This window comes from Chiloscyllium plagiosum, unplaced genomic scaffold, assembly GCF_037043375.1.
Source record: "Chiloscyllium plagiosum isolate Xiang-an unplaced genomic scaffold, Cpla_swu_hap1 HiC_scaffold_32, whole genome shotgun sequence".
NCBI classification, from domain to species: Eukaryota; Metazoa; Chordata; class Chondrichthyes; order Orectolobiformes; family Hemiscylliidae; genus Chiloscyllium; species Chiloscyllium plagiosum.
This window is the reverse complement of record NW_028270170.1, coordinates 20,001,782-20,116,512: the sequence shown is the minus strand read 5'-3', so window position 1 is coordinate 20,116,512 and position 114,731 is coordinate 20,001,782. Positions and strand designations below refer to the sequence as shown.

General features: G+C 40.7%; 2 protein-coding genes across 3 annotated transcripts; both read right to left on the bottom strand.

Annotated features, from left to right (window-relative positions):
- Positions 1 to 15,879: 15,879 nt before the first annotated feature.
- On the bottom strand, positions 15,880 to 63,520 carry LOC122539893 (uncharacterized). Of its 2 annotated transcripts, XM_087977635.1 has the most exons (10): positions 63,455 to 63,520; positions 60,101 to 60,219; positions 55,200 to 55,242; positions 53,059 to 53,177; positions 44,520 to 44,616; positions 40,637 to 40,752; positions 33,454 to 33,553; positions 27,771 to 27,889; positions 16,480 to 16,591; positions 15,880 to 16,076 (listed from the first exon to the last, which is right to left on the bottom strand). In XM_087977635.1, exons 2-10 carry the CDS (start codon positions 60,148 to 60,150, stop codon positions 16,020 to 16,022), a joined length of 813 nt encoding a protein of 270 aa, XP_087833761.1. In that variant the 5' UTR covers positions 60,151 to 60,219; positions 63,455 to 63,520; the 3' UTR covers positions 15,880 to 16,019. The 2 variants fall into 2 exon arrangements, with proteins under 2 accessions (XP_087833761.1, XP_087833762.1); XM_087977636.1 differs by lacking the exons at positions 60,101 to 60,219; positions 63,455 to 63,520 and adding an exon at positions 59,759 to 59,832.
- Positions 63,521 to 82,414: 18,894 nt separating this feature from the next.
- On the bottom strand, positions 82,415 to 112,418 carry haus7 (HAUS augmin-like complex, subunit 7). Its single transcript, XM_043675044.2, has 10 exons — positions 112,362 to 112,418; positions 103,879 to 103,994; positions 101,258 to 101,340; positions 97,784 to 97,845; positions 94,004 to 94,110; positions 87,546 to 87,695; positions 86,525 to 86,627; positions 85,284 to 85,490; positions 84,126 to 84,237; positions 82,415 to 82,868 (listed from the first exon to the last, which is right to left on the bottom strand). The coding sequence occupies exons 1-10, from the start codon at positions 112,416 to 112,418 to the stop codon at positions 82,798 to 82,800; spliced, it is 1,068 nt and encodes a 355-aa protein (XP_043530979.1). The 3' UTR covers positions 82,415 to 82,797.
- Positions 112,419 to 114,731: the final 2,313 nt, after the last annotated feature.

Sequence of the window (114,731 nt, the reverse complement as noted above, 5' to 3'; positions counted from 1 at the left end):
TTAGTTTTCTGTCTCATCGACTGGCTTGGATCCAGATTAGCAGTCACCTCAAGCTTTCCAAGATTCTGGAATATCCTTGTTGTTAAGGTGTTGTAAAATCCCTTTGAAGGGTTGCTGAGCAATTCTGTTAGGGACAACAAAAGATATTTTAGATTTCAAGTTAGAGATTTATAACATCCATCCAGTCAGGCAGAGCCCATGCAATTAAAATTAGAATTATCAAATGTGCCTGAACAATCTCCCTTCAAATGAAGCTGATCAGTTCTCCTTAGTTATTTATTTATACTCTATATTACTCCTTGTTCTCTCCTAATGGCATTCAAAATGGTATAATGCCAGAATTACTTTAAAATAAATGTTCTACAGAAATTTGATTCTCAGATTACCTCTTTCCCCAGACAAATACAGTGTTAGACTATAAAATGTGGAAGACCACTCAGCCTATCAAGTCTCCTTCACCATTCAATGAGGTCATGGTTGATCTGATCATTCCAGACCCAACTTTCCAACATTTTCCCCAATAAAACCTTTTCTTATTGATTAAAATCTGTCTATTTTCTCCTTCCTTCTTGGGCTGGAAACACCCTCTTTCCTAAGCCTATCATTATAATTCTACAAATGTTGGATCTCGTTAATTTGTTTGATTGTCGCAATATGCATGGTCTCTTTATCTAAGGAAAGATATTCCAACATCGGAGGCAGTCCAAAGAAGGTTCACCTTGTTGATCCAGGATAAATTGAGATTTTCCTACGGGGAGAGTTTAAGTCGGTTGGTCTTGTGTTCATTGAAGTTTAGGAGAATAAGAGGGGATGTTACTTAAGCATAAGACTCTTAGGGGACTTAGGGTAAATGCAGACAAGTTGTTTCCCCTTGTAGGAGAGTCTGGGATCAAAGGCCGTAATCTCAAAATAACAAGTCTCCACTTTAAAACACAAACGTGGAGAAACGTTTTTCTCTTAACGGGCAGTGAATCTGAATTATTCACAAGAGGAGGTTGCTGAAGTTGGGTCATTATGTATATTGAAGTATGAGGTAGATGTGTCCTAAATCAGTAAAGGGAATTAAGCAGCATTGGGGAAACATCAAGACAATGCAGTTGAGAATGATCAGATCAGCCATGATTTAATTGTATGGTGGAGTGGACTCAATGGGTCAAATTAGCTACTTATGCTTCTATGTCTTATTAATACAATTTTCTCCCTAATATTACATGCTGGTTTCCACTTGCTTGTCAAGTCAATTTAAACCTTCCCTAACAGCATTACCATCTGGCAAGGACTTGTCTCTTGCCATTTTCAAGTTCAACCTATCTAGCATGTATTTGCAAGACCAGAACTAGTCCAAATGACCCAGGAATCAAAAGCAATCCCTCCCTCTGGCACCATTTCTGTGTGCACATATTAATCAACTCTAGACTGCCATTTCTACACCCTTTGTTTTGGCGCACTGGGAGAAATCCAGATATTATTCCCTCTAATGTCATGCTTGACAGTGGGTTTCTTAGCTTCCTATGAGCTGCCTGCCAGGACCATGTTGCCCTTTCCATTGAGGATGCTAGGACTAAAATGGACCACAGCCACTGGCTGCTCACTTGACCGTCTCAGAGTGCTCTGCAGCTACTCAGTGAAACCTTTGACCCTGACACCAGAGAGACAACATACCATCCAGCTCCTTGTTAGTGGCTACAGAAAAGTCTGCCTACTTCCCCTCTTGCCACTATAGTTTTCCTCATCTTCTGGCTTCCCTGTACCATCTGTGCTAACCACAACACTATGGAATTGACCCCTGGCTGTCATCCCTAGAGGAATGACCATTCTCACCGGTATTTAGAGCTAAATATTAAAATGAGATACTACTGAGGAACTCCTGCACTATCTGGCTCACTTGGAACACAAGGCCATTCTATTAGCTCACACTCAAGCTGTGGATGATCACATTGAGAACATGTAAAGCACATAATTATCAAGCACACTGATGTAATATAGCAGCAGATTAAGCATTGCTCAGGGAAATATTATGACATGCTGGTCAAGCTTTGAAAACTGGAACTCGAACCTCTCCAGCTGATAATACTTCCTGTTCATTTGGCTATTCAGGTCAAGAGAAGCCTCCCAGAGTTCCCACATTGAACAGAATGTGCACTGAATGGAACTGAGTTACCCTGCCATCCCTTTAAATGTTGAAGTATTAACTGATTTATCAGAAATTAACTTAAGATTTATATAGACAAATGCTTACCAGTGACTCACTAATCAACTGCTTCCCTTAGTGTAATTGTGCCTTTATTTTTTAAGCAAGTTAATTCAATGCAATTCAAGAATTATTTAGAATTAAGCCTAATGAATTGTAAAAAAAAAACTTGTATTTAGGAAACTTAAAATCTATTCAAAATTAACTAAACTTAATTTAATCTATTGTCTTCACATGAACCAATAAAGACATCAGCAACATTCACCAACCAATCAGGTACCTATTATCATTTAGGACTACCAATAATCTTTTTGCCCACTGATTATACATTGTCTATGCTCAACATTCAGCTCCGCTGCTACTCTCCGAATGCTCCTGTTACTGCTCACTGCACAGTGCCCTGGATAGGCAGGGCCTGTTGTGGAGAAAATATAGAGAACCACCAGGATACGCAGAGAGTTCTTTAAGAAGTAGGTCTTTTATTTACAAACAAAAAACTGCGACACTGAGAAAGCAGATTCTCAAATGCCCACGAACCTCAGGGTCCGTGGATTTTTATATCTTTTTTTATCATGTTTCTGTTAGCTCATTGCATGTCCAACTATATTAATCAAAGTACCTCACTCTAGCTACACAACAAACCTGTGATGTTAGTTCCCATTATCTCTTTAGTTGTACATTCTACTTAATGTTATTCTAATGTCACGGTTAGCTATTTATTGTTAACTCTGCTACAATGGTCTTTCATTCCAGACCCTACTTGATATTTTCCTAATGTCATGATTAGATATTTATTATCACTTCTGCTACAGTGATCTTCCATTGCAGGCTAACCTATCATGATGAGAAAGTGAGGGCCGCAGATGCTGGAGATCAGAGCTGAAAATGTGTTGCTGGAAAAGTGCAGCAGGTCAGGCAGCATCCAAGGAACAGGAGAATCGACGTTTCGGGCATAAGCCCTTCTTCAGGAATGAGGAAAGTGTGTCCAGCAGGCTAAGATAAAAGGTAGGGAGGAGTGACTTGGGGGAGGGGCTTTGGAAATGCGATAGGTGGAGGAAGGTCAAGGTGAGGGTGATAGGCTGGAGTGGGGTGGGGGCGGAGAGGTCAGGAAGATGATTGCAGGTTAGGAAGGCGGTGCTGAGTTCGAGGGATTTGACTGAGACAAGGTGGGGGGAGGGGAAATGAAGAAACTGGAGAAATCTTAGTTCATCCCTTGTGGTTGGAGGGTTCCCAGGCAGAAGATGAGGCGCTCTTCCTCCAACCGTCGTGTTGCCATGATCTGGTGATGGAGGAGTCCAAGGACCTGCATGTCCTTGGTGGAGTGGGAGGGGGAGTTAAAGTGTTGGGCTACGGGGTGGTTGGGTTGGTTGGTCCGGGTGTCCCAGAGGTGTTCTCTGAAACGTTCCGCAAATAGGCGGCCTGTCTCCCCAATATAGAGGAGGCCACATCGGGTGCAGCGGATGCAATAGATGATGTGTGTGGAGGTGCAGGTGAATTTGTGGCGGATATGGAAGTGTCCCCTGGGGCCTTGGAGGGAAGTAAGGGGGGGAGGTGTGGGCGCAAGTTTTGCATTTCTTGCGGTTGCAGGGGAAGGTGCCGGGAGTGGAGGTTGGGTTGTTGGGGGGTGTGGACCTGACGAGGGAGTCACGGAGGGAGTGGTCTTTTCGGAACACTGATAGGGGAGCGGAGGGAAATATATCACTGGTGGTGGGGTCCATTTGGAGGTGGCGGAAATGACAGCGGATGATACGTTGTACATGGAGGTTGGTGGGGTGGTACGTGAGGACCAGTGGGGTTCTGTCCTGGTGGTGGTTGGAGGGCGGGGCTCAAGGGCAGAGGAGCGGGAAGTGGAAGAGATGCGGTGGAGGGCATCGTCGACTACGTCTGGCTGGAAATTGCGGTCCTTGAAGAAGGAGGCCATCTGGGTTGTACGGTTTTGGAACTGGTCCTCCTGGGAGCAGATGCAGCGGAGACGAAGGAATTGGGAATATGGGATGGCGTTTTTATAGGGGGCAGGGTGGGAGGAGGTGTAGTCTAGGTAGCTGTGGGAGCCGGTCGGTTTATAGTAGATGTCCGTGTCGATTCGGTCACCTGAGATAGAAATGGAAAGGTCTAGGAAAGGGAGGGAGTCTGAGATGGTCCAGGTGAATTTGAGGTCGGGGTGGAAGGTGTTGGTAAAGTGCATGAACTGTTCAACCTCCTCGTGGGAGCACGAGGCAGCGTCGATACAGTCATCGATTTAGCGGAGGAAAAGGTGGGGGTGGTGCCAGTGTAGCTGCGGAAGATGGACTGTTCCACATATCCTACGAAGAGGCAGGCATAGCTGGGGCCCATGCGGGTGCCCATGGCTACTCCTTTGGTTTGGAGGAAGTGGGACCAGTTCAGGGTGAGGACCAGTTCAGTCAGTCGAAGGAGGGTGTCAGTAGAAGGGTACTAGTTGGTACGGCGGGAAAGGAAGAAGCGGAGGGCTTTAAGTCCTTCGTGAAGGGGGATGGAGGTGTACAGGGATTGGATGTCCATGGTGAAGATAAGGCGTTGGGGACTGGGGAAGCGAAAATCATGGAGGAGGTGGAGGACGTGGGTGGTGTCCCGAATGTAGGTGGGGAGTTCTTGGACTAAGGGGGACAGGACCGTGTCGAGGTATGCAGAGATGAGTTCGGTGGGGCAGGGGCAGGCTGAGACAGTCAGGTTTGTGGATTTTGGGCAGGAGGTAGAAACGGGCGGTTCGGGGTTGTGGGACTATGAGGTTGGAGGCGGTGGATGGGAGATCCCCTGAGGTGATGAGGTTATGGACGGTCTGGGAGATAATGATTTGGTGGTGGGAGGTGGGGTCATGGTCAAGGGGGCAGTAGGAGGAGGTGTCCGCGAGCTGGTGTTTAGCCTCAGCGGTGTAAAGGTCGGTGCGCCAAACTACTATCGCGCCTCCCTTGTCTGCTGGTTTGATAGTGAGGTTGGGGTTGGAACGGAGGGAGTGGAGGGCTGCACGTTCCGAGGGTGAGAGGTTGGAGTGGGTGAGAGGGGTGGAGAAGTTGAGGCGGTTAATGTCGCGGCGGCAGTTGGCTATGAAGAGATCGAGGGCAGGTAAGAGGCCAGCACGGGGTGTCCAGGTGGATAGGGTGTGTTGGAGGCAGGAGAAGGGGTCGTCAGAGGGTGGGCGAGAATCTTGGTTGAAGAAGTAGGCGCGGAACCTATCATGATAGAAGTTTAGCTATTCCATCTGTTACAATACTCTCCTGTCTCAAGCTGATTCTACTAACTATTAATTAGATATTTTAATGTCATAATAACACTTAACTGAGAAACTTGCTTTATTACTTGTTATCTCATCCCACCATAGTGACCTTTCAGTCTTAGTTGAAACTTTATTGCTGGAACAGCACAGCAGGTCAGGCAGCATCCAGGGAACAGGAGATTCGACGTTTCGGGCACAGGCCCTTCTTCAGGAATGAGCAGAGAGTGTTCAGCAGGAGAAGATAAAAGGTAGGGAGGAGGGACTTGGAGGAGGGGAGTTGGAAATGTGATAGGTGGAAAGAGGTCAAGGTGAGGGTGATAGGTCGGAGTAGGGTGGAGGCGGAGAGGTCAAGAAGAAGACTGCAGGTCAGGAAGGCGGTGCCGGGCTGGAAGGATCCGGCTGAGACAAGGTGGGGGGAGGGGGGATGAAGAAACTGGTGCTGAAGAGCTTCTGTGCAGAGGAGATGACCTGGGGTGTGCAGTGAGAGAGGGACTCACTGAAATCTTTGTAGAGAGAGGCAGAGAGCTTCTTCAAGGAAGGCATCCTTGTAAGAGGATTCGCAGTAGGTTGAAATCTTCGAGGAGAAAGTGAGGTCTGCAGATGCTGGAGATCAAAGTTGAAACTTTATTGCTGGAACAGCACAGCAGGTCAGGCAGCATCCAGGGAACAGGAGATTCGACGTTTCGGGCACAGGCCCTTCTTCAGGAATGAGCAGAGAGTGTTCAGCAGGAGAAGATAAAAGGTAGGGAGGAGGGACTTGGAGGAGGGGAGTTGGAAATGTGATAGGTGGAAAGAGGTCAAGGTGAGGGTGATAGGTCGGAGTAGGGTGGAGGCGGAGAGGTCAAGAAGAAGACTGCAGGTCAGGAAGGCGGTGCCGGGCTGGAAGGATCCGGCTGAGACAAGGTGGGGGGAGGGGGGATGAAGAAACTGGTGCTGAAGAGCTTCTGTGCAGAGGAGATGACCTGGGGTGTGCAGTGAGAGAGGGACTCACTGAAATCTTTGTAGAGAGAGGCAGAGAGCTTCTTCAAGGAAGGCATCCTTGTAAGAGGATTCGCAGTAGGTTGAAATCTTCAAGGAGAAAGTGAGGTCTGCAGATGCTGGAGATCAAAGTTGAAACTTTATTGCTGGAACAGCACAGCAGGTCAGGCAGCATCCAGGGAACAGGAGATTCGACGTTTCGGGCACAGGCCCTTCTTCAGGAATGAGCAGAGAGTGTTCAGCAGGAGAAGATAAAAGGTAGGGAGGAGGGACTTGGAGGAGGGGAGTTGGAAATGTGATAGGTGGAAAGAGGTCAAGGTGAGGGTGATAGGTCGGAGTAGGGTGGAGGCGGAGAGGTCAAGAAGAAGACTGCAGGTCAGGAAGGCGGTGCCGGGCTGGAAGGATCCGGCTGAGACAAGGTGGGGGGAGGGGGGATGAAGAAACTGGTGCTGAAGAGCTTCTGTGCAGAGGAGATGACCTGGGGTGTGCAGTGAGAGAGGGACTCACTGAAATCTTTGTAGAGAGAGGCAGAGAGCTTCTTCAAGGAAGGCATCCTTGTAAGAGGATTCGCAGTAGGTTGAAATCTTCAAGGAGAAAGTGAGGTCTGCAGATGCTGGAGATCAAAGTTGAAACTTTATTGCTGGAACAGCACAGCAGGTCAGGCAGCATCCAGGGAACAGGAGATTCGACGTTTCGGGCACAGGCCCTTCTTCAGGAATGAGCAGAGAGTGTTCAGCAGGAGAAGATAAAAGGTAGGGAGGAGGGACTTGGAGGAGGGGAGTTGGAAATGTGATAGGTGGAAAGAGGTCAAGGTGAGGGTGATAGGTCGGAGTAGGGTGGAGGCGGAGAGGTCAAGAAGAAGACTGCAGGTCAGGAAGGCGGTGCCGGGCTGGAAGGATCCGGCTGAGACAAGGTGGGGGGAGGGGGGATGAAGAAACTGGTGCTGAAGAGCTTCTGTGCAGAGGAGATGACCTGGGGTGTGCAGTGAGAGAGGGACTCACTGAAATCTTTGTAGAGAGAGGCAGAGAGCTTCTTCAAGGAAGGCATCCTTGTAAGAGGATTCGCAGTAGGTTGAAATCTTCAAGGAGAAAGTGAGGTCTGCAGATGCTGGAGATCAAAGTTGAAACTTTATTGCTGGAACAGCACAGCAGGTCAGGCAGCATCCAGGGAACAGGAGATTCGACGTTTCGGGCACAGGCCCTTCTTCAGGAATGAGCAGAGAGTGTTCAGCAGGAGAAGATAAAAGGTAGGGAGGAGGGACTTGGAGGAGGGGAGTTGGAAATGTGATAGGTGGAAAGAGGTCAAGGTGAGGGTGATAGGTCGGAGTAGGGTGGAGGCGGAGAGGTCAAGAAGAAGACTGCAGGTCAGGAAGGCGGTGCCGGGCTGGAAGGATCCGGCTGAGACAAGGTGGGGGGAGGGGGGATGAAGAAACTGGTGCTGAAGAGCTTCTGTGCAGAGGAGATGACCTGGGGTGTGCAGTGAGAGAGGGACTCACTGAAATCTTTGTAGAGAGAGGCAGAGAGCTTCTTCAAGGAAGGCATCCTTGTAAGAGGATTCGCAGTAGGTTGAAATCTTCGAGGAGAAAGTGAGGTCTGCAGATGCTGGAGATCAAAGTTGAAACTTTATTGCTGGAACAGCACAGCAGGTCAGGCAGCATCCAGGGAACAGGAGATTCGACGTTTCGGGCACAGGCCCTTCTTCAGGAATGAGCAGAGAGTGTTCAGCAGGAGAAGATAAAAGGTAGGGAGGAGGGACTTGGAGGAGGGGAGTTGGAAATGTGATAGGTGGAAAGAGGTCAAGGTGAGGGTGATAGGTCGGAGTAGGGTGGAGGCGGAGAGGTCAAGAAGAAGACTGCAGGTCAGGAAGGCGGTGCCGGGCTGGAAGGATCCGGCTGAGACAAGGTGGGGGGAGGGGGGATGAAGAAACAACCTTACTTTGCTAATTGGTGTAAGAATGTTCCAGAATTCTTATTCTATCTTACCTTTCACAGATCACAGATTGCCAGTGGTCTTCATACTTTAACCCTTCTCATGCTTTCAAACTCTTTATTTTCCATCAACCTCAATCTAACATTTTATCCTTAATGACAGTTCCTGACAGTGCAGCACTCCATTAATGTCACATGGCGTGTCAGACTAGAGTTTGCACTGAAGCCTCTGAAGTGTGATTTGTGCCCATGGCATTCTGACTCAGAGGTAAGACTTCTGCCCACTGAGCCACAGACAATAGAGAGAAGTTCATTAATGAAGAAAGAGCAACCAGGGATGGATAATAAGTGCTGCCCCAGCCATGGGATGTTCCTATTCTATGAATGAATAAAAAAGAAAGTACTTGAAAATGGCTGGGTCAAGTACACCAGCCTGAACCAACCCTGCAGTGATGACTGGATCCAAGGCGACTGTGCTCCACCAACAATTTTCTCTTCTGTTCGGTCTGTCTCCAGCCAGCACAGTTTCCTCCTCGATTCCCATCAATTTCTATTTTACTCGGGCCCCATAATGCCACTCTTGGTCAAGTGCTCTTTTGAGATCAGGAACAATAACTTCACCTTATGTCTGGAACTCAGTACTTTGGTCCATGCAAGGACAATGGCTGTTATGTGGAGCCTAAACTGAGCGTCGGTGAGTAGTTACTGTTTAGTGCCAACTTGATAATGCTGTCAATGACACCTTGCACCATGTTGATTAAATTGACAGCAGATTGATGGGCTATAATTGGCTGGATTGGATTTGTTCTGCTTTTCCTGGATTAAGAAATGCCTGGCAATCTGCCAATTTATCAAGTAGATGCTAATACTGTATTGGAACATTTCACTTAAGGGTACAGCTAGTCGTGAAGCATGAGTGAATTAAATTAGCTGAAGATTGACATCAGAGATTCTGCAGATCTCAGAAAGCAGTCATCAATTAATTCCCCCTAGAAATGTGAATGGAGTGTTAAGTGAGAACAGGATCTGCTCTTGTGAAAAGGTCAATCTTTTGTTCTCAAATAGTTCAACTCAGCCAGACTGAAGATTATCTATTTGAAATAAGGTACCAAAGGAGTCATCAGCTGGAGAGGAGGATGATGAGAAAGAAAACTAGCAGGAAAGCTTCAGGAACTGATCTGGAAATACCTTGACTGATAGCAGGCTAAGACAGACACTCGTTGAATATATTCTGCCCGAAGAATGTGAGTCTATACCTGTTAAATGAAATGGCTCTATTGTGGGCTTATTAAAAGGAGCCAATTTCTATAATGTTAGGAAGCTATTATCAAATATCTCGGCTTGGCTATTTTGCATGGAAAAATACTTACCCTTACTGCTTGCTATCTTGTGTCCATGTATTTAATTTGTTAAACAATATATATATGCCTAACACACAGTTTGCCTAAACGTGAAACAAAAGTGTCATAAATATATCTGTGACACAATTAAGACATATTTAAATAAACTGATTGCAAATCACTGCCAAGGCAGATTAATAATACACAACACACAAGTGTCCTTGGCATGTGGGTTTTAACCATATGAAATTAAATCTGATGACAAAAACACCGGATTATTTTTATCTCAGGAATACATCATTCATTCATGCTTTTATCTCTCAAGTCCAGTTGCATATCAGAACTTAAGTAACATTACTGGACAGGACTAAAGAAACTGCAACATAATCAAAGGTTGTGTACATCTATTGCAAAATATGTAAATTGTCCAACTGGAGTATTCAATGAGTAGGTATTAACTTTGTTCTGGCCATCAGAACTAATTAATAGTTCTTCTATGGCATGCATTTTTTACATGAAGCAACAGCATGCAAGTTAATTGACTTATTTGCTTACTTCACAGCGAGTTCAAAATTAATTAATTAGTTGTGAAGAACTCTGGGATATCCTGAGAATGCAGTCAATTGCAATAATATTACAATCTTTTCTTATCAAGCTGCACGGTCACTTCATTACACAAAGAACGGACTCAAGGCTGGGCGCATGAATGAGTGAAAATGTTTTTCTAACTTAGAACATCTGAATGCAGTCCATAATTATCTTTAAAAACTACAGAACACAAAAAAATGAACTGAATTTGAGGGTAACTCAGAAATTATATCCTCCATGCAATGAAAGAATAAAACTATTTTGTCTTGATATTTAGCCCCAGCTTCCTGATCATTCCATGCTGACATATTGTGCTAGCTGTGTGTGTTCTTGCAGCAACTGGCAAAGATGAATAAGTGACTCCTTCCCACTGATTATTGTCATATTAGTGTAATACTGCCTGAACGATATGGTGGCAAAATCATGATTAAAGGCATCCAGACTCTGGTACCTGCCAAATGTTCCAGCATACTTTCTTTCAAATAGATCTAAATTTCTATAATTGGAGTATTTTCAAAGTAACCCCCACCAATATGTTATAAAAGACATATCATGACTGTACTACTGTGCTATGGTGCAGCAAATGATCTCCTTTAAAGAATTCTAGGAAGGAGTTTTCTTAATGTATTTCTAAGATGCTGGAGAGAATAATTTGCCTACCATGGCACATTTTATAATGAAGGCATGAACTATTAAGGGCAGCAGTCGCCCAAGAAATTAACAAAGGGTGGATATGACTTTCTGGGTCACTTTTTCATTAACATTAGATTAGTGAAATACCCAAGCAAAAGATGACCCTCTTAAGCAGCTCACCAATTTCTTGATGGTGACTTGGAGATGCACGCATTTTAAAGAGTCTTCAGCAGCAGGTTGAATATATATTTATTTATGTAATTATTTTACTCAGCACAGAGAGAACCAAAATTGTAGAACAGCAGGTGACTCAAGTTTGGAGTCTAAAGCAGGTACTACATGCACTTTCAAGCTGTTTCCAGACCATAAAAAACAAACAAATCTGCAAGTAAACTAATTCTTAAAACTTCTGTAATCACTTTCCTCAAAGTATCAGAATATTTCTTTATATATCAACAACGGTCACCTCCTAACCTGCACTGACCAAAAGTGTCAGAATCTAAATGTTACCACTTCCAATTCATTGCAAGGAATGAACTCCTACATGGTGTGATCAGAAATTCATGATAAACCATACATTTAAAAATAATGGATGGTGCATACAGTAACCAAAACAACCCTGGTCTCTTTCCTCTTAATGTTACCTGAGTGACCTTTCCTCTATTTGATCTGGATGGTGGAAGATGCTCAAATTTAGAGAGACTTAGCAAAAAGAAATATAAGTGGAGAAAGAGTAGGGTGCATTTATATAGATGTAAAGTTGCCATCGTCTTTCCAAATCATTGGGCTGCTTTCTCATGAGAGAGAGAGAGAGAGAGAAAGAGAGAAAGAGAGAGAGAGAAAGAGAGAGAGAGAAAAACAACTGGTTTAACATGAGGGTCACCATGCCTCTGGTGGGCGGAGAGGTTAGGTAGAACAGTCCTTCATGGTACCTCAGGCGATGTGGGAGTTGCATCAATGCTGCTCCATCACAAATCAGCCATCCACTCAATTGAGTCAACTGACTCCCTCACATTTTTAAAGGAACTTTCACATAAAAAACTTCCCAAAATAATGTAACTAAAAAAAGTGAGCACTGAAGCAACTGCAGAGATTTTAGGAAGTGAGGGCGAGGAAGTGATCAAAGTCTGGCCAAAGATGAGGATTTTAAGGAGCAAGTGAAAGAACATGAGAAAGCTGAGGGGTTTAGAAAATAAATTTCAGGATATGGGACTGATGGTGTTTGCTGACATGCCTATCTCAATCACAATCATAGAACAAAGGAAGGGAACAAACACTAGAAAGTATATTTATAATTTGGGAAAGGCTACAAAACTTGAGAAGATGGAGGACTTGAAGGGACATTAAAAAACGTTTGGCTATTTTAAATTGCCAACCAGGAGCCAGTATAGGTCAGTGAGGAAAGGAATGATGAGTGAGGCAGGATTTGGTACAGAAGGAATACAGACGCCTGAGTTTGGGATGATGTCCTGTTTGAATGGTATTGCAAGACGAGCAACAAAAGAACTGGAACAGTTGTAGAATAACAAAGGCTTTCAGCAAGAACAAGGATAAAAATTATAGACCCCAATGTTGGACCTGACCTGGGATCCCTGTACTTAAGCTATGCACAGTCACTGCCCCAGACCCAATGGAGCCTCTATTATGATGTCCTGGATTTTAATGGCTGATGAATGTAGGTAGGTCAGATGATGTCACAAGGATTATTTTTATGGTGAAGTAGATCATGAGCTCACAGTCTGAAATAGTTGCAACACACAGAAATGTCATCCAAATATATTAAACAATTTGTTCAAAAACAGAAACAGAGCTAGTTTTTACATTTCCGAAAGGTTTACTGTTCTTTTTTTCACTCTTTTGGATGCCAATATTTGCCTAACATCCTAACATTTTTGAAGGATAAATGAACTGTATTCATTACAGGAGCAATTGTTTGAATAGTGTTTCAGTTTGAAGTGGTTGCTACAAAACCATCATGACATCCCATGTTTTTTCAACCATACTGACATGGGAACAAATATATTAGTTGACCTATATATGAGACATCATTTAACACTAGGTGACCTTGTGTGCTCTGGGTCCACTGTCCTCTTGTAATCTCTCCCTCCAGGAACCTCATGCTTGCTCTTTCTTCTTGATTCTTCTATTTACAACATATTTAGACTAGCTTAACCAGAGGCAGGAATCTCTGATGACTTTCTTGTAATTCTCCTCAAGCACAATTTCCTTCAAAATCCTATTCTGCATCCAATTTTGGAGGTATAAAATCTCTCATCCATTGCTTTTAACAGCATTTTCAAACTTAGAAGTGTTTAGTTTTTGACCCTGTCTTCACATCTGCTGCTACAACCATGCTCTACCACCTTCTCATCTCCCACTCTTGCTTGCTTTCCATCCTGTGGGTTACCTGGTAGAGCTTCACCTCTGCCCCATTACAACCAAGTAGTGTAGATTTGATCATAAATGGTTCAATACTTATTTAGCCATCCATTACTAACAATGGTTAGGCCATATCCAGCTCTGTATTTCTCTGCCAAATTTAGTAACAACTCCAGGAATATCCGTGAATGCTAAGATAACCACAGGTTTCTCTAATTCCAAATGTTTCCTTAAATCTCTCACTCTTGTTCCTTTCACGATCACCTCTTTGCTGCTAAGTTACCCTGGATTCAATTGTCTCTGCCATTGCTACCTTTCTCTATCCTCACTGCCATGGAACACCCTGAGTGCTTTTCCAATAATGGACATAAATATTTCTGTTACTTTGATTCCCACGCCTTCACCATCTCCGAGTTTACATTTTTTTTTGTGAGATGACTTTCCTATCTCTTGACTCTCCTTCAATTAAACAGGACTCTCCTTCGATTAAACTCAACTTCTCTACTTGGTCCTCATGCCAGCTAAAAATGTAAATCAATTGCCACTCCTTAGTAAATCAATATGGCTTAGAATTTTGAAATTCAAATTTTATACATTGAGACAAGTATGGTTTACCAATTTAGCACTGTTGGCAACTTTTGATGTTATCTTTTCTGAAATAATTCTCTTTTGCATTTAATCTCCTATCCAAATTAAAAAAGACCATTATGGTCCTTATATTCAGCATGGGTATCAAAGAAGTATCATATCTATTAATATCATCCCTCTCTCTGACTCAAATCTAATGACTTGAGTTCCCCTACATGCCACACATCATCTGACCTGGAACAATATTACTGTCTCTTCACTGTCACTCATTCAAAATCCTGTAGCTCCATTCCTAACAGTATTGTGGGCGCACCAACACCACATGATCAAGAAGATGGCTCACTGTCACTTTCTCAAGAGCAGTTAGGGAGTGGAATCACATGCTAGTCCTGCCAATGACATTGCCAACCTGTGAAAGTCATAGAGTCCTTGGGTCATACAGCAGGGAAACAGACACGTCAGTGACTGACCAGACATCCCAATCTGACCTAGTCCCATTTGCCAACATTTGGCCCATATCCCTTCATATTCATATACCCATCCTTTTAAATGTTGTATTTGTACCTACCATCACCTCTGGCAGCTTATTCCATACACTCAACATCCTCTGCATCCCTGCCCTTCAGGTCCTTTTTAAATCTTTCCCCTCTCACCTTAAACCTATATCCTCTAGTTTGGGACTCCACTACTCTAGGAAAAGGACCTTGGCTACTTACCCAATCCATGACCCTCTTTAAGGTCACCCTTCCAATGCTTCAGGGAAAAAAGTCCTAAATTAATCAGCCACTCCCTGCAACCATATAGTTCTGGCAACATCCATCTAAATCTTTTCTGCACACTCTCAAGTTTAACTACATCCTTCCTTTAAAAAGGGGACTAGAATTGCACACAGTATTCTAAAAGTGGCCTCACCAATGTTCTGTACAGCTGCAACATAATGTCCCAACTCATATACATGATGTTCTGACCAATGAAGGCAAGATTTCCAAATGCGTTTTTCACCTGTCTACCTGCGACTCCACTTTCAAGGAACTATGCACCTGCAATGCTAGGTCTCTGTGGTCGGTAACACTCTGCAGGGCCCTACATTTAACTGCATAGGTCCTACCCTGGTTTGCTTTACCAAAAAGCAATATTTTACATTTATCTAAGATAAACTCTATCTGACTATCTTCGGCCCATTGGCCCATTCTTCACTATCTACTGCACCACCTATTTTGGTGCAATCTGCAAGTTTACATGTATCCTATATTCACATCCAAATCATTTATATAAATTACAAAAAGCAGTGGACCCAGCATTGACTCTTGTCACACACCGCTGGTTACAGGCCTCCAGTCTGAAAAGCAACCCTCTACCACCACCCTCTGTCTCTAACAGTCAAGCCAATTTTGTATCCAATTGGCTAGTTTCCCTTGATCCTATGTGATCTAACTTTACTAACCTTGCGGAACTTGGTTGAACACTTTGAAGTCCATGTAGATAACATCTACTGTTCTGTTTTCATCAATCTTCTTTGTCTTCAAAAAACTGAATCTAGTTAGTGAGACACGATTTCCCATGCACAAAGCTATGATGACTATCCCTAATCAGTGCTTGCCTTTCCAAATGCATGTAAATTCTGCCCCTTAAAATTTCCTCTAACAACTTACCCATCATTGACTTAAGAATAAACGTTTTAAACATGACCACCGCCTTTTGGCCATTCACCATCAATGCTTGTGTCAATTATTCTCTCCTGTTTTTCCATTTATCATTTGTTCATCCTCCCTGCTTCCCCTCACCACTTACAGTTGAGAAAAATTTACCACATTTCTAACTTTCCATGCACCTGTAGTGTTAAGTGTTTCATTTCCAAAAGTGCTGCTCGACCTGGGTATTTTCCACAGTTTCTGTTTGTATTTCAAATTTCCAGTAGCTATGGCATTTGCTTGTGTCCAAATGTATTTGAATTGAATTTCAGGTGAAGGGAGTGGAAAAGGAACATTAGTTTAACCAAAGATGACTTAATCATGTCAGTGAACAGTTTTATTAACTGCAGTTTATTTACCCCATAAAGAAACAGAGTACAATGATCAACACAGAATATCAATAAAGCACTCAAATAGCAGCTGTCACTGAACTGTCACTCCAGCTTCTTATCAAATCCTTAATGGTGATCTTTCAGTTCTCATTTTTCTTATTGTTTGAGGAAACAGGAGGAAGCTTTTGGTTTATATCCTGTAAAAGAACGTTTGACTTGATTAATTTAAAAAAAACCTAGATCTGAGAATAACACATTGTAGATGGCATTAGATAAGAACCACAATTGTAAAGTATCTATGGCACTTCCATTTGTGCTTCAAACTATTATTTTGTTCCCCTTCAGTTAAAAAAAAATACTTTGATCTTTTCTGTTGTTCTTGCTCCTGACTCAAACGGTTACAAAATGCACACATTTGGAAAAGACAAGATAAGCTGATGCACTGACGACACAGAAACCATAGCCTCACAAACCAATAGTCAAACAATTGAATGGCATTAGATAGAAAAGCAATTACACCTACTTACTAGCTTCATTTAAAGAGAGGAAAAATTAAAACAAATAGACCACATGCAATAAATGTTGAGAAGTGGATCCTACCTTCCATTTATCATTCTGGTCACTTGTGCTATATTTCTGTCTCTTCTGTTTCATTCCACCTTTGTCCTTGGGAATGCTAGGAAGCCCTGTTGATCGGTGACTCGCTCCATAACTAAAGGAAATGAGTTTTGTAGTTAAATAACACAACTCAGTGAGACCAGGGGTATGTAGTCTTGTTAGGTGCACTCTGTCGATCAACTTGCAGCGTTTAAAAAATGAAAATATTATACCGAAAATGTTTATGAATAATACTGTTGTTAATCATATAATGGGTAGTTTATGTTTTCTTAATATCTTATCTGTTGATAGTTTTAATGTACCAAGATACAACAAATAATTTTCAGTTATCTTAAAATTAGTTCACATCATGTGAACTAATATTTTAATATGTGAACATATTAAAATAGTCACTTTTCAAATATCCTAACTATGTGTCTGAGTATTCAATCTGATTAATAAATGGTATTACATCAATCAATATCACAATCAAAGAAACTTCTGAGTATGTGCTTTTGTTGTTAGAAGTCAGACACATAGTAATACTGTTAATATTCCCACCAAAGTGAATCAGATGCATATATTGTTACACATTAACGTGACTACCTCACAATTACCGTACTTGATAGCTTTGCAAAGTACAATGCTTGCGAATCCTGAATTATGTCACATAAATCAAAAACAATTCTGGTTTATCTATAGCCATTAGTAAAATCAAATCTCACTCAATTTTTAAAGTTCAATGTATTAATGAGTCATTTGAGGTGGGATTCTGAGTAATCCAAGATGGAGGATGGGAAACATTTCTGGCTGTAAGAGCTGCTCCTTTTTTTTGAGGTATTTTAGATGTTGGAGGCGATTTCCTGGAATTCCAGGAACAGCAATGACTGTTTTATATGTTGTTGCATTGTTTTGGAACTTTGGAGAAAAAAAGTCAAAACAACAGCAGTTTTAAAGGGAGAAGAACAGAGAAAGGAAGCACATGGTGAGGACAGTGCAGAAGAGAAAGAGAGAGATTTTTGAAGATAAGTCTCTTAATTAAACTTAAAATGTAAGCCATAGCTATTAATTTAACCTGGGGCAGTGTTTGCAGAGTAAAAAGACGGTGTTATTTTCTGGGTCTGTAGATTGTGAAGGAGCAAAAATGGCCTTTGCAGTGATATGTACTTCTTGTCAGATGTGGGAGTTTAAGGAGAGTTTAAGGGTTACTGCGGATGATATCTGCCATAAATGCTGTTGGATGCGAATCTTATCAGATCGAGTTGCTCGGTTGGAGAGACAGATAGAAGCGATGAGGAATTCGCAACAGCAACAGTATGTGATGGATGGCAGTTATAGGAAGGGGAAAAAGTCTCAAATACAGTCACATAGATGGGTTAACTCTAGGAAGGGTGAGAGAGGTTGGCATCCAGGGTAGGAGTCTTTTGTGGATATACCCATTTCAAACAGAAATTCTTTTTTGAAAATGTAGGGGGTGATGGATTCTCAGGGGAATGTAGCACGAACAGCCAAGTTTCTGGTATTGAGACTGGCTCTAATGCAACGAGGGGTACGTCGGTTTCCAAGAGATCAATTGTGTTAGGGGATTCTGTAGTCCGAGGTACAGACAGATGTTTCTGTGGCCAGCAGAGAAAAAGCAGAATGGTGTGTTGTTTCCCTTGTGCCAGGATCAAGGATGTCTCAGAGAGGGTACAGAATGTTCTCACGGGGGAAAGGGGCCAGCAGGAGGTCATTGTCCACATTGGAACCAACCACTTTGGAAGGGAAAAGGTTGAGACTCTGAAGGGAGATTACAGAGAGTTAGGCAGAAATTTAAAAAAAGAGGTCCTCAAGGGTAGTAATATCTGGACTACTCCCAGTGCTACGAACTAGTGAGGGCAGGAATAGGAGGATAGAGCTGATGAATGCATGGCTGAGGAGCTGGTGTATGGGAGATGGATTCACATTTTTGGATCATTGGAATCTCTTTTGGGGTAGAAGTGACCTGTACAAGAAGGATGGATTGCACCTAAATTGGAAGGGGACTAATATACTGGTGGGGGGGGGGGATGGGACCCAGGGAGATAGTGAGGAAAGAGATTGATCTGAGACGGGTACAGCTGAGAACAGAAGTGAGTCAAACAGTCAGGGCAGGCAGAGACAAGGTAGGACTAACAAATTAAACTGCATTTATTTCAATGCAAGGGGCCTAACAGGGAAGGCAGATGAACTCAGGGCATAGTTAGGAACATGGGACTGGGATATCAGATCAATTACAGAAACATGGCTCAGGGATGGGCAGGACTGGCAGCTTAATGTTCCAGGATACAAATGCGACAGGAAGGATAGAAAGGGAGGCAAGAGAGGAGGGGGAGTGGCATTTTTGATAAGGGATAGCATTACAGCTGTGCTGAGGGAAAATATTCCCAGAAATACATCCAGGGAAGTTATTTGAGTGGAACTGAGAAATAAGAAAGGGATGATCACCTTACTGGGATTGTATTATAGACTCCCCAGTAGTCAGAGGGAAATTGAGAAACAAACTTGTAAGGAGATCTCAGCTATCTGGAAGAATAATAGGGTAGTTATGGTAGGGGATTTTAACTTTCCAAACATCGACTGGGATTGCCATAGTGTTAAAGGTTTAGATGGAGAGGAATTTCTTAAGTGTGCACAAGACAATTTTCTGATTCAGTATGTGGATGTACTGACTAGAGAAGGTGCAAAACTTGACCTAGTCTTGGGAAATAAGGCAGGGCAGATGACTGAGGTTTCAGTGGGGGAGCACTTTGGGGCCAGCGACGATAATTCTATTTGTTTTAAAATAGTGATGGAAAAGGATAGACCAGATCTAAAAGTTGATGTTCTAAATTGGAGAAAGGCCAATTTTAGGCAAGAACTTTCAAAAGCTGATTGGAGGCAGATGTTCGCAGGTAAAGGGACGGCTGGAAAATGGGAAACCTGCAGAAATGAGATAATGAGAGTCCAGAGAAAGTATATTCCTGTCAGGATGAAAGAGAAGGCTGGTAGGTATAGGGAATACTGGATAACAAAAGAAATTGAAGGTTTGATTAAGAAAAAGAAGGAAGCATATGTCAGGTATAGACAGGATAGAACGAGTGAATCCTTAGATATAAAGAAAGTAGGAGTATACTTAAGAGGGAAATCAGGAGGGCAAAACAGGGACGAGATAGCTTTGGCAAATAGAATTAAGGAGAATCCAAAGGGCTTTTACAAATATATTAAGGACAAAAGGGTAACTGGGGAGAGAATAGGGCCCCTCAAAGATCAGCAAGGCAGCCTTTGTGTGGAGCCACAAAAAAATGGGAGAGATACTAAATGAATATTTTGCATCAGTATTTACTGTGGAAAAGGATATGGAAGATATAGACTGTAGGGAAATAGATGGTGACATCTTGCAAAATGTCCAGATTACAGAGGAGGAAGCGCTGGATGCCTTGAAACGGTTAAAGATGGATAAATCCCCAGGACCTGATCAGGTGTACCCGAGAACTCTGTGGGAAGCTAGAGAAGTGATTGCTGGGCCTCTTGCTGAAATATTTGTATCATCGATAGTCACAGGTGAGGTGCCGGAAGACTGGAGTTTGGCAAACGTGGTACCACTGTTTAAGAAGGGCAGTAAAGACAAGCCAGGGAACTATAGACCGGTGAGCCTGAATTCGGTGGTAGGCAAGTTATTGGAAGGAATCCTGAGGGACAGGATGCACATGTATTTGGAAAGACAAGGACTGATTCGGGATAGTCAACATGGCTTTGTGCGTAGGAAATCATGTCTCACAGACTTGATTGAGTTTTTTGAAGAAGTAACAAGATTGATGAGGGCAGAGCAGTAGATGTGATCTATATGGACTTCAGTAAGGCGTTCGACAAGGTTCCCTATGGGAGACTGATTAGCAAGGTTAGATCTCATGGAATACTAGCCATTTGGATACAGAACTAGCTCAAAGGTAGAAGACAGAGGGTGGTGGTGGAGGGTTGTTTTTCAGACTGGAGGCCGGTGACCAGTGGAGTGCCACAAGGATCAGTGTGGGCCCTCTATTTTTTGTCATACATAAATGATTTGGATGAAAGCATAAGAGGTACAGTTAGTAAGTTTGCAGATGACACCAAAATTGGAGGCGTGGTGGACAAGCGAAGAGGGTTACCTGAGATTACAACAGGATCTGGACCAGATGGGCCAATGGGCTGAGAAGTGGCAGATGGAGTTTAATTCGGATAAATGTGAGGTGCTGCATTTTGGGAAAGTAAATCTTAGCGGGACTTATACACTTAAGGGTAAGGTCCTAGGGAGTGTTGCTGAACAAAGAGACCTTGGAGTGCAGGTTCATCGCTCCTTGAAAGTGGAGTCGCAGGTAGATAGGATAGTGAAGAAGGCGTTTGGTATGCTTTCCTTTATTGGTCAAAGTATTGAGTACAGGAGTTGGGAGGTCATGTTGCAGCTGTACAGGACATTGGTTAGGCCACTGTTGGAATACTGCGTGCAATTCTGGTCTCCTTCCTATTGGAAAGATTTTGTGAAACTTGAAAGGGTTCCGAAAAGATTTACAAGGATATTGCCAGGGTTGGAGGATCTGAGCTACAGGGAAAGGCTGAACAGGCTGGGGCTGTTTTCCCTGGAGCGTCGGAGGTGAGGGTGACCTTATAGAGGTTTACAAAATTATGAGGGGCATGGATAGGATAAATAGACAAAGTCTTTTCCCTGGGGTCGGGGAGAACTAGACGGCATAGGTTTAGGGTGAGAGGGGAAAGATATAAAAGAGATCTAAGGGGCAACTTTTTCATGCAGAGGGTGGTACGTGTATGTAATAAGCTGCCAGAGGATGTGTTGAAGGCTGGTACAATTGCAACATTTAAGAGGCATTTGGATGGGTATATGAATAGGAAGGGTTTGGAGGGATATGGACCGGGTGCTGGCAGGTGGGACTAGATTGGGTTGGGATATCTGGTCGGCATGGACGGGTTGGACCGAAGGTTCTGTTTCCATGCTGTACATCTCTATGACTCTATGACTCTAGTATATTTGTTCAAAATAATAAATCAACTAAAACTCCATTATTTAAGTTTCTTTTGTCAGTCTTTGTGGTGTATCATGATAACAATGTTACAATTTAGCTTTTTTCAACACATTAAGCAATATAAAGTAAAGTTGACGATGGTGGAAATACTGGGCAGCTCTTGCAGCGCCTGTGGAGAGAGAAACAGAGTTAATGTCATATGTCAATGACCTTCCATCAGAACCTACAACTGGCCTACACAGAGACTAGTGACATTTGCACTTTAATCTGTGAGTTGAATGAGAATAACATATTACAAGGCTGACAATTAAACTTTTACTTTGTTATTCTGCACTAAAGATTCAGGTATTTGAATCAGCCATTTAGAAAGTTTCCAACAGGTGAATATGAAAACTTTTTGTGTCCACAATTCCTGTGGCAGGTATGTATAACAACTTAATATCAATGAGTGGCTTTCATTTTAATCAAACTGTTTGCATGCACCAGCTCATTGTAAACTGCTAATCATTGGTATTGAGAAATACTGACCACTTGGACAAACGCTGCAGGTGATAGATGTGAATTGGCCATCTTTTACAAGAATGGAAATTATAGCACTTCATGTTATTTCACACAGTTCATTTCCAGAAGCCTAGATTGGTTTATCTATATTATCCAGGTAGCATCAGGGATACGTAATACCTTCAACCAGAATGCTGTCCATTAGAAATGAAAAATACTGATGTGAATTGTTCAAAGTTTGGCTTTTAGTGCAGTGGGTATGGCAAAGTTGACAGTGCAAAGGCTGATGTTCTTAGCAGAGATCAAAAAAAACAGGGGCAGCAAACAAATTCACCTTGAACAATTCACAAACAGCGCGGAAACACTGAAAGACAGGGCACAGGATTCAACGTGACACCCTGAACATAAAGCTGATTTGATTTGAGAAGCCTGAATGTAGGAGACAGAATCTGTCAGGAGACACTCCTCCAACCACAGATTCCCTCCCTTTCCCCTTGCTGCTCCTCCAGAGATAGAATCCACAATTGAAAGAGCAAGAAGTGAGAAATGGAAGAAAGCTGCGATTGGTGGTCCAGAGCACTGTGTAACTTACTGTACAGATGTTAGCTTTTTTTCTCCCTCTTCGGCCTCAAATATGTTTTGTGGTCATTTTTGTCATGACCACAGACTGTAGACTTCGATCACCTTTGGGCATACCTAACTTATAATTCCAATGTGTTTTTGAAAGAACAATAGTACAACAAAGTTGACTTCAAATGTAAATCCAGTGGCTGTCTGGACAGACTGACCCTAAAATGTCAACTGTGAAGTGACAGAAAAGCTTCCAAGGGATAGACTTAAAAGCGGAGAAATGCACTATAAAGTGAGTTGTAATCTCTGAGAAATTATCTGACTGGGAACATGATGGAAGGAAAAATCAGCAGTCTGGTGAGCGACATGTTTTGTGCCTTGCGTTTTCACAACAATACACAACCAGTGGATAAACCCCAGCTCCACCCTGCTCTGGGTGTGTTCATGGAAGAAGGTATGCTAGGAGCTGAGGTGATGATGTATGCCAGCGGGTTGAGTACTCGTGTGTACAAGCCTGAGTTTGAGTGCTAACCTGCTGCAAAAGGTCACAGTCAAAGTACTACCCATTAGCCAACCCTGCTGTTTAAGGAATCTTTCATTCAGTGTTAGCAACCATCTATCAAGTCAAAAGGAAAAAGACAAAAGAATTTCAATCAATCTACAAAATTAAGAATCATGAATTCACCTACTCAATTATCAGTATTCCATTATCTACTCTTTACAAAAGGTTGAGAGACTGAATGTGTTTTAACTTTCTTTTGGACTTGCTTTTCATTTCTCGTATGTGTACAAGTGTTGTGTTATTATCTCTTCAACTCAAGAAAGCCTACTTGGCTCCTTTTACAACACAAATTCAATTGGTCTGAGGGAAAGACATTCACAAGGCTTTTTTCAAATTAACGTTGCAACTAAACAAAGAGGCACGTGAATAAAGGGGTGTGGGGCAGTTCATTCTTTCTTGTTTGGGAGTTTAACAATTTGGTGTATAGCATCTGGAGACATAACATTTGGAACCTCACCTGGGGTCTGATCATAACACAATACACAAAATTCAGTTAATTTGATTGTAAGCAAACATAAAATGATTTGCATACGAACATTCAAAAATCACAAAACATTTTCTTCAGACCAGCCCTGATTATTTTATAATTCATAAAACAGTTCTGCTTCACATGTGCTGAATTATTGACAGCTCAGGAAAGGAGGAGAGAAATGGAAGGACTTGGCATCTCTCTACAGTCAGCATTCTTCTTTTTCCTTTCAGAATATTTATAAAATATCGATTTACAAGAAATGGCTCTTCACCATCCTTCCATATGACAACTTTCTCCATCCGTCATTTTCTTCAAGGCATCTCTCCTTATTTTTCTAACCATCTTAAATATCTCTCTTCTGGTGGCCAACCTTTTTTGCCACCGGAAACAGTTTCTTCTTATTTGCTCTATCAAAACACTTCATAACTTTAAACACCTCTGAAGCCAATACTGTGAATATTACAGCAGACCCATAAATGAACGCTACTGTCAGGAAGCGAGTAAAGAATTCAAAACCTTGAACGAGTTCCTCAATATATTTGGATTGTAATCTGCACTGTCAATAAATGAGCAAGCTTCTGGACAGGTAATTTATGCCAGTTGTGACTGACTTTATTCAAACCATCTGTGCTTATTATTTTCCTGATCGCATCTTCCATATTCTGAATTCTGTATTCTGCAGCTTTAGATTGAATCCCCATCATTCATGAGAGATATGAAGCTGCATAAAACGCATTGGTACCTTCAGAGATGCAGTGCACATTACCACATGTAACCATGCAGGTCTGTTACTAACGTACACAAACCGCTTTTGCCTATATATGATGGGTTTCATTATGTCAAATAGTTGGAACTTGAGTTGAATCAGATTTTAGTTTATTATTGTAAGTTGGGAATTGTATTTTAAAAGTAAATTTGAGATGAAATACCAAGGAATTAAGGAAGAATGACATTCCAAACTCCTGTGTGATAATGTAGAATGAGCCCTTGAAAATAAAAAAAATTAAGCAGTTATCTTTCTCTAACAAGACACTCGAGAAAAAAATGAATTATTTTTATCCCTGGATCTTAGCAGGTTAATATATATAATTTTCTTCCCTGGGAGATTAAAAACAGATGATTTATTTTAAATCTCAAAACACCCAATGTATAGCACAGATATATGATGGCGGTGGCAGGTAATGAAAAATGGTAAAAAAAAATGAGATAGAAGATGGCTCAATAGAAAATCAATGTCAACAATTTGGCAAGATAACTGCATTTACAAAGTGAAAAGATGTAGGCTGTTGCGATTTTTTTTACAAATCTTTGGAAGCCAAGTCTTAAAGACCTGATAGTTTGAAGTAGATTAACCATGATCTTAATGAATGACAGAGCAGACCCACTATAGTTCCTACTGCTTATAAGGTCAGAAGCGGAAAGTTCATTAAGGATCGCACATTATTCAGTTTCATTCATAATTTATCAGGTAATGAAGCAGTTTGTGCCCACACGTAGAAAGATTTCATCAATATCCAGATTTGGCCTGATGTAACAAATAACATAAGTTTCAGACAATGTTTTTTTCCAAGAAGGGAGAGTCTGATCATTTTAGGACTACCACTGAACAGAACTTTAACGAGATTAGCCTCATCAATATTGTGAAGAATGACATACTTCCAGACCCCCCAAAGATTTTCATTACTTATAAAATACATGTCCTGAGTGTGACAGTATGCTAACCATTTGCCTAATCCTAACATGAAGAAGCACAACACCTTCAAAGGTGAAACAATATTGCTTGACTGTCATCACATTCACTCCCCTCTCCACATGCCAAATGGAGGTGTAGTATGCATCATCTACAATATACAGTGCAGCAAATAAATGTTTCTTAACAATGGTAAGTTCCTTGGGGAGCATTGCCAAAACAAGCAGGTTCATACTTCCTTGAAAGTGGAGTCACATGTAGACAGAGAAGTGAAAAAGGCGTTTGGTATGCTTGCCTTATTGGTCAGTGCATTGAGTGTAGGAGTTGGGAGGTCGTGTTGCAGCTGCACAGAATATTGGTCAGGGCACCGTTGGAATACTGCATGCAATTCTGATCTCCCTGCTATAGGAAGGAAGTTGTGAAATTTGAAAGGATGCAGAACAGATTTACAAGGATCTTGCCAGTGTTGGAGGGTTTGAGCTATGGAGAGAGGCTGAATAGGCTGCGGCTATTTTACCTTGAGTATCAGAGGCTGAGGGGTGACCTTATAGAAGTTTATAAAATCATGAGGAGCAGGGATAAGATGAATAGCCAAGGTCTTTTTCTCAGGGTAAGGGAGTCCAAAATTAGAGGGTACAGGTTTAAGGTGAGAGGGGAAAGATGTAAAAAGGATCTAAAGGACAACTTTTTCAAGCAGAGGGTGATGAGTGTATGGAATGGACTGCCAGAGGAAGTGGTGGAGGCTGGTACAATTGGCCATTTGGATACAGAACTGGCAAAAAACCAAGGTGGAAGACAGAGGGTGGTGGTGGAAGGTTGTTTTTCAGACGGGAGGTCTGAGACCAGTGGAGTGCCACAAGGATAGGTGCTGGGTCCTCTACTTTTTGTGATTTATATAAGTGATTTGGATATGAGCATAAGAGGTATAGTTAGTAAAGTTTGCAGATGACACCAAAATTGGAGGTGTAGTGGACAACGAAGAGGGTTACCTCAGATTACAACAGGATCTTGATCAGATGGGCCAATGGGCTGAGAAGTGGCAGAGGAAGTTTAATTCAGATAAATGTGAGGTGCTGCATTTTGGGAAAGCAAATCTTAGCGGGACTTATACACTTAATGGTAAGGTCCTAGGGAATGTTGCTAAATGAAGAGACCTTGGAGTGCAGGTTCATAACTCCTTGAAAGTGGAGTCACAGGTAGTTAGGATAGTGAAGAAGGTGTTTGGTATGCTTTCCTTTACTGGTCAGAATACTGAGTACAGGATTTGGGAGGTCATGTTGCGGCTGTACAGGACATTAGTTAGGGCAGTGTTGGAATATTGCGTGCAATTCTGGTCTCCTTCCTATCGGAAAGATGTTGTGAAACTTGAAAGGGTTCAGAAAAGATTTACAAGGATGTTGCCAGGGTTGGAGGATTTGAATTCTAGGGAGAGGCTTAACAGGCTGGGGCTGTTTTCCCTGGAGCGTCGGAGACTGAGGAGTGACCTTACAGAGGTTTACAAAATTATGAGGGGCATGGACAGGTAAATGGACAAAGTCTTTATCTTGTGGTGGGGGAGTCCAGAACTAGAGGGCATAGATTTAGGGTGAGAGGGGTAAGATATAAAAGAGACCTAAGGGGTAACTTTTTCACGCAAAGGGTGGTATGTGTATGGAATGTGCTGCCTGAGAAAGTGGAGGAGGCTGGTACAATTGCAACATTTAAAAGGCATTTGGATGGGTATATAAATAGGAAGTGTTTGGAGGGATATGGGTCCGGTGCTGGCAGGTGGGACTAGATTGGGTTGGGATATCTGGTCGGCATAGGTAGGTTGGACCGAAGGGTCTGTTTTCATGCTGTAATCTCTATGACTCTACAACATTTAAAAGACATCCGGATGGGTACATGAATAGTAAGGGTTTAGTGGGATATGAACAAAACACTGGCAAGTGCGTCTAGATTAATTTAGGATATCTGGTTGGCATGAACAAGTTGGACTGAAGGGTTTGTGTCCATACTGCATAACTCTCTGGCTCTATGCCCTGCAAAACCTGCAACTTTGACTTCCACAGGGAGGAAGCAGTACAAGCAAGGAAATACCAACACCTCCAAGCTGTACTCTAAGCCACTCATCATCCTGACTTGGAAATAGGTTACTGTCCTTCATCGTTGCGAGGTCACAATCCCAGTGCACCCGATTTAGCAATTTGGGTGCACTTATTCCACAGGGACTTTAGTAGATTCAGAATGCAGCACAACACAATTGTAAGGACAATTAGAGATAATCAGAAATACTGGCTTTGCCAGTTATACGTACATTCTATAAATAAATAGTTTTTTTATTGCATTTTCTTACTACCACCAACTCATATGGTGATAAGCCAGATTTTTTAAAAAGCCAGTAATCCATTTAACTTCTCTAAGATTTTAAATATTAAAGAATGAACACAATAATATTGTTCTGCTAATTTAATATGAGAAAAGCAATGTAAAACAATGTCCTACGTTTTTGATTCATAGTCCTTCCAACTTGGTCCACCTGGAGTAGGAGCCATTACCTTAGCTAGTCTTTCTAGCATGAGAAGATTGGCTGCTTCAATGCTATCCTTTCTCATGGGGACGTCCTGTTAAAATAAACATAGTCAAATCAGCAAGTGAACATTTGGTAAATAACTGTTTCCATGAAATAAACACACGAGATGGGAATGAAAATTTTCATTGCATTTGTTACAGATTTTGTGTTCATGAATTATCTTCAAATTTGAACTCGAGCAACTTTTATGTATTGAACAATATCTCAGGGATATCACGGACCAGTAACATAACTGGACCTTTCAAATAAATACTGTAGCTACGAAAGCTGGTTAGAGGCTGGACATTCTGTGCTGAATGATTCATTCCCTGTCTCCCCAAAACATTTGCACCACAGAGAAGGCGCATGTCAGAAATGTGATGGAATACTCTCTAACTGCCTGGATAAATGGACAAAGTCTTTATCTTGTGGTGGGGGAGTCCAGAACTAGAGGGCATAGATTTAGGGTGAGAGGGGTAAGAAAATCAAGAAGATCAATATTGTTCAGGATAACTGGCACCCCATTCACCAGAACTGCAATGTAACTGCAATATGTGGCACTTACAAAAAACACGGTAGCAACTCATCAAAATTTCGTTGGCAATGCCTCCAAAATCTGATGATAAATCCACTTGCTTTGGTGAGATCACTCTCAAATTCTAAGTGTCACGACTTGCTACCCACAAATAGATCTTAGGGGGGCTATCAGACATGGAATTCAGAACAGCTGAGTTAGATATAAAACAAGATTTAAGAATAGACCAACGTTGTGTCTCATCTACACAATGAGTAAGTTCAAATGACTGCTAAACTGTGAATCCTAATAATACAATGACTCTAATTATCAATGTGCTAATTTGCAATGCTCTATTCTTTTTTATATTTGTGGACTTTATGTGGAAAAATGAAATTCACCTCAATTAAGCCCTTGGCCAAGACAGTGATCGATTTTAAATAACCCTTTGATGTAATGACACCTGTAACCTCTGTCATGTAAAAGGTCAGGGCAGAAAGGAACACCATCACCTTCCGGTTCACCCCCATGTCACACAACAATTTCCTTGGAAATATTCCCTGTTTCCTTTACTGCTAGCAGCACTGTGAAGAGTCCTTTCACTACAAGGACTGCATCAGTTCAAGAAGGAAGCTCACCACCATCTTCTGAAGGGCAATTAGGGTTGAACAATAAACGTTGGCTTTGCCAGTATTACCCACACTTCATGAATGAATTACTTCTCTATGGTTTCCTGATTCTGTTTGTTTAAACATTACAAACATTAAAAGAGTCAGATTTAGTTTGTTATATCCTTTTCTAAGGCACCTAAAGACAAAGCGCAGAAACTTTGACTGACCCCAAATTCATTATTAAAGCCAGAGAATAAACAATGTATAGCAGCTACAGAAAACTCTCAGACAGAATCTTTTATCACTTTGGTACTCACAAAGAATGCCAGTTTTGGATGACCAAGTGAAAAGAATAGGTCAAGAAAGGACAGTCAACCAAACACAAAAAAAACACACATTTCCCAAGAAGTGAACACCAACATGTTTCAGATAAAATAGCAGTCTAGTTAACAAAGAATGGAGGTGCAGAGCACTTGCGTTTTTCAACCAATTTCTCCTTTTGTATGGAATCATACAACATTATTAAGTTGACTCGATTCTTCATTACTATAAAATATCTGCTTCTTGGATCTTTTAGTGTCTGGTAATGATTTTCAGTATCATTCTGAGCAAGACAAAACTTGAGGGTTAGCATTTATATACTTCAGATCATCAAGCATGGAAATCCGAGATTTGCTCTACATCCCTCTTACATCATTGACAACACGGTATGTTGGGCAGATAGACCCTCTCCACAGACAGCACACAAGGCTCATAAAATTCTTGTATTTTATGTTCTTAATAATAACTCCAAAGAGTACCTGAAGTACAATCTAAATTCTCACTGTCTTTTTGAAGTCTGATGAGAAACTGCTGGATTGCATTCTTCACAAAACACTGCTACACGTCATTGAATGGTCTTGCATTGAGTAGCTTGTAAAATCCAAGCTGTTAAATTGGTCAATTCTGCCCCTAAATGCAGACAAAACTTTAAGCTCAGTCAGCAAACACTTAACAGCTCCTGGACCTGATAACTATCCCTTGATCTCAGTACTCTCTCAAGGTATTATATGCTATGCACTCTGAACATTGTATAAATCGTTTAGCCTCGGGAAAAAAAGACAAGAAAATGTTCTGAAATAGTCCAGAAACTGTGAAGGGTTTTGCCAAGGTGAAGTAACAGCCCAATGACATTGACCGTAACTCATTTGAAGTTCAGAAGTGGGGATATTTGCTCATTATTTCACGGTGTTCAGTCCCATTTGAGATACCTCAAATACTGAAGCAAACCCTCAGGTGAAGGTCTGGATTATATTCAGGCTTGGACAGATAACTGGCAATTAACACTCATGCTACACAAGTAAAAGGCAATGGTTAAAGCCAACAAGAGAGCATCTAATCAGCTCTCTTTAACATTTCATGACATTTACGTAATTGAACCCCCACCATGAACAGAAATTGAATCATTCATGATGAAGGGCTTATGCCCGAAACATCGATTCTCCTGTTCCGTGGATGCTGCCTAACCCTCATGTGCTTTTTCAGCACCACATTCCCAAAGACTGTCAACCTGGAAGGCACAAGTCATGAGTGTGATGCAATCATCGCTATTTGCCTTAATGAATGCAACTCCAACAACTGTCAAGCTCAACATCATCCAGTACAAAGAAGCCTATTTGATCAGCGCCTCATGTTACATCTTAAGCACTCGGTCCCTCCACCACTAATACAGTTTGCAGCTGTATGTTCCATCATCAAAATGCAATAATTCCACAATGTTCTTTAAACAGCATCTTAAACATGCAACTTCTGCCACCAAAAGTACAACAGCACTAGATGCCTTGAAATTTCAACATCAGGACGTTAGCCTCAAAAATCACCTGACTTAGAACCACTGCTAATTATTCACTGTTGTTTGGTTAAAAACTTGGAACTTGTTTCCTGACAGTACTGTGGGTATACGTACAGCACGTGGAGTGCACTCGTTTACAAAGGCAGCTCATCACCACCTTCCCAAGGGCAATTAAGAATGATAAATCTGGTCTTGCCAGTGACACTCACCTCATGTAGAAGGACAAAGTTTGCACTCTATCAAATTTTCATAAGCCAAAGTGTAAAATTTCATTGAAAATTTCACCCAAATCGGTGTAATCAATACTGATATCATTCATCTTCAATTATGCACTGGATATAGCTAGCAGGGCCTCTGTTTTACTGAACTAAACAAACTTCAACTGAGAAGTTCTTCAAATGATTGATTAAAATGGACACAAAGAGCAAGTGGTTCAACTATTTACTGTAAGTCATATGTACCAAAGAGAAAGATGAAATGTAAACTCATTCAAGTTGACTGTAAAGGACCTCAATATCATTAAATCAACAGCATGAACTTTTATCTTTATTCCTCTTATTTTCCACTTCATATTAGGAAAGACTGTAAAGTTAACTTTTAACTTCATTATGCTAAGATAAATGGTAATGCCTTAATTTTAACTTTTTCTTTATGTTACTACTTGTACCTATGTAGGTATCTTTGTACCTAAGATGGTACTGTGAGTGCCAACATTGTACATGCTTTTATTATACTCCTGCACTTGAGTACACATGACCAAAAAAGCAGAAATAAATAAGCGGATGAAAAATAGCCTTGATAATGATCTAATTGACTGCTGGTCATCGTATTTGTAAGTCATTAACAATAAATTAGTGAAACCACAGAAACCTATCCATTAAAAATTCAGATCACCCCAGAACAGGTTACACCAGGCATGCCTACCTATAGATTAGTTTTGAGGTCGAGACTGACCAATGAGCCTTTCTAAAAGGTTGTGACAATTCATCAACCATAAATTACTCTAGTTGTAATTCATTTTTGTTTTAAATCTTACATCTAAGCTCGTCAGTCTATTCTGCCAGTGTCAGAATCTTGAGACCAAATGGGAAGGTAAGTATTTTCTCTGCTGACTTCATAGAATTTGGGTGTGTCAGTTACTGCCTTGTTAGTGTTCATTGGATTCAAGACTCCAGCATCTACAGTTCTTTGTTTTATATTGGATAAAGCACCATTCCAACAGAACAGCATGTCAAACCATCACATCCTACCTGTTACCTAATCAGGAACAGGTGTCGCACCTGAAATGAATGAGCACTTGCTACGTCACGATAGTCCCTCAGCCTCTGCTGCACAATCAGTATTATTTGCAAAAAAACATTTTTACTATTGAGTAAATCTTGTGTAAATCTTAAAGCCTTTCGGATTTGCTTTTTTATATTACATTTTAATTTGTTGCCAACTGTTCTTTGGGATCACAAAGCCATGTGTATATTCAGTATCTAAAATATGGTAGAAACTATTCCCAGACTCTCATAAGATTTCTGGATATAGCATGGTCAATTATAAAAGGAAAAAAAGTTAGGTAAGAGTTGTTTCCTCTAACAGAAGCACAGATTTGCATAAATAGAACTAACAGTTTGTTTGTTTTACATTTCTTTTCTCTGGGGAGTGAGAAAGGAAGGAATAGGACAGAAATCTGGAACCCAAATGATGTAAACAGCTAAACAAACCAGAGTACAACAACGGCCCACAAAAGCAAGCAAAGTGGAAGATTATAAGAGGTGTGAAAAAGTAGAAACAATTTATGAAGGCAAAAGCAGGAAGCACACAGTATTACATCAGTCCTATTTCCTCCATTCACGAATGATAGCAAAAAAGATCTTATTAATAATTAGCTGTGCCACCTAGCAGGTAATCCAATGCACATAGGCCCTGATTCTGCTGTAAGTGGCAATGCAAAGGCACTGCCATTGACCTTGAAGAAAATCACTCACAAAAGACCTACTAATCTCTGTGGCACAGATTTCCCTTCTCCAATGGCAGTTTAAAATCAGGCACCATGTCAATGATTTGTACAATCACAGTGATATCAACAAGCCTGTCATATTGAAATACTCACATTCAGCAAACAAGGACATTAAAAGCAATTAATATTCTACAATTTTGATTTTTTACCTTATGATTAGAATAAGATTAAAGCCAAAATAAAGAAAAATCAAGTGTGCAAACTTTTGTAACATAATGGAGCACTGCATTTCTCCAATACAAAATTATCTTCTCGGGGCTGTAAACATGTTTAGCAGTAATTGTGAGGTTGGCTCAACATGTTGATAAAACTAAGTTACAGCACATTTAGCAAGGTTTAACTTTCTCAAGGGCTTTTATATCAAAGGCACAAATGTAAAAGTGGAAGTTCTTGTCAGTTCGACAAAGGGAGATAGGTTTCAGCGGGCTGGAGGAGGAGTGGATGGTGCCTCAAAAGTACATCCTCTGGACTAATGTAACATTACTGACAGCAGTCTTTGTATTTCCAAGATGTTCTGCACATGTGTATATCCCAAAAAATGCTGATGGTTTAACGGACTAATTTTACCTTTAAAATTTGGGGCATTAGATATGAGTTATATTTTTGCACCATTCCAAAATTCTGGTTCATGTTATAATGGGACAGGCCTTACCTTCAGCTTCAAGTCCCTTGAGCGGTTGCTACTCTGATTTACTACGTTCCTAGTCGGTGTAAGTTTTGGCATCCTGGTAGCATATTTAGGTGCACTCAGGCTAGAAGAAATCAATCTTGTGGTTAACAATTAAAATACTGAAATTAGCTCCATTTATGTAGTTAGCTGCTGGATATTTTAATTATTCATTTACATGGAAATATAAGGAAAGAGACAAGTGATCAAGAGTTTTGTTTTCTACAGGCATAAGAAACTTGTGAGCAGCACAGAAATGGGTGATTTTTTTTCCTTCAACCAGACAATGCTCAGTTTTCATCTCATACTTACAATAACATAATTTTACATATTTTTAAATATTAAAAGCACAAATAATTGTCCACTTGTGAAAATGTTTTCTCAAAATCACAATTCTAAAATATATTTTCTAAGTAATTATTATATTAAAAATACTTGGCCAACACCTGGTAGCTCTAAAATATAGGAAGTAATCGCATGACGGTACTTTCAATATGAAGATAATTGCTTTCATCCACCATCATAATATACTGAAAAGTTAGGAGAGAGTGAAAGAGGGAAGTGCCCTTTCCAACCTGTAGTGGGGCCCTGTCAAATCAGTCCTCATGTCCTGATTTTCCATCAGTGTGGCCACAGTGCCTGGCGTTGATCTAAATATTTTAGTCAAGGGTTAGGTATGAGGCTCTCTCTACAAAAGGAGTTATTCTTGAAGTGCTACCCTGCAAAAATGTTAATAGGCCTTGTTGCTGTATGAAGCCCATTAGCATAGCAAGCACTAACTCTAATAATGAACAGCCTGTCTAGATAAACATCTGGCTCATTTAGGCAACCTTTACAATCCACTCCAAATCTCTCTAGCTCTTGCTTAAATTTCTTCCTCTTCCTTCAGGTATCATTTTGAAATCTTGTTTAATTTCTCCATTACATTTGAGTTTTCTGTTAAGACTTTGCCTTTCAATAACTAAATCCCTTTGAGCACTGTCTGCTGTTTGAGGGTGAGGTTTTAATTATGACATCACTTCCTTGGAGCTTAAGAATGCACTACAATTGTCCACTGGATGTGTACCGAAGCGTACATTTGAAAACAAAAACAGAAATTTCTGGAAAAGTTCAGCAGGTCTGGCAGCACCTGTGGAGAGAAGTCAAAGTTAACGCTCCAGGTTCAGTGGCCCTTCGTCAGAACAGGACTCAGCTATAAATAACTGTGATCATTGTTTACACATGAATAATGTTCCAAAGCCAAGGTACCAGAGAACAAACAATGCTGGGAAAATGTGCCTCCGCAAAGAGCCATTGTGTCTTGAAGAGAAAAGAGGAAGGGAAAAATCTTTTGAAGAAATATATATTTTTAGATACATCATCTAGTCTTCTGGTGGACCCTTTCCTGAACAGGTCCATCTAGAGTTCTTTAGTGCTTCCTCATCTTAATTATCACACCACAGCTTTCTCAAAACTCTTAATTATCAGTCCAACAACATGACAAAAACATTACGTTTATAATACATTCCTACTGTGTGCACAAGATGTCCACCATAAAGCGGAGAGAACTGAGAGACAAAAAAAAGGTCCTCCAGGATTAAACATTAAGGTACGTGTATAGAAAACATTAAAAACGTACTTGTTGTAACATCATTTCGAAAATAATATTTTGCTAATAATACAAGTAATTCCAAAAGAACATACTGATACATAAAGACTATTGATACAATTGTTCACACACTAAGAACTGATCTACTGTTCATAGCCCAAGTCTCTTTGACAACTGTCAATGGAATAGCAAGAATCCTGTCCATGTAGAAGCTCAGTCCAAATAAATATTGAAAAGATTAAACCCATTGATTTTGGTTCCCCCCCATGAACTCTGATCCACACTTCAGCCACAGTCTGAGGCTGACCCAAATTGTAATGTGCTACCCTGTCTGATCCCAAACTGAGTTTCTAACTTCACATGTTCATCATCATTGTGTCTACTTTTGGGTATTTAAAATTGCCAGTGGTCACCACTACCCTAGCTCATCTGACACTTAAACCTGAATTCATGCTTGGTTCCCTCCACTGATTACTTCAATGCTCTACAAACTAAACCCCCACTGACCACCCTGTGGAAACTTCTTTCATCTGCATTCTAATACATTCCAATTCATTCATTTTTCATCCCTACATGCGAAGATATAACTTTGCTTCCAATTTTTGAGAAGCTCAATTTTAAAATTCTCATTCTTATATTTGAAATCGTCCATGGCCTCACATCTGTAACCTCCTTCACCCTATGACCCTGCCATTTGAACATCTCCAATTTTAAACACTTCACAGTTTGTGGTAACCTTTCCAATTCTTTGTCGCCTTTAGGTCACAAACTTAAAATCGACCTCCTTGATTAAGCTTTTGTCATCTCACTGAACATCTCTTTATATGGCTTGGCATTAGATTTTGAATGATAATGCTTCTGTGAGGTGCCTCGGAATCTATCATATTAAAGGTGCTGCATAAACTTAAGTTGTTGTTATGATCATGCATATGTAATTGCCCTTTCATAGTACTTAGAGGGACCTGCCTTGAAGCCCTTTACCATTTGGCACACCTTTCCCTTTGTTGGTGGTAAGTAGACTTCTGCAAGGAGGAACAATGATAATTTTGATCAGAGTCTATATATCACCACTTTAAACAATGGTACTTCACCTCTACTTTAGTTATGAGGAGAATTTCATCACAGCACGAAAATAAAACTTCTTGTTGCTAATCGCAAGCATTTTAAGAAACATGGGTATTTTAGAGAAAGTTGCTCTCCAGAATACAGAACTATTAGATATCGATCTAGATCTGCTGGGAATGTGCAGAACAACAAAGCCTTAATTAGTGTATACATCAGCATAGCAGAATATATGCCAGGTAGTTAAAATGTGCAAAGTAAAATACATAACATTCCAAATTACCTTAAGGAGTCAAATCCATTTCAAGTTAAATTAGCTGACTTTTTAAAAATTCTTATGTGTGTGTCCCTGCCAGCACTTAATGCCCTTGGAGAGGTGGTGGTGAGCAGGTTAAGATTTGTACCTATTCGTAAAGCCCTTGAGGAGGTAGTGGTGAGCCACCTTTTTGTATCACTATTTTGTTCATGTGGTGCTAGGACATTCACAGTGCTGTTAGGGAGTTCCAAGTTAATAGTGAAGGAATTGCAATATAGTCTGTCTTGTGGGACCCTACTACTACTCTTGTCCTTCTGGATGGCACAGCTTGTGGATTTAGAAGATGCTGTCAAAGAAACCCTTGGTGAGTGCTCCCGTGTTTCTTACAGACCATGCACTCTGCTGCCACTATACACTGGCTGTGTAGGGAGAGTGAAGAATAGGTGAAAGCAAGTGGGCTGCTTTGTTCTGGATGGTGTCAAGTTTCATCAGTGTTGTTGGAGCCAGGTAAGTGCTGTGTATTACATTACAATCCTGACTTGTATGTTATAAAGTTAAAAATCACACAACACCAGGTTATAGTCCAACAGGTTTAATTGGAAGCACACTAGCTTTTGGAGCGACGCTCCTTCATCAGGTGATTGTGGAGGGCTCAATCACCTCCACAATCACCTGATAAAGGAGCGCGCTCCGAAAGCTAGTGTGCTTCCAATTAAACCTGTTGGACTATAACCTGGTGTTGTGTGATTTTTAACTTTGTACACCCCAGTCCAACACCGGCATCTCCAAATCATGATTTGTATGTTATAGATAGTGAATAGGCTTGAGGAGTCAGGAAGAGAGTTAATTGTCACAGAATTCCTGGCCTCTGACTTGTTTTTATAACAAAGGTATTTATATGACTGCATGTCTGGCAATATCTGTGGAGGAAGAAAGAAAGTTAACATTGCAAGTCCAACATGACTTTTTTACAACACCAAAGTTTCGAAAAAATCATATTGGACTCAAAACATTAATTCTGTTGCTCTCTCAACATATGCTGCCAGAACTGCTGAATTTTCTCCAGCACTTTGTCTACTTCAGATCTCCCAACATCCACTGTACCTTCATATATACGACCAGTGCAGTTAAGCTGCTAGTCAATAGTAAATCTCAGGATGCTAACAGGGAGGGATTCAGTGATGGCGATTCTTTTGAATATCAAAAGGGAGAAGGTTCGATTCCCAATTTTTGGAGATTGTCATGGCTTGGCACTTGTGTAGCATGAATATTGTTTGCTACTTCCTGGCCCAAGGCTGTATATTGTCCTTGTGAATTATTGACACAGACTGCTTCTAAATTTAGAAATGTAGCTGAACACTGTGTGATCAAGAGTGAACGTCCTCACTTCTGATCCTATGATCAAGAGAAGATTATTGATGAAGCAGCTGAAAACAGTGTGGCTACAACACTATACTGAGAAATTCCTAGACTGCAGTCCTATGACTGAGACAATTAATCTTTAACAATCATAACCATATTACTTTGTATGAAATTTGAAACCAGCCAGTGGAAGTTTCCACCTGACTCCCAATAACTTCAATTTTGTTCAAACTTCTTGAAGTTCTCTTGGCCAGTCACCCTTACCTTACCTCACCTTTTTTTATCCATGCTTGGGAGCAAGGCTGTACTGTAACCAGAAACCAAATGGCTTGAGTGAAATCCAAACTGACCCAATCAGTCAGCAGGATTATTGCCTTTCAAGTGCCACTTGATAGCACTGTCAAACGCTCCTTCCATTACTTTGTTGATAATTGTAAGTGGGTCTGATGAGGGTAGTAACTGGCCAGATCAGATTTGCCTTCTTTTGTGGACAAGACACACCTGGGCAATAGTTGGAGAGACCCCAGTGCTGAAACTATACTGGGGCAGCTTGAGTTAGGATGTGGTGGGTTCTGGATCACAGGTTTTCAGCAAGACGAGTAGAATGTGGTCAATGCCCATAGTCTTGGCAATATACAATGCCTTCATGCATTGCATATTACTGTGTAGATCAAAGTAAATTAGTTGGAGACTTACATCTGTGATGTATGGGATCTCAGGAGAAGGCTGAGATGGATTATTCATTCAGTACTTCTGGCTGAAATTAGATGCAAGTGATTAATCAATGTCTTTTTCACTGAGGTGCTGGGCTCCCTCATCATGAGGGTGAGATATTTGTGAATTCCCTTCTTTCAGTCAGCTTTTCAACTCTTCATCATCATTCATGACCAATGTGGCACCATAGAGAGATTTCTGACGTGTAGGTTGTGGGATAACTTAGCTGTATCTAGCATCTGGCAGCCATTGTTTGGCATACATATGGTGGCAGGGACCCAGGTTCAATTCCAGCTTTGGGCGACTGTTTTTTTGGAGTTTTCACATTCTCCTTGTGTCTGCATGGGTTTCTCTCGGGTGTTCTAGTTTCCTCCCATAGTTCAAAGATATACAGGTGGATTGGCAATGCTAAATTGCTCATAATGTCCAGGGATGTATTGGTTAGATGGATTAGCCATGGGAAATGTGGGGTTGCTGGTAGAAGGTAGAGGAGTGAGTCTGGGTGGGATGCTCTCCAGAGAGTTAGTGTGGACTTATTGGCTCAAATGGCCTGTTTCCATACTGTGTGGATTCTATGAATACAGTCCTGTTTTAGAGCTTCATAACATTTTTAGGTACACCTGATATTGTCACAGTTGACCCCTGGTTTGATCGTAAGAGCAGAATGAGAGATACACTGGGTCATAAGGTTAGATTATGGTTGATCACGGTTAAGTTATTGCTGATGGTGAAAAGAGCCTTATCAATAATCAGCTTGGAGTCATTAGATTTGTTCTAAATCTATGTCATTTAGCATGGGGTAGTGTCATAAAGTTTATTGTACAGTACCCTCAGTGTGAAGTTTGGACTTTGTCTCTAACACTCCTACCATTGTGGTCATGAATAAATGCATCTGTGACCAATAAATTGGCAAGATCAAGTGGGACTTTTCTTCTTCTGGGTTCCCTCACAATCTACCATAAGTCCAAAATGGTAAATACTTCCTTCAGCACTTGACCAGTATTATCAGCCATGGTTCTGGTGAACCATCCTGTGGGATGGCATTCTATGCCCTTGCTGCCCTCAGTAAATCTTCCATTATGGAGCAGCACTAATTCACCTGCTGTGGAAGACAAGCAGGAATTTTTATTGTCTATGTTTGACCTGATGCGATGAGAATTCATGGGATCCAGAAACAATGTTGAGGACTCCCAAGACAACTTTCTTCAACTTTAAAATACATTACCACCTCTGTTGTGTCCATCCTGACTATATGTTGAGAGTGCGGTACTGGAAAAGCACAGCAGGTCAGGCAGCATCTGCCCAGCACCACACTCGCGACTCTGATCTGCAGTCCTCACTTTCTACTACATCCTGACTATATGCATGACAAACAATGGTAGCAGAACACAATATATAAGTGTTAAGGAGTTTCATAACCAACACATCAGACTAACATACACTTAGGAATGATGATAGCTAATTGTGGTGAGTATGATTATGTCAAGATGTTGCTCAATGAATCTGACAACTCTCCCAATTTTGATGCAAGCTTCTCAGGTATCAATTGGGAATACTTTACAAGGTCAACCAGACAAGTTGTGCCATTTTCATTTCTGGTGCTTAGGATGATACCAGTGATCCATTTAGTTTTATTCCTCTGGTAGAGGGTAGAGGCCTGTTTCTATATTGTTTTGGCATAACTGAATGGCTCGCTAACCCATTTCAGAGAGCAGTTAAGAGTTAACCACATTTTGAGAGTCTAGAGTCACGCGTAGGACTGATCATGCAAGCACAGTAGGTTTCTTGCCCTATAGGACATGATTGAAATGGATATTTTTTACATCAATCCAATAGTTTCACTATCACCAGTACTAAGGCTAACTTTTAATTCCATACTTACCAACAAATTGGACTTAAATTCCATCAGCGGCTATTGTGAGATTTGAACTCATCCTCTGGGGACCCTGGTTCTGTACCATTATCATTACATCACCTACCCTGATTTCAAATGGAGGCAAACTACTTGTAGTGAGCAATGCATACGACAAGACTGATGGGAATTTAACTAAAGGTTATTCCCTTAAGAACTGGTATTTGTTTTCATTGAATGGTTAAAGATCACACTTTATAAATACTATAACAAATTAATTCCACTAACAAGATCCCTACATATTAGGAGCAATATAAAGGTCAAATCTCCCTACCTCTTGAAGTCAAAGTTGCTCCATGTGGCACCACCGACACGTGGGGTCATTATTGAAGCCAGCTTTTCTAGAATGGCAATATTTCCTGCCTCAATTTTGGCAAGATCCCTCGCTGCCTGTTTAGATCCACACACAAAAAACATAGATTCATGCAGTGAAGCTGCATTATTTCAAATACCAAAGGCCAAAGCAACCTCTCTTGTTCAAGGGTTTTTTTTTTCAGTTTTGCATACTCCATCACTATTTCACCTTCACCTGGCTATAATGAAGTCACACAGCTGACTGTGTTTATTATGATAAACATTATTCAAGCTATTTACCCTGGAATTTTGGAGGCTGAGGGGTGACCTTATAAAGGTTTGTAAAAATCATGAGAGGCATGGAAAGGGTGAATAGCCAAGGTATTTTCCCCAGAGTAGCAGAGTCCAAAACTAGAGAGCATAGGTTTAAGGTGAGAGGGGAAACATTTAAAAGGAACCTAAGGGGAGTGTTTTTCACACGGAGGGTGGTGCATACATGGAATGAGCTGCCAGAGGAAGTGATGGAAGCTTGTATGATTACAACATTTAAAAGGCTTCCGAATGGGTACATGAATAGGAAGGATTTAGAGAGATATGGACCAAATGCTGGTAAATGGGACGAGATTAATTTAGGATACATTATTGGCATGGACAAGTTGGACTGAAGGGTCTGTTGCCATGCTGTACATCTCAATGACTCTAGATCAGGTTATGATCTTTGCATTAGCCAAGGAGACAGCACAGTTAAAATATCTTACAACATCTTAAAATATCTATTTGGCTAAGAAATGTAATCTTGGAATCAATTATTTTTATTTCCTAATTTACTGCAAAAACATACTTTATTCATAGAAAGAAATCTTAGGTACCTGTACAGTTAATGGAGCCATTCATATCAATGCTCTCTTAACTTACAGGGAATCAATTAAGTCTTTGATGTTCACCATTCTCAATATTTACAGTCAACCTCTTGGCATTTAGCTGAGGCATCAGCAGGGCCCAATTACTGAAGAGAACCCTGTTATTCCTTGGCAGAAGGACCTTACACAGTGGTCTTTCCCCACTGTGACTTGGCGGCAGTTGCCCCAAGCTTCAGTGCATCCCTCAGCACAGAGCCCTGGGCCTTGGAATGTGCCAGTCTGCAACACTCAGTCAGGGTCAACTCTTTCAACTTGAAGACTAACAAGTTTCAGGCAGACCAAAAAGTGTCTTTCACCCCATTGATGGTCCTCCAGGCAATGTCAATGTTTGTCTCAGTGTACGTCCGAAGGGAATAGACCGTACAGCACATCACTGCACGTCACAGAACTGCTTAGGATGAACCTTTACAAACACCACTGCATTCCTCACCAGACATTCTTTGCATAGGCACATTCCAGAAGGGAGTGTGGCAGTACATCCCCTCCACAGCTGCTTCGAGGGCAGCGGCGTTGGCACAGAGGGTGTGGGCATGCAGAAAGGATCTCTCAGGCAGTGCCTTTCTCGCCACCAGCCAAGCAATGACCTGGTGCTTGTTTGAAAGTTCTGGAGATGGGGCATTCTGCTAAATGGCTTTGACAGTCTGCCCAGGGAACTGTTCAACAGGATCCGCCCTCTCTTTTTCCTGCAGGATCTCAAGGATGCTACATGCTGACCACTTCCTGATGGACTTGTGGTCAAAGGTGTTTGCCTTCACAAATTTCTCCACAAAGGACAGATGATATGGAATGGTCAAATTATTTGCAGTGTTCCACGGCAGTGAGGCCAGGTCCATCCTTCATAACACCAGGGATAGGTCGAACCTCAGTATGTAGTGACATTTGGTGTTTGCGTACCAGGGATCCATGCACAGCTTGATGCAGCCACACACAAAGGTGGCCATCAGGGTGAGGATAGTGTTGGATGTTTTTTATCCCTTTGTCCAGACCTTTGTGCACGGTGTTCCTTTGGACGTGATCCATCTTCGATCTCCACATGAAGTGAAAGATAGCCTGGGTGACTGCGGTGGCGCAGGTTCGGAGAATAGGCCAAAGCTGTGCCAAGTACAATAACACTGAGAGTACCTCACATCTGATCACCAGATTTTTACCCACCATGTAGAGAGACCGGTGCTCCCATCTGCTCAATTTCTGCCACACCTTAGCGACACGCTCCTTTCCAAGACTTGGCGTATGCCTGAGCCCCTCCAAACCCAGCACTCACTGGTGGTCTGTCCTGATGGTGAAGGCGATAGAGGATTGTTTGGCCCGAAACGTCGATTCTCCTTCTCCTTTGGTGCTGCCTGACCTGCTGCGCTTTTCCAGAAACACATTTTTAAACTCTGATTCCCAGCATCTGCAGTCCTCACTTTCTCCCAGTTTTCAACAGCATGGCCTCACTCTTGCCTTATTTACCTCAAACCCCCAAGGCCTGTTCAAACTGGTCACAGATGCACGAGTCTGTGCACTGACAGTGGATCTGAGCAGAAAACAGCGACATCATCCATGTACAGGGAAACCTTAACCTGTAGGCGCCACTGGCAGGAATAGTCACCCGTCTCAGGTTCACATCTTTCCTGATGGAGTCAGCAATGGCTCTATACAGCACACAAACAAGACAGGAGAGAGTGGGTAGCCCTGCCTGACTCCAGATCTGATTGGAAAGCTTTCTGATTCCCACTCACTGCTCTACACCAACTGCACTAACAATGTTGGTGTAGAGCAGTCAGATTCAATTGCAGATTCCGTCCCCAAAACCCATTTGGAGAGAACCTCTCTCATGTACGATATCCTGTCAAAGGCTTTCTCTTGGTTCAGACCAGATTTTGAAACTCTGTTCATGACCTTAAGTATTCAGAAGTTTCATACCCATTCATAGAAAAAGAAATCTGTTCCCATCACATTGTTAAATAAATAAAGAGATTTTTGAATGTGATATGGATGAGAAGACACTTCTACACTTCACAATGAAACAAGACCATAATTGATCAAGGTCATGAATTCTATTTGAATGATTACTTCAAGGTTTCTCTTTGGATAACAGGGGCTATTGTTTGAAGGTCAGATCTATGACAGTTAAATAAGACCTACAGAGAACTGCAGATATAATCCAGGAGTAGATAAACATTAGTTAGTTTAAGAGCATATTTTTAGAATGTAGCATGAGTTACTCTTCAGAGCGCCGATGTGGACTTGCTAAGCCGAAGGGTTTGTTTCCATACTGTAGGGATTCTATGATTCCATAAGATGTAAATGTAACGGTGAATGTGGTGATTGTAAAATAGTGCAGACAGTTTTTAAAAATTTCAGCAAGTTGTCCATTTATAATTTTATGACAAAAAAGGATTGGCAACTTTGCATCGAGGAGTAACAGATTTGTGCAATGTCAGCTCAGAAAAACAAACTCCAAAAATTTTCCACTGAAAATGCCAATTGAATGTCAAGTCATGTGGCTACTTATTTGGCACTTCAAACATGAACAAGTTACTTTTTATGAAAATTAAGCTTTTTAAAATTGTTATGCTTCATAAATATAATTTACGTTTACTCTAAGATTTTTTTATTCACTTGTGGGATGTGGACATCATTGGCTGGTCAGCCCATCCTCAGTTACCCTTGAGAAGATGGTGATGAGCTGTTGCCCTTGAATCGCTGTGTTCCACAAGAGTTATATGGAATAACCACACAGTATAATCACATATAAATAAGGACATCTCATGTGGGGAAAAAGAGAATTATCATTTAGAAGTTTAAACTTTCCAAGCAATTCCCATGTAGGTCTGAGCATTAGGACTTCCATAGAATCCACGCATGCATCATCAGTCGTAGTTCCTGTCTCTAAAAATCAAGAGACCAGATGATTTGACCCAATAGTTTTTGTTTCAGTTAAAAATGATTGCAGTTTACCTTCTGTTGTTTTGGCATTGGTTTTCTGGACATTACACTCCTTGGTTCTTGGGAAATTTGTGGCAGCTTCTCTTGTGTCATTGATATTGTACTCCATCTGTAAGAAATTGGTTTTTCAGTCAAATCCCACATTAAGATGATTGTAATGGTCTATTGTTATTGAAGATGTTTATTTCATTTTCAAACCCATAGAATACAATCCATACACATTAACAGTCTTTCTTATTACAGCACAGAGGAAATTATACTGACATCATTGTCCAAAGTTTTGGCCAATAAATAATTGGCCAGAAATCACAGGCCTGGTCGTCCCACCATTAGAAAATATTAATCCAACACACTGTTCATCCAGCTGTTTCATAAATTCTGATTTTGCACAGATTGCTGGATGATTTGGGTCACTCCACAATTAACCTCACTATTACCTTTTGTAAAATTGTGATATTTTTGTCAATATTAAAAATCATTCTTACCACAGCCACTCAAAACTAATAATGCCTTAAAGAACCTTGGTAATTATGTATCATCAGGTGCTCACATGACATTCACCTGGAGGTTTGTAAAGAGACCAATAAAGTCACAGGGTGTGCCTTCATGAGATAGTGAGATTCTAAGAATGTTTTCTCTTTTTAGCTGTGCTGGGGTAATCTTTGGTGCTGCCATCCATATTCGTGTCAATTTAGGAAGATAAAGTTGTTGCGGTATTTATACATAGAAACTAAATACGTTATTTTCAGAAAATAACATTCTAGGTAGGACACAAAATATTAATAGCTTGAGAAACGACATGTTGAATACCAACCCCACATCTTTCACTACTGGGGCTTTCTTTGTGCTATTTCAAGGGCTGCTGTAAACTAATGCATAGAAATTGTTCAGCAACTACCCCCTTATCAACTGTTAGAAGGTAAGCTAAATGGATCTTGATTTTTTTTACCTAAGGTCAAAAAAACATTGGGAAATGTCATACAATACACTTTCATTCACTTATAATCTCCATAAATGCAACAATTTCTAAAGAAAACAAGCTCATAATCTTCTTTTGTTTTATTATTTCAGTTTTTGCAGTTTTTTCTGCTTTCCTTTCCTGTTTCATTCAGTTCTCAGTCCTCCATCCCATTTTCTGTTTCACGTATGTCTTTCTGTTACATTCTTTCATTGGTCAAGGTGATAAAACCATTGGACTGTGCTCACAAGGTCCAGATGCACCCTTAATGAATTGAATTTATTGTCACTTGTACTGAGGCACAGTGAAAAGCTTTGTCTTGCGAGCAATACAGGCAGAACACATAATTAAGTAGCATAGATAAGTAAATAATAGGTAAACAGCAGCAAAAATAAAAACACAGGTATGGTGAATGTTAAGAATTTGTGAGTCCATTCAGTATTCTAACACAGTAAGGTAGAAACTATTATGAAACCGGATGGTGTGGGTGTTCAGGCTTCTGTATCTTCTCACCGATGTTAGAGGTTGTAGGAAAACATTGCTGGGGGGAATGGATCTTTGAGAATGCTGGCGACCTTTCCTTGACAGCAGGCCTGGTAGATGAATTCAATAGATGAGAGGTTGGCCATTGTTATTGTCAGGGCCGAGTTCACCACTCTCTGTAACCGTCTCTAATCCTGAATGGTACAATTGTCATACCAGGTAGTGATACATCCAGGCAGAATGCTCTCTATGGTGCACTTATAAAAGTTGGCAAGCGTATTCACTGTCTTGCCAAATTTCCTCAGCTGTCTGAGGAAGAAGAAGTTGGGCCTTTATAACCAGGCGTCCACATGAAGAGTCCAAGAAAGCTTGTTGTGGATGATCACTCCCAGGAGCTTGACACTCTCCACTCGTTCCACCTCTATGCTGTTAATGTGTAGGGGGGGGGGGGGGGGGGGGGTGGGCATAAGTAGCATCCTGCTGAAAGTCAATAATGAGTTCCTTGGTTTTCCGGCATTGAGAACTAAGTTGTTCTCAGTATACCATTTTTCCAGATCTTCAGATCAATATTTCATCAACTTGCATCATGAATATAATGTGATGTCAATAATGAAAAAAAGTGTTCAGTTATCATGTATCATATGCTCAAATGAATTTAAAAAAGTGACTAAATCTTGCAGAAAAACAAAAAATTTAAAAAATAAGCAATTAGAAATTACACTAAATATAATATGTCTAATGTGTTAACTACATGTAAATGGATTATCAATAAGCTAAAATGGCAACATCTGTGAATAACTTACCAAAGTTGCTTATAGAAAAGACATAAGAAATAAGAACAGGAATAAGCCATTTGGCCCCTCAAGTCTGCTCCCCCAAACCAAATTATATTTACATAGCCCCTTTGACCTAGTAAAGCATGATGTGGTGCTTTCACGGAAGCATTATGAAACAAAATATGGCACATTTAGTCATCTGGTTCAGCTTCTGTGTAAGGTTGAAAAGCAGAAGGCTTTAAGAAATAATTAAAGACAGAAAGGAAAATAGAGAAGTGGAATATTGTACAATAGGTATTCTAGAACATTGGACTTGGACAATTGAAGGTGTAGTCACCATTGTTGGAAGGATTAATATTGATAATGCTCAAGAAACCAGAATTAAAAAAGTAAAAACATCTCAAAGGATCGTGGAGCTGGAGAAGATTACAAATATAGAAGGAACAGGTCCATGGAAGGACTAAGACCCTATTTTGTCTAGATCATGATAGGCAGGGGGCAATTTCACAGTTCACAAACAACACAAACTCGAAAAAATGGTGAACTGTGAGTTGGACAGTGTATAACTTCACAAGAACATTGACAAATTGGTGGAGTGGGCAGATAAGTGGCAGATGAAGTGGGGAGTGAGAGGTGACACAGTTTGGTATAAAAGACATAGTGTGACAGCACAAAATAGAGAGCACTATTTCAAAAAGTCTGTAGGAGCAGAGATATACAGGTATACATGTGCGTAAGTCAGGACAGACAAATAGAGCTATTTATAAAGTATACAGTATGCTAGGCTTCATTAATAGAGGTGAGAGTGTGGTGCTGGAAAAGCACAGCAGGTCAGGCAGCATCTAATGAGCAGGAGAATCAACACTTCGGGCATAAGCCCTTCCTGATGAAGGGCTTATGCCCAAAACATCAATTCTCCTGCTCATTGGATGCTGCCTGACCTCCTGCGCTTTTCCAGCATCACACTCTCAGTTCTGATCTCCAGCATCTATAGTCCTCACTTTCTCCTACTTCATTAATAGAGTCCCAGAGTACAATAACAAGGAGGCTATGGCGAACCTACTGGAGACAAAGGTTGGACCTTAGCTGGAGTATTGGATAAAATTCTAGGAACAATGTTCATGCATTGAAGAACATGCAGAAGAGGTTTAGAAGAAAGGATCCAGGGATGAGGAACGTCAGTTAGGAGGATAGATTGAAGGGAACTGTTCCCAGTTGTATGATGATCAAGAACCAGAGGGCACAGTTTTGCAAGGGGAGCAAATGCAAGGTGAGAGCAAACCTTTTCACATCGAGTGGTCTGGTTTTTGAATACATTGCCTGGAAGTGTGGTGGAAGCAGGTTAAACTGAGGCATTCAAGAGTGCATTTTGTGTTATTTAAATAGGAAGAATGTGCAGTGTTATCGGAAAGCCAGGAGTTTGGCACTAAGTTAAAATATTCAGAGAGCTGATACAAACCCAATGGGCCAAATGATCTCTTTCTCCACCGTAATAATTCTATGCAAAATAAAAGGATGAGAATTTAAGTATAAAGACATTTCTAGACTAGCAGCTGATAGGCAACAGGACTTGTTTTGAGTAAGAACACAATCATCAGAGATTTGGATCATCTAATATTCATAGAGAGAAATCAGACATAAATATGCTGAAATTGTCAAGGGCTGTTAAAGTTCAGAGAGAAATCCAAACAGAACTACATCAAAAGGTTTCATATTTTTAAACAAATGCAAACTTTGCTGGAAAAATTAAACCAAGCACAATCAACTAAACCGTACACTTTATAATTATTTATGCTATGAACTCAATTCAAGGTTTTTTCCAGCTACCCCTACTCCCCCAAAGAATTCCATTATGCATTAAACTAATATTTAGTCACAACTTTAGGGATCATCCCATAAGGCATGCCACAGCCCCAGTGTTTACATTTATTCTCCCCAGATTTCTAGGTATTTTCCAGTGTAAGATTTTATGGGGATCCTTCTATTAGTTTTTTTTTGACTAGGAAACCTTCCAACGTTTATTTCATACCTTGCACACATGGATACCTCAATCTCTTGAGCTGGTTACCAACAGAAAGACAACTGCACTCTCAAAGTTTCAAAGCTAACTCTGCTGACTGCTTTCTACCTCAAGGCTCTGTGAGGATTACTGTAGAATTATAGAGGCATAGTCATAGAGATGTACAGCATGGAAACAGACCCTTCGGTCCAACCTGTCCATACCAACCAGATATCCCAACCCAATCTAGTCACACCTGCCAGCACCCGGCTCATATCCCTCCAAACCCTTCCCATTCATATACCCATCCAAATGCCTCTTAAATCTTGCAATTGTACCAGCCTCCACTACTTCCTCTGGCAGCTCATTCCATACACATACCACCCTCTGCATGAAAAAGTTGCCCCGTAGGTCTCTAACCTTTCATTTGCTTACTAATTCCAAACTGATCTTGAGTCCCGCCTACATTCCCTGAATGATAAAGTTAGTGTTTTCACTACTTAAGGGCAGGCCTCACTAAAAAGCAACTCCCGCTGGCTTTCACAATCCTGTGAGATTCAATCCATACCAAACCAAAACTATCTCCTTCAAAGCAAATATCCAGATAACTTAAACAGACTTTCTAATTCTCATGGAGTCATAGACTCATACAGCATGGAAACAGACCCTTCAGTCCAACCAGTCCAGGCTGAACATAATCCCAAACTAAACGAGTCCCACCTGTCCGCTCCTGGCCCATATCCCTCCAAACCTTTTCTGTTCATGTTCTTATCCAAATATCTTTTAATCATTGTAATTATACCCACATCCATCAATTCCTCAAAAGTACGTTCCATACTTGACCCATTTCTACAAATATATGACTTTATTTTTGCTTGATTCACTTGTGGGACACAGGTGTCGTCGGCTGGCCAGCATTTATTGTCTATCCTTAGTTACCCTTGAGGTGGTGGTGAGCTGTCTTTTTGAACCGCTGCAGTCCGTGTGCTGTACTTGATGTGGAGCCACAATGCTCTTAGGGAGGGATCTCAGGATTTTGACCCAGCAACAGTGAAGTAATGATGGTGTATTTCCAAGCCAGAAGTACACCTTGTCCTTCTAGATCAAAGTAGTTGCGGGTTTGGAAGATGCTAAGAATCTTTGATGCATAGTAGGTATGTCCTGTACATAAGAAGCAGGACAAATGCAACCTGGCTAATGACTACCCCATCAGTATACAGTGTGCTTTTAATCATCAGTAAAGTGATGGATATTGTCATCAACAGTGCTATAAAGCAAGGACCTGCTTAGCAATAACATGCTTACTGCCCAGTTTGGGTTCTGCCAGGTCCTGACCTCACTACAACCATGTTCAAATATGGACAAAAGAGCTGAATTCCAGAGGTGAGGTGAGAGAGATAGCCCTTGACATCAAGGCCACATTCTACCAAGTGTGGAGTCAAGGAGTTCTAGCAAAAGTGGAATCAATGAGAATCAGGGGATAGACTTTGTGCTGGTTGGAGTCATAGTTGACACAGAGAAAGATGGTTGTGGATGTTGGAGGTCAGTCAACTCAGTTCCTGGACATCTCCGCAGGAGCTCCTTAGGATAGTGTTCTAAGCCCAACCACCTTCAGCTGCTTCATCAATGGACTTCCCTCCTTCACACCACTAACTTCAAGCCATTGATTTGATTTATTGTTGTCACATGTACCTAATTACACAGAAAAGCTTTGTTTTGCATGGAGTACATGCAGCTCTTAACATACAAAGATCATAGGGTTATTGAACAGAGCAAGGAATACAAAATTACAGCTGCAAAGAAGGTGTACAAAAAGCATAATTAACGTTAGGTTTGAAATTTGAGAGGTCCATTCAGAAGTCTAATAACAGCAGGGAAGAAGCTGTTCTTGAACCTGTTGGTTTGTGTGTTTAAGCTCTTGTATCTTCTACCTGATGGAAGAGGTTGGAAGAGATTATAACCAAGGTGGGAGGGGTCTTTGATGATGTTAGCTGCCTTTGAGAGGCATTGAAAAGTGTAGATGGAGTCAATGGATGGAAGGTTGGCTTGCATGATGGTCTGGGCTGTGTTTGCAACTTTCTGTAATTTCTTACAATCATGGAAAGGTAGTTGCTATATCAAGCTGTGGTGCATCCAGGTTCAATACTTTCTATGGTGCATCTATAAAGGTTAGAGAGAGTCCTTATGACATGCTTCCTGAGGTAGGAGAGTCATTCACATGCCTTCTTGACCACTGCATCAACGTGGATGGCTCAGACAGACTGTTGGTGATCATCACTCCTAGAAGGTGTATAGTGGAGTTGCAGAAAACAAAGAAACCGTATCTTTGAAATACAAACTATTTCAAATCAATTACACCAGGTATCCACTTCAGTTTAATTGAGGCTTCTTGAAGAAGAACAGGTGGATGCTACTTGTGTTAACTTTTAATACCCACAGGGTAAGAAGAGAGAGATCTAAATTGATTTATTAAATCTATATTCTCTTGCTTAGCTTTTCTTAAAAATTAATACTTTTCTCAATTGACAGCTTGGATGCTACTGATTACGTAATGTCAGTTCACCAAAAGTTTTGACCAGCAGTAACCAGAAGATAAATGGTTCCCTCGTTTTCGAATGTCACTGACTGGATGAACATTCCAACCCGAGTTAACATAAAAGACAATAATCTTTTTGACAAGACACCGCTTTCAGCCAATTCTGAACCAAGGAGACCATCCAAACAGATTACTGTTTGATTGGTACAAATGTCTCAACAGTCAGAAAAGTTTCTGATGAAGAAATATCAAAACGACGTTGTCAGCTGAGTGCATTTGCAAGACAACCCTGTCACATGACTGAAACAGTTGCTATTTTTGAATCACCTTTAATTAGAGTAGCTTTGTGCATCGATCATCAGTCTGCTTGGAACACCAAAAGTGAAGGCAGCCCCAGACTTTGCTATACACTTTTCTTTGATCTCAATATCCCTCAAAACCTGATTTCAAGAAAAAAACTTGTTCAGTCTGCAAAGTCAACAAATTTCCCTGTTAATCAGAAATGTGATTGCATCACAGCTCCTCTGAAAGAGACTGCTTTGCACAGCCAACTGCAAGAAACTCAACTAGACAATGACTTACTTTTAATTCATATGAACTAATTCTAATATCTTTGATCCTAAATAATTTGTAAATACCTTTCCTTGATTGGATGCGTGTTTAAATGTGTGTCATGAATCATTCTGCTAAGTTCTGAATCCAGTAATAAACCCTACTTTGCTTTAAGGAATTTGCTGTGGGTCATTTAAAATTGGAGTTCAGATACTTTGGGGAAACATTCCACTGCCTATTTCTTGCTGCCAGTTACAGCATTCTTTAAGCCTATATAGTAGCTGCTCCTGCTGCATCAATACAGATACATCAGGATATGCTCCTGGCTTTCAGGAATTCAGGCAGCTTCAAAGGCTGCCACAGGTAAAAAGAAATCTCATTCCACAGTTACAATAGCTCAGGCACCAGCTCCCAGCCAGATTGCACTAGTAAGGCTAAACAGTCAGTCATTAAGCTAGAGCACGGAATAAGGGCATAAAATCAGAAGGAACTCACAACCTTAGAATGGAAGTGTCATCAGGATAATGAGTAATATTGGATCAGAGGTGACCACTTATCTGGAAAAAGACAGGACAAATCCTTGGATAATATGTGAATTAATAAGACCCCTAAATGAATCATTAACCAAAGCGTGAAACTATCTGAAAGGAAGCAAACATTATTAACATAGAACAAAAGCAAAATAATGCAGATGCTGGAAATGTGAAGAGGTCTGACAGCACAGGTGAAGACAGAAACAGAGTTAATGTTTTGAGTCCAAAATGACTCCACTTTGTGACCCACTTGCAAACAATTCTGAAGAAGAGTCATATAGGATTTAAAACATTAATGCTGGTTCTCTCTCCACAGATACTTCCAGACCTGCTGAGTTTCTCCAGCACTTTCTGCTTTTACTATCCATTACAAAGTGTAATCAAATCTATATTATTGAGTAAATCATTTGAAAATGAAAGGAGAACTAAATTTTCACAAACATTTTAAAGATACCCAGAACCAAGGGAAATAATTTAATTTAAATAATGGAGATCTGAAGGTGAGGAATGTATGTAAAAATAAATAGCTTTGTGAGGCCATTCTAAGATCCATATTGACAATCAAGCTTAGGAGAGAATTTCAAAAGCAATGGGTAATTTAAAAGTCAAGCAAGAACTTGATAACTGAAAGTAGGCAAGGAGGAGTTGGTATTTAGAAGGGTAATGTAAATAATTTAGAAAAAAAACAGAAATAGCATAAAAACAATGACCTACTTTCCTTTCTTGTAGTCATTCCAGCTGGGTCCTCCTGAGCGGGGAGCCATTATATCAGCCAACCTCTCCAACATTACGATATTTTCATTTTCAATCTGTACACGTTGGAACTCAAGCTTCTACAAGAACAATTGAAGTTATACTACAATTTAAAATTGAAAAAATCCTCTTAAATTATATATTGACAAACTAAATTAAGTTTCTATCCACTACCTTTGTATGTTATCCAACTCATTTGGGATCATGACTGAACAATTTCAGACATTCGAACAAATTCTAACTCCTTCAATACCAAGAGCATCATGTTACATTCTTATAATTTTGTACAGCAACAATTTTGAAGTTTTCCTCTTCAATTATTTGCTCAGATCTGTGATAGAATAATGATTTGCTCAAAATCAGTTTGAGTTTCTTGTTTTCCTGGCAATCAAAGTATCAGAAATTGACAAGATAAGTTATACACTCATCACCAAAAAATTATCATTACAAATTCTACTCTGGTCCACTTCACCTCAAATTTTGGTTTGGTTTGTTACTAATCCAGTCTCAAAGCAAGAACTTGTAGACCTAATAACAGAGTCTAACATTTTAATATCATAATAAGGGAGTGTTATACTGTCAGAGATATTCCCAATGATACATTCACTGAAATTTTATTTGACTATTTCAATGCATTCAGGCAGACATTATTAAACATTTGGCACTATTCAAAAAGAGAGCAAAAGAAAGTCTCCTCATTCTTTAGCCACACTAATTTCTCATTCAACACTGTTGAGAACATAGTGGCATTTTATTGCATCACTGATATAACCACAGTAACTGCTCGTGAAAGTAATTCATGGTATTCACACAATTGCTACAGTATTGAAGGAGGCCATTCTGTACATTGTGTCAGAATTTGCTCTCAGCATGTGCATTTCATTCTTCTGCATTCTCTCAATAATCCTGCACATTCTTCCTTTGCAGTTAATAAATGGTCCACTATTTTCAGGCAGTGCATTACAAGTCTAAATCACTCACAGAGTGAAATAGTTTCTTCTTTTGTGGCGTTTGTTGCCTTTACCAAGTTATTATTTTAAACCTATTCCCTCTCGTTCTTCATATGTACATGAATGAGAACAGTTTCTCTTTATCAATTCTATTCAGCATCCTCATTATTTTGAATATCTCCATTAAATCTCCTCTCGGCCTTTTAAAGGAAGTAGCCCTAGCCTCTTCAACCTATCCTCAGAAGTTTAACATCTCTGGAACCATCCTCATGAATCTTTTCAGTCCACTCTCTAATGCCTTTACATCCTTTCTAAACCACAGTGCCCAGAACTGGAGATTATGAAATATTGGAGTAATTTCTGAGAAATGTGATGAGGCACTGGCAAAGAGTATTTCTTTCATTCAATGTGCCAGTAAAACTTTAGCCATTATAGGGGAAAACAACTCAAGGTCATTCATTAATTATGTTTATTGTACTAGTTCAAAGAGATGACATCCTAGTTGTTAACTGCATTTTACACCCTTTAACCATTGGGTTTTGTGTTTGAAATGTTGGTGCGTTACTACAATAGCAAACTAGTTTAATTCGGTGGCTAAAACTGTCTACTGTTGGGGTTATGTGGCTATAGGTAGTCCAGGATCAATGGTGTCTTACCGTTTTCTCTTAGACAATTCCTCAGGACTAAGGATGAATTTCTTCCACCCCAGAGTTCAGAGTCCTGAGGTGACTCAGGATGGAACTACACACCCTGCCAGGAATGGGGCAGGTGGTGTTAAAATACTTAAAGATGTGAGTGGGTGTGATACTCAGGTTTTCACATATTTGTTTCATTGTTTGTAATTAGCCTCAGCTCAAAGATTCCTGAAATGATTGAGAACTTTGCAGATGCTGACTCTTCAGTTTGTCTGCCTCAATGGTAAGATGTTCCCAATCAGTGGGAATGTTGCATTTTTTCAAGGAGACTATGAGGGCATCTTTGAAATGTTTCCTATCTGCCATCTTGGTAAGGTTTTTGCAATGCTAAAACTCAAAGTAGAAAGCTCTAGGAGACTTTCATCAGAATGCAGATGACATGACACATCCAAGGAGCTGACTTACTGTCAAGGCTTGGTGAAAACATTTTCAAAAGTTTTAGTTATTTGTATCCTACCTGTTGCCTGAGCTTGGCTTTTTCTTGATCATGTTTTGGTGGTCTTAAAAAGAAAAGATATAAGAAATATGATAAAGAATTCAAGCACTGAATTATGACTACATAATGCATAATATGTATATTAGTTTGGATCCTATGCTTAAGGACATCTTCCAGAAAACTTTTAAGATAATTATGGGCACATCCTAAAGACCCAGACATCCAGAGACATGCAAAGAAGAAAAGTTGCACAGGAACTGGGAGCTTTTGATTGGCAGCTTGATTCACAAGAACCATGTCCTTTGGTTTTCTTCCCAGGGAAAAGGAAAACTTTTTTAAAAAAATACTAAAGGCAGTTGTAAAGGATTTCTTTTGAAAAAAGGTTTTCCTAATTAAGGTTGCTGAAATAATCACTAACCATTATTCAATATGGGATCACACTACAAGAATTAAATGGATTTGAAAAGTGCCACATCAAAGACTATTGCATATAATAAGAACTCATGGTTTAGGTGGCAACAATTAGACTGAACTGAGGGTTGATTAGTTAACAGGAAGCAAACAGTAGAGATAAATGGGTCATTTTCAGTTTGGAAAGACATTACTAATGGATTGCCTCACGGATCAGTTCTGGGGCATCAACTATTTACAATCTACATCAATGACTTGGAAGAAGTGACCAAATGTATTGTGGCTAAATTTGATGACAGAAAAATAGGTAATAAAATTAGTTGTCATGAGGATATAAATGAGTCTGCAACGGTTGACATAGATTAAGAGAATGGTCAAAGATTTGGCAGGTGAGATGGAAATTCCCACTTTGGTAGGAGGAATAGTATGGCTGTATATTACTTGAGTGAAGAGAGACTGGGAAACTCTTCGAGTCATAGAGTTGTACAACATAGAAACAAACCCTCAGTCCAACTCATCCATGTCGATCAGATATCATAAATTGATCGAGTTCCATTTACCAGTATTTGGTCCATATCCCTCTAAACCTTTCGTATTCATATATCCAGGTGACTTTTAATTGTTGTAATTGTACCAGCCTCCACCACTTCCTCTGGCAGCTCATTCCATGTAGGCACCATCGTCTACACAAAAACGTTGCCACTTAAGTCCCTTTTAAATCTTTGCCCTCTCACCTATACCCTTTAGATTTGGGCTCCTCTGTCTAGGGCAAAGACCTTGGCTATGCCTCCGATGCTCTAGGAAAAATTGCCTCAGCCTGTTCAGCCTCTTCCTACAGCTCAAACCACCATTCCTGGCAACATCCTTGTAAATCTTTTCTGAACCCTTTCAAGTTTCACAACATCCTTCAAAAAGCAGGGAAACCAGAATGCCTGCAGAATTCCAAAAGTGACCTAACCATTGTTCTGTACAGCCACAACATGATCTCCCAACTTGTATACTCAATGCCCTGACCAATAAAAGCAAGCATGCCAAATGCTTTCTTCACTATCCTGTCTACCTGTGACTCCAATTTGAAACCATGAACCTATCTCCAAGGTCTCTTTGTTCAGCAACACTTCCCGGGACCTTCCCATTCAGTGTATAAGTCCTGCTGTGATTTGCCTTTGCTAAATGTACATTTGTCTAAACTCCATCTGCCACTCCTCAGCCCACTGGGCCATCTGATCAACATCCTGTTGTAATCTGAGGTAACCTTCTTGGCTTTCCACTACACCACCACTTTTAGTGTCATCTGCAAACTTACTAACTATACCTCCTATGTTCACATTCAAATCAAAAAACAGGGGACATAGCACTGATCCTTGTGGCACACCACTGGTCACAGGCCTCCACTCTGAAAAGCAATCCTCCTCCACCACCCTCTGTCTCCTCCCTTCGAGCCAATTCTGTATCCAAATGGCTCGCTCTCTCTGTATTCCATGTAATCTAACCGTGCAAACCAGTCTACCATGTGGAACCTTGTATGATGCATTGAGTGTTCTAAAAATGTATACTGGGGTTGATAAACAATAGTGCTTTTTCCCATTGTGGCCTCCAATATTAATCTCTGGAAAATGAAGCAGTTATCAATTATAGACAAAGTGAAAGTTTGCAAAGTAGCATACCGGAACAGGCGTATTTCACTCTTTTTTGCTAGCTCAAATATTATTGCTTAATAAAAATGTTATAATTACAAGTTGCTGCTTCACAGCTGTTGCTACAATTTCAGGTTTTTAACAGAGTGGTTTGTTCTAAATGGACTCAAAGTAGTTTTTGGATCCAGATGCTGTACTTTTTATATTTTTGCCTTGGAGAGTGAGTGAATTATTTAGTTAAGTACTGCACTATTGCAGCCACTTTAGAAATGGTGGATACTCATTTTATTGGGAAAAATAAGCTAAACATAAAGGTAGCACCAAAGATCTGAAAATATCAACATCTGAACTAAACAATGCAGAAAGCCTAATCGGAAGAGATTGCCCTTAATAACTAGTCAATGTTACAGATATTGCACACCATGAATCAAAGCCAAGTACAGGTTTAAAAGTGTTGAGAGGGGAAGAGGTTATTAATCAGAAGTGTCCACTCTGTTATTTTACATCCACTGATTTTCTAGCATCATTATAGTGTAAATACTAAAATCCACAGCAATTTGAGAAACTTAGAAAAAGAAGTGGATGTAGTGGACGTGGTTCAAAGGTGTGCAGGTTTGGTGGTTTGACCATGCTAAATTTCCCAGTGTCCAGGGTTGCATAGATTAGGTAGATTAGCCATGGGATATGCAGGGTTACAGGGATAGGATGGGTTGCTCTTCAAGGGGTTAGTGTGGGCTCAATGGGCTGAATGATCTGCTTCCACGCTGCAGGAATTCTATGATTCTATAGTGTAGAAATGTCCCTGCAGTACAGGGTGAGAATATGGTACATAAAAAATTGAAATAGTGCAATACTATCATTTGAAAGAGAAGCACAATTACAGATTGACCCATTTGCAAAGCAAATGTATGTCATATCTATGCATAGGAATTCATAATTAATATAACAGTGTATCAAAATGAAGTAAGGCTTTGTCACCATAACATGTTCATAGAAGTAATGTTCTGTTGTACAATGTGAATGTAAGAAACATAAAATTCAGAGTATTTCTGAAAAGTTAGAACCTAGTGGAATTAATACTGTCTCATAGTTCCCACTTCCATCATATATTGCCAAGCAAATTAGCTTATCAGACAACTGTTTGAATAAATTCTGTCAATTATTGAAATGGACAACTTTGACATTAGGTCAGAAACTTCGAGTGTGATTTTCTCCTCTTTCTAGGTGGGAAATAAGGCTGAGCCTGGCCCTGGAGAACAAGTTACCCCTTTTCACTACCTCAGCAATTAAGCACTGGGCAAGAAGGTCAACTTTCTTGACTTGCCATCAATTAAAGTTCTTAAATGGTTAATTAATTGCCATAAAAGGACATGAACCCACTACCTCCCCCATCAGCTGTCTCTCAAGTAGACATGTAAGGTGGCTAGTTTCACACCGGTGAAATCATGGCAATATGACAAATGGGGGTGGCATCCTCCAATTGTTCCAAAGGGTGCCACCTCTAAAGGACATCCCTTTCCCTTGCCCTTGCCTCCCAAACATTGACCTCCACTGAAAAGAAGGAAAAATATCCTTTTCTTTTTGCAACTGGAATCCCTTAGGAGTAGGTCTCAACCAACAGACTTCAGAACACCGAGCCTGCTGGCCTCTGATTGACGAGACACTTGTCAGCTCTTAATGAGCTGACTGACAGATGGTTGAGCCAGATATATCATCATTGGGCATGGTGCGTTAGGTAGCACTGATCATACTCACCCCCACAGTTTTAATAAATTGGGAAAATTTTGCCTTTTCCAAAAACATTGGCTGTCAGTGCCCATTGTTAAAAGCATCTTGTCCTTCATCCTTTCAATTACAATACTTTTCACTAGGCACATGGTAAGTGAAAGTAATGCCTAAAGATACACAAGTTATGATAAACATTTAATTTTACATTTCCATCACTACATTCAAGTATGTGCAAATGCTCTGTGGATACTGGATTGGCAAATTTGATCAGTTCATGTTCTCTGTTGTCAATGACATTCATTGACAAGTTCCCTTACTTAAATAATTTGCAATCCTAATTTCTCCAACTGCCTATGTGTCTTCCTTTTTAGGGCGATGGCAGCCACATTAAGATGAAATGTCAAATTACTACATTGTGAATTTAGTAAACTGTTGAACAACTTTGAGCTCAAATTGTAGGTGATGTGTGCAACCCACCTAATTCTTTATAAGAGGCAGCCCTACAATACTGTTAACTAATTCTACTCATTGTTTTTCTAATTAACTCAAAAGAGATACTGATGTCATTTCTCACTGATGATAAACTCATTGCATCGGGCACTGATGCTTTTGCACACTTTTAGGCATTTGATAAAATTATCAGCAACTGGAAAAACATATCACTCATGACTATAAAGCACTTAAAGGCAAGTACAGTACACAATCCTTTATCCGATACGCTTGGGACCAGCTGGTTTTCGGAACTGAGCTTTTCGAATTTCAGAATAAATGACAGTTCAACAGTGAAATTTTAAAAAATTTTACCAAACAGCAGACTCGCAGTGAGTACTACGGGCCCTGAGACAGAACTGAGGCCTGCTAGTGCTGAGCCACGCTCCCCCCACGCCGCAACTGAGTGGCACGCATCGAGTGGGTGTGGAGTTGGGTTAACTGTTTGTACGCCAAACAACCTTGTAATTGAGAAAAAAACTTTCCAAAAAAAACCTTCAGATTTTGGAGCTTTTCGTATTTCGGATAAAGGGTTGCCTACCTGTAGTATTCGTAGTTTTACTGCTCCAACAGTAAAAATAATTGCTTTTATCCATGAAACATTGAGTTGCATCCTTAAATAAAAAGGCTGGGGCACAAAAAAAACAAACATTCTACCTTTTCAAATTATAGGCACTTGAAATAATTCCACCTTTTGGAGGGTTCATTATCTTGGCAAGCCTTTCCAGAAAGCAGATATTGTCTCTTTCAATTTCTCGGCGTACCCTTGAATCATGCTGTTAAAAATCAATTCATAATTGAGAACATCAGTAAAAATGAAAAGTCTCTTCAATTTCCCAAACATTTCTGACTTCACTGCTTTTGATGGAACTGTAGATATCACCAAGTCAGTTCATGTTCCATCTTTTACAATATAGTGTAGCACAAATCAGTTACTGCAGAATGTGTGGTACAACCTGGCTTCTGCGTAATCATGTAGATTTTGCACAGTAAATACTGTAACCAAATTATTCCAAAAAACCTACTAATTTGTGGAATGCATCTAATGAGAGCAGTAAAGCGTTTGTCAAATTAATTAGCTATCAGACATGAGCCAGCTGCAAATGCATGGGATTTTTAAAAAGTATTAGATTTTATAAGCCTATACATCATCATTAAAATTGGTATGTCTCATTACCTGTCTCCTTACAAACAATTCAACATTGCCTGCTTGGGACATGTCAAACATGTTATAATAGGAGCTTCCCACTAAAGCAGCAGTCTAGGTTGCTAGAAACTAGTCTTAATATGCTACAAGCTTGAGTTATGAGGTGACTTTTTCAGCTCAGCACACTTTGGGATAAGTATGAAAAAAAATACCTTTGGGGGAAGAAAGGTTCATGGAAAGGAGGAGGAGGGAAACAAAGGACTCCTCAATTCAATGTGAAACACAAGCTTCATGCCATGTAAATACATTCTAATTTAATCTCCATTTCTCTCCAGGTTTATAATGGTCCGGTGTAAATAGTGAGGAATCTCTGCTTCATATCTTTTGGGTCATGTATTTAAATCTCATGTTACAAACACAAAGGAACATTCAAAAACGTTGTGATAAGGTGAAACAACATCAATGACAACTGAACGTTAGTTGTATGTGGATAGCTCATCACTGTAAATCAAGCCCAGAAGGGCAAGGATTAGGAATTGTTGAAGCACATTACCTTTGAAACTTGTACTTCAGCTCAACAACAAAGGCCAGCCACATTTTTCTGTAATTCATTCATTAAAGTGTGTTGCCATCACTAACTTGGAGGGGGAGTTGCTCTCGCCTTTCTGCTCCACTTTTTCCTCCCCAGGAACCTACAATGGATTGAGCTATGCATTAAAGCTAATGAGCTCTTCAGCTATGGAGTGTACTGATGGATGCCCCGTGGATTTGGCCAGACAGTAAAGCCATTGTTTGAGAACAGCAATGGTTCTCTCAATGAGAGTTCTTGTTGATGCTTACACTTTAATTGGTCACACTGTAATTGGTAATGTGTTGCTGGAAAAGCGCAGCAGGTCAGGCAGCATCCAGGGAACAGGAGAATCGACGTTTCGGGCATAAGCCCTTCTTCAGGAATGAGGAAAGTTTGTCCAGCAGGCTAAGATAAAAGGTAGGGAGGAGGGACTTGGGGGAGGGGCGTCAGAAGTGTGATAGGTGGAAAGAGGTCAAGGTGAGGGTGATAGGTCAGACTGGGGTGGGGGCGGAGAGGTCGGGAAGAAGATTGCAGGTTAGGAAGGCGGTGCTGAATTTGATGGATTTGACTGAGACAGGGTGGGGGGAGGGGAAATGAGGAAACTGGTGAAATCCGAGTTCATCCCTTGTGGTTGGAGGGTTCCTAGCCGGAAGATGAGGCGTTCTTCCTCCAACCGTCGTTTTGTTGTGGTCTGACGATGGAGGAGTCCAAAGACCTGCATATCCTTGGTGGAGTGGGAGGGGGAATTGAAATGTTGAGCTACAGGGTGGTTGGGTTGGTTGGTCCGGGTGTCCCAGAGGTGTTCTCTGAAACGCTCCGCAAGTAGCCGGCCTGTCTCCCCAATATAGAGGAGGCCACATCGGGTGCAGAGGATGCAATAGATGATATGTGTGGAGGTGCAGGTGAATCTGTGGCGGATATGGAAGTTTCCTTTGGGGCCTTGGAGGGAGGTGAGGGGGGAGGTGTGAAAAATCTCAGTGCTTTTTCATCCTGATCAGCCTCTGTAATAAATTGTTGATAAGTCAGGAGCAAAGAATTAGTGATCTAAATCAGTGTGTTTTCAATGTTCTCAAAGGTTTTTAGAATGAGCCAAATCCCTGAATATTGAGCCATGGTGAACTCTTGCCAAAGGTAGCGTAGAGCATAGCCTGTTGCTCTAAAGACACCCTACCAGATCCAAGCCTCAACTTAAGAGAACCAAGGACTTACTTTAAATAGCACCTCTGAAAATTGCTGATCAGTTTACTTAGGCAAAAACACAACAACGATAGTGGACGTCTACAGTTTCTAGATATTTGAAGAGAAGGAATGTACAGAGATGTTGGGAAGGATGGGTAAGTGGCAGCACAGGAATTGTTCTTGGGAGCGTCATCACAAATATGATGGGTTGAATGGCATTCTGTATCAAGGATAAATTTCTTTTCGGGTGGAGAATCTTTGGAATTCTCTACACAGAATGCTGTGGAAGATCAATTATGGGCATGTTCAAGACAGAAATCAATGGATTTCTGTTGATTAGTGACATCAAGTGATATGGAAAGGGGATGGGAAAATGGCACTTACGTAGATGATCACCTACTATTTATCTGAAACGTAGATTAGACTCGACAGGCTGAATGCCAGCTCCCACTCCTATGTTATGTGTCGTAATGATTCCAAGGTTCGTTGTTCTCAGCACGATTTGCTGGATGGGTTCATGAAGTCATATTTCAACCAAAGACAAATAATCCTTCCCTGAGATTTATTAGTTGAGTTTATTGCGTAACTTTTCAGTTAGGGTTTTATTTTGGGTTTTAGCCCATAAAGTAAAATAACAGGTTGTTTAAACTAAATTCCACGAACTGCCAGCTTAAGGCCAAGCCTCCATCTTTGAGTGCAAACCCAGTACAACACCCCATGTGTTACCAGATGCTGTAAAAAAATACATACAGTAAGATACACACAGAATGATTAAGGCTTGAAGTCTGCATGAATTAATAGATAGATCTGTAAACGTGAACACCACCACTACCTCGTCCGAAACACCATCCCTACTCAGCCCTCCAAAATATAATGGCAAGATCTCAAATGCAATGTAATAAAAATACAATTTGACTTATCCATTCATTGCAAGCTAGTGACCCTAATAATGACGGAATTGATTTTACTACAATAACATCTTTCATTTCTCGAATAACAAGAACTCTGGCTATAACAAAACAAAACCAAAAAAATCCATACTAAGATCTACAGATAAGAAGATACATTGATTCATAAAAGTCAAAATTTTGTTTACTGTTAAAATGAATCTTACCTGCTGCTTAAATGTTGGTGCTTTATTCCTGTTTGTGGACCTTTTCTGGGATACAATCTGATTAGACTCAGAACGCTTGGAAATGGTGTTCTGCTGTTTGCCCCTTTTTGAACTATAAGAAATGAGTTACCTGGTCAAACAATTCAAGAAATAACAGTACAGTACTGTGACAATCTATTCCACAGAATTTTATACCATAAAATGTATAAATATAGATGGGACAGAACATACAATAAAAGTCTGAGCAGGAGAAAGCCATTTGGGAGAAAATGCCTTTAGTGCATTGTGTGGAATAACTACTAAGACTGTTGTAAGACTGTTGAAAGAATCACATGATTTCCCCACACATAGCCCACAGAAGGTTTTTTTAAATCACAGTATATAGCAAGCTTGGGGCCAACGATCTTAATTCTATTAGTCTTAAAATAGTGATGGAAAAGGACAGCCCAGATCAAAAAGTTAAAGTTCTAAATTGGAAGTAGGCCAATTTTGACGGTATTAGGGAAGAACTTTCAAAAGCTGATTGTGGGGGAATGTTTAAAGATAAAGGGACGGTGGGAAAATGGGAAGCCGTCAAAAATGAAATAACGAGAGCCTAGAGACAGTATGTTCCTGTTAGGATGAAAGGAAAGGCTGGTAGGTGTAGGGAATGCCGGATGACTAGAGGAAGTAGTATTCTGGTTAAGAAAAAAGAAAAAAGCATATGTCAGGTATAGAAAACAGAGATCAAATGAATCCTTAGAAGAGTATAAAGGTAGTAAGAGTACACTTAAGAGGGAAATCAGGAGGGCAAAAAAGGGACCTGAGATAGCTTTGGCAAACAGAGTTAAGGAGAATCAAGAAGGATTTTATAAATACATTAAGGTCAAAAGGGTAACTTGGGAGAGAATAGGACCCCTCAAAAATCAGCAAGGCAGCCTATGTGTTGAACCACAGGAGATGGGGAGATACTAAATGAGCATTTTGCATCAGTGTGGTGGTGATGGGTTGCTTTTCAGAATTGAGGCCTGAGAACAGTGGTATCACTCCTACAAAGATCGGCGCTGATCCACTACTTTTCGTCATTTATGTAAATGATTTGGATGTGAATATAAGAGGTATAGTTAGTAAGTTTGCAGATGATGCCAAAATTGGAGGCATAGTGGACAGCCAAGAAGGTTACCGCAGAGTACAACAGGATCTTGATCAGATGGCCCGGTGGGCCAAGAAGTGGCAGGTGGAGTTTAATTTAAATAAATGTGAGGTGCTATATTTTGGAAAGACAAATCAGGGCAGGACTTATACATTTGATGGTAAGATCCTGGAGTGTTGTGAATAAAGAGACCTTGGAGTGCAGGTTCATGCTTCCTTGAAAGTGGTGTCGCAGGTAGATACGATAGTGAAGAAAGCATTTGGTATGCATCATTTATTGGTCAGAGAATTGAGTATAGGAGTTGGGAGATCATGTTGCAGCTGTACAAGACAATGGTTAGGTCACTTTTGGTCTCCCTCCTATAGGAAGGATGTTGTGAAACTTGAAAGGGTTCAGAAAAGATTTACAAGGATGTTGCCAGGGATGGATGATTTGAGCTATAGGGAGAGGCTGAATAGACTGGTGCTGTTTTCCCTGGAGCGTTGGAGACTGAGGAGTGACTTATAGAGGTTTACAAAATCATGAGGGGTATGGATAGGGTAAATAGACAAGATCTTTTCCCAGGGGCAGGGGAGTCCAGAATTAGAGGGTATAGGTTTAGAGTGAGAGGGGAAAGATATAAAAGGGACCTAATGGGCAACTTTTCCACGCAAAGGGTGGTGCATGTATGGAATGAGCTGCTACAGGAAGTGTGGAGGCTGGTACAATTACATTTAAAAGGCATCTGGATGGCTACATGAATAGGAAGGGTTTAGAGAGATGTGGGCCAAGTGCTGGCAAATGGGACTAGATTCATTTAGGATATCTGGTAAGCATGGACAAGTTGGATTGAACAGTCTGTTTCCATGCTGTACAGTCTCATAATTAAGGTGATTGTTGACAGGACTCAAGTTTGAAGCCATGATCTGATCTTTATTCATTGATTAAGAGGGCATTACAAAAAGGGAAGCAAAGGTTGCACAGGTCTAGCAACGAAAAATTGATAAGATGTCACCGAATGCTACAAAAGGAGAGCTGTGCCTGCCAGTTAGACATGTGGGGTAACCAAAGCTTCCATCTATTAAGAATAATTCTTGAGCCCGAAGCAATTAGGGAAGGATAAAGAGAATTCTTACTTATATGACACATCTAGACAGCTGAATTTCTTAAAGGTTTCTTAAAAATGATGTGTAATGCTGAACTGCTATGTATTTAATCAATATGATTTTAAGTCAATTTAACCTTTTAAATTCACCCTTAATGAGTTTTGAGAAGATTTGTAGTTCAGGTTGAGGTTCTGGATGTAGATTTGCTCGATGAGCTGGAAGGTTCATTCCCAGACGTTTCGTCACCCTACTAGGTAACATCTTCAGTGGGCTTCTGGACGAAGCACTGTTGATAATTCCTGCTTTCTTTTTATATGTTTGGGTTTCTTTGGGTTGGTGATGCCATTTCCTGTGGTGATGTCATTTCCTGTTCTTTTTCTCAGGGGTGGTAAATGGGGTCTAACTCGATGTGTTTGTTGATAGAGTTCTGGTTGGGATGCCATGCTTCTAGGAATTCTCATGCATGTCTCTGTTTGGCTTGTCCGAGGATGGATGTGTTGTCCCAATTGAAGTGGTGTCCTTCCTCATCTGTGTGGAAGGATACTAGTGAGAGAGGGTCATGTCGTTTTGTGACTAGTTGATGTTCATGTATCCTGGTGGCTAGTTTTCTGCCTGTTTGTCCATGTAGTGTTGTTACAGTCCTTGCATGGTATTTTGTAAATAACATTAGTTTTGCTTGTTGTCTGTATAGGGTCTTTCAAGTTCATTAGCTGCAGTTTTAGTGTGTTGGTGGATTTGTGGGCTACCATGATACTAATGGGTCTAAGTAGTCTGGCAGTCATTTCGAGGTGTCTTTTAATTTAGGGGAGAGTGGCTAGGGTTTCTGGACATGTTTTGTCTGCTTGTTTGGGTTTGTTGTTGAGAAATCTGTGGACTGTGTTCATTGGGTACCCATTCTTTTTTAATACACTGTATAGGTGATTTCCTCTGCGTCATTCCTCTGTGATGCTGTGTGTGGTGGCTCATTGGAATAATGTTCTGATGCAGCTTCGTTTGTGGATGTTCGGGTGATTGTTTCTGTAGTTCAATATTTGGTCCGAATGTGTTGTTTTCCTGTAGATGCTGGTTTGAAGTTCCCCATTGGCTGTTCGTTCTACTATGACATCTAGGAATGGCAGTTTGTTATTGTTTTCCTCCTCTTTAGTGAATTTTATGCCAGTAAGGGTATTATTGATGGTCTTGAAGGTTTCCTCTAATTTGTTTCATTTAGTGATGACAAACGTGTCATCCACATAGCGGACCTAAAGTTTGGGTTGGGTGGTTGGCAGAGCTGTTTGTTTGAGTTTCTGTATTACTGCCTCTGCTAAGAACCCTGATGTCAGGGATCCTACGGGTGTTCCATTGGTTTGTCTGTAGGCTTTGTTGTTGAAGGTGAAGTGTGTGGTAAAGCATAGGTCCACTAGCTTGATGATACTGTCCTTGCTGATGAAGTTGATGGTGTTTGGTGTATGTGTCTTTGGGTCTTTTAATAGAATTATCAACAGTGCTTCGTCTGGAGGCCCACTGAAGATGTTACCTAGTAAGGTGACGAAATGTCTGAAAATGAACCTTCCAGCTCAGTGAGCAAACTTACATCCAGATTCATCCTTAAAGTTAATACTAACAGATCGAGAAGAACATAATAAGCTGCAATCATAAATTATCTTTGCCATTCAGTTTTAATAAGATCTGCATTTGTCATCTTTTCCTGTCCCTTATCCCAAACAAAACTGTAGATTGCATTTCTGTGCCAAAGTTTATTCTCCTTTGATAATTAAATAACTTTCAATTATTTAATAAGTTTGGCAAGATTGATTTGCTAAAATATATCAATAGCAGCAATGCCAGGTTAAACCGGTAGCGTTCATTTCATGTTGAAATGTGCACAATAAAATTTCTTTGCAAGTTCAGTTATTACAGTAACAAAACTAAGGATTCCTAGCATTGTGTTGCAGAAATCCTTGTAGGAAGTTCTGTAGAAGTATTATTTAACAGCAATAATGCACTATCAAACGTTAGTCAGTGAAGACCATCAATAAACCTGTGTAAAAAGCTTAGGCATGATGTTAAGTTACTCAATCTAAAATCAAAGTAAACATCAATAAGCTTTTTGGCCTAGAAGTTCCTGCAGGAAACATGCTGACATGGTCCATTTTATAGTTGTGCAAAGGGATGCATAGCCAAACCAGTGGACAAGTATAAATAACTGTGTAGAAAAGTTTAAATCAATCAAGGACAGTCAGTATAGATTTAAGGGAAGGTATGCTTTATACATTTGATTGAATATGTTGAGAATATTACAAGGAGGGTCAATGACAGCAACATACTTGATGTAACCTACCATTTTTTAGTCAGCTTCTTGACAAGGTTCTGCTTAGAACATTGATCAGAAATACAAGAGCCTGTGGGATCTAAGGGCAACTTGGAGACAAAAGTATGCTCAAAAGGCAGAAACCAGAAGGTAATGACAAATAGGTGTAGTAATGATGAGAAGGCTGCTTCATTGAGGATTCACAGGAGTCAGTAGACTTTTGTAATATAGGTACCAATACCAAAGTCTTGAATGTAAGGGACATGCAGAATTTGGTTGCAAATGGTATAAAAATTAGCTGTGCAGTTGAGGAGTAGGAAAAAAAGCTATGGATGGCAGAAAAACATCACTGGATAGCTCATTAAAGCAGAAACATGGCAGTGGAATTCAATTTGGCACCAGTTAATGCATTTGTGAAGGACAAACAAGTGAACACACAATAAATGGTAGGATATTGTTACAATCCAATGGGTAGCAAGCCATAAATTGACCCCTGCTTTTTCAGGCTGAAACAGATCATGGACCAGGCTTCTGTACTAAACCAGAATTATTTATTATAAGTCATTAGGTTATCGCTGCAGGTAATAAGCGTGCGCGCGCACGCACGCACGCGCACACACACACACACACAGGTAATAGACAGACAGTGCAGGGATCCCCTGTGGCTGTTCCCCTCAAAGATCTCCCAGCTGTTCCTCGAACCATTGAATCTCCTAATACTATTGCTCTCCGATTCTCCCCACTTCCCTTCTGAGCCACAGAGCCAGGCTTAGTGCCACTGTAGCTTTCCCCAGTAGGACTGCCCTCCTCCCCCACCAGCAGTATCCCACTTTGGCGATAGTGATAGGAAATTCAACGGTTAGAGGAACAGACGGGACATTCTGTGGTTGCAAATGAGACTCCCGGATGGTCTGTTGCCTCCAGTTGCCAGGGTCAGGGATGTCTTGGATCAAGTCTACACGATTCTTAAGGAGGAGGGGAAGCAGTCAGAAGTTGTGGTACACATCACTACCAATGACATAGCTGGGAAAAGGGGTGAGGACCTGAAAAGTGAACATAAGGAGTTAGGTTGGAAGTGAAAAGACAGGATGAGCAGAGTAATAATCTCAGGACTGCTACTAGTGCCACTGGCTACTGAGGCTAGGAACAGAGAGCTTGTACAGCTGAACACATCGTTGCACAGCTAGTGTAGGAGGGTGGGCTTCAGATATGTGGATCATTGGGATACCTTCTGGGGAAGGTGGGACCTGTAACAGGAGGACAAGTTGGACCTGAACTAGAGGGTACCAATATCCTGGGCGGGAGGTTTGCTGGAGCTCTTCAAGAGGATTTAAACTAGTTTGGCAGGGGGTGGGAACCAGTCAGAGGATAGGGTGGGAACCAGTCAGAGGATAGGGTAGCTGGTGAACAGGCAGCTACTGTGTGTAAAGAGTCTGTAAGGAAGGATAGACAGCTGATAGGGCAAAGTTGCAGTCAACGTGATGGGTTGAAGTGTGTCTATTTTAACGCAAGAAGTGTCAGGAATAAGGGTGATGAACTTAGAGCATGGATCAGTACTTGGAGCTACAATATTGTGACCATTGTGGAGAATTGGATATCACAGAGACAGGAATTATTGTTGTTAAGTGTTTCAAAAGGAATAGGGAGGGAGATAAAAGAGGTGAGGAAGTGGTATTGTTGATCAGGGATAGTATCACAACTGCAGAAAAGGAAGTCATTGAGGAGGGTTTGTCTACTGAGTCGGTGTGGTGGAAGTCAGAAACAGGAAAGGAGCAGTTACCTTGTTCGGAGTTTTCTACAGATTCCCTATTAACAACAGAGACACAGAGAAGCAGATTGGGAGGCAGATTTTGGAAAGGTGCAGGGGTGGCATGGTGGCTCAGTGGTTAGCACTGCTGCCTCACAGCACCAGAGTCCCAGGTTCGATTCCACCCTTGGGTGACTGTCTGTGTGAAGTTTGCACATTCTCCCCGTGTCTGCGTGGGTTTCCTCTGTGCGCTCCGGTTTCCTCCCACAGTCCAAAGATGCGCAGGTCAGGTGAATTGGCCATGCTAAATTGCCCATAGTGTTAGGTGCATTAGTCAGAGGGAAATGGGTCTGGGTGGGTTACTCTTCGGAGGGTCGGTGTGGACTGGTTGGGCCGAAAGCCTGTTTCCACACTGTAGGGAATTTAATCTAAAGTAACAGGGTTGTTGTAATGGGTAACTTCAACTTCCCTAATATTGATTGGAACCTCCTTAGTGCAAATAGTTTGGATGGAGCTGATTTAGTCAGGCGTGTCTAGGAAGGATTCCTGATTCAATATGTCAATAGGGCAACTACAGGGAAGGCCATATTGGAGTTTGGCAATGAACCAGGTCAGGTGTCAGATCTTTCAGTGGGAGAGCATTTCAGTGATAGCAATAATAATCCCTGACCTCTGCTATAGTCATGGAGGGAAAGGAGCAGGTGGTATGGAAAAGTATTTAATTGGGAGAGGGAGAATTACAATGCTTTTAGGCAGAAACTGTAGAACATAAATTGGGAACAGATATTCTCAAGGGAAATGCATGGCAGAAATGTGGAGGCTGTTTAGGGAGCACTTATTGCAAGTGCTGGACAGGGATCTGTTCTGGGATCTCTGCTCTCTGTGATTTTTCTAAATGACTTGGATGAGGAAGTGGAAGGATGGATTAGTAAGTTTGCCAACGTCATGGAGGTTGGTGGAGTTGTGGATAGTGTGTAGGTTGCAATGGGAAATTGACAGGAAGCACAGCTGAGCTAAGAAGTGGCAGATGGAGTTCAACCTGGAAGAGTGTGAAGTGATTTATTTTGGAAGGTCAAATTTGAAAGCAGAATACAGGGTTAAAGGCAAAATTCTTGGCAATATGGAGGAACAGAGGTGATATTGTTATCAAGAAAGCATATGTTGTGTTGGCTTTCATTATCCGGGGGTTGAGTTTAAGAACCGCAAAGTTATGCTGCAGCTGTATAAATCCCTGGTTAGACAACACTTGGAATATTGTGTTCTGGTCACCTCATTACAGGAAGGATACGGAGGCTTTAGACTTGGTGCAGAGGAGATTTACCAGGATGCTGCCTGGACTAATGAAGGTTGAGGGAGCAAAGAAGAATGAGAGGAAACTTGATAGAGGTGTCCAAGATGATGAGAAGCATAGATAGAGTGGATAGCCAGAGACTTATTGCCAGGGTGGAAATGGCTATCACGAGGGGGCAATATTTTATGGTGACTGAAGGAAGGTTTAGGGAAGATGTCAGAGGGTTACACAGAGTGTGGTGGGTGCGTAGAATGCACTGTCAGCAGTGGTCGTAGAGTCAGATAGAGTAGGGACATTTAAGCAACTCTTGGGTTGATAGTAAAATGAAGGGTATGTCAGCTAGTTTGATCTTACAGTAGGATAAAAGGTCAGCACAACACTAAGGGTTGAAGGGCCTGTACTGTGCTATACTGTTCTATGTAGGAAAAAAAAAACCTGTAAAGTCAGTTCAGTGGTCTTTGCTTTCATATGCTAAGGTTGGGATTGTTCTCTAGAAACTTGTAGTGGTGTGTAAGAAATACAGTATGATTGATTCACTTGGAAATATCTCTGAATTATCAATTCAAAGGTCACAGCAATGACTCCAGGAAAGGCAACTGGTTTTATTCAAGTTTAAACTGAGTTTTTTTAGTGCAGAAAACAGTCTGTTTCTGACGAGGAGACCAATAGCGCACCTGTGTCTTTCTCTTGCAGTGTGTCTGTGTCTCTTCAACTTGTTTCCAGTCCCAACCTGCTCAGTTAGCTGAGCATCATTCAGCTTCACTTGTAAACATCTCCTTGGCTTGTGATTGTCCACACAAAGAATCATAGAATACCTACAGTCTGGAAGCAGGCCATTTGGCCCATCAAGTCCGCACCTACCTTCCAAAGAGTATCCCACCCAGACACCTATCCTATCCCCATAAACCCACATTTACCATGGCTAATCCACTTAGCCTGTCTATCCTTGGACACAGTGGGCAATTTAGCATGGCTTTGGAAAGGAGGTGGCGGGGGGGGGACGGACTGGAGCACCCAGAGGGAACCCACGCAGACACGGTGAGAACATGCAAACTCTACATTGTCACCCGAGGGTGAAATTGAACCCAGGTCCCTGGTGCTGTGAAGCAGCAATGCTAACCACAGTGCCGTACATCACAACTACCCGCAGCCATAAAAAAAAGTTAACAATATATATCAAAATCAAAATTATGCAGCCATCCTGGTAAATCCTGGTTTTAAAATCTATTTTTCAATATAGTCCAAGTTTTTAAAGGTACAGAAAGACAAATGCTTGAGTGCATGCCCTCATGGTAGCAAGACAGTTAGATTAAAAATAACGTTTCTGGTAGATAGCAGGGGCTACAAAGAGCAGCAGCCTGAGATGACTATAGAAAGTGCAGAGGGTCACTTAGGAAAGGAAAAGGGGGACATGGAAATACACTTTTGGATAAAAAATGGATAATCCAAAAGCATTTTATAAGCATTTTAGAAACAAAACGATCACCAGAAGAAAGCAGGACCTATTAGTGATCAAATTGCCAATCAGTGTGTGACCTGGGTGGCGTAGGTGAGATTTTAAATGATGTTGTGGGTTTGAAGTCATATGGACACCAAACTAAGTAATGATGATAAATTCTCTTCCTTAACGGGAACATTCAATAGTGGTCAAATTAGACGAGCTTTTTTATTCAAAATTTTAATTGAATTTAAATTTCACCATCTGTCATGGTAGGAACTGAACCCATATTGTCAGAACATTAGCCTGGAGTTCTGGATTACTCGCTCAGTGAGATATCATTGCACCCCTGCCCCTCTCTAAACTTTAAACATTGTATGTGATCTATTAATTTTAATGCCATTCAAGTTTTGAGATCACTGCTAAGTTGTTAAAGATGGATATTCCAGACATTTTCATTGTTGAAGCAGCGCTTTTATTTGATTTTTCTCCTCAGCCACAAGGACCGGACTTTGGTGTGACGTTTGAAATGTATACAATATTGCAGTTGTGTGGGATTCATGGGACAAACCACTGAGATTTTCCTTTCTATCAGCATTGTGCATAGTAATTTTTGCTAAACGCATCTATTGAAAAGGAAAAATAATGCAAAACAGATATCTTACTTTTTTGCCACATTGTTACTCTTGTTGGACATTCCTCCTTGAGAATTTGTTTTTGACGTTGATCTTTCTACCATGGCTGTATTGCCATTTTCAGATTCATACATTTCCCTCTACATTTTTAAAAAGAAATAGGTAGTCATTGCAGAATGTAAAATCATTTCTCTTTACTTAAGGGCACACCACGTATGAGCAATGCCACTGCTAATATACTTAAGCTTTTTGATTACTTGATACTTTATCCAGTGTCAATAAGAAGACTAAATGAAAGAAGAACTTGGTACGTTTTACTACTTAGATTCGATTTCCTATGGTGTGGAAACATGCCATTTGGCCCAGCAAGTCCACACCGACCCTCTGAAGAGTCACCCACCCAGACCCATTTCCCTCTGGCTAATGAACCTAACACTGCAGGCAATTTAGCATGGTCAATTCACCTGACTTGCACATCGTTGGATTGTGGGAGGATTTAGGTGCTACCTAAATCCAAGGAGAGATTGTTACCTTTTCAGCCAAAACTTAGGAAAACATAATCTGTTATACAACATTTCCACTTTTTAACAAAACAGTGCAGTAGGGAGTGCTTTGAACTAAATAGAGTGGAGTGGGGAGAGATATGTAACCCTCAAATTGCCAGAGGTTGCCACGTAGGAAAATTTATAATATGTTGGGAAAGTTCCTAAAACAATATGTTTGTATATACAACTAGGGATCAGGTTACTTTGGAGCTGGTAAGTGTAATAAGACAGGCTTAATAAATGATGACAAGGAGTAAGAGATCCTGAAGAAGCAGTGACCGTAACATGGTAGAATTTAGCATTCAGTTTCAGATTGAAAGATATTGGTCGTAAACAACTTTGCCAAATCTAAATAAGTTTAGTTCAAAGGAATGTGGGGAGAGTTGGCTGGAATGGATTGGGAAAGGAACTTATCAGAAGAGTTGACAAACAATGGCAGCTATTTAAGAAAATTTACAAAGATATAGTAAAGTAGCCATAGTCCCAGAGAACCATAGGGTTGTTCTTTCATTTGAGAAATGGTAGTAATGGTTTAACCCAAGGGTCACCACATCTCAGGCAAGGGGAGAGATTGAGAGAGGGACCTTCAATGGTATCCTTTACTGGTAAGGTAATTGAAGCCATACTATTCATGCTACTCTGCATTATCCACCCAACTGACCTAACTGACACCCAGGAAAGATATGTACCACTAAGGAAGGAGGATTCTAGCAAAGGACGGTTAACGGTGGTGAATCAATTAAGTTAAGCATAGTATCAAATTGGAAGAAAAAATATCCCATGTGGCAAAGTAGTCAGCCAGATGATTGGGAACAAAAATAGAACAAAGATGACAAACAAAACAGAGAGAAAATAAAACTTTGAGGGTAAACTACCAAGCAATATAAAAACAGATAGTAAGAGCTTCTTTAAACATGTAAAAATGAAGAGAGTTGTCAAAGTGAACAAATGCAGAGGAAAATACATCTCAGAATTCTAATTTTACCTCATCAGCTTGATCATCGATGCTGTCACCTGAAGAAGTAAAAGTAATATTGTAGCAACATACAAAGCAGAACATAAAGCATCTTGTAGAATAACTGATTTCCAAATAAGGTACACTTGACATGCCATGAATAAGTTGTCAGACTAAACACAGAAATCACAGATAACAGTTTAAGGTGGAAGTTCAGGATCGTTTATTTCTATTATTACATCAACAAAATACCAATTGATAATCAATTTGAGTTTTGAATACTGTACTTAAAAGTAAAAAAGTAAGGAACCAGATACATTTGTACTGAAAGGTATTGACAAAATTACAAATTAATTCACCTCAGAATGCTTTTAAAACAATCGATTAAAAAAGTTAATTACACAGAGTTTCAAAATAGCTAAATGAACCACAATAGGCAAGTCTAATGGGAACTATCTGGAGAGTTAGGTAAAAACAATGACTGCAGATGATGGAAACCAGATTTTGGATTAGTGGTGCTGGAAGAGCACAGCAGTTCAGGCAGCATCCGAGGAACAGCAAAATCGACGTTTCGGGCAAAAGCCTATTCCTGATGTAGGGCTTTTGCCCGAAACGTCAATTTTGCTGCTCCTCGGATGCTGCCTGAACTGCTGTGCTCTTCTAGCACCACTAATCCAAAATATCTGGAGAGTTGGGAAGTTACTGTGTTTGGAATATATTCTTAAAGATAATTGCTATGAACACACTCTCAGTTTAAGTCTGGGTAAAGGATTCAGCTTTGAAGTGGCCTTCAAATTAAAATGTGACTCAAACAATTTCAATTGACCAAAGCTTAAGGTTCTTTTGTCTGTCTTGTTGGCTGACGTATTCACCTGTGCAAGCAAAACTTCTCAGATCAATACAGTACTGTCCTACCTTTTGGTTTTAAGTCTACCTCCTTCAAAGCAGTCCATCTTTCTTTCTCACAAATTCCACCTTAACTCTCAACTCTCTAGTTAATGTGTTCAAATTTCCCTTCCTCTTTCAAATTGTGAGTGCGTTCACAATGTACACATCCTTCCTATCACTCCCAGAACAAGGTAGTTTCTGTTCCACACAGCACAATATTCTTGACATCACTTACATCAATGACTATACTCACTGCTCCTTCTTGTGCTCCTGGACTTTCTCTCTGTCTTTTAAACCCTGTTCGTCATTCTATTTTCCACAATGTCTCTCCTTTGCAGGCCACCTTCTGAGAACTGTTCTCTCTCTGCTTGGCTTTTACTCTCCCCTGGTCCTCTCTTCTATCCATATGCTACCCCTTGCCAGTATCTGAAAGTACAAATTCCATATGCACAATAAGACAAAATTTTACATTTTCTTTCCTGATTGATTCCAATATTGTTAGTCCACTCTCTAACTCCTGTTTAACATTAAGTTTCAGTTAAGTCAAAGTTTTGACTGATTTTGAAGTAGACAAGACTAAAAATATTCAAGTTAATTTAATTTAATCCAACTCCTCACTAGCACCTCTGGTCCAGTGATAAGTGTAGAACCTGGTTCAAATAAGAAGAATTCCACCATTTCAGTTCTTATCATTTTCCCTGGCTGACATCTCTGTTTCTAGCACCAACACGCTAGAACTATTTCATAATGTTGCTACAATTCCCTTGGACCCTTGCTCAATACTTTAACCTCGGTCCTTTTTAAGCCGCCTTCAGCTGTTGACAGGCCTCCACCACATTGCTGTGCCCAACTTCAGTGACCTCCTTCAGGGCTATATTCCTTCCTTATGTGAACAATTCCATCCAAGGTTACTATGTTATCTGTACCTGTGCTCCTGACCCTGAAGCTTCTTCCTTAGTCTTCCTATTTTAACTTTCCACACTACATTCACAGTGTATTAAATACTTCCTTAACTCCATTCCATTCATATTGCTTCCTTCTACTTAGTGCCAATTTCACCCCCAACATAACACATTGGTTAATATGCTCATGTAAAATGAAAAACCAAGATTGCTATCTGGTTCTCCTCAATTTGCAAAATCCTTAAGAAAACCAGAGATCATCAACAGTGTTTCCCAGCATTTTGACATAGTACAACAGACCCAAGACTATCATTCATACCACTATTGGTGGCCATCAGATGCCAGGATCAAAACGTCTATGTCTAAATTCCTGTTACTAGTGACACAATTACAACACACACAAGCTAAATGCCTACTGCTGACATAGTAACCCAATAAAAACAGCACACCAGTCCTCAACAGCTAAAATACACCCAAGATTCAGCAAAAGACTTATAATTCCCTGCAAAATCAGAAATGGTATTGACCCTGAAGCTTAAATTTTAACCTAAACTGATTTCACAGTATCAGATAAAGATGGATCATAAAACCATTTAAGTATTAAATTTACTGGTACAGAAATTTGTAGGTCATAAAGACTGTGCAGAGTTGAACATAATTAATTTGGGAATAGAATAGCAGTTTAAGATTTATTCCAAGTGCGATACACATTATTTGTGTATGATAGTTGCCCACCCAAAATGGTGTCTGGCATGATGCACTTGAAAAGAGTGTACATGTACTGCAGTGCTATTTTGGAGCTCTAAGCATTTCACTGGGAATCAGTGTCCTTGGTAGGCTTAGGCAAGTATTGTACAGCTGTATTTTTGGTGTTCTTTCTACATGCATAGTGAGTGACTGGTGGAGGCATGTAAAACAGACACATTATAAAGTCAATCAGAGTGCAATGTTAATTTGAAAATATCTGCACCATGTTGAAATTTAATGCATCAGCTAACACCCTCTCAAATTTGCAAAGCTGAATGCACAATGTTATCAGTAAGAATGACCACCCAGCAGCACTATTTGAAGAAATAGACCTATCAAAAAGTTAGGTTGTGGTTGATATCTTTTGGTTTCCGCTTTAAATTGAGAAGTTTTTCAAGCTTTTATTAGTTGTTGAAATGCTGCAACTTCTACAAGGAGTGATGTAACAAGTGCTGACTGACTCTCTTTGCTGGCTTCAAGGCTCCAAAATAAATTGTTCCCAAACATGGGTGTATTATTGGGCTCTTCACCTTGGAATAAAGCATTATTTGGAGCATGAACAATGGCCACGTTGAGCAGGACAACATGCTAGAAGGAGGTGGTGGAACTGATGAACACTAATCCAGAATCTAAGGGAAATTATTCACCCATCTCAGTGAGAAACAATGTATCAGGTATCTGTGCTTCACTAAGGACATACTCAATGAAATCTACCACCATAACCTCAGTCTCAGGCAAGGCAAGTATTCCATTACTACTGGCTATTGTGGTTAATGTGACCAAGCAACATTAAAACTTGAGCTGCTGGACTTCGAAATCATTGAAAACAGCCCATAGTTGCTATCATGTGCCTCATAATCAGAGGACATGGCTTAATTGCACATTCCTGCATCAGTTTTCAGGGACTATCAAATTGATTTTCTGCTATCCTTAGTTTGAGTTTCCGATTTCCAAACAGCTTTTGCTGTGTGAAACAGACCTAATGATTTCATTATTCATGGAACTGAGCAACTATGGAGTAGATTGTTCCAAACATCTGATTGCATTTAACCTCAAGTGTATCAACAATACTTTCTCATTCGTTTAACATAACAGAAAACATGTAGTATTGGAATTACCCCAGGAGACTTTGGCTGTCTTGTAATAGATTAAACCAACTAATTTAACAGTTAGATTTAAGTAGTGTATGAAATATGCAGCCATTTTTGATCTATGAATAGCTGAACAATTATACAATCCTGTCCTACATTTCCAGCAGTGGAAAGAACTGACCTTAGCTTGAAAAAGCATTTGTTCCAGTGCACGTGAAGTGGATTATATATTTTTCCTATATCCTCTTTTGTACGTATATATGTACATTTGTGTATTTATATACACACACACATACACAAGCGAGAACTTTCATTCTACATATTGCATGTATATTGGCCCACATGGTCTGAAGAAAGGCTCTTCCTTTTTACAAAAGGGTGCTCCACACTTGAGAGGAGATTCTGCTTAGAATTCCTGCAGAAATGAGGAACTGTACTTCCATTCTGGCAGTTCATTCATAGCACAGAATGTAAAGCAGGGTCAAACCACACCCCTTTTCCCAGCTGCTGCTGTATTCTGAAATTTAAGAGCCCCGATAGCCACTTTGAGAAAGCTAGTCAAATCTTAAGTACAGTTGGTGAGCGTGATGTTAGGGTGCCAGATAGACAGGGGAGCTGTAGGGTCAGGTTGGCAGGCGGTAAGATGCTCAGGGTAGGATGCCAGTTGGATAGGAGATAGGGTGCTAAGCAAGTAATGCAATGTTTATTGTTGGAATGGGTTGGAGAAATCCATTCTGGGGATAGGGGTGGGTGGGGGTGAAGATATCTGGTGAATTCTGGTTGAGGTGTTTGGGGGGCAGCAGTAAAGTTTAGACAGTCTGTAACAGGGGATGCAAGGAATCTCGGGCAGATATGGTTGGATTTGTTTAATAGAATCTTTGCTTAATAGGGTCAGTTTAATAGTTGTTCAGGAGTTGTACTATGCATTTCATTGTGCAACTTTTCCTTAGTGACTGTTTACTTAATACCATCAGAGCACTTTGAAGTCTTCAACCTAAATGGATACAGTCAGAGGATTCCAGGTGTAGAGGAATTCCCCTGTGGAAAATTCAGTTTACGTAGGAATTCCTTAGTATGATAGCGAGAAAAATAACCACCTGGCTAGCAGAAAACCCAGGTCATGACATCCTCATGTCCATGGTGTAATTTTGTGTGTAAAACAGAATTACTTTGTTATTAAAAAACCATTACATTTTTGCACTGGGAATACATATCTGTCAGTATAAGACTGATCTAAGCCCTATCCTTCAAGTGTACCCTTCCCAAGAGAATCACAAACTCAAATCGCACTTGTTGAAAGAACCAACATCTTGCAAAAAAATCACTCAAATAAAAGCAAGGAAAATTAAACAAAAATACATAAGCTAACAGAGCACCAAATCACAAAAGGTAGCGTACTAATGGAACAGATACCAATGATAAATGGTGCAAAATTCAGAAAGCAGAACACTCATGCTTAGCCTCTCAATATTGTTGCTGATAGTCTTAAGATTATGGGCAATTTGAATAGCACATACTAAGTATAGGAAATTGCACCATCAGGTTCATGCAATTTCAATAAAGCCAATAAGGACATAGTTAAGGGACTTGGAGAAAGTGAGAACTGCAGACGCTGGAGAGTCAAAATCAGCAAGTGTGATGCTGGAAAAGCACAGCAGGTCAGGCAAGCATCCGAGGAGCAGGAAAGTCACCGTCTTGGACATAAGCCCTTCAATCAGGAAAGGCTTATGCCCGAAATGTTGGCTTTCCTGATGATTGTTTGCTGCCTGACCTGCTGCACTTTTCCATTACCACACTTTTTCACCATAGCTATAGTTAATGCAATGGTCCTAGATACAATAGCCATTATGCATCAGGCCACTGGAAATATACAACATAAATCACTTGACATTCGGAGATTCATAAGTTTTACTAAAATTTACTGACCGCTTCCTATTTTTGTAGATTTCAAATTTGAGGGAACGTGGTCTGTACCAACCATGGCGGCTCTGCTTATCTGATCTTTCTGTATAATAGGTGATTGATGAAAGACAGACGTCACAAAACCCCATCATAGGCATCGATTAAAACTTTCCTGAAGTAGTTGCTGTGGACACTGCCATTATTACATCATACAGTTGCTGCATTTACCAATGGACTTACTGTGTAATGCAATAATCTATTACCTGATCCTCTGTGACCTGTGACATCACAAAAGGAGACCACTTGCAGTAATGGATACCTGTTTGGAATCAGCAGCTATGTGAAAATTCAACAGTGGTCTACCTCTGAAATATTGATACTTTTAATCAACCTGTTCAAACATGGTGTGACACACCTCTTGAACAAGTGGATCTTGAACATGGACTTCTTACCCAGAGGTAGGGATACTACCACTGCACCACAAGAGGCCTAGAAAGCTTAAGCTTTAAAAATAGATAAAAGAGCTAAATGAAAGAATAAAATACAACTCTTATGAAAACAGTCCAGCTGGACAATGTCAGGTCTACCTTTAGTCAGCAGATTTCAAAGATTGCAGATGACTACAGCACCCCTAGACAAAGAAGAAGGAATGGGGAGGAAACATGCTTGATGACTATGCATTATCTTGTGCTGGTGCTGCATGAGTATGGACATGAAGTGATTGGGTGCCATTGTGATGTCCTCTGGTTAAATGACATCCCACAACTCACTGCAGCAGGAGACTGAAAAATCACTCTTTGAAACAGGTACTTTCAAATTACTAGTACTATAGAAAGGTACCGTAAAGGGGATTCGCCACATTTGGTAGACTTTCTTGTGAAGCATACCTTCATTTAATTAATTGATCTGATTGAAATACCCTATTAGTTACTAATCACATCAATTTTGGCAAGTAGCAAAAATATATTATGTGATAAAAGCAGAGATATTACTTTGTGGAGAACATATTCATGCATCACTTGAGCAATTTCTAAAAGGACACAATTTAAAGTTTACATACCCACATATCACTAAACAGATGCACGAGTTTAGATTAGATTCCCCACAGTGTGGAAACAGGCCCTTCAGCTCAACCAGTCCACACCAACCCTCCGAAGAGCAACTCACCCAGACCCACCTCCCTCTGACTAATTGACCTAACACTATGGGGCAATTTAGCATGGCCAATTCACCTGACCTGCAAGTCTTTGGACTGTGGGAGGAAACCGGAACACCCGGAGGAAACCCACGCAGACACAGGGAGAATGTGCAAACTCCACACAGTCACCCGAGGCTGGAATTGAACCTGGGTCCCTGTTGCTGTGAGGCAGCAGTGCTAACCACAGAGCCACTGTGCCACTTTAGGACACATTAGAGCTCAGTAACAAATTGGTCACAGTACCTGAACCATTAACTCTCTTTCTCTCCACAGATGCTTCCAGACCTGCTGAGTTTCTCCAGCAATTTTTGTTTTTGTTTCTGAGATAAATTGGTTTTGGTAATAGTCAATTTTCAACAACCCATTTCTCCTCCAAAAATGTCAAAATATTTACCCCTTTCTCTATTTTCCCTTTAACTTGTAAACACAGATTCCCCCTCTTTCAAATTTATTTTGATTGACCCTTTTTGCTTTCTAATTTATCAGCAATTATCTACATTCTCCTTGATAAATATCACATGTTGCTCAGTATTACCTTTTAATAATATCTTTTGTATTTTGCCTCTTTTCAAGATAATAATCAACTGGTCTTGATCAGAAATAGAAGCCTCCTTGGAAAGCGGCGGCTAACTGAGTTCTAGTCTATCTTCATTCATCTATCATTCATACAATTCATAGTTTAGTGGAATATGTTGTAGTATTAATTTAAAGTAAAACTGCATGATTCGTAAAAATACTTCAGATGGAAAATGTATTAGTGCATTTTGTAGATTGTAAATGCAAATGCAGGAAGATGTACACAAGGGAATGATTTCTAATTTTTCAGCTAATCAAAGGTACTTTGCATGTATTATATTTGTGCAAATAGCACATAATTTTATGCAATTAAATTGAGCATCTCACAAGCATTCTACCTATAATACAAATACAAAACAATTCCAGAAATTTAAAATCTTTAATCTATGGTAGATGTCAAAAGGGCAAGGATATGATTTAAACTTCAGGGTTTTTAAAAAATCTTTGCACACCTTTTATTTCAAGTTGTGGTTAGTTGCATAGAAAACGCTGCTCAAAGTATAATGAAGAATATGGACAAAATCACGTCCTTGCAAAATAGAATATAAATATTTTTATTTCATAAGCTCTTTTCAGAAAAAAAGTCAAAATGACAAACAGCAATACTTCAGGCAAAATTTGTAAAGCACCAACTATTAAGTCAATAAAAGCTTTATTAAAAAAAAAGTTCCACTGGGGAATCTCATTTAACACCATTTACCTCACATGGTTATTAAAAACAGACAATGACATAAAATTGATTGGGGTTTTGCACCCTACCATCAACTTTGAACAAAATCACTACACTGTACAGTAAGTTTTAGAATCAACATTCCACTCTAGCATTTTGAGGAGCTTTATTTTTGAAGAATTTGTGTAAAGAGCTTTGCAGGAGTCAACAGTGAAAGAACATACTATGTACAATATATACAGAATTACACTTTAATTATGCATGGCCCGAAAGACTTCCAGAAATTCAGTGTATTTCTTCTTCACCTCATTAACCTGTACCGCTGCAGAAAAAGGAAGAGGTGAACAATCATATTCTTTGACAAATTTAATGTCCTTAATATATAATAGTCCTGCATATTAAAAATTTAGAAACATGATCTTAAAACTAACTTTTGTCTCAATGTCACAATGCAAAAAAAAAGGTTAATTAAAAAAATCTTACATGGACCTGGCCACTAACTTTGATTAACTATAATAATTGTGACAGTTACATGCCTTCATTTGATTTGATTTATTGTTGTCACATGTACTAAAATACTGTGAAAAGTGTTGCTTAATGTGTGCTATTCAGGCGAATCATATGTACAGCAGGGTAATAGAACAGCTAGAAAAGGTGCAGAGAAAGATCAACTCAATTCTGATGCTTCCAGTATTCAAACAGCCAAATGACCAGTATTTCCCCCTAATTTGTGTGCAAGTTCAGCCACTCAACAGCCTGACAGGTACCTTGCTCCATGTTAAGTATGGTGCCTGCTCAAAAAGAAATTGCAAAGTACACAACAACAGAATTTTGTTAGAATGTTCATCATCATAGGTCACATGAATAAGGAGGCCAAACATGACTAGCTCAGTACATGGAGCAATTGATTCACACTATAAGAAGCATAATCCTTCAGGAAAGTAAGATTAGTGAAGGACTTTAAAAAAGAATGCTGTGCACCAGCATCTGAATACATAGTACATCAAATAGTAGAATGGGAAGGTAATGACCTGGTGATATTATCGTTGGACTGTTAATCAAGAGACCAAGGTGATATTCTGGGGACCCATAGCAGTTGATAAGAATTTGAATCCAATCAAATCTGGAATTAACAGTCTAACGATGCATGAATCCATTATCAATTGTCGGGAAAAACCCATCTGGTTCACTAATATCCTCTCAGAAAGAAAATTGCCATCTGATCCTGGTCTGGCCTATACTTGACTCCTGACCTGTAGCCATGTAGTTCTTAACCATCCCACTCTGGACAATTAGGGATGGCCAATATATGCTGGCATAATTAGCGATGACCTCATCCCATGGGTGAATATAAACACTAATTTAGAAGAAATATTAGGCAAAATTATAATTTAAATTGGTTACGAGAATGTTTATTCAAGATACATGTTCATGTAACTTTGCAAAACTATGAATATGCATTATGCCTTTGGAGCATTTTAATTCACAATTAAGTGATAATTGTTGGCAATGGAAAGATTGTGCAATACATGTGATTGTTAAGAGAGGTAGGCAACAGTTGCCTGATTGCTTTACTTACGCAGTGTGGCAACGTCACCACCTTCCCAGTTTATCACATCTTGTTGAAGTCCATTCACGATTGTCTCCAACTTCCTGCATGTGTCACTTATTTCTGCCAAGGCTGCAAGCTCCTTTGTAAAGGGGTACATGTATGTAACCAGATGACAAGCATTTTTAGGATTCAGATAGCATGCTGACACTAAGTTGCAGAAGCACAGATTTGTACCAAATGGATTGACACAAAATGTGCACACACAAGCACAGAATTTGACGATGGGCTCATTTTTGTGCAAGCTGGACAAACTTAATATAATTGGTTCACATACTGTGAGCTGATTCTTAATGTGAAAGTATATTAACTCACTCTTATAGCATCAAACTGGAAATAATATAAGTAATCAAGATGGTGCAGAATAAGACGCGGCAGTCAGAGTACCTCTGCTGACCAGCTCCTTATCTTTTTGTTTCTTCCCTCTTTGCAGCAGCTTCCACCAAATCTCACCTCACACCTCACTTCTTAAATAAATTATCCGACCCTGCTGGAGCAGAGCTCGACACAGACCGAGTCCGGAGCTGCAGCGAGTCCCGCAGCAGCAGCAGTGCAGTGAGACCTGTACAGTGGACAGCATGTGGAGCCAGACTAGACTCATATTCTGAAGCCCAGCAGGCCCGTCTCATGTTGGAAAAGGACTCTGAGGACAATAACTTTATAAACTTGAGTACTTTATAGACACTTTTTAATTTCAATTTGGGTGTTTAAACTCTGTACTTCCATGCTAATCTTTTTTAAAACTATTTCAGCTCTGTGAAAACACTTAAAAGTATCTGTACCTAAGAAAGCGCCAAGAGGCGACATTACAAACTTTTCACTGCACTCATTCAAGTGCACATGACTATAAAGGCTATTCTACTCTAATAAAGTTGCAAGCCTGGTCTCTCAAGATTAAAAACAGAATTAACTGGATTCTTTGTTCATGGAAAACACGAACATTTTCCTGTAAATTGAGAATTCATATCTGTCATTGCGGCAAATTTGTTTTGCCTCCAAGCTAAAAGTTATTATGCTCAATCTGACTCCATTTCAAACAAATAATTCTGTTTCGAAAGTTTGAAAAAAAAACAAAATTTAAGGATCTCATTGCTGAACTTTAAAATCACAAACATGCGCAAGACTTACATCAACACAAGATGTCAGAAGCTTATGGACAGCTCTGCAGAGTGATCCAAAGTTGCAAAGATCCGGTGGTGCTTTATTACAGTGCATACCAAATTCATGCTCAAACGTCAGAGAAAACACAGTCATCAGCTGATGGAAGTCTGAAAGCGTGAGCTTCAAGGTTTGAAAGGTGGTATCATTATTCTCAGTGGGACCCAGAAAAACAAGCTAAATTTTATTTAAAAAACAAAGTTAAAAACAGAAATTACCAGCATTACCAGGGCAGCTACATGTTCAGAATGAGCAAATAAACAGAAATGAATACAGAATCAAATTCTGTGGATGCTTCATTTCTGAAACTAAAAATAGAAAATACCGTGACAGAAAAAAATAAAACTAATACTTCAAGTCAATGACCTTTCAGTAATTATTTATGACTTCACAGGTGTTTGCCTGACCTGCGGAGCACGTCTAGAACTTTATGTAGAAACTTAGATGGCACAATATCTAATAACTGTGTGGGATTAGATTGTATCCATCCAAGTGGAATAAACACACCACAATGTTTTCAACAATTACTTTGCAAAGTCCAAACCTGGTTTCCAATTGATGTGAGCACAATGCAGAACTGATCATCAGCAGACATTATCTGAAATTTCATTCAGATGGCCAAAGAATAATTGGTGAAAGAAATAGTAGATAACGTGCTTGTGCATTATGAAGTATTGTTAACATTGGGTTTAAGTTACTGAATGAGCTTTATTCTGCACTAAATCAACCTACATCTGATCTGGAATTGCTAGATACTATATTGGGAAGATGTTCCAATTCATCAACATCATTATTCACCTTTGGTACATAACTTCTGCAAATTTTGTAGCCCTGTAGAATATATTCACCAAAAATATTATAAATCCCATCTCACCCTCTCCCAAATCAGAGACTGGTTTCACATTATTTTTGGAGACATTGCCTCTTTCCACCACCTAAATTGAGAAGTAGGGGTTGATTTTCTCCAGTTTCACCCAAGATCACAGAGCATTCTTCCTCTCTCTCATTGACAGAAACACTCAAACAATCAGTTGTACCTCTTAATTCTCTTTACAGCTCTGACTTTCAAAAAGACCAACAAGCATCCATACAGTCCCCATTAAGGGATTCAGAGCAACTGTCAATCAGCAATCATTAACAGCTACCTTCTTAAAAATAACGGGCAATAGCTTTTCAGGATAAATCAAATATGAGGAGTTTGTAAATCTTACTGTTTTCTTCATCTCTTCAAGGTATCCATTTGTTTCCTTTAATTCCTCAGAGAGTTTCACCAACATTTTCTCCATAGAATGAGTAGAAGGTGGCGAACATCTCCTGAAATTATTTTCAGACAAATTAAATGGTTGCAAACATAATAGCTTGCCTCTAAAGTAGTCGGAAGTTAATGCAAGTCGCACTTTTTGAAGACACTGCGCATGCACCTACCCTTGGAAATTAAAGAACTATAATTGCTAAACATTGGCCTTACAGAGTCATATCATTTTACCCTTTGAATAAAACAGTGCAAGCACTCTCCGGAGACCTAAGCACAATCTAAACTGACACATTAATGCACCACGAATGGAGTGCTGCATTTGGATGCACTATCTTTGGATTTTAACTGAAGAACATACAACCTTTCCGCGTAGATTTTAATACCCCAAGTTATAAGTGAAATAAAAACAGAAGACACTTCTCTTTCATCCAACATTACCACATCAGTTAATCTGCTACTTTTTTTTTGCTGTTTGTGGAATCTTGCCGAGCATACATCAGCAATCATGTTTTCTTGCATCATAACATTGACTATACTTTGAAAACACTTAAATTGATTGCGAAAAACTCTGGCATGCCCCAAGGACACAAAAGTCATAATATACAATCATTAGTTCAAGTCAAATTTAAATCTTCAATTACAAGAAAAATACATTCCTGCAGTATAACCTGATCTGAATATTTGTGGATAAAGGCAACAAACATGAATCGTAAAATTAAGTAACGTGCTTCTAACACTATCCAGTTCATGTTCATTTTGTTGTTAGATTTCAGAAGCCTGCAAAATTCCAAGGAAAACTTGCAGATTTAACATAACTTTTTTCCAATGATTTTCACCTCAATAAACAAACTGTGGCTTTTCAAACTTTTTATGAACAATTGTTTGTACATTTGAGCCTTCTAACATAACTGTCTAGGCAATATAACATTCATACATCTTAAAATGTTCCAATAACATTCTATCAAAAAACCACTTGCTTTTTCCCTCGTGATTCAAAATTGGCCTCAGCTCTTTTAAGAAGTCTGTGTGCATCAAGAGAGAGGTTGAAATCCAGTTTTGCAGGTGATCGAAGATGAGGGTCATTTCGAACTTCTGCGAGTAACTGGGAATTCCACGCATGTACAGAACTGAAAACAAAATAAAAGTTCATTAACATCTTTTAATGTATCAAGAAAAATTTTCAATTTACTGGTGTTCGAACCAGTGAATTTTGCTCAGCATGAAATGTTAAGGGTCTATCGTGAGGTCTTCTTGAAATGGTGTAATCAAGTAATCACTGAATTTAGTTAACACATTTCGCACATTTCTTGTTGAATAGTTCTCATTAATTTCAAATTGCTCACATCAGCATTTAATTAAAGTCATAGAGGTGTTCAGCATGGAAACAGACCTTGTGGTCCAATCCGTCCATGCCAACCAGATATCCCAACCCAATCTAGTCCCACCTGCCAGCACCTGGCCCATATTCGTCCAAACCATTCCTATTCATGTACCCATCCAAATGCCTCTTAAATGTTGCAATTGTACCAGCCTCCACCACATCCTTTGGCAGCTCATTCCACACACGTACCACCCTCTGCGTGAAAAAGTTGCTCCTCAGGATGTTTTACATCTTTCCCCTCTCACCCTAAACCTATGCCCTCTAGTTCAGGACTCCCCGACCCCAAGGAAAAGACTTTGTCTATTTACCCTATCCATGCCCCTCATAATTTTGTAAACCTCCATAAGGTCACCCCTCAGCTGCGGACGGTCCAGAGAAAACAGCCCCAGCCTGTTCAGTCTCTCCCTGTAGCTCAGATCCTCCAACCCTGGCAACATCCTTGTAAATCTTTTCTGAACCCTTTCAAGTTTCACAACATCTTTCAGATAGGAAGGAGACCAGAATTGCACGCAATATTCTAACAGTCTTGTACAGCCGCAACATGACTTCCCAACTCCTGTACTCAATACTCTGACCAATAAAAGAAAGCATACTAAATGCCTTCTATCTACCTGCGACTCCACTTTCAAGGAGCTATGAACCTGCACTCCAAGGTCTCTGTTCAGCGACACTCCCTAGGACCTTATCATTAAGTGTATATGTCCTGCTAAGATTTGCTTTCCCAAAATGCAGCACCTCGCATTTATCTGAATTAAACTCCATCTGCCACTTCTCAGCCCGTTGGCCCATCTGGTCAAGATCTTGTAATTGGAGGTAACACTCTTCGCTGTCCACTACACCTCCAATTTTGGTGTCACCTGCAAACTTACTAACTGTACCTTTTATGCTCGCATCCAAATCATTTATGAAAATGACAAAAAAGTAGAGGACCCAACACCAATCCTTGTGGCACTCCACTGGTCACCGGCCTCCAGTCTGAAAAACAACCATCCACCACCACCCTCTGTCTTCTACCTTTGAGCCAGTTCTGTATCCAAATGGCTAGTTCTCCCTGTATTCCATGAGATCGAACCTTGCTAATTAGTCTCCAATGGGGAACCTTGTCGAACGCCTTACTGAAGTCCATATCGATCACATCTACCGCTCTGCCCTCATCAATCTTCTTTGTTACTTCTTAAAAAAACTCAATCAAGTTTGTGAGACATGATTTCCCACGCACAAAGCCATGTTGGCTATCCTAATCAAACCTTACCTTTCCAAATACATGTACATCCTGTCCCTCAGGATTCCCTCCAACAACCAACGTCAGGCTCACTGGCCTATAGTTCCCTGGCTCGTCCTTGCCCTTCTTAAACAGTGTCACCACGTTAGCCAATCTCCGGTCTTCCAGCACCTTAACTGTGACTATCGATGATACAAATACCTCAGCAAGAGGCCCAGCAATCATTTCTCTAGCTTCCCATAGAGTTCTAGGGTACACCTGATCAGATCCTGGGGATTTATCCACCTTTATGCATTTCAAGACATTCAGCACTTCCTCCTCTGTAATTTGGATATTTTGCAAGGTGTCACCATCTATTTCCCTACAGTCTATATCTTCCATATCCGTTTACACAGTAAATACTAATGTAAAATATTCATTTAGTATCCCCCCCAGTTTCTGCGGCTCCACACAAAGGTCTCCTTGCTGATCTTTGCGGGGCCTATTTTCTCCCTAGTTACCCTTTTGTCCTTAACATATTTGTAAAAAACATTAGATTCTCCTTAATTCTATTTGCCAAAGCTATCTCATGTCCCCTTTTTGCCCTCCTGATTTCCCTCTTAAGCATATTCCTACTTCCTTTATACACTTCTAAGGATTCACTCGATCTATCCTGTCTTTAGCTTACATATGTTTCCTTCTTTTTCTTAAACAAACCCTCAATATCTTTAGTCATCCAGCATTCCCTATACCTACCAGCCTTTCCTTTCACCCTAACAGGAATATACTTTCTCGTTATCTCATTTCTGAAGGTTTCCCATTTTCCAGCCGTCCCTTTACCTGCGAACATCTGCCCCCCAGTCAGCTTTTGAAAGTTCTTGCCTAATACCATCAAAATTGGCCTTTCTCCAATTTAGAACTTCAACTCTTAGATCTGGTCTATCCTTTTCCATCACTATTTTAAATCTAATAGGATTATGGTCGCTGGACCCAAAGTGCACCCCCGCTGACACCTCAGTTACCTGCCCTGCCTTATTCCCCAAGAGTAGGTCAAATTTTGCACCTTCTGTAGTAGCTACATCCACATACTGAATCAGAAACTTTTCTTGTACACACTTAACAAATTCCCCTCCATCTAAACCCTTTACACTATGGCAGTCCCAGTTTATGTTCGGAAAGTTAAAATCCCCTACCATAATCATCCTATTATTCTTACAGATAGCCAAGGTCTCCTCACAAATTTGTTTCTCAATTTTCCTCTGACTATTGGGGGGGGGGGGGGGGAGGTCTATAATACAATCCCAATAAGGTGATCATACCTTTCTTATTTCTCAGTTCCACCCAAATAACGTCCCTGGATGTATTTCCAGGAATATCCCCCTCAGCACAGCTGTAATGTTATCCCTTATCAAAAACGCCACTCCCCCTCCTCTCTTACCTCCCTTTCTATCCTTCCTGTAGCATTTATATCCTGGAACATTAAGCTGCCAGTCCGGACCATCCCTGAGCCACTTTTCTGTAATTGCTATGATATCCCAGTCCCATGTTCCTAACCATGCCCTGAGTTCATCTGCCTTCCCTGTTAGACCCCTTGCATTGAAATAAATGCGGTTTAATTTATTAGTCCTACCTTGTCCCTGCCTTCCCTGACTGTTTGACTTGCTTCTGTTCTCAACTGTTTCAGTCTCAGATTGACCTCTTTCCTCACTATCTCCCTGGGTCCCTCCCACCCACCCACCCACTCCCCCCCCACCTTATTATTAGTTTAAGTCCTCCCAAGCAATTTTAGCAAATCTCCCTGCCAGTATATTAGTCCCCTTCCAATTTAGGTGCAATCCGTCCTTCTTGTACAGGTTACTTCTACCCCAAAAGAGATTCCAATGATCCAAAAATATGAATCATTCTCCCATACACCAGCTCCTCAGCCATGCATTCATCTGCTCTATCCTCCTATTCCTGCCCTCACTAGCTTGTAGCACTGGGAGTAATCCAGATATTACCATCCTCGAGGACCTCCTTTTTAAATTCCTGCCTAACTCTATGTAATCTCCCTTCAGACTCTCAACCTTTTCCCTTCCAATGTTGTTAGTTCCAATGTGGACAATGACCTCTTGCTGGCCCCTCTCCCCCGTGAGAACATTCTGCACCCTCTCTGAGACATCCTTGATCATGGCACCTGGGAAGCAACACACCATTCTGATTTTTTGCTGCTGGCCACAGAAACATCTGTCTGCACCTCAGACTAGAGAATCCCCTAACACAAATGATCTCTTGGAACCCAACACACCGCTTGTTGCATTAGAGCCAGTCTCAATACCAGAAACTTGGCTGTTCGTGCTACGTTCCCCTGAGAATCCACCCCCTCACCTACATTTTCCAAAACAGCATACTTGTTTGAAATGGGTATAGCCACAAAAGACTCCTGCACAAGCTGCCTACCTCTCTTACCTTTCCTGGAGTTAACTCTTCTATGTGACTGTATCTGCGACTTTTCCCCTTCCTGTAACTGCCATCCATCACATACTGTTGTTGTTGCAAATTCTTCATTGCTTCTAACTGTCTTTCCAACCAATCCATTCGATCTGATAAGAATCTATAGATTCAAGAATTTATCTCCAAAAGTAGAATCTTCTGCTGCCAAAAAGCAGAGGGGAAAGTTGCAGGAGGGGAAGACAATCAAGCTGATTAGCTTCAAGGAGATTCCTGCCACCACAGGAATTAAGTTTAAAAGACCACAAGGGCTTCTTTACTATCATTACCTATAAAACAGAGTGTACTGCCTATCAGATGGTGAGCAAGCCTCTAGTCTGCTCTAATTTGATGATGATCAGGGTCCATATGAGGCACAAGGCAGGGCAGCTACTGAAAAACAAACTCCTGCCACTACATCTGACCACTTACAAATCCAAACCCCATGCCCCGCAAGCCCTCCTCCACTGGTGTGACTGCAGCTTCTGGATTCTGGTGATGTTTGCTACAGCTCACAGTGTCTGGCAGTCTGCAGTTGTGCTGGACAGATTGTCGCTGCTGGCTAATACTGTCCCGGGAAGTGAGCCTGCCGAAAGCCCAATAAGTGACCACTTAAGTACAAGATCTTGGTGGCTCCCTCACCTGTTTTTATCCCTGTCACCGTACTTAGAACAAAGAATGGAAATTTCTGCCACAAGACTTTGTACAAAAATTCCACTGCAAGCATAAATCTATATTATAATTTGGTACTTGTCATAGTTCACGTAAGTATAACAAATGTTTCACTTAGCCATCTTTAGACCTCAGTATAGATGTATTAATATTTCACATTTTCACCATAATGCTTTATTGAAATCCTCCAAACACCAGGGAAGGAACTTAACACAAGCACCTTTTTTTAAAAATATGTTAAAAGCATACTATCTAAGAATTTATTTTATTTTCTAAATGTACATTAAACTGCACAGCAATATATATTTTAAACATGTTAATTAGTAGATTTACTATCATTATAATACTAATAGATTTCTTATGGATCTGTGCATAGTCAAAATCAACTACAGTTTATTGGCACACTGTATTATGTAAGGGTAGCATGCATTGACTTAAGTCAGGACCCATTTCAAATAATACATTTTATATATTCTTATTTCATATTTTTGATCTTTATGTAGCAAAACTTGCAGCAATTTGGATGTGGGAGTAGCGTTGATAAAGAATAGCAGTTTTTCAACAGAGCAAGATGGAAAATGCAAAACTGAAGCAACATAGCAAATTTTGCTATGATGCCTCGGCACACAGGAATTTATAAGTTGGGGCACTAAGAATTGAAGCATAATTAAAGTGCAAATATACTTCACAAAATAAACAACTTAACTTATACTTCAAACAAAATTACAAAACCTCAGTAGTGTTACTTGCTCAGAAATGGTGAACAACACAGCCATCAGGATATTGAATTTAATATGTAGTCTCTGCCTAATTGGTTTCAGGTTGGACAGCTGCAGAAGTGCTCCAACATAGCAGGTCCCTATGGCAGAAAATCATCTAAGGTTTTTGTTCATGGCGTTGGGTTCTCTGAAAGAAAATATGTGTGTGTGTCCACTGACAGGATTAGCTGATAAGAATATAAGATGCAGGAGCAGAATTGTGCCATTAGGCCCATCAAGTCTGCTCAACCAAACATGGCTGATAAGTCTCTCAATCCAATTCTCCTGCTTTCTCCATGTAACCCTTGATCCCCTTACTAATCAAGGACCTCTCTCTCTCTTTTCAATACACTCAATGACTTGGTCCCCACAGCCTTCTGCAGCAATGAGTGCTACGGATTCACTATTATCTGGTTGAAGAAATTCCTCATCTTATAAGTAGCCATCACTTTCTTCACTGTACCTAGGTTCACAACTACTTTTTAAAAAGTTCTGATATTTTAACTAAATTATACTCTGATTAGGAGTCAATAATTTCAAGGAAGGATGAGAGGAGATTGGAGGTTAAAAAAAATGGTCTGATGTCATTCAGGAAGGATTTTTTTTGTATAGATATAACAGATTAGAAATGTATTTTTCATTGAAATTGAGTTACTGCAATGAATCAATTTGACATTCAAAATTATAACTCTATGGTGCATGCTTCTAATAGAACATGCAGTATTTTATCCCAAACAGAAGATACTCGGTGTTTAACTCAGAGCCAGGATATAGATAATTACAGTATTGCAGATAAATCAAATAATGTACATCAATTTTTGAATTAGCCTGTAAAATGATGTAGATTCTATGACAGATGCATATAGGTCCTGACAGATAAGCAGGGAATGAACCCCTTTTACTAAAATAAATTATAGAAATATGCATTAAGGGAACAAAAGAAAAATTACTTACTCAATGCATGTTAAATCTGTTGATGCTGTTGTAATTTGTTTATATTGCTGAAGGCCACCCAACATTTTATCCATCATCAACAACTGTCTACAAGGACTTTCCTGACCCTAACATCCAAAGAAAAATATTACAATTTTATAATTCATTGGTCTCAGAATCATCATAAATGCAACAGTAAGATTCAATATATTTAAGTCAGCCTATTTCTATAGTGTTAAGAAATCTAAATAGTCACAATTGCATGGTACCATACCATATACAGAACAAACTCAATTATCCAAACGAGACGGGTGGCCAGTATTTTGTTTGGATAACAGAGAGTTCAGATAACGAATAGCATTTTTACAGGACTTTGAGATCTTGTTCAGATAATCTGAAATTCAGATTATTGATGTTCGGGTAATCGAGGTCACCCAGTAAACCAGTGACTAGTTATCAAAGCATGGTGGAGCTTATGAACAGTGTGCAGTGTTCAGCTCAAAAGCATCTCAATCCAATCATTAAGGGTTAATTAGACATAGCAATAAGCAATTAGAGGAAAGGAATCTGTTTTGGCTGGCAATGATCATGCCTTGGATTGGGAACAGCTGTTTTGCATGACACCTGGATTTATGACTATCAAGCACAAAGGAGTACTTGGGAAAGTACTCAGAGATGGCAATACAGCACATAATATCAGATTCAGAACAGTAATAAAATGGAAGATCTTTCGCCATCGGACAGAGGTACATGAGACTGGGTCCATGGAAATTGAGTCAGAGCTGCAAGTACTTGCCATCACCCAGGAGTCCTAGGTGGGCAGAAGGCAGTGAGACTTGCTTGTTGAATATGTCTAAAGTAGTTTACAGGAATACATTCACTCATTAGTTTGAATATATCTAAACTGGATTTAACTAATATATTTGTTTTAATCAAAGTCTTTTTGCATTCACTAAAATCAGATCTTGAAGAACCTGTTAGGCACTTTCAGCCTGATACGCAGTGCCAACAAAAGCATATTTCCATCAGTGGTATTACAAGACATCAGCCACAAAGCTATAAGTAGAAGACATAGACGGAAAGTCAGGCTCATTACCAGCCAATGAGCTCCAACACAGCACATCAGGCAACACATTGGTAAAGAAGAGTGTGCTGTTAATGCCTGACAGAAACAAAGCTACCAGCTTAAATATGGCATCGATTAGGCGCATCTGCCACTGAAGAATTGTATCTAACCACAATCTGAGATTTCTAGGCCTGACAAATGCCTCATGCTACCACAATTGTAAATCCACAGGATTCAAGCTTGTTTGATGCAGAGTGCAGGACAGCAGCAGCAGCCACATTTAAAAATATGAGGTGTCAAAGTGGTGAAACAGATGCAAACTAAACAACAGATACAGCATGTTATAGACAGAAATAAGTGATTCCACAATCAACAGATCAAATCAAACTTGGAGTCTGCCATATCCAGTTGTACAATTAAACAACTGATTCAGCTTCACTTCAGGTCTCCAATGTCTCAGATAATATTCTTCAGTAAATTTGATCTATTCCATGTAAGATCAAGAAAAAGCAGAAAACAGCAGATGCAACAAAACTGACGCATCCTGAAACATTTCAGTTGCATTGAAGATTGGTGCTTCAGAACTAGCTGCAACTCTAAACAAGCTGATCCAGCTCAGCTAAGACACTGTTAACCACTTATGATGCTGCTGCTCCTTTAATAAGGGTATGTTGTGCTTGTTTTTTTTAAATCAGAGGGGTCTTGAAGTCATAGGTTCCAAGACGTCTGGGTTTATCTACTTGAAGAAGCTTTTAAGTTTCAAAAAAATACACTTGTTACAATGAAAGGATGGTGGTCAGTTCTCCCAGCTCTGCTTTTTTTTGGTTTGTTTTGGTTTTAGCAGTCTGGCTGTTCAGAGCTGCTGGTCAGTAACAGCTGGGGAATCCCAAGAAACAGCTACAGTGGAAGGAGGCTCTATGTTAAATCTCTCTGCAATCTCTCTCTCCTGTAATTACCTGTGTCTGATTTTACTTTTTTGCCAAGGGGATGTTTATGGGAACTGTTGCAGGCATTTGGAACAGCATCATTAAGTTGGAATAGTCTGGTGGGTTTTTGGATAGGTTAAGTTATTCTGTATTCTGTTCTCTTTTTCTGTGGTCATTCAGTACTCTGTAAATAAATTCTGTTCTGTTTAAAACCGAGGGGTTTTGACCAGCTGCATCACTCTTGGAATATCCACACTGAACCTGCTTAAAACAACTAGAAAAGTTAGGGGCTGGGCTTCAAACATTTTGAGGGGGTCCTGCCTGGTCCATAACACACTTGCCAAAGTAGAAAATTGCCAAAGGTCTTCTAAGGAAGGGTCATCAGAAATTACCTGAAACGTTAACTCTAATTTCTCTTCACAGATGCTACCAGACCTGCTGAGCTTTTCCAGCAATTTCTGTTTTTGTTTCTGAAAACTCTCCACTGGTTAGAATCATATTTAGCACAGAATAAAATGGTTCTCGTTATTGGAAACAAATCCTCTCAGTCATAGGCCATTGCTACAGGAATTTCTCTGAAATTCATTCTACTACTTCATCAATTATCTTCCCTCAATCATGAGTGGAGATGTTTGATGATGACTGCCCAGTGTTCTGTAACATTCATAAAGATAGTGAAGCAGTTTACGACTGCACACAGCAAGACATGAAGAACATTCAGGCTTTGGCTCATCAGTGCCGAATAACATTCATGCTACAGAAGTATCAAGTAATGACTATCTCTAACAAGTGGGAATCTAACAACCTCTCCTGAACATTTAAAAAAATCATCACCGCTAAAACCCTAACGTCAACATCTTGGGGGTAACCATCGATCAAAAACTTAACTGTTCCAACTATTTAAATACATACTGTGACAACATAGCACATTAGAGGTGATGATTTCTACGGTGAATAACTTTACACTTGACTCCCCCAAAGTCTGTGAACCAATTACAGGGCACAAGCCAAGACTGTGAATACTCTCTACTTGCCTGCATAAATGTGCTTCCAATGGCACTCCAAAAACTGAATATTATTCAGGAAAAAGCAGCCCATTGCTCACCTTAAACATTCACTCCTTCACCACTGGCACATAGCAGCAGCAGCGCATAACAATATATGGCGCAATGAAACAGGTTGTCAACCCTCCTCTGACAGCCCTTCCAAACCCACCCCCCAATATCCATCACCTAAAAGGACAAGGAAAGCAGATGAATGTGAGCATCACTACTTGCAAGTTTCCTTTCAAGCAACACAGCATCCTAACTTGGAACTATATCATTGTTCTTTCACTGCTATGGGGCAAAATCCTAAGACTACTTTCCTAACAGCACTGAGTTTACTTATACCAGATCAGCTGCAGATGTGCAGCTAGTCAGTTCATTACTACCTTCTCAAGGGCATTTAACCTTCCATGAAGATTTTTTAACATTAGGTCATCATAATCCAATGAAGCCGTCTTCAAATAGATACATTGAGCTATTCTTCTAAAACATCCAAACTCAGGCTAATTATAACAGAAGTCCTGCATTGCACCATTATGATGCAAAATTCAGATGATTGTCCAGTAATGTCAGCAGAATACTGGAGAAATTCACAAACCAAAATGCAGACTAAGGGTATAGGAGGTTCTTGTGCAATTGACTATTATATAACGCATGTATCAGCCATTCCAAGCGAGTAATGGGAATGTGAAGTCTAATTTTAGAATAGCCTAAACATTGAGGGAAATGAGTCAATTTAAAAATAATCAAGATCATACATTACCAAAAAGAGATCATAATCTTCAGCACTGCAGACCCCCAAGTTATGACCAAGCCATGTCATTGCTGTGAAACAGAGTATCAAAGTATTTATAATAGTGAAGCAATCTTATATCAATTAGATTCACAACAATTTTAATTTCACACAAAGTTAGCAGTTATGTTTTAAAATATGATCACAATTGTACAAAAGAAAAATACACTGTCCTGTATTGCTTTAACTATAAAAGACCAGGCACTAATTGAATTTATGTATTGATAATTACGAAAGGACTTAATAAAGTGGATGCAAATAAAGTTTCGCCCTTGATGCGATCATCTTAACTTTAGGGATAAATCATTCGAAAGAAATCAGAAAGTACTACTTCCTCATTAAGGATAGCAGGATTTGGAACTTGCTTTCCTCAAAAGCTGTGTTTGTTGAACTGATTGGCTAGACGCACGCAGAATTCTTCAGGATATGGTCCTGTTTCTCAGATAGCATTTTCCAGATTGGGATAAATTCTCCCATAACCATGATCAAAGTTTTGCAATGTTTACTATTTTTAGAAAGAGTTTGAGTTACTGGTGCTAAAATAAAGGATTATTTTACCTATTGTGTAAAGGTACTCTGATTTACTTACTTATACTTATTTATAATTCATATCCCTAGATATACAGTTTGCCAAAACTGTATACTTGATTAATTGTAAAACTCTAGTATTATGGCTTTCAGTGCAACAATGATCACACGAAACCTTTCTGCCCAAATTACATCATAAAAGTTTATTTTGCATTAGTTCATGGGATGTGAGCATCACTGGTTGGGCCAGCATTTATCATCCATCCTTAATTGTCCTCAAGAAGTAAGGTTTGAACTGCCTTCTTGAACGACTGCAGTCCATTTGATACAGTAAGACCCACATTCCTGTCAGGAAGAGAGGATGTTGACCTATCAACACTGAAGTAACTCCAATATATTTCCAAGTCAGGATAGTGAGCAATTTGGAGTGGAATTTGCAACTGGTGTGCTCCCATATATCTGCTACATTTGACCTTCTCGATGGTAGTGGTGTGGGTTAGGAAGATGTTGTTCAAGTAGCGCAGAGAGAGCACCATCTCCATGTCCTCCATTAACTCTCCCCTACCCTAACCCTATTGTAGCAGCCTCCTGGCTGCATAACATATAGGTTTCTAATTTGGCCAAACTGCAAGGGATGCTGGGTACATTGGCCAAGTAAAACCTGAAATTACAAAACCCACACAACAAACAGAGTTCAGTCACAGCAACCAGATGCCAATGACATTAGCATTGGGTAAAATGCAACAGTTATCCTGGACAGACCTACTCGCAACAACTTATCCACCAAACAAAAGACCCAGACAAAAAGGCCTAGGTCCTGCTACACAAACAAGCGGCAGCAAGTCATCTGAACGCTTGAAAATATTTCAAACTATTAAGTATCTCTCCCTGATTGGCCAGAATTATAAGAAGTTCCATAAAACCATCCAAAAACAAATAAAAACAGGGATCACCTGCAGATCAATCTCTCTTGAATCTTCTGAGGAGACCAGTATGCAAGAGGCAGAGACTAGCTGACCATCCAGAGAGAGAGAGAGAGAGAGAGAGAGAGAGAGAGAGAGAGAGAGAGAGAGAGAGAGAAAAAGAAAGAAAGAAAAAGATTGAGATTGAGAGAGAGAGAGAGTGAAAGAGAGTAAGAGAGATAGAAAGCAGCTTCACATACCCAGACAGAGCTATGGAGAGAGCAACACTGTAAATCTACAAGACATTCAGGAAATATTATACGCTTAAGTGGTCAAATAGGATTAAAGATGGTATGTTTTTTATTAAAGGTTATTTTAACTTATTTCCTAACAAAGTTGGGACTGTTTTGCGTTGGAACTGATTTGTGTTTGCACTGATTTGATCACTTTGTGGCATTGTGGGACACCTAGGCAAATTCATTCATAACATTCTGCCTCGAGTTGTATTACTTGTTTTAAGGAGGAACTAGATAACAAGATCTTCTGTTACATACTTAGTTGGTACTTAAACCAAGACCTTCTAGCTCAGGTAGGGACACTAGCACTGCATCCCAAGACTATACAGAGGGACCTTGATTATCCGGCATTCAATTATCTGGCAAGATCACAAGGTCCCGATGCTCGCCTAAACTATGTTAGCCAGCATTCAATTAACCGAACAAAATACTACCTGACCGTGCCCTTTGGATAATCGAGATTCCTCTGTCCATGCATTTGAATTCATCCATTTACCAGGGCTGTATAATTACTATCACCAGCAGTACTTAGTGCCACACACAATGCCCTCAGGAAAGATTACGGATAGAGACACAGTACATGAAAATTACAATAAGAACACTGAGCCCAACTGTTCTGTGTCCATTTTAACATTCTGCATAGTGTAAACTAGTCACACAAAAGTGCCCATCTTAAAACTTATTATTTAATGTAATCACTTTACACATGCTTGTACATGATATAAATGAATTAGACTTGTTTCTACATCAAACAAAAAGGGGGAAAATGAAAAAGCTAAAGTATCAGCCAGATTTTGCAATCAACAACAATGCAAAGATGTGGCCCAAGCAAACTTCACTGAAATATCACAGATTTCTCTGCCAAGATTTTCACTCCCAGTGTCTCATCATAGAATCCCTACAGTGTGGAAGGAGGTTATTCAGCCCGAGTCAACATCAGCCATCTGAAGAACATCCCACCCAGACCCACCACCCGATCCTATCCTTGGAGCCCGACATTTCCTATGGCTAATCCACCTATCCTGCATTTGCCTAGACACTATGGGCAATCTAGCATGGCCAACACACCTAACCTCTGTATCTTTGGACTGTGGAAGGAAATCGGAGCACTTGAAGGAAACTCACGCAACACAGGCAGAATGTACAAACTCCACATAGACAGTCACCCAGTGATGGAATCGAACCCAGGCCCCTGGCACTGTGAGGCAGCAGTACTAACCGCAAAGCCACCGTGCCACTCATAATAGTGTTGCAACTGTTTTGTTTTCTTCACTGGTGATCACTTAAATCTTTTTGCAGACGGCAAGTTAAAACTTGGGACATACATACAAGAAAAAAGTAGAGGCTAATATATTCAGAAAAAACTTCCAGTCTGGCGTTCCATCAAACATTTTTAATCACATTAAACCTGAATGAACAAGATTCGGTTAACAGCTTCAAGTGGTGGAAAGTTGAAACCCTTGGATTTCACGAGTACTCAATCTTAGGTGGTGGGAAGAGGGGTCTCAAAATGCAGTCTGTGTCCAAACCTCAGTGACAGATAGTAACTTCAGAATTTAGTGTCAATCTCTGCAAAAGTGACATACTCAAGGTGCAGCTAATCTAAAAGTAGCAATTATGACAACTTGTAATGACACTGCAAAATCCAACTCATGATCACTGCAAAGTGTAAAGTTTGGATCGAGATCAAGTCTTTAAAAGAAAAGAAAATATCCAACGTTTTATGACGAGGTCTGTTCCATAGTCTTGCACAGACTGAAAACGTAATTCTGCAAATTTTCTTTCAAGTGGTGGGTAGCAGCTATAAAACAAGAAAGAAATTATTTAACATTCTAATTCTTTCAGTATTATATTATAATACATTAGCAAGTTACATCAAGCACTTAAATTGCAGAAAGTCTATGTAGATGACCAGTAAAAACAAAGTTGCAAATCAATATTTCAATACGTGTTAAAATTCAGTACGTCAAGGTCAAATGTTTTATCTGTATCTTTTGCAGTATGCCATGAAGTCTTATGGATCATAAATAGAGTTCAAAATTAATGTTGCTATTAATTTGCTTCTATCAGAAGTTGAAATGCATTTATGCACCAATGGCCTGATTTCCCACTGGTCATATAGTCATTATTCCAGTGTAGGTGGGAGTTGCACATGGGGATCTTTTGGAATCTGAAGGAATTACTCAGAAATTGAATTTTCCCCTGGCCAATTCCTCCACACCTAGAACTATCCAAAAGTCTCTATTTAAATCAAAAATTTCAAATGTTCCAAAGAAATTAAGCAAAATAGTTACTCAGGAAAAGTTAGACTATTAAATGTATGGTCTAATTCCCAAGTTACTTTTAAACTGATCCATCACTTACCCCACACACACCCAGCTACATCATCCCCAGCCTGGACACCCCACCTAGAATCCAATCTGATATTCCCACACCCATCCACTGAACTTGATCTGACACTTTGGCCACTCACTTTGAACTAATCCTAAACAATGCATCACTCACTCACCTTGCCACTTTGTATCCTAGCACCACATTCTTTTCCCACTTAATATCCTGCCCAACTGGAACCCTACTGACCTGACATCCTACCCTGATGGCATCCTACTTGCCTGGCACCCTAACATCACACTTATCTTATGTACTTTGTGGTTTGACAGTAACTGTCAACGTGGCTGTCAGGACCTCAACTTCAGAATATAGCAGCTGGCTGCTATGAAAAGCAGGTGCGTTTGTTTTCTGCTGGGTCCCCTGTGTGACAAAAGAACTGTCAAAATGAAACTGCGGCTCAGCATTTCTAAGGGAACCCTGAATGGAATTTCCTGTAATTAGGGACTGATAAGTGAGTGCGAGTGAATTTCTCAGTGAATCACAGGCCTCAACAGTGAAGCTGTCATCCAATCAGAAGTCCACTGGTCCTGGCCTACTTCTTAGGGGATCCAAATACACAAAGGTATGGATCTTCAATACACTTCTCACATGGTAAAGTATTGTAGGGAGTGAGGACTCAGGTGGGTCAGACAAGGGCAAAGGTTAGCTTTCAAGGGCCACCCCAATGCCACCCATTCACTCTGTAAACTGCCTCAGATTGAGGAAACCCCAAAAGTATTCCCTTCAACAAGGCAGGAAGAACCATAGTTTCTCAACCTGGAAACCAGCCACCATTCTTGCCCATCAGGGAGATGCGAGATCAGAGAGTTTGGGGTTGAGGTCATAAGTGGACAATAATTAACCATTTAATGCTCTTAACTGGTGGAGTGGACAAGATGGCTTATTAACCTTCTTGGCCATAACTTAGTGAAGTGGCAAAAGGGGTGTGATTTTCTCTCCCAGGTTAACATGCTCAATTATTTCCATTTTCCTCCATCTTTAGGAGAGGAAAATCACATGACTTAAGATAGAAATCAATGTCACTTTCCGGCTCTAATATCAGGTATAACATTAATTAGAGTAAATTCCCTCCACATGGCTCCAACGCTATGGTTTAGATTCAAACAGGAGCCTTTCTTATTGGGTTAATATAATATTTTCACTTTCTCGATTAGCCATTCAATAGGCTGCAGATTGATAACATTTCCTGAGTCATAGAAGGATTCTGCTGCATCTACATATGAGAAGAATTGGCATGATCTAGATTCTAATTTTCAATTTTTTAAAAAATCTAACTTATTTTCTTCTAAACAACCTCATCAGAGGGTTACACACCTCTGGAGCATGTGGGACTTGAATCCTGGTGGAACAATAGGGACAGTAGCACTGTGCCACAAGAGGTTGGCCTAGATTCTACGTTTAGAATCCTTACAATTTTCAGATGGTACTGACAGAGATTAATAATTATGAATAATTCCTTGAAATATATAAACAGGAATATCAGCAACCTGTCCAACAAATACAGAATCTCTTCCACAGCCCATGAAATATGAAATGCAACATATTTATGTAGAGGTCTCTTTGTTTTAGAGGCTATTATATATAACTTAGAGGTGTAGATGCTTTCAACAAATCCATGCTCACATGTTTGATACTTAGATCACCCAATATTTAATATCTTAATTAATAAGAAAACATGCTACAAAATAGTCTACAGGGAACAAATAACTCTCTTTAGGTTCCTCCATTTTGCAAATTGCAGACTACCAACCGCGATCAGAAAATAAATAAATGTGGCTGGGATCAAAAAATACTAAGAAAGTTTTAGTCAGCTCCCACGATCATAGCCAAAGCACAGGCTCCACATTTGATTCCAGACCTAAATCTCTCCATTCTTTAAAGGCAAAATATTCGAACAGTTCATAAACAGTGAAGAATATTGAAATGCACAAATGAAATCACTGAGTACCTGATGCATAACCATTCTAAGATTTGAAGTCTGTCTACACTGGGCGTGCACAACAACTGAATAACTGCATCCAAATCATTCACATTGACTCCTTCCAGAAATGGGCATTTCAGATTCTGAAAGAGCAATTAACAACATTATAATATATTGAAACTTGATAATATTTTTAAACAAAGCCTGCATTATGTAAAGTCATTGAAAGCTCTAGAAAAACCTAATATTGAACATTTACTAAAATTACCAGGTAGATTCCATATTAGGTTCATCCATAACTTCAACCCATTTGAAATTTAAATTCAGCTGGAAGATGTTGAACAGCTTTCCACTGTTTCTGTGCAATAGTTCCAATCCACTACAAAAGCATGCAATGTTCCGCATTCCACCATTGTAATTATTAGTTTAGCTTAACCTGGACATATAATCCAAGCATAAGCATGAGAAACATAACTGACTGTCTGAAAATTGTAACAATCCTTTCTTCCCCTGAACAAAATTTCATTTTAGTCATAAAAGAATTACAAATTTCACAACAGTAAGCCAGAAGGAATATTATACTTCAGTCCGATTCAACCTGCAACAAAGTTTAACACTTGTTGCTGGATCAGCCAGACTTCATGAATGGCAGAGCAGAATCAAAGGGCTGAGTGGCCTATTCTAGTTCATATATCTTCACATAGACAATAACAGAATTGAAATTTGTGTGTCAGTATTAGGGCTGCTTAGTTATATGACTTACATTTATAATGAATAATAAACAAATCTGCTAAAGTATGCTTATAATCAATCACCTACAGCCTATGTAACATGGACACAATAAGCAGTATTGATTAAGCAAAATTTAGTTTTTAAATTGAATTTAATTGAAATTAATTGGATTCATTTGAATATTGATTGTATTTTCAACATATTGTACATATGATAAAATTAGAATTAAATATTGTAAAAAGAATGTATTGTACTCATTGTGGTATATTTTAAACATTGTTGGAAATGAAAGCAATAAAAAAGAAATAAACATATGAGCAAAAGACAGCATTACATATCACGGCTGACTTTTATCAGAGGGAATAGAAACTAATGATGGGATGAGAAGGCCATTCAATTCACCGAACCTAGTCAGAGTTTTAAAGAAATTAAAACTAAAGTAGGGCATGGTCCATGCATATCAATATTATTGAAAAATGATAGTTGCATGCACCATCTACAAAACCTTACTTGTTGTTCTCACGTTGCTTTTTTTTGTACATGTCAAGAATTTATTAAGTTATTTATGAGTGAATTAGAATTATTGACCGATCTGCTGAAACAAACTAAAAGATTTTTATATTTACCTAACACAAAAGATTGTTGCCCACTTTTGAAACATGACAAGGCGACAACTGGCTAATAAAACACAAGATTTTCCCATAAAAATAAACTGAAGGATGTGATACATTTGCTCTACAATCATGGATATTTACAACATGAGTATTTCATTTATTTTTTTGAAATTATAAGTCTGTGCCGAGGAGAGAGAGTAACGTAAAATGATACAATTTTAGGCACCTCTTTGCTCTTCCCAACCAACCTGCACTATTCAGTCAAAATTGATACCATGTATCAATATCTGAATGATTAATCATACAATTTTAAACACTTCATTTTTCATTTGTCCTTCTGCATTTTGGTCAAATTAATCCTCATTTGTTTCATGTACTAAATAAAAGTTCCAAAACAGCCACTTAATTTTCTCACTACTGTTGTACATTCAAGGGAAAAGCAAACTAAAAAATGTCTTGCTTAACAGACACAATGCATTCACAGACACAATGCTTAACAGACACAATGCATTCACAGTGAGCGGCTTCAACAAGATCCTACTCAATTAAAACTATAATACTGCAGATGCTAGAAACCAGAAATAAAAACAGCACTTCCTGCGTTTATGAACCCAATGGTAGCCAATCATTCATTCTAAACTATGGATTTTGCACCAAAGGTTCCAACAAGTGGACCAACCATCCAACAAGTAAACAAGTACCCTGCAACCAAACTGTCAAGTCTCTAGCATTTGGTTGCTTTTTTTTATTTCAAAAATATACTTTATTCATAAAATTATTTGGATCTCTATACATTCGGTCATGCCATGCTTTTGCACACATTACATTGCTTTACATACAGACATCGAAATTTATTTTTCCTATATACTAGTCTGGACATTTACTATCCAGCTCTTCTGCTGAGGCGTCAGTGGAGCCCAAATGACGGGGTGGGCCCCTGTTCTTCATAGGCAGGCAGATGTTACACGGTGGTCTTTCCCCACCGCGCCTTGGCAGCAGCTGCCCCAAGCTTCAGCGCATCCCTCAACACATAGTCCGAGATCTTGGAATGTGCCAGTCTGCAACACTCAGTCAGGGTCAACTCTTTCAGCTAGAAGATCAACAGGTTTCGAACCGCCCAAAGGGCGTCTTTCACCAAGTTGATGATCCTCCAGGCACAGTTGATGTTCGTCTCGGTGTGCGCCCCGGGGAACAGACCGTAGAGCACGGAGTCCCGCGTCACAGCGCTGCTCGGAACGAACCTCGACAAACACCACTGTATTTCTCTCCAGACCTCTTCTGCATCGGCACATTTCAGAAGGAGGTGTGTGACAGTCTTGCCCCCCCGCCCCGCAGCCGCTTCGAGGGCAGCGTGCGGAGCGGCAGAGAGTCCGGGCGTGCATAAAGGATCTCACAGGCAGAGCCCTTCTCACCACCACCATGTCTCGGTGCTTGTTGGAAAGTTCTGGCGATGAGGCATTCTGCCAAATGACTTTGACAATCTGCTCAGAGAACCGCTCGATAGGATCCACCCTCTCCTTTTCCCGAAGGGTCTCAAGGACACTACGTGCTGACCACTCCCTGATGGACTTGTGGTCAAAGGTGTTTTTCTTCATAAACTTGTCCACGAAGGACAGGTGATACGGAATGGTCCAACTACTCGGAGCGTTCCGCGGCAGCGAGGCCAGGCCCATCCTTCGCAACACCAGGGACAGGTAGAACATAGTGACACTTGGTGTTTGCGTACCGGGTATCCAAGCACAGTTTAATGCACCATCAGGGTGAGTGTGGCATTGTGTGTGTTTTTTTCCCCCGTTGCCCAGATCTTTATACATCGAGTCCCTTCGGACCCGGTCCATCTTTAATCTCCATATAAAATGGAAGATGGCCTGGGTGACTGCAGCGGCACAGGTTCTGGAAATAGGCCAGACAGGTGCCACGTATAACAGCAATGACAATGCCGCACACCTGATGACCAGGTTTTTACCCGCGATGGAGAGCGACCATAGCTTCCATCTGCCCTGTTTCTGCCTCACTTTACTGCTACGCTCTTCCCAAGATTTGGTGCACGCCCCAGCACCGCCCCCCCCCCCCCACCACCACCAAATACCCAGCACCTTCAGGTGGTCAGCCCTGACGGTGAAGGGGATCGAGGATTGGTTGGCCCAGTTCCCGAAGAGCATGGCCTCGATCTACCTTGGCCCCCGAGGCCCATTCGAACTGGTCACATATGCCAGAGTCTGTGCATGGACAGAGGATCCGAGCAGAAAACGGCGACGTCATCCATGTACAGGGAGGCCTTAACCTGCAGGCCCCCGCTGCCAGGAATAGTCACCCCTCTCAGGCTCGCATCCTTCCTGATGGACTCGGCAAATGGCTCTATGCAGCACACAAACAAGGCAGGAGAGAGGGGGCAGCCCTGCCTGATTCCAGATCTGACTAGGAAGCTATCTGATTCCCACCCATTGATTGAGACTGCACTGACAATGTTGGTGTAGAGCAGTCTGATCCAATTGCAGATTCCCTCTCCAAAGCCCATTTTGGAGAGAACATCTCTCATATATGTGTGTGATATCCTGTCAAAAGCTTTCTCCTGGTCCAGGCTGATGAGGCAGGTGTCCAACCCTCTGTCCTGCACGTAGCCGATCGTATCCCTAAGGATTGCGAGACTCTCAGCGATCTTCCTGCCCAATACAGCACAGGTTTGGTCAGGGTGAATCGCTGACCCCAGAGCAGACCTGACCCGGTTGGCGATAACCTTTGACAAAATTTTGTAATCCGCATTCAACAGTGAGATTGGTCTCCAATTTCTGATTTCCTCCCTCTCCCCCTTCCGCTTGTAGATGAGGGTGATGATGCCTTTCCTCATTGATTCACTCATGGTACCTGCCAGAAGCATACTAATATACACCTCCAGCAGGTCCTGGCCAATCAAGTCCCACAGAGCAGAAAAGAACTCGATCGGTAAGCCATCGCCTCCAGGAATTTTATTCTTTTCGAAGGACTCGAGGGCCTTGGTCAGCTCGTCCAGACATAGCGGCTGATCCAGCCTCTCCCGTGTTCTGTCATCTAAGACCTCCATGATAGAGAACAGGAACGACTGGGAGGACACGCTGTCAGTTGGCTTCGAGTCATACAGACTGGCATAGAAGGATTTGCTGATCCTCATGACGTCAGCCTGAGATGACGTTATCGAACCATTTCTTCCTTCAGGCTGCTGAGCATGGAGCTCTCTTTATGCACCTTCTGGAAGAAGAAACGTGAGCACGTCTCATCCTGCTCCACGGAGGACTGGAAGATTATTTTAGAGGCCTCCGAGGCAAAGAGCGAGGCTTCCTGGCCCTTCACCTCCTGGAGGTCCTCCGTGACATCGATCCCCATCGTCTGCAACAGGAGCAGGTTCTACATACTTCCCTGGAGCTGGGACAGTTTTCCCCGCCTCTCTCTCACCTCCTGAACACCTTTGAGGATGAAGAACCTCTTGATGTTCCCTTTTACTGTTTCCCACCAGTCCGTAGGGGACTCAAAGAGGGGCTTTGTGGTTCTTCAACCTGCGTAGTCCCTCTTGAGCTCCTCAATGTTTCCCAGGGTCAACAGCTTTGCGTTCAGCTTCCACGTTCCCTTACCAGCCCGCTGCTCATCCTGTAAGTGACAGTCAGCCAGCAGGAGGCAGTGATCAGAGAAGAACACCAGCTTGACGTCGGTGGATCTGACCGAGAGCGTTCAGGACACAAACAGGTAATCTATCCCTGCACGGATAGACCCGTCTGCCCGTAACCAGGTGTATCTATACTACGCTCCGTCTGCAGGGGTGCTGAAGACGTTGTGCAGCTTAGCATCTTTGACAGTTTCCATCAGGACTCTGGACGTGGAGTCCAGTTTATTCTTCCCCCTGCCAGATCGTCCATCTGCATCAATGATACAGTTGAAGTCTCCAGCCAGAATGACCGGCCTGGACGTAGCCAGCAACAGTGGAAGCTGCTGCAGGATGGCCAACTGTTCACTCTTACCCACTAGGGTGTACACATTAATCAGTCTCAGGGGTGCATTCCTGTACATGACGTTGGTGACGAGGAGGCACCCGCCCACCACCTCCTTAACCTCGGAGATGGTGAAGTTGCCTCCTCGCAACAGGATACCCAGGCCGGAGGCACGGCTATCGTTGCCCCCCCAATCAAACTGACGGCCCATGGGCCCACAAGCTCGACCATCTCCTGTAGCTGCTGAGGTGCGGTATCCCACACTCCTGCAGAAACAGGATGTCGGCTTTAACGTTGGCCAGGAAGGCCATCGTAGAAACACATCGCGTGGCCGATTTGATGCTACGCACATTGATGCTGGCAATTTTTATCTCCATTTTAACAGTTTACCAGGTTACCAGTGTTCATTTGCTGCTGGTCCTGCCTCTCTGGGGTAGCTGTGTGCATCCCCATGGTGACAGCAAACAGCTGGACCCTCCCAGGGCTGAGGTAGCTGTCCAGCTCCACGCTGGGGCCATTTCCCTGCTCTGGTGTCGTCGTGTCGGGCCCAGGGTCTGCACAGTCCAGTTCTCTGTCTGACAGCGGGGCTGTCACAGGACCACTGCTCCCAGTTACCTGGAGCTGTGGGGCGGTGGGTACCTCTTGGTTCTCACCAGGTGGGAGGGTGGTCTTTACCGTCCCCTCAGAGGGATCATCTTTTCCTGCTTGGGCTGTGCTGCCCTCCTTTTTCCCCGTGTCGCTCTGTCTCTTCCTCTGGTGACAACCCTCCTTGCGCCCATCCTGTACCCTCGTCGTGTAGGTGTCGTTTCCCCCTTTGCAGGGTGGCTTTGGGGGCCTGGCGAGGTTTCCTCTTCCTGTTTTTGACAGTAATCCAATCCTCTGCCTCCTTTGTTCCCTCCTCTTCTTCTGTCTTGAAGGAGCTTGGATCAGCTGCTGCACCTCCACGCTGTCTGCCATCTGCTCCGCTCCGCTCCAGCCTGCCCTTCCTTCTGGGTGCCACCAGACACCATTCCCATGCTGCTTTGTGGTACCTTGCTGGTCTTAAGCATTCCACGGCTCATGTTGCCACCTCTGGCCATCTGTGCATAGGCAGCGCCCCCTCATCTTGTGCAGGCCTTGTACACGTGGCCCGCCTCTCCGCACAGATTAGAGTTCTTGGCCTCTTTACATTCCTTGGTCAGTTGGCCTTCCTGCTTGTAGTTTCGACAGACGGTCACCTTACAATCCGCCACCACATGGCCTGACCTCCTGCAGATTCGGCACACTTTCGGCTGCCCTGTGTATGTCAGGTAACCTCTGCTTCCTCCGATTGTGAAGCTGGAGGGTTGGTGGAGGATGTTCCCACTGCCATCGACCCTCAGGGTTACCCTGACTTGCCGCTTGCTGGTCCAAATCCCGAAAGGATCGACCACATCGGTGCTTTCTCCATCAACCTGGACGTATCTTCTCAGAAAGGTCAGGACATCCGCTGCTGGGACGTGGGGGTTGTACATATGGATTGTAACAATCCGACTCCTCTGCGCAGGAAACACACACAACGGGACTGCCGACAAGATGGAGAACAGAGGTTCCCCTTCCTTCTCCTTGAAGACCTTCAGAAGCTGCTCGCAATTCTTCACACTCCTGAAGGTCACATCAAAATAGCCTGCCCAGGGAAATCCTGAAGGCAGTACACGTCCGCTGCTTCGAACCCGCAGCACTCCAGCAGAATCTTCTTGGCAAACACCGTCCAATCAACCAGTGTACGCTCCTCCACCTTCTTCACAGTCACCCTGAATGCCCTGGCCTGGGCTGCGAGCGGCTGCTGTGGCCATAGTTCTGAGGTTGGCTGGTACCTGAATTAGCATTAGGCCGAAGCCAACATGAAGATCCACCAAGGGCAGGTCAGCACAACCAAACAAACCTCCAACGGCCTATCACAATCCAGCGACAATCTCCAGCAGCTCTGACGACTCACAACTCAACCCCCATGGTATCTCCCCCGCCAGCACACGTCTGCTGCGTCGAACCTGCAGCACTCGAGCAGAATCTCTTCCTCTGGTCCTCAGGAACTGCACATATTCCGAGCCAAAAGGCCGAGAAGCATTTGGTTGCATTGATGGTTTGGGGGCTGGGTCTGTTTACAATGTAAACACAGGCTGAAACAACACTTAAGACCAACTGTGGTGGGTGCACTTGTGCAGTGGCAGTAATGACCCGACCTCTGTACCAGGAAACCTGGGCTCAAGTCTCACCTGCTCCAGTCTTACGTAATACATCTCAGGACAAGATGATTAGAAAATTTTTTTAAAAGTTCATACCAGTGGAGGATGACAAAGGAGACATTCTCAATTCAAACTACAGGACGTGGATACCTCGGTCCATAACCACAGTTGGAACAGAATGGAAATCCTGACTCAGTGCACTTTACACTTAAAAGTCATGAGATGTACAGCATAGAAACAGACCAGATATCCTAAATTAACCTACACTAGTCCTCACCGTACCTACAGGAGATACATTCCAAGGCGTACCGTGAATAGGAACAAACCTATTTATTTAAATGGGAAAGTTACCTTCCCAGCAGCCTCTGGTCCCGGAACGTTCCCCGGAATATATGTGGGCCACGTTAAACCATGGGTAACTGAAACCATGGAAAATGATTCCACAGATACAGCAGTCACCCTGCAGTGTCATTTGGCCCGTAAGCTTCCAAACCTTCTTATTCATATACCCACCCACTTGCCTTTTAAATGTTGTAATTGTACCAGTCTCCACGACTTCCACTGGCAGCTCATTCCATACATACACCATCCTTTGCACGCAAACAGTACCCTCAGGTCTCTTTTATATCGTTCCCCTCTCACCCTAAACCTATGCCCTCTAGTTCTGGACTCCCCGACCCCAGGGAAAAGACTTTGTCTATTTATCCTGTCCATGCCCCTCAGAATTTTGTAAACCTCAGCCTCCGACACTCCAGGGAAAACAGCCCCAGCCTGTTCAGCCTCTCCCTGTAGCTCAAATCCTCCAACCCTGGCAACATCCTTGTAAATCTTATCTGAACCTTTTCAAGTTTCACAATATCCTTCCGAAAGCAGGGAGACCAGGTTTTAATTTTGTTTGTTTGTGTGTGTGTGTGTAGGAGGGAAAACACTTTCCATATAGCGAAACGGCTTCTCTCCAATATTTGCCCTCAATGCAAAAGCCTATCTTTTTATTTTCTTACCAACAACTTTTGCGTCACTCGAGCTCCAAGCTGCGCTTCACTCAAACTCTCCGCCATTTTAAACGACCGCCCCCGTACGAGCCGCCCGGACCGGCCAGCCAGGGGAGTCTTTCGCGTCCATTGGCTCGGTGTTCTGTCGGTCACACAATCTGCACGTTGATTGGGCAAAATAGTTGCCCATTACCTTTCCCCGCCCTTTCAGTGGGCGGGCTCGCCCGACGACGTGCGCGTGCGCATTAGCGTCGCTATCACCCGGGCTGGAAAAACCAAGGCATCTTAAAGGGACACTTCATTGCAGAGACAAAATAAATTTAAGGAATATTATGATGAACACTGCCCTGTCTTTTATTACCCAATACTTTATCAAAAAGAAAGTATGGGAAAACTCAGCAGTTCAGGCAGCACCTGCAGAGAGAAACAAGACATGTTAATGTTTCAGGTCTCCCTGTGATTGCCCTTATGATTACCAACTCTCCAGGAACTCCTGAATTCCACAAGAAGTTTTAAAAACTAATCCCCAGGAAACTGCTACCAGCAACCTGAGACAAAAATCAAAGCAAGAATAAATTAATTGTATTATAGAGTCATAGAGTTATACAGCCAGGAAACAGACCCTTTCGTGCAACTCATCCTTGCTCACTGGGTATCCTAAACTGATCTAGTTCCACTTGCCAACATTTGGCCCATAGCATCCAGATGCCTTTTAAATTGTGTAATTGTACCAGCCTCCACCACTTATTTTGGGAACTCATTCCATACATGCATGAAAACGTTGCCCTTTTTATATCTTTCCCATCTCACCTTAAGCCGATGCCTTCTGGTTTTGGACCCCACTACCCCGGGAAAATGACCTTGGCTCTGCACCCTATCCATGTCCCTCATGATTTTATAAACCTCTATGAGGTCACCGCACAACCTCCGACTCTCCACGGGAAAAAGACCCATCCAATTCAGCTACTCCCTCTAGGTCTCCAATCCAGGCAACATCCTTGTCCATTTTTTCTTATCCTTTTCAAGTTCAACAACGTATTTCCTGTAACAACAAGACCAGAATTGAATGCAGTATTTTAAATGGGGCCTGTCCAATGTCCTGTAAAGCCACAATATGACATCTCAATTCCTATACACAATTTGTTTCTCACTTTATTTGAACACGTCCATTGGAGATAAGCAAAAAAGAAGATTGTTTACTGGATGGAGCTATAGGAGGCAGCAATGATAAAACTCACAGGAATACATTGAGCCAATGTTGCCAGCCAGTCATGACAGTTCTTAGGCACAGGAATGGACAATGGATGCCCCCTCTCACAGGAAACCCATGGGCACTGCCAAATGTATTGCTACCCCAGTTAACTACATGGGGAAAAAACACAATTTTGCAGATGGTGAACTCTAAACTGAAAATAGAAAAAGTTGGATCTGTGAAGGTGAAATAATTTGACTTTTTGGTGTGTGGGATGACATTTACAAACAGAAAATATTACCATTGAATAATATAAAGACAGGTATGGCTTCTTTTTCCATGTAATACATTCCCAATGATTACATCAGGTGACATGCAACAATCCATTTTCCTATTTGCAAAAATTATGTTTCGAACAATTATACAAAAAAGCAGTGAAAATAAAATGCTAGCTACAAAATCTAAAATAAAAGCAGCTAGGAATGAAAGTCCAACACTTTCTGCAATATATCATAGTTGTGGGGCAGACGTGTTCATAACCTGTTAGCTTACCTTTGACTTCTCTTCTACGTTAAAGAGGGAGAGGCACCCCTCGTAATTTTCTGCCTAATGTTTAGGGTGATAAACCTTTCAGCAAGAATGGGAATTATTAAAAATGCAGTACATTTTGAGCAATGAGTGGATAGAACAAGAACAAAAGTAATGTCTGAAATACAATGGAAGAAGGGAGAGATAGAATGACAGAGGAGTCAGTCTTACAGGGCCCTCAAAGGGAATACTGATGAGGCAAGAAAAAAAAATTTAAAAATATGTGCCTGAAGCAGGTGTGCTGACATCTGAAACTGATTATGCGAAAATATCTGAAACATGCAAAGCAAAGTAAAAAAAAGGAACAAAGTACACGGTCTGAAATTGTGAACGCAGTGTTGAGACCGGAATGGAAGGCTACAATGAGGTGTTGGTCCTGAAGCTCACATTCAGCTTCATTGAAACAGTGCAGCAAGCCAAAGACAGAGTTGACATAAGAGTAAGGTGAAAAATTAAAATTCAGTCCACCAGAAGCTCAGAGTCATGTTTGCAAAATGATCAGAGGTGTTCAACATAGCATTGAGGCTTATTCAATATTTACTTTGGCTTAATAAGTACATCCAGGGCCTTGAAAATTCAAACTGAGATAAAGGCTTTGA

Excerpts from the sequence above, each read along its gene's own strand:
- LOC122539893 (XM_087977635.1), bottom strand. The coding sequence starts at position 60,150 with ATGAACCCTCCAAAAGGTGGAATTATTTCAAGTGCCTATAATTTGAAA. Across the intron at positions 44,617-53,058 it reads AATGACTACAAGAAAGGAAA|ATGGAGTACAATATCAATGA; the intron begins GTAGGTCATTGT and ends AATTTCTTACAG. Across the intron at positions 16,592-27,770 it reads AAGGACTATGAATCAAAAAC|TTATGGAGCGAGTCACCGAT; the intron begins GTAGGACATTGT and ends CATTTCCTTTAG.
- haus7 (XM_043675044.2), bottom strand. The coding sequence starts at position 112,418 with ATGGCGGAGAGTTTGAGTGAAGCGCAGCTTGGAGCTCGAGTGACGCAA. Across the intron at positions 101,341-103,878 it reads TTAGAATGGTTATGCATCAG|CTGCTACCCACCACTTGAAA; the intron begins GTACTCAGTGAT and ends CTTGTTTTATAG. Across the intron at positions 86,628-87,545 it reads TTTGAATCACGAGGGAAAAA|GAGATGTTCGCCACCTTCTA; the intron begins GCAAGTGGTTTT and ends AAATAATTTCAG.